Below are 143,176 nucleotides of genomic sequence, written 5' to 3' on the forward strand. Positions count from 1 at the left end.
TTGTTATATAGGTAAACTTGTGCCATGGGAGTTTGTTGTACAGATTATTTTGTCACCCAGGTATTAAGCCTAGTGCCTTCTAGTTATTTTTCCTGATACTCTATCTCCTCCCACCCTCTAATAGGCCCCAGTGTGTATTGCTTCCCTCTATGTATCCATGTGTTCTCATTTAGCTACCACTTATAAGTGATAATATGCAGTATTTGGTTTTCTGTCCCTGTGTTAGTTTGCTAAGGATAATGGCCTGCAGTTCCGTCCATGTCCCTGCAAAGGACATGATCTTGTTCTTTTTTATGGCTGCATAGTTTCTCTTGGTGTATGTGTACCACATTTTCTTTATCCAGTCTACCATTGATGGGCATTTAGGTTGATTCCATGTCTTTACTATTGTGAATAGTGCTGCAGTGAACATACATGTGTATGTGTCTTTATGATAGAACGATTTATATTCCTTTGGGTATATACCCAGTAATGGGATTGCTGGGTCAAATGGTATTTCTGTTTTCAGGTCTTTAAGGAATTGCCACACTGTTTTTCACAATGGCTGAATTAATTTACATTCCCATTAACAGTGTGTAAGCATTCCTTTTTCTCTGCAACCTTGCCAGCATCTGTTATTTTTTTGACTTTTTGTTGTTATTTGTTTGAGACAGGGTCTCACTTTGTTGCCCAGGCCGGAGTGCAATGGCCCCATCTCGGCTCACTGAAACTTCTGCCCCTCAGGCTCAAGCAATCCTCCCACCTCAGCCTCTTGAATAGCTGGGACTACAGGCGCACACCACCAAGCCTGACTAAATTTTTTTTTTTTTTTTTTTTGTATTTTTGGTAGAGACAGGGTTTCACCATGTTACCCAGGCTGGTCTCAAACTCCTAAGCTCAAGAGATCTTCCTGCCTCAGGCCCCCAAAGTGCTGGGATTATAGGCTTGAGCCACTGTGCCCAGCCTATTATTTTCTGACTTTTTAATAATAACCATTCTGACTGGTGTGAGATGGTATCTCATCATGATTTTGATTTGCATTTATCTAATTATCAGTGATATTGAGCTTTCTTCATATGCTCGTTGGCCCCATGTACATCTTCTTTTGAAAAGTGTCTGTTCATGTCCTTGGCCCACCTTAATGGGGTTGTTTTTTTCTTGTCAATTTGTTTAAGTTCCTTATAATGCTGGATATTAGACCTCTGTCAGATGCATTGTTCACAAAATTTTTCTCCCATTCTGTGGGTTGTCTGTTTACTCTGTTGAGAGTTTCTTTTGCTGTGCAGAAGCTCTTTAGTTTAATTAGATCAATTTTTGCTTTTGTTGTGATTGCTTTTGTCATCTTTGTCATGAAATCTTTGCCAAGTCCTGTGTCTAGAATGGTATTGTCTAGGTTGACTTCCAGGGTTTTTATAGTTTTGGGTTTTGCATTTAAGAGTTTAATCCATCTTGGGTTGATTTTTGTATATGATGTAAGGAAGGGGTCCAGTTTCTGTTCATCTTCTGCACATGGCTAGCCAGTTATCCCAGCACCATTAGGGAGTCCTTTGCCCATTGCTTGTTTTTGTCAGCTTTGTCAAATATCAGATAGTTGTAGGTGTGTGACCTTATTTCTTGGCTCTCTCTTCTATTCCATTGGTCTTTGTGTCTGTTTTTATACCACTACCATGATGTTTTGGTTACAATAGCCCTATAGTATAGTTTGAAGTCAGGTAGTGTGATGCCTCTGGGCTTTGTTCTTTTTGCTTAGGATTGCCTTGGCTGTTAGGGTTCTTTTTTGGGTCTGTATGAATTTTAAGATAGTTTTTTTTTTCTAATAATAGTTCTGTGAAGAATGTCATTGGTAGTTTAACAAGAATAGCATTGAATCTATTAATTGCTTTAGGCAGTGACCATTTTAATAACATTAATTATTCCTATCCAAGAACATGGAATGTTTCTCCATTTGTTTGTGTCATCTCTAATTTCTTTGAGCAGTGTTTTGTAGTCTTCCTTGTAGAGATCGTTTACCTCCCTGGTTAGCTGTATTCCTAGGTATTTTATTCTTTTTGTGGCAATTGTGAATGGGATTGCACTCCTGATTTGGCTCTCGGGCTTGACTGTTGGTGTACAGGAATGCTAGTGATTTTTGTACATTGATTTTGTACCTTGAGACTTTGCTGAAGTTGAAATTGTCTTATTTGGCATTGATGACCCAAACGTCCCTGGTGTCTACCTTGGCCTTCCTCTCTTTTCACCATTGCTTTTTGTAGAATCTCACCTATGGTCAGGGCTTCAGTTGCCACCCATAAACTGATGACTCTCAAATTTGTCTCTAGTTCAGAATTGCTCCAGAGATACCCATCATCTTAAAGATGACTGAGAGTGATAGGCATAAGCCTAACTTAGGTAGCATAATCTTGAACAACACAAAATAATAAATCATGAGGCCTGAACTCGTTTGATAAAGTTAAATGGTTTTCTGGCCTTGACACCTAACAAGGATGGAGATAACACTGATTTTTCAAAATAGTCATTAACTTTCCACTGAAATTGATTGCTTAAATTCTGTATCTTGTTTTGGCTTCTGTGGGTATAAATGACAACTATTAGTAAGCATTCTCATTTCAAAAATCCTTCATCAAACAACGAGCCAGAAATGTAGTCACCTCTTCACCTGATGTGAGAATAGATGGAAGAAAATTCTGAAGGAATAGAATCAGCTGGAACAATTACATGTCCTCGACGTAAAATCCCAGACTCCTGCCCTAAGCATAACCCTCTTAGACAGCTACCATGCCACTGTAGGATGGTAAGGCCAATTACCTGTTCCCCATCACCCAGCACACATTTTGGAATTACAGTCTTGTGGGGGCTTCTTATATTATATTCAACAAATAAATATTCAACAGAACTTGGTTATAAAGATACTGTCTATAAGCAACATCCTTGAATTCATCAAGGAGTTGTCTGGATGATCCTTAAAGTAAGTCACTCTCTCAGATAGAGACACACTCTGTGATAGTAGCATTGTCTGTTTGTTTCTTAGTTTGTTTTCGTTTTTTAGATTTTTAATGCTCATCTTGGTTGTCATTTGTCTTGATTATGTATACATTTACATATATATATTCTGTTCTATCAATTTATAATTTAATTTTGTCTTGAATATTTTTATATATTTTTTGTCTTAATTATGTATGTATATATACATATAATAATATCCATTTATAATTTAATATTACTAGTGCTGATGCTTGATTTGCAGCCAGGATAATGATTAAATGTCATTAATGCACTGTTTATCCCATGAAGCATATTTACAAACCTAGGTCACGTGAGAGTACTAACCTAAACCTCAGCCTCCTCTGAGCTCTCCCTCACCATTTAGTGTGTTGTTATTGAACTGCCCTTTATGGGTTTAATATGTTAATCAACATACTTTTCCTTATATAATTTATAAGAATTAGTTTGGGAGAGGCTTTTTCAGATAATTTTTAATATAGATATCTAGTGATTTTTCTTGTTCATTAGGTTTGTGAATCTACAGATATAAGGTTATGATATTTCAGAAGTAATTTTCAAACCCTGCTGTGTTCTTAATAAGTCCTTACATTTTGTCAGCATCACAAGTCATAGATTTTAAAGTAGTGTGTTATGCTCAATGCATTTTATTCCTCTCACTGTTAGCATTTGAAATAGTCAGATTCCCATGACAGCTGAACCCCACAGCGTCCCCACTGGCTGCTCATGACTTACTAGAAGACTAAAAATCCAGCTGAGATTGGTTGCAGGGTTTCAAGCTTCAGCTAAGGCCCCTCACCATAATCCAAGAACATTTCCAGTGGGAAAGAAGACATAGACCTGGGTTAAACCTGTCAGTACTGCTTGCCTTTTCTCCATACATGAAATTCCTTATGGTACTCCCTCTCTGAACTAATCAAGGGCAAGGCTTCAAATGAGAAGCAGACCAGCTGCTTATGACAAACATCTTGGGGCCCCTTAGATTAATGTATAATGCAAATATGCTGACTATGCATTTGGCAAAGGTAGACGATGAATTTATGTCCATGATGTTTACGTTGCCACTAACTAAGATTCTAAAGTTTCTCTCAAGGATTCAACAGCTCATATCTGTAATCCCAGCTGGAAGGCTGAGGTGAGAGGATCACTTGAGGCCAGGAGTCTGAGACCAGCCTGTGCAGACAAAGTGAGTCCCCGTCTCTACAAAAAAAAAAAAAAAAAAAAAAAAAAAAAAATATATATATATATATATATATATATATATACACACACACACACACACACATATATGTATTATATATATATATATATAGGATTCAACTTAGAATGTCTGTTGTTTCTAAGGAACACAGTATTGGCAATACACTGATTAACCTGGCCTTACCAAAACTGTACTTGTGATACAATGGGGTAAAGTAGGGTTTGGTTTCGAATCCTGGCTCCACATCTTACTTAGCTAAGCCTTAGACCCTACCAGATTTCAGTTTCCTCATTCATTAAAGGGAAGCATAGTATATCCTTTGCAGGGCGGTTGAAAATGTAGCAGAATTTTTCAAAGTGAAAAATTTAAATTTAGGGTGTCCTTTACCCCTGTTTTTGCCTTTGTTTTACATTAAAAACAATTTATTAGACAGATGGATCACAAGGTCAGGAGATTGAGACCATCCTGGCTAACATGGTGAAACCCCGTCTCTACTAAAAATAAAATAATAATAATAATAATAATATATTTTTTAAAAAGCCGGTCATGGTGGCACGTGCCTGTAGTCCCAGCTACTCGGGAGGCTGAGCCTGGAAAATCACTTGAACCCGGGAGGCAAAGGTTGCAGTGAGCGAGATTGCACCACTGTACTCTAGCCGGGGTGATAGAGCAGAATTCTGTCTCAAAAAAGAAAATTATTATTATTTTTTCCTTTACTGCTAAGCCAGTGATACTGACTCATGGAGGAGGTTACATAGGATCTAGAGCACAGAATCACTGCTACATTTGACGGGTTTGTTTTTGAGGTATAAAAAAATCCATGTAATGGAATGCATAAATTGCATAAATCTGAAATGTATAGCTCAACTGAATTTTCATATACACCAGTGTAACCACCACTCAGATCAAGATATACAATATTTTCATCACTCCAAAGAGCTCTATCATATCCCCTTTCAGTTAGCAATGCCACCACTACCACCACACTTTGAGGTAACCACTATTAGTATAACCATGGATTGATTAGTTTCTCCTGTTTCTGGCCTGCTTCGCTCAACATAATGTCTGTGAGATTTATACACGTTGTTGTATTGGTTTTCATTATAAGAACACACAATTTTTATTCTAATTGATCAATATTTGTTTGTTTCCAGTTTGTGCCACTGTGAAACATTCTTGCACACATCTTTTGGTAGGCAAAAACACTCGTAACTTTTAAGCATAACCCAGGACTGAAATTGCTGGATCAGGAGGTAGGCATAAGTTGATCTTTCAAGGAAACTGCCAGTTTCCTAAAATAGCTTACTACATTCCCATCAGCAATGTATAGGACTTGCAATTGCTGCACTCAATTTGGCATTTTAATTTTTGCTATTCTGGAGAGTGTGTAGTGTTATCTCATTGTGGTTTTGATTTGCCTTTTCTTGATGAATAATAATATTGGGCATCTTTTCATATGTTAATTATCCATTCAGAAATTCTTTTGTATGATGTGTCTCTTAAAGTTCTTGGCCATTTTAAAAATTGGGCTGACTTTTTGTTATTAATTATAGGCATTAAGTATTCTGGATAGTAGGTCTTCGTCAGATATATGTAATGCAAAATTATCTCCCAGTCTATGGCTTGCTTTTTCACTCTTAATATCTTGGATAAATAGTACTTCCTAAGTTTAATTTTGTCCAATTTATCACTCCTTTCCTTTATAGTTAGTACTTGTGAAAAGAAAATTTTATCTACATCAAGATTATAAAGATACTTTCTCTCATTTCTTCCCCTAGAATATTTACCTCCTTGTTTAGCTCTAAAATGATCTAGAATTATTTTTTTGTGTATGGTATGAGAGAGGTGTCAAGATTTGCTGGAGTTCTTTATTGAAAGATAATTCTTTCCCCATTAAATTGCTTTAGTGCCTATGTAATCAATCCAGTGTTGTAAATGTGTAGACTTATTACTGGACACTATTTCATTCCATTAATCTATATGTTTACTCTTACATTAGTACTACACCATCTGGATTACTATAGCTTTATAATAAGCTCTGAAATTAGGCAGTGTCAGTCTTCCAATTTAGTTTTCCTTTTTCAAAATTGTTTTGTCAATTTTAGTTCCTTTACTTTCCACACAAATTATCAAATCAGCTTGTCGATTTCCACAAAAAACCTACTGGGATTCTGAGTGGGATGGCATTGACAAGATAAATCAGTCTGGTAATAGTTAACGTAACAATATTGAGTCTTCTAATCCATGAACATTCATTTAAGTATTTAAAAATATCTGTCAGAAATATTTTGTAATTTTTTTTACAGTGTAAAGGTATTGCATATCTTTAAGTACCTCTATTTTTATGATCCAATAAATAAATACTTTTAATTTCCAGTGGTTTGTTGCTACTATATGGAAACACAATATTGGTTCTTATATTTTGTTTGTATATTCTTTTGGATTTTCTACATACACAAAGATAACTTTACTCCTCATTTCTAATATTTCTGCCTTTCATTTATTTTTCTTGCCTTATTGTGAAATGTCGGTATTACTTTTTCCTTAAGTGTTTAGTAGACTATGCTAGTGAAGCTGTCTAATCTTGGAATGTACTTTGTTGGAGGAACTATTTATGAAATTGATTTGATCAACAGATATTGGAGTGGTTGTATTTTTTTCTTATTTATTCTTGTGCCAGTTTTGGAAAGTGATTTTTAAAGAGTTTCTTCAGCTCATTTAAGTTGCCAAATTTCTTGGCATTTTTAATGATATGCTCTTCTTATATTTTTGAGGTATGTGGAGTCTATAGTAGTGTCCCATTTTCATTTCTAATATTACTGATTTGTGTTTCTTCTTTTTATTACTTTGCTAGACATTTATCAATTTTCTTAATCTTTTCAAAGACTCCCTTTGTTGTCTGTTGATTTTTCTCTATTTCCCATTTGTTTTCTATTTTATTTATTTCTACTTTTTATTTTGTCATTCTACTTATTTGGCTTAAATCACTGTTCTTTGCCAGCTTCTTGAGATGAAAGTTTAGATCACTGATTTAAAATCTTCTTTTTAATTGTATATATTTAAAGATCTCAATTTTTCTCTAAGCACTACTTTAGCCAAATCTCTTGAATTTTATGTTGTATTTTAATTAAAGTTTAAAGTATTTTCTAATTTCCATTGTGATTTCTTTTTTTGACCTATAGGTTACTTAGAAGGTTTTGATTAAACAATTGGGGGTTGCTAGTTATCTATTATTGCTTCCTAGTTTAATCCTGCAGCAGGTGGAGAATATACATCATACAATACTTTAGAATTTGTGAGACTTACTGTGTTCTATTTTGGTCAATATTCCTGGTGCACTTGAAAGGAGTATGCATTCTGCAACTGTTGAATATAATGTCCTATAAACTTCAGTTAGGTCAGGTTATGTGTTGTTTAAATCTTCTGTATTTACTGATTTGTTTGAGTGTGTGTGTGTATGTGTGTGTGTGCGCGCTTGTTTTATGAGTTGCTGAAGATACTACAAACTCAAACAATTATTGTAGATTTAGAATTACCTTCCTTATTCATTATGAAATGTCCCTTTTTCACTGCTTGGCTTAAAGCAAATCTACTTTGATATTAGTAAAGCCAGCCTATCTTTTTATTTGGTTAGTGTTTCCATGATATTATCTTTCCAGCATTTCACTTTCTGTTTATCTGTGCCTTTATATTTAAATGGTGTTCCTTGGAATCAGTGTATCATATTCGCTCTTTAAAAATCTAGTTGTATGAGATAAAATTTACATACAATTCATCTGTTTTTATGCACAGTTCTTTGAATTTTGATAAATGCACAGTCACTTATTTCCACCACAATTAAGACACAGAACATCTCAATCCCCACAAAAAAGTTCCCTAGTGACTCTGCCATCCAATCTTCCATCCCTAGGACTTGGCAACAACTGATCTGTGTTCTATCCCTATAGCTTTGCCTTTTCCAAAGTGTCAGAAAATGGAATAATACAGCACAAATCTGACTTTTTTACACTTAGCATAATGCATTTTAGTTTTATCCATGTATTGGTAGTTTGTTCTTTTTTTGCTTAGTAATATTCCATTGTATGAATGTACCAGTTTCTGTTTACCAGCTGATGGGTCATTTCCAGATTTTTGCTATTATGGTTAAAAAACAGTATAAACATTCAAGTGCATTTTTTGTTTGGTTTTGATCTCTCTTAAATAAACCTTAAAGTAGAACTGCTGAGTTGTATGGTAAGCTGTATGTTCAACTTTTTAAAGAAACTGGTCAACTCTTTTCTAAAATGGCTGTGCCGTTTGGCATCCCTGCTGACATTAACATTCAGAGAGTTCTGGTTGCTCTGCATCCTTGTCAGAACTTGATAGTGTCAGTTTGTTGTTTGCTTTCTTTAGCCATCCTAATAGGTGTGCAACAGTATCTCACTGTGGTTTTAATTTGCATTTTCATATTGATTAATGATGTTGAGTATTTTTCATGTGTTTATCTGCCATCTTTATATCTTCGATAAGGTATCTTTAGAAATATTTTCTCAAAAATGTAATAGGTTATTATTGAATTGTGTGAGTTCTTTACATATTGTGGATACTAGACCTATGTATTTTGTCAACATGTTCTTCCAGTCTGTGGCTTGTCTTTTAACAGTATCTTTTGAAGAAGAAAAAAATCTAATTTTGATGAAGAACAACTTATCAGTTTTTTATATGGTTTGTGCTTTTTGTGCCTGATAAGGAATTGGTTCTTTTGACTTAAATTATGAAATTTATGAGCACAGAATTGTCTATAATCTTCCCTTTTATCCTTTTAATGTCTGTGGGGTCAGTGGTTATGCCCTTTCTATCATTCCTAATATTGGTAATTTGCGTCTTTTTTCTTGGTTAGCCTGACTAGAGATTTATCAATTTTATTGATCTTTTTGAATAACCAGCTTTTGGTTTTATTGATTTTCTCTGTTTTTGTTTTAATTTCATTAATTTCTACTTGAATATTATTTCCTTCCTCCTACTTGTTTTAAATTTAATTTGCTCTTCTTTCTTTGGTTTCTTAAGGGAGAAACTTGAGTTTAGATTTTTCTCTTTTCTTAATATTTGCATTTAATATTATAAATTTCCCACTAAGCATTGGTTTAGCGGCTTCTCACAAACTTTAATGTGTTCCATTCTCATTTTCATTTAGTTCAAAGTACTTTTAAATTTTTCTTGAGGCAATCTCTTTGGCCAATGGGCTATTTAGAAGCATATTGTCTAATTCCCAAATATTTGGTAGTTACCAAATCTACCAAACATTTTATAGCTAAATTCTTACCAGCCTATATAACACCCAGTGCTGCCCCAGCTAAGCAAATGCTCATATCCTATCTTTCTTTGATTTCCAGTCATCCATCTTGCCTTAGATTTCCAGCTATTTGGTTTTTATTGTATTAATTATTAGATAGGCCTGTCAGTCTCACTCTGTTCAGCCTCCTGAATGTCACTGACCACAATGGACATGAAGAAAGAGAATCAGTGCAAATCAATCCAAAATCTGGAGCCATAACTTGAAGCACATACTCTGCTGAGTGTGATCTATGATGAATTCATCATGATTATGGCAAAATCTCACAAAATATAGATATTGTCAGGAAAAAAATGTTAAGAACTAATAACCAAATATTCTCTACTTACATCTACTTAGAGGGAACCTTTATACTTAATGGATAAACTCAGCATATTTTTTATACTTCAGAAATGATAAAGTCAATGCTTGGTAATAAGAACCACTTTAAAACAATAAGCTTTTGGAATTTAATTAGCACATTTAATCTGTAAGTGAAGTATTATGAAGTAATTTTGTCTGGGCTGGCCATGTATATAATGATATAACTAAATCTGTGACTCACCCACTTCTCTCCTGCCATTTTCCTTTATCTTAATATTGCAAGGGCCACTTGAAATTTCATTTATTATTTTTATTTATTTATTTGGGTGACACAGCCTCACTCTGTCACCCAAGTTGGAGTGCAGTGGTGCAATCTCAGCTCACTGCAACCTCTGCGGTTCAAGTGATTCTCCTGCCTCAGACTCCCAAGTAGCTAGGATTACAGGTGCACGCCACCACACCCAGCTCATTTTTTTGTATTTTTAGTAGAGATGGGGTTTTGCCAGGTTGACCAGGCTGGTCTCGAACTCCTGACCGCAGGTGATTTGCCCCCGCCTCGGCCTCCCAAGTGCTGGGATTACAGGTGTGAGCCACTGCGCCCGGCTCTCATTTGAAATTTTAGTAATACAAGTTAGTAACTTGGTTTTTGAAATTTTAGTATTTAAAAAAAAACTTCAATTGTATCATAAATCCTACTTCTTCATAGAAAAGACTAACAAAGAGTCCTTACAGTTTAGAAGTGACTCCCCAGGGACGGAGATACACTTTCTAGAGGAGCTGAGTGCACTTGTGCAGAAGCTCAGCTTTTTCCAGTGAATAGGTGGAGTTTTGTAACCCAGAGGAGCCAGCCCCACACACACACACACACACACACACACACACACACACACACACACACAGATCTCCCTTATAAAGTTCCATTTAGGTACTGACAACCCTCAAGTTTATATCTTGAACTCGACTTATCTAACTGCCTCCTTGAGTATCTCCATTTAGATACCATGTTAGTGCATTCATGGTGCTATAACAAAATACCTGAGACTGGATAATTTATAAATAATAAAAATTTATTTCTCACAGTTCTGGAGGCTTGGAAGTCCAAGATCAGGGCACCAGCAGATCTAATGCCTGTTGAGGGCTGCTCTCTGCTTCCAAGATGATGCCTTGCTGTGTCCACTGCAGGGGAGGAACACTATTTCCTCACATGGCAGAAGGTCAGAAGGGCAAAGCAGCAAAAGGGATGAATGTTGTGTCCTTACATGGCACAGGAAATGGAAGGGCAAAAAGGAGTGAAGAGCTCCCTCACACTTCTTTTACAAGGTCACTAATCCACTCATGAGGGCAGAGCCTTCATGACCTAATCACCCCCGAAAGGCCCCACCTTCATGTAATACTATTATATTGGTGATTAAGTTTCAACATATGAATTTTTGAAGGACACAAACATTCAAACCATAGCAGATACCTAATAGATATCTCCAACTTGCTCTGTCCATACCCAAAGCCCTGATTGTATCCCTCTTACCCCAGTCTTCATCCAGTCTTCCTCTCACCGAGGGTCAACCCCACCCTTCCAGATGATCAGGTTAAAAACCCCAAAGTCATCCTTGACTTTCTTCTTTCACAACTGATATTCAATTAATTAGCAGGTCCTATATAAGTTTCTTTCAAATTATATCCAGAATCTGACAACTTCTCACCACCTGCACTGCTAATACCCTTATCTGTGCCATTATTTCTCACCTGCATTATTTTAATAGCCCTCTAGCTGATCTTCCTCCTTTCTCCTTTGACTCCCTATAGCCTATTCTCAATATAGTATTCAGTAATCCTTTTCAAAATCTAAGCCAGATGATTTGACCCCCTATGCTTAAATATCTCCAGTGCTTCTCAACTCACACAGAATAAGAACCAAAGTCTTTCAATGACCTGCCACACACGACCTGGCCCCCCATCACTTCTGATCTCATCTACTACCACAATTACCCTTGTTTCCTGTGTTCTGATCACATTGGCCTTCTTGCAGTTAGAATTCCTGTGTTTTGGAAGCAGATAGGCAAGATACTTGGGGGAAGGATAGGCATGGACAACCAGCAGTCTCTGCCATACCAATTCAAATTTTGAGATCTGCATCCCATATTATTGTTTTCAGCCTTCTATGTTCTGTGTGGTGGTTTAAAGCATGTCTCCAAGTTCTTTAACATCAGGTGGGTCTAATTCTCTTCCTTTTAAGTATAGGCAGGCCTTTATCACTGCCTCAACAAACAGAATGGTGCAAAAGTGATGCTGTGTGACTTCAAAGGCTAGGTTCGAAAAGGCCATGCAGCATCTGCTGTTTCTCTTGGGATGCTGGCCTCAGAACCTAGTCACCATGACATGAGGAAGTGGAGAGAGCACATAGAAAGCCCATGTAATCTAACATTCTCCATAGAACTAAGACTCTAAAAGGATTTGATTTTTCCTTCCTGAGCTAGATACTAAATAAGATTTAGCCATGTCTCCTACTGCCACTTCACATGCTGAAGAGAATCAGGGTTGTATGAATAGTGGAGAACTGTTATTTGAAAAAAAAAAAAAAAAATACAACTTGTAGTTCTTGAAGAACAATGGTGATGATCACTTTCTATATATTTTCCTAAACTCACTTCAACATGGTTTCTCCCTCACCAAGTGATGGATACCACTTTAAGGACTAAGACCTCTAAATCACCAAATAACCATCTCTATCCTCGTGATGCCTACATTTATACTTGCAGCAACTCTTATCTCCAATCTAGATCCAACTACCTGTTTCACATTTCCACTTGGATTTCTCACAAGCACTTTAATGGCAACTGAACTCATAATCTTCTCCACCCCTACAGACCTAGTCCTCCCCCAAGATTTTCTGTTTCAGAGAATGACTCTACCAATGCTGATAGTACCTATAATCCAGGCCAGAAATCTCTCATTCTGTATAAGTCATGTATCCCATTCACCTAACACAATGCCTGGCACATAACTAGTATTTAGAATCTGTTGAATTAAAGACTTTTAGGGAAACTGCCATTAAATCAAACCTTCAACTCCTTGAAAGAAAAATGAAATGGATTACGGTTTATCTAACACCCAAGCAAATCTCCAATACCTCTAAAACCCAGGCTCTTTCCATCATGCCAAAGCTACGACTATTTACTTGAACAGTTGAATGCTTTCTAAAATTCCCATCATTACTGTGCATCAACATGCAGTTATGAATGAATTGATTATAATTTCCTCTGCTCTACCAAATTTCTACTTCTCACACTGTGTCTCATGAATGTGTGCCACTGCTGGAAAATGAACATTAACTGTGTATTCAGGGCATTTAATGACAAACTTGAGTGAAATGTTATCTTTATAGGAAAGATTTCATTGAGCTCTACTAAGCATTTCTCAAAGCAACGTGTGTCAGCAGAGTGAAATTATATGCAAAATTATCTAAACTATTCACATGATAGGCAGTCATACTTTGTAGTAGATGAAGCTTTCTAAATGTAGGAGATGAAGCTGAATAATATCAACCTCTGGTCAAATTAACTCCAAGCCTCTGCCTATGGCTGAAGGCATAAAATGCAAACAATTATGGTACACAATAGTGCGAGACTTCAGGTAGCAATGGAGGACACTATTACAGCTCTGATTACACATGAGACAGTTTCTGAATTTCATCTGCTATGTTTGATACTTATTGAGTACTTAATGTGATAGGAGATGCGTTATTCCTGGACTTAGCCCCTGACTTTTCTTTGGAATGTGCAAGCAGAGTGATGCATACTTTGGAGAGACTGAGTAGGCTTTTTACAGTCTGAGTTTTTCATGCTCCAGACCATCTTAATTACATTAATCAGTTGTTGGTTAACTATATCCATTGGAGGTATACCACTAATTGTTCATCCAGTACACCTTGAGGGCAAAAAATGTTAAGTCCTCAGTCACCTGCTCTCTGACTTGATTATTCTCAGCTATACCTTTGACCTATCCCACAGGATATTGAAAAGTAAGTAATGAAATCTGTGTACAGATTAGAACCCAGTAGATAACACTTCAGTTCTAAAAATTAAAATTCAAGGTATTGTGTCCATTTGAGTAACTCCAAAATTTAAACAAGAAATAATTTTTCTAGGTATGAGGTAAGATTACAGTAAAAACGGGATGTGCCTCTTTCTAGTAAGAATGTCACATTCCCTCGTTTACCTCCTTTCTAAGCCACAAATACACATTTCAGGCTAATAACTACTTTATTGAACAATTACTCTGTGCCAGGTACCTTACTTAGATCAGGGTTTCTCAACCTCTGCACAAGCGCCATTTGAGGGTCAGATTATTCTGTTATGGGATGTGGTCCCCCTTTATCCACAGGAGCAGTAAGTTCCAAGACCTCCAGTGGATGGCTAAAACCTCTAACAGTACTGAACCTGATTACCATAATTTGAACACATTTTGCTTCACATCTGCCTTTTCCATCTTGACTAAGCACTTATCATGCACTGTGGCCACAACTCTTGCAGTTTGAGATACAACAGCAAAACTAGCATGATTTTGTTTTCTTCTTTACAGTTTCACAGATCGGAGATTCATTCTTACCACATTCTTAGCAACTTCAGCATATGATGTTTTTCTTTCCTTATTGAGAACTTACACTTTTTCACTTAAAGGAAGCACTTCACAGCTTCTCTTTGACATATCCAAATTGCCAGCATTACTACTCTTGCACTTTGGGGCCATTATTAAGTAAAATAAGAGTTACTTGAATGCAAGCACTGAGGTACTCTGCAAGAGTCAATCTGATAACCTAGACAACTACTGAGCAACTCACTGGTGGGTGGTATAGACAGCATGGACGGGCTGGGCAAAGGGATGATTCACATCCTAGGCAGGACAGCATGAGAGTTTGTCATACTACTCAGAAAAGCATGCAGTTTAAAACTTATGAGCTGTTTGTTTCTGGTATTTTCCATTTAATATTTTCAGACCATAGATAGTCTGAGGATGACAGAGGGTAACTAAACTCAGGGAAAGCAAAACCATGGATAAGCAGGGACTACTGTATTTAGCAGCATCCCTGGCCTTTACCTTTCCCCACCCTACACCCAATTGTGACAACCAAAAATGTCTCCAGAAATTACTAAATGTTTGCTGGTGGGCAAAATTTCCCTAGTTGAAAACTACTGCCTTAGATATATTAATTTATTTAATCCTGTAAAAATGCTATGAGGTAAATTCTACTTTCCACTGTACAGGTGAGAACAGTCACATAGATAGGTTAAATAACTTGCCTAAGGCCAGACAGCCAGTAGCAATACAGCTGGTATTTGATCCAAGGATTCCAGAGCCTGGAGTCTCAACTGCTATCTTGGTATCAAGACTTTGACCACTTTATGACTAATGAAATGAGGCTTGGTAGATCAGAATCCCTTCCAGAGTTGTTGAAAGGAATTGCTGCATTAATGAAAGCTTGAAATGGGCTTGAAAATGACTTGACAGGAGATCGAGACCATCCTGGCTAACACAGTGAAACCCCGTCTCTACTAAAAATACAAAAAATTAGCTGGGCGAGGTGGCGGGCGCCTGTAACTCGTGAGGCTGAGGCAGAATGGCCTGAACCCAGGGAGGTAGAGCTTGCAGTGAGCGGAGATCGCGCCACCACACTCCAGCCTGGGCGACAGAGCGAGACCCCGTCTCAAAAAAAAAAAAAAAAAAAAAAAAGGCCGGGCACGGTGGCTCACGCCTGTAATCCCAGCACTTTGGGAGGCTGAGGCGGGCGGATCACGAGGTCAGGAGATTGAGACCATCCTGGCTAACATGGTGAAACCCCGTCTCTACTAAAAATACAAAAAAAAGAAAAAATTAGCCGGGCGTGGTGGCGGGCGCCTGTAGTCCCAGCTACTAGGGAGGCTGAGGCAGGAGAATGGCGTGAACCTGGGAGGCGGAGCTTGCAGTGAGCGGAGATCGCACCACCGCACTCCAGCCTGGGCGACAGCTCGAGACTCCCTCTCAAAAAAAAAAAAAAAAAAAAAAAAAAAAGAAAATGACTTGAAAGAAAGAAGGAAGAGGGAGTAACATCTCCACCTATGTATACCTGGCTCACGGAAATTGAAAGAAGACATTTATAAAATGGAGGACCACCCATGTATAATCTAAAAACCTACAGCTTAGTAACTTTCTTCTGCTACCACCTAAATTACTTTTAGACCTAGGTAGAGTAGATGCTGAGTATAATTTAAGTGCCTCCTCTCAACAGAAATTTCTGGCCTACCGGCCAGCATAATTCTCATTATTGGATTCCCTCTTGTAATTGGAGATTCATATCTTCCAATTAGAGAATTCCACTTGCAGATGACCCTTGTTAAAATGCCAGCATCCATATTAAGCTCTGTTAGTATTCATTTAAATAAATTAATCAAATTAGCTAGTGAGTCATTTAGCAAGCCATTAGAAAGTAAATTACAAAACAGGAAAGTTCTGATGACCCAGTCAGGGGCAGGGAAAATCTGGTTACAGGTATTATGCAGGGAAACCACATCTGGGGCTGGTAACAAGCTGGGGCAGTACAGGAGAGGAAATGCACTGGGCAGGAGACAGGTGACCAGCTGTGAGGATGGATGCATAGTCACTTACAGGAAGCTTCACCTCCTTTCCATCCTTCTCCCTAGTTTCCTATTTGATAACTTCTCCCCTCCTCTGATATCCCAGAGTTCTTCCCTCAAAATACAGACTGGTTTCACCTATCTGTGACAGGCTGAACAGCAGACATGCATCTGTGAAACAAAATATGAGGGGCTGAAAGCTATCCTAGGCCGTGTTGCTCTTCCTTCAATCAGCTACCCAAATTGTTTTCTACACCTTGATAACATGGATTTCTACATGCAGGAAACTAAGCCAGAATCCACACTACACATGGCTTTTCCCTGATCCTGGCATCTCCAAACATCTTGTGAAACACAAACTTCATTTTCTGTGGGACAAGAGACTTACAGTGAGGATGCTCTATCACTTGCTGTGGATGTCAATCTTCGGGCAAGAAAGTCTGTCTTATTTATGTAGGGAGGCGAAAGGAATTGCATTCCTTTTCTCCCTAACTCATTACCTCTAAATAGTAGATAACTACTTGCTTTCTTTGAACCAGATAGTTACACTAAAAGTGCCTATTGTGAGAATTTTTCTTCAAAAAAATGAAATAAAATGCCACTGAAATTTACACTAGGCTTTATAATTAAGAACTTTAAGTCTGCTTAAAATAATTTTCAAGTATTCAAATGGTAAAAGAAAACTTCTTCAAAAATATGGACAAGAAAATCAAAACCAAAGTTCACAAGTGATACAACAGGAAAAAAATATATTGTGGAACTCTTAAAGGTCAGTGATTTTAAAAAAGAGAAAGAAAGAAAATAAAATCAAGATACTGATTAAAAAAAAAAAAACTGGGTTGGGTAGCTAATTTTAAGAAAGTGACCAGATAAACCTTATACAAGCATACCACAGTTATCAAGTAGGCTGAAAGAGGGAAAGTTGGTCTGTTTCTGATCAAAGTACCTTGCCTTTTGAGAAAAGCAAGTGAAAAGATAAGCACATACAAGCTTGGATTTAAAAAAGCTTGTATTTATTATATTTTGCAACTATGATCTTTTAAAACAGTGGCCTTAGGAAAATCTGCTTTGGCAAGCGACTGCAGAGGCTCCTGTGGAGAGGAAGTGAAAAGAATGGGCATATAAACAAGGGCTGCTGGCACGTTCAAAGCGCAGGGGATAGTTCACAGAGCAAAATGTAGTCCTAAGTAAATGGGTTTCAGGCAATTTCAGTGTTAAGATAACATCATTAAGAGTAGAACAGATTGTGCTCAAACCCTGCTGTTTATAATTAACACGTTGCTTCCAAATACTCCAGGGTCCCTGGTAAATAGTCTTCTGCTCACATCCACCCAGACCAATCAGAATATTTTCATCAGATTCCATGCTGGGCCAGCACCTGTTTGGACAAATCCAGTAGAGCCAAAGAACTCCTCTCCTTGGCCAGCTAAGTAGTTGGATGAACACAGCTTGGCTTAGTCATTGTCACAGTGTCCATATGGCTTTGAAGCTTGTTTTCACAAGAAATCATACAAGTATTTTATTATGTCAAAGTTCACCGTCCTAAAAACAAAAACAGATAATATGTTAGCATTCTCACCCCTAGATTGCTCAGCTTTGTATGATTCTGGAAAGCACATGGAAAATAATTCACGACTAATGCTAAAAATCCTATAGTACTATTAAATGCACCCTGATAGGACTGACCTTAATTCTTTAAAATGTTATTACGAACACAATTTTTTAAAGTTTTTTGCCATGCACAAAGTTTGCCTTTCTAAAAAAAAAAGTAAACGAAGCTAGAGCTATTCAACATTCTGTACTTCAATTGTACTACAGAAAGTTTAGACTTCATTTGAAAGCTATTTGCTTTTTGTCTAATATCCAGAATAAAGTAATTAGAGATTCAAAAGTATTTAAATCTTCTTTGCTTCTGAACATTGTTTATCTTCCGAGACACCTGTTTTATCATTACATAATGCATAGCTCATCTGTCCTCATTTGTAGTTTTCATTCTTTTCAGTCTTTTAACGCTGGCTGACCTGTGCGTGTATTGTAACTAAATCTGTATGATCCAAGAACACGATACAACAAACAGACGATGTGAATGTATATTTTTGTACTCTGATGGCAGGCAGAATAAAATAGCAGAGAGAGAGACATATAATTATTCTCCTTTCACCAAACTCATTCTTCACTATAAATATTCAGACTTGGAGGTTTATTATTTGAATAAATGGTCAAAATAATTGGATATAATGATCTAGCAATAAGTATAAAATTAAAGCCTTAAGTATTCAATTCTGCAAAAATAATCATCCATGTGAGAACAGCCTTTCAGAGATTCACTAATTGCATGCTCTTATTTATTAAACCATCATCAATTAATGTTTTTGTCTATCATTTTGCAATATACTTTCTAAAAAAGTTTCTAAGCAAATGACTGACATATCAAATATTTTTCAAAATGTGGAATGGGGAACTATAGATACTGCTTATGAAAACACATTTAAAAATAGCTAAAAAGAGATGCTATGGCTATTGTGATACCTAATGTTGGACTGAAGAATACCTTGCTTCATTGTAATAGTGTCTCTCTGAAGAATACTAAGCCTTTCCAAATGGTATAAAAATACTGCCAGACAATCCTGTAGAACTAAAAATAGTTAAAAAAAAATCTTATGCATAAAGATGCAAAAAGTATGGTTATTAAATCATAACGTTATTTTATGTTTTTCTTTCATTCAACTCTAGAAACACCCAAGGACTTTTGACACATGATTTTTTTTGTTTGTTTTTGAGATGGAGTCTTGCTCTGTTGCCCAGGCTGGAGTGCAATAGCGTGATCTCGGCTCACTGCAACCTCTGCCTCCCTGGTTCAAGCAATTCTCCTGCCTCAGCCTCCCAAGTAGCTGGAACTACAGGCATGTGCCAACCTGCCTGGCTAATTTTTGTAGTTTTAGTAGAGATGGAGTTTCACCATGTTGGCCAGGCTGGTCTCGAACTCCTGACCTCAGGTGATCTGCCCGCCTTGGCCTCCCAAAGTGCTGGGATTACAAGCATGAGCCACCGCGCCCGGCCAACCCATGATTTTTAAAAAATCATGATACTGATTGAAAAGATCTTATTTAGAGGACCATAGAAAGGAAATGAATAGACTACTTTTAACCACGGACAAAAAAGGCAAGTGGTATTTGTACATCTCTCCAGGCACATTTCTCCACAATGACTTTGAGTCTTAGGTAACCTAAATTGATACAGTAAAATAGACTTAATGTTGTGTTGCTGTTTTTTTTTTTTTTTTTTGCCTGGACTTGGGTGAAAATGAAATTTTTGAAGCAGGTAAGATTAAAACAACTTAAATTCCAATACTAGGAGAATCCATAAATTACAATACGTTATTTGATGAAATATTATAAAGCCATACAAAATGATCAATATGAAGATATACCAGCAATATTAAGGGAGAAAGGGAGAAGAAAGAATTGCAAATAAGTTGTAAAGGCTGCAGAGAAATGTTTGTCTAATGGACTAGTACTAGAAGAGAGCACAAACAAATGAAAATATTGTGATGTTTGCAGGACTTCTCTATTTTTTGAGAAATCTATTTGTGTTACTATAGCATTAGCATAGTTTGTACAATAAAAGTAATAATAGAACAGATTTAACAGAATGAATGGAGTGACTTAAAAACACTAAGCAACTTAAATGTTCACAAAACTTTCACTATATTCCCTTTCTGTGCTTGTCGGTGGTAAGTATTCATGCAAACTGAATCATATAGTAAGAGTTTTAGATTAAAAAAATAAATCAATCAGGAATTGAATATAAGATCAATTCCTGATCTTATATATAAGATCAACACTCCTTTAAGAAACATTTACTTCCCAAGATGTGTCATTGCCTCTACCATTCCTTCACCCCCAATATAAATACGTAACTTGCCAATTGATCTCACATATATTATTTTAAGACATGGCAGAATTTGTTAGAATAACCACAGGGGCAACATAAAAAAATATGCCACACATCCCAAAGATAACTTTGTGCTTTAAAGTACTTGAAGACAAACAATCCTCTTTAAATAAAGGCGTAACTTACAAGAGAACTGTGTGATTTGCATGGATGTTCCCTGGCTTTCCATCGCCACAGATGTATATGAGAGTCATGTAAGTACAATTTTAAACTTTGGATAACTTTCAATATACTATGGGAGATTCTTCCACAGAACATAAATGAATTATTTGCTCAAGTAACCAGCTGGAAAGAAATATAGTAAACACAAATAGTGTGGTGGCAATTTTCCTAGGAGTAATTCTTTTTTTTTTTTTTTTTTCTGAGACGGAGTCTCACTCTGTTGCCCAGGCTGGAGTGCAATGGCCAGATCTCAGCTCACTGCAAGCTCCGCCTCCCGAGTTTACGCCATTCTCCTGCCTCAACCTCCCGAGTAGCTGGGACTACAGGCGCCCGCCACCTCGCCCGGCTAATTTTGTGTATTTTTTAGTAGAGACGGGGTTTCACCATGTTAGCCAGGATGGTCTCGATCTCCTGACCTCGTGATCCACCCGTCTCAGCCTCCCAAAGTACTGGGATTATAGGCTTGAGCCACCGTGCCTGGCCCCTAGGAGTAATTCTTAAATCAGAATTTAGAATACGTTAATACAAGTTAATTATATGGCATATATTTAAGGATTTAATTTTGCCTTTATCCCTCTATTACATTTTGTTGATTCATTAAAATATTTTCTTTTAGGATACTATTTTGTTTCCTTTTACTTTTGTGGGCAGTTTGAGTTTGAGTTTTTTTTTTAATTATTTTTTCTGACAACTTGCGACCATAAAACTTTAAGTTGTAACCTCAATTTATCTTATAGTGCCTTCCCACTGACTGTGGAAGAAAAACAATTGAAAATGTGTAACTACCATTCACATTAAGAACAATCCAAGAACAATATTTAGTTAGCTTCTCAGTCATCTGTTATCTGCCTTCTCTCATACTCTATCTCCAAATTCTATGTTCCCTTTCTAGAATCAGCTTCCTACAGCTTCTCTGTCTAAACCTTTCCACTGTAGTCTCTATATCCTCTATCTCTTCAAGGAATGGTTAATTTTCCCCTTCCAGGCTTAAATGAAACTGGGCTCCCCGCAAAGGACAGTCTTTTCTTCAGCTCCTTCCAATGAATGTTTAACTCTCTACTGTACCCCCAGACAGTTCTGTCAGGTGGGGCTGGTGTCCTGTGCAAAAAGTTCTGCTACTCTGAGATTAAGACCATTCTGCTCACCATCCCCATCCTCTCTGTCGCTATCCCTTAGCCACTGAGTAATTTAGCATACAGTTCAGTCTTCCTTTCCAACCCAAGTCCTGCGTCAGCCTAGTGACTTCACTATATAATTTCTTACCTCCAATAAGCTTTTCTACTCTCATAATCACACTCAGAAATGCTCTACTTCTAAAGAAATAAATTCAGACATTCTACCTTATGATCCCCAATTTCTTCCTTTTTTGCTATCTGGAACATGTTAGGACAATCAGTTCACAAATGCTTTCATTTTTTCCTAATCTACAAACATTAACTGAGTATCTATGTGCTAGGCACTGAACTACTAGCCCCCGACTGGCTTTACTTCCTTCCTGGGCTTCCTAGCTTAGATTCCATGATTCATCAGGTCAGGTGGTTACTTGCTGGAATCCACTGAACTTACCTGGCAAAACCCCAATACGATGTGATTTCAATTATAATTATTAGCTGTCCCAGTCTCTAGCATATGGATTGGTGTTGGAGAACACCACAAGTCTCACAGATTGGTGCCATTGTAAATTCAAGGTCAAGAACCTCAACACTCCCAACAAACTGCTTTCCTTTCAACAGTTTCTTCCATTCCCCATGGCAGCTATTTCAAATGTTTCAGATTTCTCTAAACTGTTACTACTTCTGCCCTTAGTCTCAATTTTGTCTTCTCCTTCTCAGAGAAAATAGAAGTCATCAGATCAGAACTCCCTCAACTGTTTGCCACCAAACCTCCAAATTCAGCTCCATCAGAATCCATCTTTTTCTCTTGTTATAATGCAAGATCTGCTCTCTCATCCAGGGCTCTTGCAACTCAAATTCTAAATCCCATGCTTATATAACATTTCAGGAATTGCGTGCTTTAAATTAATCTTTCTTGCTTTTGTATCATTAACTCTCCTTCTCTATCTGTTCTTTCCTGTCAGCATTTAAATATGCTCAAATCTTTAAAAAATAAATAATAACCCTCTCTCAACCATACAACCCCTTTAGCAGTTATAATCCTCTCTCAGCCACACACAGTGGCTGATGCCTGTAAACCTAGCACTTTGGGAGGCTGAAGCCAGTGGATCACCTGAGGTCAGGGGTTTGAGACAAGCCTGGCCAACATGGCAAAACCCCATCTCTACTAAAAATACAAAAATTATCCGGGCGTTGTGGCACGCAACTGTAATCCCAGCTACTTAGGAGGCTGAGGCAGGAGAATCACTTGAACCTTGGAGGCAGAGGTTGCAGTAAGCGGAGATCACGCCACTGCACTCCAACCTGGGTGACAGAGTGAGATTCTGTCTCAAAAAAAAAAAAAAAAAAAGGAAAAAAAAATCCTCTCTCTCCTTTATAGCAAATAAATAAATAAATAAATCCTAGAATATAGGCTAATAAAAATAGCATATAGCTATGTTATATTTGTTGCTGTATCTCCCCAAAGCCTACCACAGTGTTTTGTTTCTAATGGGCAACACAACAAATGTTAAATAAATAAATGAAAAACATTCTCTCTCTTTGCTACATCTACTTTCTCATAAGTACTACAATATGACTTCTACTTCATCATACTACTGAAAGTGTTCTGGATAAAGCTACAAATGACTGCTTTATCAGTAAATCAGAGAATTCTGCTTGATTTCTTGGTGACAATTGACTTTTGACCATTACTCCCTTCCCTTATAGTTTCCTAGTTTTCCTTTATATACAACTTTATATGAACTGTTATATGCACCTAAGCTCACATCATGAGTTATTTTCTCATGTTACTATCCTTCAAAAGTGTGATTTTCAGTAACTGTATAAAAATACATGATGCTATTGATTGACTGCCATTTTAGACATTTAGGTTATATCCTGTGATCCTTCTTATCTCATTTATCTCATTTGTTCTCTGCCACAGGTGTTTGGAATGAGGCCAACCTTCCTTTTTTTTGGTAACTATCCTTAGGACTTCCTCTCCCATCAAGCCTTGATTTGGAATGAGACTGTCTCTGAGCTTCCTTCTTGCTGTCCCCCAAAACAAATTCATATGGTTTCCCTTCATCTGAATTTTTACTGCTAATCACTGTAGGAAAACATGCAATATCTATTTAGTACATACTAAGTTTAAAGCACTGTGCTAGGTTTGAGGATAAGGCAGTGATAGACATAAACAGTCTGCTTTGAGCTTATGAGCTTATATTCTAGAAAGAAACATGAACTCTAATTATTCAATTATTTAAGTAAAACTTGTTAAGTATAATGAAGAACAAAATGGGAACTTCCAAATTGTGTGTGTGTGTGTGTGTGTGTGTGTGTGTGTGTGTGGTATGGGGCGGGGGTGATGATGGTGGCCGTGGTATTTGTGAGAAGGTGTCTTTAAGGAGCAGACATTTAAAATGAAATCTAAAGGTTATGTAGCAGTTAGCTAGGTGAAGGAGAAGAGAAGCTGGAAAATGCTGTATATACAAGGATGGGAAGCAGAATGGTGAATATAAAAAATGGAAAAAAGCCACAGTGGTTAAAGTGCAGATACCGAGGAAAGAAGGTGTATGTGCTAGATGGGGCTAGGCACAGGTAGGAGCCAGATCATTTGGGCCTTGTAAGTTACTTAAAAGATTCTGTTATTTATCTCAAGAGCTATGGGAAACTACTGAATTTTTTTAAGGAGCAGGGTGACATTAAATTTTTATAAAATCATTCTGGCTACAGCATGGATAACAAATTATAAGAGGGTAAGAGTAGACAAAAGATCAATTAGACTGCTAGAGAAGAGATGATGGTGGCTTGATCTAGAGTGATAAAAGTATCATGATAACAAGTGAATGAAATTGAGACAAATAAGAGGGGCTTTGTAAGCTCAATAGGCCAAATGGTTGAATATTACGAGTGGGGGAGAGAAAGATGTCAAGAAGGACTCTCAAATTTCAGGCCTGGGCAACAGAGCAGACTGCAGTGCTTATCACTGAAATAAGAAACACTGGAGTAAAGCCAGATGTTTCACTTTTTGTTGGCGGGTTGAAGCAGAGGTTAGAATTCCTAAGTTCGGTTTTGGAAATGTATTAATATAGCTGGGAAACAATAATAAAGGTCAAGAATATTATAAAAAATAGATCTGGTCTTTAAAAATAGGGACATTATTAATACACAGATGATTGTCGAAGTCACAGGTGTGGCTCAAGTTGCCTAGGGAAAAAAATGTAATATGAGAAAAGAGCCTAGGGCCAAGCCTCAAGGAACAGCTATATTTAAAGGTCAAGTGGTAAAGATAACCTTTGTTTGTAAAAACAACCAAAGAATAAAGAGGAACACCAGAATACTGTGGAATCATGTCTAAGAGAAGAGAGTTTTAAGAAAGACAGAGTAGCCAACAGTGTTAGGTGCCACTGAGAGGACAAACAGCCGAGACTAACAGAGGTTCTCGGATAGTGGAGGAGATGGAATTCAGAGCATAGGTAGAAGAATCCACCTTAGGAAGAGGAAACCCATCCTGCTGAAAAAGGAAAGTAAGAGAAGATGGCCACCAACACAGGCAGCTCAACTCTCAATTGATGGTTTCAACCTTGTTCTGTGAAACAGAGTGAAGACTGAACAGAATGAACACAGACATGAGAATTTGTGGTTTAAACAGAGTCAAGAATTTAGGTGGAGGCTGGCCACACTGGCTCATGCCTGTAATCCCAGCATTTTGGGAAGCTGATGCAGGCAGATCAACTTGAGGTCAGGAGTTCAAGACCAGCCTGGCCAACATGGTGAAACTCTGTCTCTGCTAAAAATTAGCCAGGAATGGTGGTGTGTGCCTGTGATCCCAGCCACATGGGAGGCTGAAGCAGAAGAATCGCTTGAACCTAGGAGGCAGAGGTTGCAGTGAGCCAAGATCGCACCACTGTACTCCAGCCTGGGCGACAGAGCCAGAAACTCCATCTAAAAAAAAAAAAGAAAAAAAAAAATTCAGGTAGAAAAGAAGTCTGGATACCAGGTGCCCTATTATTTCAACACATGAAGTGGAATGGCTGGGGAGACAAAAATCAGTCTTAAGGAGAATAGGGAAATAGAGCCAGGTTGCATGGGTCTCAAGGAAGTCCACATTTTTATAAGAAGTTGGGGGCAGTAACAGTCTGGAAGTGGCAACAGAAAGGATGGCACTGAAATGACCTCCAACCCTGAGGGATTAGGGTTTGAGAAAATACATTGCTACAACTAGAGATAAGTCCAGGGGAAGCAGCATCCCAAAGAAGGAATCAGGTTTTAGCTAAGGCAATGAGGAAGACTATTAGAAGAATGGGGCACATGGGAGGGAGGGAAAGAATGAAAGGTAAAGTCAGCAGAAAAGAAGTACAAAACACGGGGATGAGAGAATGGAAGAGGGCAGGTGTGGGGAGGAGCGGGTGCTCATTCTACGGATATTGCCCATGGGAAGTAGGGAACAGTAAAGAAAACAAAAGAAAGTTACAGAGTCCCCAAGTTCCATGCCAAGATTCCAGGTCTAAAGTTCTTGCTTGCAAGGTGGTAAATGAAAGTGCATGTCTCTGGATGTGTTTAGCATCCATCACTGTGATGCTCTGCACTAAAGGAATGTCAAATTAGGTCTGATTCAATGGAGATTCACTATATTAGGAACCCACAAACTTCTGTTTTGCATATGATTATGTTGGGGCACAACCTAACACATTCAGAGTAATAATAAAATCCTTGAAATAAACAGGCTTCCCTCCAAATTTATGCCTTGGATAGAGGCTCTTAGATACAGAAGTTCCAATATAATTGCTTTTTAAAAGGAAGTAATTGCTTTGTGATCATACTTAACACACTAAAAAATAAGTTTCTGCTCAATTTTCTGTGTAAAAGTTTGCGTGGTTTTATTAAAATGAAACATTAAAACCCTTGACTTCATGTTTTAGAGCCTATATGCCACAAAAATGTGGTAAATACCTGCATCATATTATCACAGAACTCAAAAACATTTTTTTGTAGACGGGGGTCTCACTACGTTGTGGCTCGTCTTGAACTTCTGGCCTCAAGCAATCCTCCCACCTCAGCCTCCCAAACTGTTGGGAATACAGGTGTGAGCCACCGCACCTGGCCATTCATTCACTAATTTATTATTTATTTATTTTTCAGAGCACTTTTAATTCAGAAGAGGCTTCAAGGAGAAGCTGCCAACCTATGGACTTCAGAATCTCAAGAAGCTGTAAAATTAATCATCAGAGGAGATCTGCAAATCTATACTGATATCAAGCACTGTTTTAGGCTGAAAAAAATAATGTCTCATGCCTATATACTGTTAATTTTGAAATATATGTAAATACATTCATGACTAATTTTTAAAGGATGCTAAAATTGAATCTTCATATTCAAAAAGATTAGGAACACACTGTCTATGGAATGTCCTGTTCAACCTGCCAGTCTACACACTCATCACCTCTTCCATTATAGTCCTGACAGATTGTTATCCAGCTGCAACCGTATGATGAAGTCACTTATTCATATAAATGGTTTGAACATTTTCCATAACACTAAGTACACCTCTTTGTAAGGAAACTCATATTTTTAGACAGCTTTCATTTTGACAAATATACTTTCTTCCCCAGAACTTCTAACACTCTAGAATTACTCAGAATTAGTTTCATCCATTTTGCACATGACAGACCCCTGAAATACTTAAGACTGTTCACGTGTCCTTCCTAAGGCTTTTCTCTCTCACTCTGTCCTTCAGTCAGGGACGTGACACAATTCCTCATTCTACCACTCTCCTCGTGCCCCTTCAGCATGTATCCATTTGTCTCTCCGAAAACTCTAAACACAGCACAGCACACCAGATTTGATCTGCCTGTGACAACACACAATAGAATGATTATGTCCCCTGACCTAGACACTATATTTCTATCAGTGTTACCTAAGTCAGGATTTTTAAAGCCTTGTAGTTAGCTAAAAAATTTAGGACTTAAGTCAGCTTTCTCCCATCGTATTTCAATACAAGAGAGTTTTCTGTAGCCAACTGTCCATTAAATCTTACCTTGCTACTATGGGATCATTTATTCCAGCCTATTAAGGTCTTTCAGAATCTTGATTTTTGTTCTCTAACATATTAGCTATTTCTCCCAATTATATGTCATTTGTAAATTTGAGAAAGTTCATTCTATAGTAGCGGTTATTCATTCTTGGCACTTATATACATGATTTTTTCATGTTTAAATGTCATGACTAATGACATTACATTAGGAAAACACTAATTTTTATATTTAGTATCTCATTTACATAATTAAAGACATTTTACCTTGCAATAGCTCTGATGAAGTCTAGAGACACTGTGCATTTATATTTTGGTCCATCAAGCTGATCGTCATGGCCAACCAGGGTTAACAGCTGAAGGGTCACTAGAGAGGTAATCTAAAAGAGAACATTTTTATAAGAAACTGTTTTAATAAGATTAGGTAATACTTTTGTTTCTGAAACATCTTACAGTCTGATAAAGATAATAACTGAATCACAAAAAACGTCTGCAAAGAAAATGACTACTTTGCAATCTGTAAACACAAACACAAATTTGTACATGTTTACTAGTCTGACAACTAGGACTAGTTGTCAGAGTCCTCGTTTTTTTTTTTTTTTAGAGATATGGTCTCGCTCTGTTACCCAGGCTACAGTGCCATGGCTTGATCACAGTTCATTGGAGTTTCAAATTCCTGGGCTCAAGTGGTCCTCTCAACTCAGCCTTCCCAAGTGGCTGGGACTACAGGCACATGCCTGCCACACCTAATTTTTTTATTGTTTTGTAGAGACAGGGTCTCACTGTGTTGTCCTGGCTGGTCTTGAACTCCTGGCTCTGTGATTCTCCTGCCTTGGCCTCCCAAAGGGTCGGTGATACAGGAGGGGAAGGCAGGGAAGTGCTGGGTAGAGAAGGGCATGGTCCCTGGCTAGTGCTCCACCGCCAAGTCTGTGCCCACAGACCTAGGTAAGGACTGGCATTTCAGTTTTCGTGCCTAAATGTTACATTTTCCAAGACCACCCTGGCCGCCACGCCCCCATCCTGTGCCTATAAAAATCCCCAGACCCTAGCAGGTAGAGATACAAGTGGCTGGACATTAAGAGGAATACACCAGTGGAAGAACACACAAGCGGCTGGACAGCGAGAGGAACATACCCGGCAGACATCTGCAGATGACAGCAGGCCATCTATGGTGAGACGACACAGAGTTTGGCCAAGAACGGCTAGACTTCAGGGGAAAACCACCTTCCCACTCTATTCCCCTTCGGGCTCCCCATCCATCTGCTGAGAGCTACTTCCACTATTCAATAAAACCTCGCACTCATTCTCCAAGCCCACATTTGAGCTGATTTTTTCGGTACACCAAGGCAAGAACTTGGGATACAGAAAGCCCTCTCTCCTCCTGATACGGCAGAGGGTCTAATTGAGCTAACACAAGCCACCTACAGATGGCAAAACTAAAAAAGCACACTGCAACACACGCCTACTGGGGCTTCAGGAGCTGTAAGCATTCATCCCTAGATGCTGCCGTGGGGTCGGAGCTCCACAACCTGTCCGTGAGCATGCTCCCATTAGAGGTTTGAGCAGCAGGACACTGAAGAGGCGAGCCACTACCCCTGTGAGGGAGACAAGGGAACTTTTCCTGTTTCACTGGGATTACTGGTGTGAGTCACTGCACTCAGCCCAACCAAGAGTCCTAGTTTAACAACTGATTCAAACAATCAGTCCTTAAGAATTCTACTAGAGACAGCTTTGTTTCATTAGTGACTCAGACACATGACTGCCAAACCTTTAAAAGCTGCAAATAAAGCACATTCCTTCTCTAAACATTTTACAGAATTTCTATCTAAATAACTCAGAATACAAAATCTATACTCCTTTGGGAATAAAACAATTATAATATGGATTTAGGCCTTTTTAAGAGTTGGGTAGCTGGTTAGATAAAAGATAAGAAATACATCCTTCAGAACTGGGCTTAGTCTTGGTTTAAAACGTTTTCTTTTTTTTTTTTTTTCCTGAGGCAAGGTCTCACTCCATTATCCATGCTGGATTGCAGTGGCACAATCATGGCTCACTGCAGCCTCAACCTCCCCAGACTCAAGTGATCCTCCCACAGTAGGCTCCTGAGTAGCTGGTAGTATAGGCACATGCCACCACACCCAGCTAATTTTTTGTACTTGTAGACATGGGGTTTTGCTATGTTGCCCAGGCTGCTCTTGAGCTCCTAGGCTCAACTGATGCACCTACCTAGCCTCCAAAGTGTTGAGATTACAGACGTGAGCCACCGTACCCAACCATTGCTTTAAAACTTACTGCTGATCATGTACTCAGGAAAACACCAAAAGGATTATTAGTAAAAGCAAAAGTGCATTTTGATAGGTCAAAATTAAAGTACAAAATCACTTAACATTCATAAGGCCAAGTAAAATATTAAGTTCTCTGAAATCTAAGAAAGGAAGCTGATCCAAGAACTGAAATTCTTTGAGTGCCCATTGTCTTCTCCTAATATCTTATTTTTATCTCCCATAGGCCAGCAGGAAAAAGAGCCAGCAATGGCAGTAAGATAACATTTGGAGACTTAGTTACCTGTAACTGTTCAGTGGCAATATGAATAAGAGTTTTAGGTTACGCTATCTGTAATACCTAATCATAAGTCTTAGGAATTAAAATGGTCACTTAATTAGGGACTAATACTTTACAGATGCTAAGTAAACATCCTATGAATAATAAAAACACTAATAGCAGTAGTAATTTGCTTGGTACTAAGTACTCTATACACGCTATCTCATGTTATTCCTCATTACCCTCATGTCCACAAGGTGGACATTATTAAACTTTTTTTTTTTTATAGATGAGCTTTAGAGATCTTAAGTAACTTTCCCCATATTCCGGATCTACTGGCTTAGCAAGAATTCAAGAATCCATGATCATCTCACTATACTACATTTCCCATTACCATTTTGAATCAAAATTGTCATGCAGTATTCAGTCTGCGATTACTTTACTAACAAATCCAAGGGTGAACAGATAATAAATATCTCATATAGAGTATCTTATGTAGAGAAAAATCCTATATTCAGTAAATATGAAACATTATTTCAACTGGAAAAGCAATTTATATTAATACATCAAAATACAAAGCTCTGCATTCAAAAGTCTAAGACTTTAATTTCTAATTCAGTATCAATAATTAGGTTACATCTTGAAATATCTTTTATAAATATTCTGTGTGTGTGTTGAAAAGAATATGTATTTTGCAACTGTTATGTGCTTTGTTACATGTCTATTGCTTTGTTACATATATGTCTATTACACAAGACACATATGTAATAGACATTATTTGTATGGTTAAATCTTACATACACCATTTTTAAAATCTGCCTGATCAAAACTGACAGAGGTATTAAAATTCTTCCGTTATCACAGAATCTTTTTTTGCTTTGTATTTTTTAAGCTACGTTACTAGGTAACGTACATACAGATTTAAAATTACGTTTTGTTGACAAACCTTTTCAATATAATAACCCTTTTTTTCTCCAGTAATGTCTTAGCTTACGATGTATTTTTTTCTAATCTTAATATAGCTATATTAGCATTCCTTTATGTGCTCTGCCTTTTTCTTACCTTACTTTTCATGATTCTACTTTCAAGGTTCATGTTTTCTCAATTTAAAACAGTTCTCATGTAAATAACATATAGTGGGATTTTGTTTTTATAGTCACTCTGACAGCTTTTACCTTTCATTAGGACCATAGACTCCATTTGTTTTTAATATAGCTAACGATTTTCTAAACTTTTTTTTCTACCTTTATATTGACCTATTTGTCCTTCCTTTCCTTTTTCTCATTCCTTTCTTACCTTTTGTTGTAATTATATTTTCTTATCTCTTTTTACTTTTACTACCTTGTAAGTAGTTCTATAGTCCTTTTAATTCGAATGTCCATTTTGATTTCTTTTTTGGCTCTTCTGCTAGTTTGGAAGTCCTCCTTTATTTCCAACTTACAGAGTTTTTCCAGTTTTTTGTTTTGTTTTCGGGGGATCACAGAAGGTGATCTGCATACTAGCAATTCTCTGAAATTTGTTGAGGCAGCTAGGTTCTCTGGGAGGAAAGAAGGGTGCTTAGGAAACTGGGTGTCACTGTGATAGACTGAAAAGGATCATGGTGGCCACCCTGTCTGTTATGCCCACCAGGCCCCTTCTTGCTTTATTCCAAGAATGTCTCCAGTTGATGATGACGGAGCACAGAGCATGCCCAACATGTGGGATGACTTACCCCAGGCAAATGAGGTGTGGGGTAACAAGAGTTTTTTCTCTTACTTATTGAGGTATCTACATAATATCCTACATTTTGCCTCTTAGCCTGCAAAGTCTAAAATATTTACTATGTATCCCTTTACTGAAAAGGTTTGCTGACCTCTGCATTAGAAGACGGCTAGATTCACATTGTTAATTTAACCAACATTAAAACTAAGATGTTTAGTAACTTGCTCAAAGTGATAATTACTGGATGGTGCCAGAAACTCACTTGACTAGAACTTAAATCTCCTAACTCCAACTCCAAAACTTTTTAAAAACATGCCTAAGCTGTGATCACAGCTAAGAGAATGTACATCTAACAGATGTATTATACTCTTGCCTGAAAAGAGTGTGTTCTAAAAGAATTAGGATGATCTGCAAAACAGTCATAGAGGGAGAATTCAATAGAATAAACCCAATAGTATGCCTCTAGTACTAAGATGCAAGACTCCTTGCTCATTAACTTAGAAATCTGGTATATGCTACACGTTTGCATCCACCGTAGAGGTGTAGCTGTCTGGCTGTCACTTAAGGTATTAAGATCATCCAATTATCTCACTCCCACTCTCACCACTGGGCCCATTTGGATTCCATACTTAATCTTCTAATTTCGGAAGAGAGAGAACATAGTTTAAGGGAAAAAAGACAAAGTTAGTAAGATCTATCTTTTGCCACTTGCTAGCAGTAGACTTCAGACTGGTCAGTTAAATAATGTGGACCTCAATTTTCACAACTAAAAATCATCATAATAATCTTTCAGCCACACAGGGATGTTCTAAACATTTATAACTATGAATGAGCACCAAAAACTGTTAGAATAAATGCTTTCAGTAAAATCGCAGGATACAAAAATCAACAAACATGTCTATACACTTACAATGAACTATCAAAAAAGAAAATTTTAAAAAATCTCATTTACAACAGCATCAAAAAGAATAAAACATGTAAGAATAAATGTAATCAAGAAGGTGAATTATTTATACACTAAAAACTAAAAAACATTGATGAAAGAAATTCAAGAAGACACAAATAAGTGAAAAGATACCTGTGTTCAAGGACTGGAAGAATTATTATTATTAAAATATCCATACTACCCAATGCAATCTACAGATTCAATGCAATCCCCATCAAAATTCCAATGGCATTTTTCACAGCTGGAGGTATCACAATTCCTGATTTCAAAGTATATTATTAATACAAAACTATAGTAATCAAAACAGTATGGTAATGGTATAAAAACGGACACACAGATCCACAGAACAGAAAGTCCAGAAATAAAACCACACATATAAGGTCAATTAATCTTTAACAAGGGTACCAAAAATATACTATGGGAAAAGGATAGTCTCTTCAATAAATGGTATTGGAAATATTGGATATCCACATGCACAAAAAATAAAAATGAACTCTTATCTTACACCATACACAAAAATTAATTCAAATGGACTGAACACTTAAATGTAAGACATGAAACAATAAAATTCCTAAAAGTAAACATAGAGAAAAAAATTTCCTGACATTAGTCTTGGCAATGATTTTTTGGATAGGCTGCCAAAAGCACAGGAAACAAAAGCAAAAATAAACAAATGAGACTACATCAAACTTAACAGCTTCTTCACAGCAAAGGAAACAACCAATAAAATGACAAGGCAATCTACAGAATGGGAGAAAAAAAAATAAGGTACATCAAATGGCATAAACAAGATAACAGAAACAAAATTATATTAGCAATTGTATTAAAAGTAAATGAAATGCTTCAAATAAAAAGACTGAAAAAATCAAACTGCATTTTGTTTAAAAAAGATACATATAAAATGGAAGCATATGTGAAAGTTAAAGGTCAAGGACAAAATTGAGATATGTCACACAAATTCTAATAAAAAGAACAATGATGAAAATATGTTAAACACCAGACAAAACAGACATGAAATGAGGTTTAAAGAAAGGTTCACTTAATAATGATAAAATGCAGGCCCTGAGCTCATATCTCTTACAAGATTAACTGCTTGAGACCTTTATTATGAAGAGAAGAGACACAGAACAGGATGGACAGCCAAGGGATCCAGAAGTCTTCTGGGGAGAGTAAGTATTGCTAAAACCCAAGACAAGACAAATTCCATAGCCTTCCCAGTTTGGAAACAGGTAGAAATCTATAATAGACAGTAGACCTGAAATTTTAATGAATAGGAAGATATGTAGTAAAGAGTGAACACAGTCTTCTATTGCTAAGTATATTAACTTCAACCCTTTCTATTTTTCTGTGAGGGATTCATTTGCTAAAATAGGTTACTAACAGCTATTTGAAAAATCATGCATTGAACTCTATTATTAAAGGCAGTTCTCCTTAGTACTTTAATACAGAAGAAAACATTAATTACCTTGTACTTTACCACTGACATTTCCTTATAATATTTCTTATAACTGATACTTTCTTGTTAATTCAAACACTCACATATTTAGATTCTTTAATTGAAACTGTATGCTAAATTACTTTTTCCACAATTTTTTCACAGTAAAACAAAAAATCTGTCTTTAATATAGTTAAGTTAGGGTCTTAAGAATATTTTCAGATGCCTTACAGTTTGTTACTTTTAGCACATTAGTTATAACAAATGTCCAAAGGCAGAAAGTTGGAACAAACAGGTCCTTGAAGTCACTTTCAGTTCTACCAGGATTCCATGGCTAAATTAATCACGTAAATTGCGCAAAGGATATAATATCACTTCAGCTGAAGACGTAGCACCTAAAAGGCACTTCCAGAATATTAATAAGATGACTGATCAGTTTTTTTATGGGTAGGGCTAATTTAGGAACAGCTAATACATTAAAAGAACTAAACCTAAAAAAAGCAATTAAATTAGAATGTGATTTTTCACATTAAAAAAACTCATTTCAGTCTTTTGTTGACTTTATTATATGAAAATCACTGAAAAACTCAACATAAAAATATTCATATATATAAATTGTATACAAATATACAAATAATAGATATTCAGGAGAATATCTATTACATAAAGCAGTGAACAGGCCAGGCGTAGTGGCTCACACCTGTAATCCCAGCACTTTGGGAGGTGGAGGCAGAGGCAGGTCGATCACTTGAGGCCAGGAGTTTTAGATGAGCCTGGTCAACATGGTGAAACCCCATCTCTACTAAAAATACAAAAATTATCCAGGCATGGCAGCGCACACTTGTAATCCCAGCTACTTGGGAGGTTGAGGCATGAGAACTGCTTGAACCCAGAGAGTGGAGGTTGCAGTGAGCTGAAATAGCACCACTGTACTCCAGCATGGGTGACAGAGCAAGACTCCGTCTCAAAAAAAAAAAAAAAAAAAAAAAAAAGAAAATAGGCCGGGCGCCGTGGCTCAAGCCTGTAATCCCAGCACTTTGGGAGGCCGAGGCGGGCGGATCACGAGGTCAGGAGATCGAGACTATCCTGGCTAACACGGTGAAACCCCGTCTCTACTAAGAAATACAAAAAACTAGCCGGGCAAGGTGGCAGGCGCCTGTAGTCCCAGCTACTCAAGAGGCTGAGGCAGGAGAATGGCGTGAACCCGGGAGGCAGAGCTTGCAGTGAGCCGAGATCCGGCCACTGCACTCCAGTCTGGGTGACAGAGCGAGACTCCGCCTCAAAAAAATAAATAAATAAATAAATAATAATAATAAAAAGGAGTGAACAAATGTACCAAATATTTAAAGGTACTTTCCCAGTTTATTAAAATTTTGCTAGAGTAAAATTGAAAACAAAATCAAGCACAAAGATTAATTAGTGGAGTCAACATTTTGAATCTCAAACGTATTAGTTTATTAACTTACTAAATGAAAACTTATGGAAAAATACATATAAAACTTTAAAAATTATTTCTACACATGCATAAATAGCAGAATATTCACCTTCCTCTCTATTATCCAATCCTTAAATTAGCTAATTTTTATTTCCAACTACATATCCATGAAACTCTTAAGGACTTACTCTAGGTACTGTGCATTTAAAAATAAGGCTGGGCGCAGTGGCTCACACCTGTAATCCCAGCACACTGGGAGGCTGAGGCAGGCAGATTATCTGAGCTCAGGAGTTCGAGACCAGCCTGGCCAACAGGGCAAAATCCTGTGTTTACTAAAAATACAAAAAATCAGCCAGTCGTGGTGGCATGTGCCTGTAATCCCGGCTATTCAGGAGGTTGAAGCAGGAGAATCACTTGAACTTGGGAGGTGGAGGTTGCAGTGAGCCAAGATCATGCCACTGTACTCCACCCTGGGCAACAGAACGAGACTCTGTCTCATAAATAAATAATGAATAGGATCAGAAAAAATATTTATTTACTTCCTTGCTCCACTTTAAATGTTCATGACAATATGATGAACTCAAATCTCCAGGCTAGTATTAATACCTACATAGTCTGATATGGTCAGCGTGGACCTGACAAAAAGTCTCTAGACAGTGAGTACTCAGATTCATCGTGGTGTCTCAGTTTCATGTGTATGAATGTATATGTATAAATAAGGGAGAGGTGGGGCAGACCCTTTCCCATCTAACTGCCTGAGACCTGTACTATAAAGGAAAAAGACACAGAACAGGATGGGCAACCAAGGGATACAGGGGTCTTTGGGGGAGAGTAAATATTGCTGAAAGCCAAGATAAGACAAATAGCCTTCTTAGTTTGGAAACTTGTAGAAATCCATAATGAGAGTACGCCTGACAATTTTAATGAATGGAAAGATACGCAGAAAAGAGTTAACATAGTCTTCTATGGCTAAGTATATTAACTTTGACCCTTTTTATTCAGTGACACATCTGTGACTTACAGAAAACAGATACACAACAGTCATTCCTGTTGTTAGGTCCCCGAATGCAGGGAGTGATTTACACAAAGTCTCTAGTTCCAGCATGGAATAATGAATTGAAATACTTTGCAGTAAATAAATTAATGATTTAGAAGGATTTAATCTCTGTTGGAAAAAAAGCTCTGTAAATAATAATGGTAAAACATTCTGTAATCTTTCTTTAGCACTAATTTACAGAAGGCTTCTTGTTCAATTGAGCTTTGAATTACCATGGAACACATTTCAAGAACAAACATGAACAAACAGCCTAGACAGAGGGTTAAAAAAAAGATAAATACAGAAGAATTTCCCACCCAGACAGGATGATGCATAGAGTCATATTTGTTATTCTTTCCTGCTAAGTACAACTATAAATCCTGGAAATAATATAAGAGGCGACCAAAAGAGGACTCTGAAAGGTAGAAAGAAGTAGGTGAGCTGCTTACGGACCCTAGGGCTACAGAAACAATATAGAGGGCGGGAGTCTTAGAATTCCCCACCCAAGAGCGAAAGGTGAACCAAGCCCAGCACTTCCCAATTCACAACTGAGCAACAAAAGGCTACCCAGGTAGGCTCATTCCTCCCCTGGATTAAAGAGGAATCCTGACGAAAGAACTGGCAATTCTATATCTAGCAAAACTATCCTTCATGAATAAAGTGGAAATAAAGACATGCTCGAACTAGGTAAAACTAGAGAATTTGTCACTAGCAGTTGATCTTCAAAGAAGAGCAAAAGGAAGTTCTTCAAACAAAAGAAAATAATAAAAGTGAAAGAACGAACAGTGGAAACAGCAGATTTCTGGATAAATACAACAGAATATCTCCTCATGAGTTTTCTAAATCACATTTGATTAAACATTTTAACACCTTCTGATACGCAAGACAGTATCTGAAAAAGTGGGAAAGTAAAAGGAATGGTAGTATGGTTTCCATACTTCACTTCAAGTGGTAAAACACATATGCCTTATAAAACTAAGCAGGTAATTACCGTATTACCCTGCAATTGCACTTATGCATTTATCCCAGCGAACTGCATGTTCACATAAAAACCAGTATATAAATGTTCCTAACAGCTTTAATTGTAGTAGCCAAAAAACGGGAAAGAACCAGATGTCCTTCAACAGGTGAATGGTTAAACAAACTGTGGTACATCTACACCATAGAATACTCCTCAGTAATTAAAAGGAATGAACTATTAATACATGCAAAAATTGGGATGAATCCGAGGAATTATCCTGACTCAAAAAAGTTAATTCCCAAGTATTAGATACTATATGATTACGCTTAAACAAATTCTTGAAATGACAAAATTCTAGAGATAGCAATTAGCAGTTAACAGGAATTGGGGAAGGCGAGGGAGAGAGGAAGGTATGGTCATCAATGAGTAACACGGAGAATCCTTGTGATAATGGAACCGGTCTTGACTGTGGTGGTGAATTAACAAAACTATACACAGGATGAAATTTCATATAATCAAATATATATAGATGTACACAAAAGAATACATATAGAAGTAGGGAAATCTGAATGAGCTCCATAGATTGCATTAATGTCAATTTCCTGGTTGTGATATTTTACTATAGCTTTGCCAGATGTTACCATTGTGGGGAACCAGTAAAGGATACAAAGGAAGAGAGAGTACATATTATGTTTTACAACTGTGTGTGAATCCATATTATCTCAAAAAAGCTTAATTAAAAAATAAAACACTAATAACGTACTCAAAATATAGACGACTTTGAGAAATACCTTGTAAACTGTCAGAATAAATTTCATCTCAAAATGTTTTAAGCAGCTATGAAGCTACAAAAATCTACTTATAAAAATAAAAACACTTTTTAACCCTTATTTGTAAGGTTTTTTAAATCTTTCCTACTTACAGGGAGATGATTAGTTATGACTTGGGGCTCAGACTCAGGGAAGATTTGTAGCTACTGGTTTCATGCTGTGAGTCCATAAAAGTCCTTACAAAGTTGCCACAAACCTGTGACTAGTAAAACTTACTACTTCCTCTACAGCAAAGGAAGATTATAGCAAAAGTATTACTATATAAATCCCAACCTGAGTGTTCTATTTTTCCAAATTCTTACTTTATATATTTTTTGATGATAAAAGTTGTTTTTATTTGTTTTGGGGCTATAAAAGCCAACTGCACTTCAAATGTATTAAAAATAAAATTTTCAACATAAAAATAATTGCACAATAAAATTCTGAGCTTGCCCATCAGGACTTGAAACTTTGGAGATCAATACCTCACTTAACAGATGAGAAAAGAGACATCATAAAAGGACAATTGGCATTATCAGTCCCTAGTCAGTCACCCACACAAATGAATGTTCCCAAATATTTAATCCACAAGTCCCAATGAAAAATAATACAACACATATGTCGTGCTAAAGGTTTACTAGAAAACATTTTAGAGCTGTAACAACAAATTTTAAATTAAGCACTCGTTTTAAGAATACTTAACATATTAAAAACATTTAGCCAAAATAATACTTCACATTGGGTGCTGATGATTAGAAAATGGTTTGCCAAGACTACTGCTACTGTGAATAAAGAACCCCAGTATGAGTCTATTTAATTTTATCTTTTCTTTTGCTGTTTTTCAAAATTCCTCAGAACGACACCTATGTATTTTGGCATTCACTCCTTCCTTCAGGTTCTAGCAGAGGATATGGAAAAAACTTGAGGGGCAGGGGTCAGGGAAAGACAGCTATAGGAACTAATTAGTACTATTAATGACCATGGTAATTAGTGGTATACGGACTGGAATTTATTATTGTATCCAGGCTCTATGACAGACATTGTGCATCCTCAGTTCTCACAAAAATCCTCCCATGATTACTATAAATAAATCTCTCTTTTCCAGATGAGGACACCACCTCAGAGAGGTTAGTAAATTGCTCAAGGTCACGAAGCTAACAATGGTTAAGAACAGCACTGGGTTTGAATACTATCTGAATCCAGAGCCCAATTCCTTATACTACCCCAAACAAGGAGCTGTAGAATACAAAGAGATAATTTTGTTGGAAGAGATTAGGAAAGCTTTATGGAAGAAGGAAATGACAACTCCAGCTTGCATTCTATAGTGAAGGCGATACCTATTAGTATGCTGGAGAAGTAAGACACCCAGGAGAGCAGGCAACGCAAGTAAAACAGAGAAAAAGCTTTAAATGAAATTGCAGCAATAAGGACAAAGAAGTATCTCAATACAGTATAGGCAAACGTCCTGCCAGAGGGATATAGAATAACCTTGAGAAGTAACAATTAACAATACTGTGAACAAAATTGTTAGATGTGTGAGTTTGATGTCACAAAAGTGAAACATTAATGTGGAATTGATTTAACCTAATGACAGGTTAATTTTTCATAAGTCAGATTATATATTACATTAAACATTAAATTGCTGTTTTTGTTTTTTTTATTATTATTATTTTTTATTATACTTTAAGTTCTAGGGTACATGTGCATAACGTGCAGGTTTATTACATATGTATACTTGTGCCATGTTGGTGTGCTGCACCCATCAACTCGTCAGCACCCATCAATTCATCATTTATATCATGTATAACTCCCCAATGCAATCCCTCCCCCCTCCCCCCTCCCCATGATAGGCCCCAGTGTGTGATGTTCCCCTTCCCGAGTCCAAGTGATCTCATTGTTCAGTTCCCACCTATGAGTGAGAACATGCGGTGTTTGGTTTTCTCTTCTTGTGATAGTTTGCTAAGAGTGGTGGTTTCCAGCTGCATCCATGTCCCTACAAAGGACGCAAACTCATCCTTTTTTATGGCTGCATAGTATTCCATGGTGTATATGTGCCACATTTTCTTAATCCAGTCTGTCACAGATGGACATTTGGGTTTTTTCCAAGTCTTTGCTATTGTGAATAGTGCCTCAATAAACATACGTGTGCATGTGTCTTTGTAGTAGAATAATTTATAATCCTTTGGGTATATACCCAGTAGTGGGATGGCTGGGTCATATGGTACATCTAGTTCTAGATCCTTGAGGAATTGCCATACTGTTTTCCATAATGGTTGAACTAGTTTACAATCCCACCAACAGTGTAAAAGTGTTTAACTTTTAAAAGGTAAATATTGGCCAACGACGGTGGCTCACAACTGTAACCTTAGCACTTGGGGAGGCCGAGGCAGGCGGATCACTTGAGGTCAGGAGTTCAAGACCAGCCTGGCCAACATGATGAAACCCCAGGTCTATTAAAAATACAAAAATCAGCTGGGTGTGGTGGTGCATGCCTGTAGTCCCAGCTACTTGGGAGGCTGAAGCAGAAGAATCGCTTGAACCTGGGAGACAGAGGTTGTAGTGAGCAGATTGTGCCACTGCACTCCCACCTGGGCAACAGAGTAAGACTCTGTCTCAAAAAAAAAAAAAAAAAAAAAAAGGAAATTTAAGGTTGGGGGAAAGCATGATCTCTTAAATTCAGAAATTTTTAGATTACATTGAAGATGGTATCCCAAAGCAGTTTCTTTACAAAAACATTCACAACTACAACTCATAAAATACTAAAATACATTAAAAGCAAGGGTAATGAAAAGGTCCTTTTCTGAAACCCTAGAATCATTTTCAAGCAAAGTCATCTTAATTATTTAGGTAAATTTAAATTTTGTGGGAAAATTATAACTCCCTTTCTGGGTTTCTATACCCTATGAAGATATATTCTATTGTCAGTAATGTTCAGATTTTAGGGGATTATATACTGCTTTCCACAGCTGCTTTTCTTGTCCATTTTGTCAAACTCAAAGTCAAATGAATAAAACTCAAGTGAATAAAAAAGGAGCCTAGGGAGTGGGTTCTCTTTTTCAAAGTCAGGATTTAGATTTCATGTTAGAAAATACAGAACAAAGTTTTGTTTTTGTTTTTAAAAAATTGTATTAAAAGTCAGTGGTTTTACTACTAAGTTTTTAGTCATATTTTCCACTGATGTTTTTCCTCAAAATAAAAATTGTTATTTTGTCCTCCTCAGTTTAAACAAATCCCCTAAAAATCTGAAGCATCCTGTTATCAAAGAGAATAGTACTTCCCTAGCTTTCACACATTAGCAGCATTCTGACACTGCTTAATGTATGTTATTTCACTTTAGCTTAAAATAATCAATCTATCTGACTCAAAAGCCACAGTATATATTCCTTGTCCTTTGACTAGGTCTTATGTTGTGACTGAGGCATTCACAAAGAAAAATGAAAAATGAAAATCTCTTTATGTGTACAATATTTGTAGATTTACCTCTTAAATGGGGTTATACGATATTTGTTTAATCTTTTGCTCTGTGTACTATTTTGTCCTTTGTTCTCATCTGTGTAGGGGATGAGCTGATTATTTATGTCATAACAATAGGAGTTCATGTACCACAGTGAGGATTTTTTTTTCCTTAATCTGAGAGGCAGCCACTAACAAGCTTCAGCTGGAAATGCTTGATGTAAAAACAGTGTGAACCTGTTCTTGGGCTAATAAACTGTTCTTTCTGCCAACAAAAGAAAATCAATTTACAACTGTAATTAATTTTTAACATGCTCATTATTTTTATATGTTCACAGGTTGTTATATGTCCATTGACTTATGAAATATCCTATCCTGCTTGTACTGGAGGAGCTTAACAATCTGAAATATACTAAATTATTTAAATAAATGAACTTAACACATGAAATGTCAGTGTATGAGTTCCACACAACCCAACAAGCACCACATTTGATCTGAATTCAGGAGACTTGACGGTTCTTGATGGCATATATCAAGAGAGCTCAACTGACATTTTTACACACACAAAGCAGAGGTGGTAAATGCAGCTCAGGGCAGAAATAGGCAAATATCATCAAAGCAGTTCAACTTTAAATCACCACCATGATTTTTCATTTCAAAAAAAAACAAAAAAAAAGAGAATGGTTTGCTAGTCTTCAAATAGGCTCAGATAAACAAAAAGTAGCATGTATGTTTATACATAGAGCAACTGAAGATAAAGCCTCTAATCTCTGGAACTTTTTAGCATGCAAACTGACTGCAAATCTTTAGCAACCACAAAGACCATAACTACATGTAAGGAGGATGGGAAGTCATTCAATGAATGACTCTCATGTTCATGGATGGCATTGTGCAAGAGATACAAAAATGAATAGACATCGTCTATGCCCTCAAACATCAGGGTAGTTGGAGACAAACACATCAAATGGAAATGACATAAAATGACTGCTATGTTAGTATTATAACATGCATAAACATAATTATCTGATTATAGAGAAGAAAATGAACTAAAAGGGAGGGAGGCAAAGTGCAGCTTCATTGAGAAACGACATTTGGGAGATGGACCATGATGCGTAAAAAGAGAGCTCGATAGTTGTAAGGGGAGAGTATATGCAACAATATAATTTAAAGTTAGTGTGTTTTCAGAGAGGAAACAGCTTATTGTGAATGGTATATATGGTGAATGAAGGAAGGGGTAGAAATCGGGGCCAAATTATGAAGGACCTTGCAATAAATGCTACTGAATGTAGACTTGGTTCTGTAGATAATGTAACTCATCAAAAAAAGTGTAACCAGAAAAGAAAGACCACATTTATTTTTCAAGATTTATGCTGATGACTGTATGGATGATGAACCAGCAAGTGCCTAGTGACAAGGAGACCAGATAGAAAGCTGGTGCAACTGCCTAATAAGGAAGCTACCAATTTAAGGGAATGTCAGTGAGGGTGGAAAAAAAGGAATATATTTAAAAGACATTTGTATTTAGGAGGAAAAACAGACTGGACTTGACCAAGTAAATGAAGGGGAGAAAATGAGACAGTTCAGACAATTTCTCCATTTAGCTAAACTAAAAACTAGAAACTATATTATCTTGGTTTTTCTAGCACCTAATAATGTGTATACTACATGGTAGGTGCTTAGTAATCGATGAATTAATAAATGGTTAGTTTTGAAATCTAGGTAAGGCTGAAAACCCAGGGAAAGATTTAGGGAATGATTTGGTTTGGGGCACACCAGTGTGTGACATATATGGGTCATCCAGGTACAGTTCAGGTTCAGCTGGCAATTTGGATGGAGAACTAGAGAATAAGCGCTAGAAATATGTATTTCAGAAGCCACCAACATACACACAGCATTTAACCCCAAGGGAGTACATAAGACAGCTCTGGGTAAACCTAGTTCCCTTTCTTGTTAACTATGGAGGCATGATTACTTTTGATTCTAAGAATTCAATTAACCACCACCATTCATAGTGACCAAAGGTGAGGGAGCACTCAGGTTCTAAAGGCTACCTGGGCCTAAGAACCCTAATTTTTCATCAAGGAGAAAAGATAAAGACTTCTCTGCAGCACCAGCTACTGCAGTATGTCTATAGATGGGCAGGTGTGGCCAGTCTGCTTCAAAAATCTCCAATTCATTGTGTGCTGACAAGGAATCAAGACAATTTCTTACTGGAAATCTTCTCTAAGCACCAACATGTCTTTTAATCATCTTCTATAGATTTTGTTTTTTTGGGGGGTGGAGTCTTGCTCTATCACCCAGGCTGGAGTGCAGTGGTGCAATCAGCCCACTGCAGTCTTGACCTCCTGAATCAAGTGATCCTCCCACCTCAGCCTTTAGAGTGGCTGGGATTACAACACCACACGCAGCTAATTTATTTATTGTAGATACAGGGTCTCACTATGTTGCCCAGGCAGGTCTCGAACTCCTGGGCGCAAATGATCCTCCTACCCCAGTCTCTCAAAGTGCTAGGATTATAGGCATGAGCCATTGTGTCCAGCCAGAAGTATTTTTAAAAGTACCACACATTTCCATAATGAAGATTTTTTTCTAAATCATTTATCTCCTAATCTGTTCCTATTAAAACTCTTCTCATTTAAACAATCTAGTCATTAAGTTCTATCTAATGCACAAATTTGCCTATACAGCCACTATATATTAGTAGTACGGAATCTCTTAAACATGCATTTGCAAACACATATCCATACAAACTTTTTTGTGTGTTGTCAGCTAAAAATCTGCCAAGTTAAATACAATTTATTGGGGTTTAATATATTTCCCCCAAAAATGTGAACAAAGGATATACATTTAGTAAACTTATTGGAAGTAACACTAAGCTTTGAGAAAGGTAATTATAAAATATTACCCACAAAAATAAAGTACCAATGTATTATTTTATACAAAAGTAGAAAGCATAATTTATGCAAATTTTTAAACCCCCTAGGCAGTTTTTTACATGTCACCCTTAGGCACTGGTTTCATTTTTCTAGAGTTCAGTAAAAATGCCTACTGCTGGACTGATATTTTCACAAAGGCAAAGAGATTACACTAAGAAATTTAACAGCAGATTTAGAGAAGATAAGAAAATAGCAGGGGAAAACACTGTTCTTTTACATATGAGAACAAGAAAAACAATCTTTTCATCCTTGGGCAGTAAAATAAAATATGCTGTGCTTTTTAGTATCCTTGGTAATAATTAATATTGGTATTCCTTACAACAGTAGTACAGCTAGTAAAAATCATAGGTTAACTTTACTCTTTGCAAACATGAAACATCCCAAAACAGTTTTTTAAAAAATCTCCTGGAGTAGGCATTTACACAGAGTGGTCTGATGGCAGAACAGTAATATGTCCACACCAGGGGTAGTAGTGTTTGAGAATCTCATTTACCGCACCAGTGGAGACTAAGCATCATGGCGGTGATGCTCTTAGCATCTAGAAAAGAGCCGGCCTCTATCAAACAGCATCCCTGCTGACCTATTCATCAGTGAAGTAGGCATTAAGTAAGGCTCCTTTACCATCCTTGGAATGGAATGCCTCACAATCTCAGTTGTTGTTAAGAAAAAAACATAGTAAGATTATTAGGAAATGTTAGCATTCAAGCTATTTTCTATGATTTACATAATTTACCTTAATAGCATCAAGTATTACAGTCAAATATTACAGAAACACTGGAATGCTCATACAGGACAAACGAAACGCAGAGAAATTGCAAAGGAAGAGCTCTTCACATTTCTAATACTTTAGTATCCATGGAATTTTAAGGAAAACTGTCACTTTTAGTCACCAAATTTAATGTCTATAAAGATAATGCCCACACTGAAATCAATTTATATAAATATCTTACAGCTGGATTTTAGGATGTTATTCTTTATGTTTAAAAGATTCAAATTGTCATCTGATTAATAAATAGATTAGATATTTGTATCTACTAGATTTCTAGTGTTATCTGACTAGCATTTCATGAATATAGCTACTTTTTGTAGAAATATAAATAAAATGTTATGTAATATGCAAATTAACTTTCAAGGTAAAGACATTTTACAATGATAAAGTCTTCATAAAATTTATTTAAAGTGCTTTTGGTTAAAAATCTATAAAACTAGTTTGAAATAATGTATATTAAAAAAGGACATGAGTATAATTTTCCATTATGAATATTTCAAATATAGCCATGTAACTTTTTAAGAAAAGCTACTCAGACTGTATATACTAGACCATATACAATATACTGATTACTTGTCCATAACTTAAGTTCCAAGTCTTGAGATTGTCTGACACCAATGTCATAACTAAATTTAATTGGGTATTAACAAAATTTAGTTATAAATATCAAACAATCATTGCTTCAAACACTAAGTTCAAGGCATGTCAGAAAGAAATATTCAACAAACAGGTTTGTTATGACTCAGTAGAAGACACTTAAATATCTAAGTTATCAAATTTTAAAACTACTTAAGTAAAAACTATTCACTTAAAGTACTTACTAGTATTCACTTTAAGTATTTAAGTATTAGTTTCTTCAGCATATATATGTTCTCATAGTAAATACATATATACACCATTAACTCTAAACGTATAAAATAGAATCTGGTGGCTGTACCAGTACAAATGAAGGGCTGTGGAATCCACAGACACATCTTCATTTCTGTATTCTCTTTATCCAAGACAATGTCTGAAACATAGTAGACACTTAGTAAATATTTGTTAAATGAAATTTTAAGCAGAGAAAGATACATTTAATTCCAACCATGGAAAAAAAATAAATACTGACTTTGAACTTCAAATGTGAATTAGATTAAAATATTTTTATTTATAAATGTTTTAGAATTAAAAATTAACAACATCTCCTCTTTAGAAAACTGAAAACTATATAAATTTACCACATATCTACCTGTATCTGAAGAAATATGCCAAAATCTACTCTTCGCGTAATAAAACGTTAGCTAACAAGTACAGTATAGCAAAAACATCTTCCTACAGTTGTGGTGAATTACAGATGAAGTATTTGCAAAAAAAATTTTCATAGATAAAACAACTAAATTATCATTCTGCTTTCTGATTGATGATAAATTCATTTGGGAAAAACAATTGGTTTGGACATATCCTATATATCTTATAAAACAACACCTAAATGAGTAGTAAGGTTGTCTAAATGCTATTACAATAAATAAAACCTCTGTAAGAAACGATTGTTGATTCAGGACCAAAAAGTTAAATTGATGTAACAAGTAACTCCAAGTGCATCCATAGTATCATGACATGAGTTCATAAGCAGAGAAGGTACAAACAGAAAAAATATATATTTGTATATTAAACTATGCTATGAAATGTTTATGTTCTTATACATGAAAATAAATTTGAAAAAACTCTAAATTTTTTATTATGTACAACTAAGTATGAAACCACTCAGAAATTAGGTATTAATTATGGAAAAATGCATCTTGTCAATATGGTACACAGAACTGTTTTTAAAAAAGAACTATGCTCATTTTCTTATCTTTCAGCTGTTTCTTGGTATAAATGATATCTCTGACAATCTTAAAGAACTGTACTCCTATTGCTCTTACCTAACTCAACAGTACTGGGGTAGGGGAGGTAAGAATGAGTAAGAAAAGATATAGAACTATAAAAAGAATGAAACAGATAACTCAGAAATTCCCATAGTTTTTTCTTTTAAGAAAAAAAGATAAAAAGCATAACCTGGCTTTAATATATTTCTGGGAAAAAAGACAACAGTTTTTCTTTAAAAGCTGACAAATGGTCTTCAAAACCGTATCTGATCAAATTAAAAATTTAGAAAGAATACCTAAAAACTTTACCCACTTACTACATGTATTCCATTCTATCTTATGATGAGAGCAGAAAGGAAAGGAGAAAAGGATAAATACCAGAATTAATGCTTTGTCACCCATGAAGTTCAGGCATATATAGAAAATTTTAAAAATGACCCAAGATAATGACTGCAAAGTTGTACTAAAGGTAAAAACCAGGTAAGATTAAAATAATAATCTGAAAAAAAAGTTCTAAGTCATATTTAAGTTCAATAAATCTGAACATTAACATAAAATGTTAAATGTGCTACTATTCTTTTTACTTGGGAGACTAAAGGGTTAATGAATAGAATTTTATTTAAAATTCAATAGAGAATAAAAAAATTCAGAATAATGTCAACTACAATACAATATTGCTGCTAGTACTATTATAAATTTATTATTCTCAACCAGAATTTTAATAAACTTTAAAGAGTCCTTGAGTTACTATTTTTATAACTTTATTATAGAATACATTAGATTCAAATGAAATACAATGGAAATAAACTTTTGTTTCAGGAGAATTCTGAATGTCTATATTATACATGATCAATTTATACACGAAAGAAGTTTAAACAATTATTTAAGCAGTAAATCCAGATATAAAAATAACATATCACTATAAAGTAAATTCTTAAAACAGGTGAATACAAAAATAATACATGATCATCTCATATAGACACATTATAACTAATAAAAAGCAATTTACTTCCAGGCACAAAATATAATTCACTGCCAATTTTATTTACATTTTCATAAAAGTGTAAATACACACATACGTGTTTATAATTACATTTTTCAGCAATTTTATTTCCATTCAAATGACTCAGTGTGTTAATAAATTTCTCTAGATGTCAGAGACAGTATTAACAGGTAAAAGGTCTGTTTGCCTGGCTCATCTTAAAGCTAGAATGCCAAAACACTGCCATCTAGTGTTCGTACCAAATAAGCACTTTCAAAACAAATGTGTTTCTGTTTTTCACTTAAAAAATTAAACGTATGTAGGTTAAATACAAACTGCCATTCCCATGGTTAAGAGTATAATTTTGATAGAAGAATAAAAGGAGAAAGAAGAAAAATAGAAAAGGTCACTGGGAGTCAATGGGAAGAAGAAAATACAAGGCATGTGGGAGAAATACTCTTTGGATGAGAGTCCTGCCATATTTTGTTCTTGAACACAATACCTATGTTATTAGATTTTCTTGGATACTTTACTGACCAAGCAAAAGTAAAGATCAACTCCTTAGAACTAGTTGCATCTATCCCTACATACTCCCGGACTCTTTGTATACCCAATGAGAATAACTAAGATCGTGTTCCTAAATGACTTGCTACTAAATTAACCTAAATTCATGTATAACAATACTTTAAATATACAAATTTATCATTTTGATTACAAAATGTTAATTAGAAGAGATAAAGAATAAAAAAATCAGCAACTACAATTGTCAAGTTTGAAAAAACTTTAACTTCATTAACAGACAAAGATGCATTTTGGGCCAAGTTGTTTTCTTAACTATGTAATATTACTCACACTGCTATAACCACGAAGACTGCTGACATTGTTCATCACAGTCAAAGGCTCAGAGCAGCTAGTAAATCGCTGCTCATTGTTTTTAATTGCTATATTTTTTCCCCAGAGGATAAAATTGCTGAAGAGTTTATTTCTAAAAACAGAAAATGCTCTATGAATGTAAAGTACAATATGTAAGGTACCAATAGTAAGGTGTGATATGTGGTGGCAGTAGTGTTACCATGACTGCTACTGCTAAAATCACAACTACAATGACTACTACCACTACAATATAACGCCATTCAATTCCAACCAAACCAGGGTGACAGTTCATAAGTTCACATACTTTTCTTCGGATACCTTTCTTCGGATCATATTAACCTTTCTTTCTGAATCTCTAACCTAAACTCTATCCTTTGGAAATAAGGTATCAGTTGATTATAACCTACTATTTCTCTATTTACCCGTTTACACATTTCTGTGTAATAAACATGTATCACTAATGTAAATTAGAAATATTTAAAAAACAAAAACTCCTACTCATTCTCCACAGCCAAGCCTCATTTTTCAACTTCTGTGAATTCTTTCATCCTGCCCAATCTAGAAGTGATCTCTTTCTGCTCTAAACTCCTCAGGAGCACTATCTAGCATTCATTTACAGCCTTAAGAAAGTATTTTTATGTGTATATTTTAATGCCCTAGAATAAATTATAAGCTCATTGAAAGAAAAAACATGTACTATCCTTCATTGTGCCTCTCACACAGGCAATTTGTGGGCACCTGAGAAGTACAATCACATGTGATGCAAACATGTTTCTGCTCTGTTCAAAAGCACTGTCTGTCTCACTTCCCTATGCTTTACATCTCAAAGGTTTACTCATTGCATCATATTGCAAAAGTTGTTTAATCTCTCCGACTTCATGTAAGGCTCAATTGCTTATAATAAAGACCTGATAATTCAAAATACCTGCTAATCTAGAGTTACTGCACCAGTAAACACAAAACAAAAAATTCCTATGTTGTATGTAAAAAGCTATTAATAAAATGTAAAGTTTGATTAAAAACCAATTTCAGACCAAGCTTTTTAAAAATATATATGGGAAAAATTCCCGTAACTTTTTAAAAGTTATCAGCTTTAGTGAGCTACCTACCTATCTAGCTAGCTATCTACCTATCTAGCTAGCTATTTATGTAGCCTAGTAACTGAGTGAACTGAGTTTCTTCAAGAACACAATAAATGCAGATACAATTTTCTATACATGCAGACATTTATAAAAACTATCTAAATTCAATGTTGAGAAAATTGAGACTATATTTGTTACTCAAACTCTTCTCTAAATGAAAAATTAAAAGTTACCAGCACACATTAGATTACAAAGTCTGACAGCTATTCTAGTGCCAGATTTATTCAGTGAATTAATTAAAATGTAAATATTATTTACATATTTCTCAACCTAAAAATGCATAGAGAAAACAAAATGCTCACTGTAATATCTGACATGACTTTGCTTTTAAATAAATACTAGTTACATCATTTTGCTTTTTCTTCTATCCACTTGTACCATGTGCTAAGCATTGTTTTTCTGGACCATTTAAGAAATCTATTATAATTTTAATAAATTGTTTTTTCTTAAAATGTCAACTAAAAAACAAACCGTAACTACTTGTTTTTTTTAAAGTCATATTTTCTATTTTTATGCTTTTGCTGCCACCTAGTGAAATTCTGAGAACTTAATTATTCTGGAAAATTGCATTTTTTAATAAAAGCACATCTATCTGCAAAGTACATAGATGAGGAATAAGGACATTGTAGATTACTCTATTACAAAAATTTTTTTAAATTTTGTTTTCATTAAATTACAATTCATCAACTTAGTCATCAAGCCACTTGTTTAATTAGCAAGATAATTATGATCATTTAATTTTAAAAATTCCTTTATTGAAAAAGAGCCAAATTAAATTATTTGCCATGAGGTTATACTTGTAAACATATGCAAATTTAGTGACAGTGATACCCCAAAGATTCTATAGACGTAATTTTCAATTACTTACCAAAAACATGGTTCATTATATAGTTAAAACAGTAACATATATGGAACAAAACTGTGAACACCTGGAATTCTATCGACACTACTTTCTGAAGAATCCTACAAAGATGACAGATAATAATCTATGATTAAGCTTACCTGGGAAAAAATATTTGCTGTTGGAGCAACTCTGCTGTCCACGATACTGTATAATATTGCTAATAATCTGTCTAGTGGAAATGGTTTTGGTCCAAGGAGATGATTGCTCGTCTATAAAAAACAAAACAAAAACAAGGATTTTCTTCTTATACCACAGCACTCACTTTCTATACTACAAAACTGGCAGTAACAATGTATTTATGTTTTTTATAGTTCCCCTAAAAATGCTAACAAATCTAACCTGCAATCTGTAAGTTAAAAGTTTACCTGATATGATCATGATTTATCCTTTTTTTAAGTTTGTTTTGTTTAGAGACAAGGTCCACTGTCACCCAGGCTGGAAAGCAGTGGCAGCGCAATCATGGCTCACTACAGCCTTGAATTCCTGGGCTCAAGCCATCCTCCACCTTAGACTCTCCTCTTGAGTAGCTAGGACTCTAGGCACACACCACAATGTTTGGGTATTTTTACAAATTATTTTGTAAAGACAGGGTCTCACTGTGTTACCCAGACTGGTCTTAAACTCCTGGCCTCAAGCAATCCTCCCCACGTTGGCCTCCCAAAGTGCTAGAATTACAGGCCTGAGCCACCATACTCAGCCATGATTTATCTTTTAACATATTCCTCAAGATTTCTGACTTAGTATCAACAAATATTAATTAAAGAACTCACAGTCATCCGGTCTAGTCCTAAATATGCCTCTTATTTTGCTGTTATAACCAACCAGGTGTTGAGTGATTTCGCCAAATCCAAGATAATAACCAAACCAGATTCCTAAATCGTAGACTAGAGCTTACTACCTATTTCTCACAATCCCTCTTTGTACCACTGCCAGGAAAATTTATTTGTTCAACATTAGTAGCTCTAAAAGGATCAATTACAGTAAGTCGTAGCTTAACTTAGAAAACTAATAAAATACTTTATAAAGCAAATGAGCTATCAGCCTAAAACAATGTCGAATTTAAAAAAATTTTTCAAGATTGTAAAATGTTCATACTTGTATATGAACTCATAAAGTATAATTCATGTCATCAGAAATGAGACAATGCTCAAGTTCCATTCTATTAGCAGATAATTTTAAGAGCCAATAAATACTTATTTCCTTTTATGAGACAGAGCCTCACTCTGTCACCCAGGCTGGAGTACAGTGACATGATCTTGGCTCACTGCAAACTCCACCTCCCAGATTCAAGTGATTCTCGTACCTCAGCCACCCAAGTAGCTGGGATTACAGGCATGCACTACCACACATGGCTAACTTTTGTATTTTTAGTTTTGCCATGTAGGACAGGCTAGTCTCGAACTCCTGACCTGAAGTAATCCGCACACCTTGGCCTCCCAAAGTGCTAGAATTACAGGCGGGTGCCTGTGCACCCAGCCACAAATAAGTACTTTATATTAGCAATGGCAAATAAAATTGGAAACTATATTTACATGCATGGGAGTAAATATTTATTTAAAAGAAGAATGAATGTAAAGAAGAATACCTGCTCAGAATTATACAATGAAGTTTTTAACCTCAGTTAGAAATTATTTTCCAGGTCTTAAATTTTGTATACTTTTGTTATTAAATACTTCAAACATATAAAAGTGTACAGAAGTGAATATAATGAATACCAATGGACTCACCACTCAATTTTATCAAATATACTGTGCAATACATGCAGAGAAATAAAACATTAGATCACATTACAGATAAGCTGAAGCTTCCTTGAACCCTCTCCCATCCTATTCTCCCTTTCCTTCTCTAGAAAAATTCCACTATCTAGAATTTGATGTATTCTCATGAAGGTTTTATACTACTGCATATGTATCCACAAACAATATACAGCATTGTTTGCATGGTTTAAAATTTTATATAAATGATATCATTTTGAACATACCTCTCTACCAATTGCTTTCTGAGATTTATCCATATAGGTACATGTAGCTCTAGTTCATTTTTAAATTATCTTACAGAATTCCATTTTACTTAGAAAACTAATAAAATACTTTATAAAGCAAATGAGCTATCAGCCTAAAACAATGTCGAATTTAAAAAAATTCGACTACTTAAAAAGATTCATTATTATTACAAATAATCCTGTGACTGATAATCTTGTACATTTCTCCTTGTGCACATGTGTGTTTCTCTAAGTAGGACTGCTGGATTAAAGTACAAGGCAGAGTCAGTGTTTGCCAACACTGTTTCTTCTCTGACACACAAGAAGACTACATTTCTCAGTCTCTCGTGCAGTTAGATAGAGGTCATGTAACTGGGTTCTGCTGGGCCAATGAAATTATGAACAGAAGTGATATAAGCTACTCCAAGCCTGGTCTTGCACCTTCCTTCCCTTTAGTGGCAACTTCAGAAGCCAAAATGTTTCACTTCATATCACTGTAAGATGAAAGAGGGCCACTCAATTCATATTCAGTTATGCTGTAAGCAACATAAAAACTTCTGTTGTGTAAAGCCACCATGGGTTTGGGGGTTTTGTTTGTTTGAGACAGAGGCTCGCTCTGTCGCCCAGGCTGGAGTGCAGTGGCGTGATCTCAGCTCACTGCAAGCTACGCCTTGCAGGTTCATGCCATTCTCCCGCCTCAGCCTCCCGAGCAGCTGGGACTACAGGCACCCGCCATCATGCCCGGCTAATTTTTGCTTTTGTATTTTTAGTAGAGACGGGGTTTCACCATGTTAGCCAGGATGGTCTCGATCTCCTGATCTCGTGATCCACCCGCCTTGGCCTCCCAAAGTGCTGGGATTACAGGCATGAGCCACCGTGCCTGGCTGAGGTTTGCTTTTTACTACAAGCATAACCAGTCTATCCTAATATTAACATATTAACTTCAGTAGATATTGTCAACCTGCAGAATAGGCAGACTCTCACTCTTCTACATTATCACTAGCACTTGAAATCACAGACTTTTTTAGTTTTGTCAAACCAAGAGAATGAAATATCTCACTGTTGTTTTAACTTTTTCTCTCATTAGTGAATAAGTGAATAAGGCTGATAATCATGTCATGATTATTAGACATTCAGGTTCCTTATTGTATCATTTATCCATGTTGCTATTGAATTTTTTGTCTTTTTCTTATTGGTTTGTAATGAGCCTTTAAAAATTCGAGACATTAGGTCAGACATGGTAGCTCATGCCTGTAATCCCAGCAGTTTGGAAGGCTGAGAGGAGTGGATCATTTGAGACCAGCCTCGAAATCCTGGGCTTAGATGAGTCTTGGATGAAACCCTCTCTCTACAAAAATTAGCCAGGCATGGTGGTGTGTGCCTGTAGTCCCAGCTACTAGGGAGGCTGAGATAGGAGGATCAGTTAAGCCTAGGAGGTTGAGGCTGCAGTGAGCCATGATCATGCCACTGCACTGCAGCATGGGTGACAGAGTGAGACCCTGTCTCAAATACAGATAAATAACAAAAATTCTAAACGTTAACCATTTGTCTGTTGTAGGAGTTCAAGAACAGTGGTAAACATCATCATAGGCTCTGGAGTCAGGAAGTCCTGGAATTGAGCAAAACTGCCTTTAAGAATAAGGGAAACAAAATTTGCAGTTTCTATAGTGCAGAGTTTATAGTTCAAAATTCTCCATCTTCCGACAAGAGAAGCAACAGTGGTTTGGGGAATAAGGGAAACAAAATTTGCAGTTTCTATAGTGCAGAGTTTATAGTTCAAAATTCTCCATCTTCCGACAAGAGAAGCAACAGTGGTTTGGACATACAAAGTGGAAGAAATGATCTGAATGGTCTAAATGTTGCTTTCACCAGTTTCAACCTTACCTGACCCCACCTTCAAAAGTACTTAGTGCTTCTAATCCCTAAGCTTTTTCCAGATTCCTAAGGCCAAATCAGCTAAGTTTGAGGCTTAGGTTTTAGCGTTTTCTCTAATCTGCTTGGTCACCTCAATATCTACCTACCATGCAATTCCAATTTCCGGGGATCTCTCATCTGCTTAGTATTTATGAGTTTACCTTTTTTATTTCTTCAATGTCATTGTCGTGGGTGCTTCAAAGGGGAAAGAAAAGAGGAAAATGCCTGTATTCAATTGGCTGTATTTAACTAAATAATCCAGGGTAAACTGCCTCATCTACTAAGACACTAAAAAAACTCTGTCAACTCAGTTTTAATCTCCAGCACCAGCTCACTTAAATGTGCCTTCAATCACTGTATTCAACATAACATAACAGTACATATACTGTTTTGTACAGTATATGTACAAAACCGGTACATATACTGTACCATTACAGTACAACGGTACCATATCAACACAAATAAGTTCCTATATTCAAATGACAAATACAATTATAGATGTATCTATTCCCTATATTATCTTCATTTCTTAAGTTTCTTCCATTAGAGAAATTAAAATGTAAATACCTTTTCGTGTTTTTTTAGAAAGCTGGTTTTCTTAATTTTTCCATGATGCTGCAATTAAGGAAAATAAATTTTAAGTTGAAAAGACAGCATTCCACAAAACCAGAAAACATTATTTATTTAAAACATGGCATACGTAATACTAATCTATATATCTTAGGTTTTTAAATATTTATTCTTCTTATCACCTTGTATATATATTAGACTTCAACATATTTTAGGCCAATTTCATTTAGACTTGGATTGGATGTAAGATTACTTTTGCATGTAAAAAAAGAATTTCTAAAATAAAATAATGACATTTCCTAAAAGAACTTATTATATTGATTTAGTACAGCATATACATTGCTATATAAGTGAAATTTCCAAAGATATATGGATTTTTATTCATCCCATAAACAAGTCTGGCAATTCACATAATAAACGCTGACAGCATTTTAGTAAGGCACAATTCACATAATAAACACTGACGGAGAGCATTTTAGTAAGGCACTCAGGATTCAATAGTGGGGGAAAACAATAGATGTGGTCCTTGCCCTCCAGAAACTAAAGAGGGCCAGGTACAGTGGCGCACGCCTGTAATCCTAGCACTTTGGGAAGCCAGGGTGGGAGGATGACTTGAGGCCAGGAATTTGGGACCTGCCTGGCCAACATGGCAAAACCCTGTCTCTACCAAAAACATAAAACTTAGCCAGGTGTGGTGGTGCACACCTGTAATCTCAGCTACTTGGGAGGCTGAGGCACGAGAATCACTTGAGCCAGGAGGCGGAGGCTGTAGTGAGCCGAGATCACATCACTGCACTCAGGCCTAGGTGACAGAGTGAGACTCTGTCTCAAAAAAATAAAAAATAAAAGTTCTGAAGAGTAGCACAAGACATGACAAATAAATAAATAAATAAATGAATGAATAAATAAATAAATAAATAAATAAAAATTGTTGTAAGTCCAAAGAAGAAAGCAAACATAGGAAACAATAAAGAGGAGCTACTTTAAGATAGGTTGTACAGGGAGAACTGCTTTGAGAAGGCAACATTTAAACTGAAGCCTGAAGAATAAGGAGTAGAGAAGAAGCTTTCCAGAAAGACAGAACATACAGACAAAGACCTTAAGGTAGGAAAGAGATTAGAATGTTTTGAGGAAAGAAGAAGGCTAGAGTGACAAGAACATAGTGGGTGAAGAAGAAGAAAAAAACAACAACTCTAAACTGGGATTTCTCTAACTAATGAATGTACAGGAGAGGCTCCTTCAGCGTGCTGGATAATAATTCACTATAGTGAGAGTTTTAGAACATCCTCCATACTTTAAACAAAACCCTATGCATTTTTAAAATCTGAATTATTACCTAAAGTATACCTGATTTTCTCTTTTCCATGAAACTGCCTACCTTTTCTCAAATTTCAGGTTGTGACATTAATGTAAAGCCTTTAAAGAATGAGTCCTAAATATGTATTTGGCAATCTTATTCTAATCTCTTCCCCTTAGAAATTTACAGGTGTTAAGAAATTTCAAAATATTCCTGGGATCTTAAAAAATAAAGTGAAAAGAAGTATGTTATTATTACCTTAAGAAAAAACCTCTTGTCAGTTCTTGCTGGATTGTATGAAGCAAGGTATGCAGCAATTAGAATGAACTTAGAGTAATATGGAAGTTCCACATGAGTATGCGCTGAGAGGCCTATATAACAAAACACTTTGATGAAGTACTTATCAGGCTACCATTGGGTTTTAAGTATCTCTTCTCACTTAACTTTTGATTTCCATATGGTATTCTCTAGTCAAAATGACCTATTTCCTTATCTTAAAAAGTGTCATGATAATGATGGTCGTGGTGGTGATTAACATTATTATTAATGACAGGTTTTACTCAATCTATTATTTTTGCTTGATTCTTCTCATTCTAAAGTCTAAATCCTACTCGTTCTTCCCTTCAAGGCCACGCTCTCCCTTAAACCCCTGATGTCCCCCTACCACACCAATAGAAAAACGTATTTCTAACTATGAATTCCTACTCTGAGTATTCCCATATAATGTGATGCCTTATATTAACAGTTAACTGTACAGGTTGAGTATACTTTATCCGAAATGCCTGGGACCAGAGGTGTTTTGGATTTTTTCAGATGTTAGAATACTTGTATATACCAGTTGAACATCCCTAAATTCTAAAAAATCAAAGAAAACGAGCATTTCCTTTGAGCTCATGTCAGCACTCAGAAAATTTTGGAGCATTTTCTATTTGGAAGTTTTGGATTCAGAATGCTTAACCTGTACATAAATCATACCCCTTAGTAAACAAAACTATTTGTTGAAGGAGCTATGTCTAATGCTTTTTGTATTCCTATACTGCCTTGCACATAGGAAATAACTGATGAATGGATAAATAAAACAGTAAGGTCAGTCAAGTAGCACTGATTCTTAAGGGAAGGGAAGAAATCTGATATTTACTGAAAATCTACTATATGTCAGACACTGTGTTAGGTGCTTTATTTAAGCATAACTTTGAATCTTTGCAGTAACAATGCTAAATATTCTTCCCATTTTACAAATGAAAAACTGAGCTGGGTTCAAGGTCAAACAGATAGAAAGTAGTGCAAATCAATGACTACAGATTTGTTCTAACTCTGGCATCTATCCCTTTTCCTAAAAACATACAACTAGAAGTCATTTGTAAAGCATCTGGAGCATATAACAACCAAAAAAACACAAAGCAACATCTTAACATCACTATTTCATACCATTTTCTTTAACCATCAGCCACTGACATTTTTAAAAAAATAACATTTTCAATATTTGCTTATTTTTTAAAGTAAAATTAGTTCTATTTAATATCTGGGATGAATCCAAAGTAGTAGTTTTCTTATAGAAAACAAAAGCACAAAGCTTTCAAAACATAACCACCAAAGTGCATACCTTAAACTGATGAACATAAAATTACATTTTATTCCACAAAACTCATGAAATATAAACATGAGATAAAACTGTCATATAATTAGATTGCTTTAATAAAAGCATTTAAAGCAATAGAAGCTGCTTGAGTTTCATGATATAATCCAATATTGAGAAAATAGAAAGCTGGTATTCAAACTTTATTTCCTCCCATTAAATTAGAGCTTCAGTTAAAGAAAATTCATTAATCAAAACAGCACTATAGCTTGAAAAGTAAATTCTCTTTTATAACATTGTTTCCTGACTAAATGTTCTTTAGTATTAACTTAGTATCTTGATAATTCGCTAAAGAAGTATCTCTGGTAACTGTCTCAATACTTCCTTTGATACCTTTCAGTTGCCCCGGATCTGTGTCATCTTTCTGTAGCTTTTCCCATTGGGAACTGAAAAAAAATAGAAGAGCAAAAATGAATTAAAAATATATAAAATCAATATGCTGTACTTAAAACAGAGCCCTAAAAAATAAATTTTTTTATTTATTAACAAAATAGAAAAGAAAAATATTTGCATGCAATAAACATGTTTGTACCTGTACAAAATAATTTAATGTATATATTAGAACGGCATAAATTTATAAAGCAATATCTAGATATTAACTATTTAATAATCTCTTTTACTATGATCATTGCTGTAGCTATCAAAAAACTTCACCCAAGCTGGGTGTGGTGGTTCATGCCTGTAATCCCAGCACTTTGGAAGTCCAAGGCAGGAGCATCACATGAGGCCAGGAGTTCAAGTCCAGCCTAGGCAACATGCTGAAACCCCATCTCTACTAAAAATACAAAAATTAGCTGGATATGTTGGTGCATGCCTGTATTCCCCGCTACTTGGGTGGCTGAGGCACGAGAATCACTTGAACCTGGGAGGTGGACGTTGTAGTGAGCTGAGATTGTGCCACTGCACTCCAGCCTGGGTGAGGGTGAGCCTCTGACTTAAAAACAAAAAAACAAAAAAACAAAAAAAAAAAACAAACAACAAACCAATAAATACTACCACCTACCATTCAGTAAAACTCCCAATGTTCTAGTTACCATATTAGATACAATTGTCATATACTATTTCTGAACTCTATAGGAATCCCTCAAAGTAGGTATCATACCAGAAAACTGAGGCTCAAAGGTTAAGTCACCCAAGGACATTTAGCCAGTCAATACTGGAACTACGAGTCGAATTCTTGTAGGATGCTTGCAGAGTTCAAGGTATTTTAATTGCCCCATCCTGGCCTTACTTGCAATTAAAACTGCTAAACAACCAAAACACTATTAAGAATATGAAGTGATTACGACATGATAAATTTTTATAAGGCAACAGACTATAGTATAATGAGTAAAGAATGCCCTAGGACAGTTATAGCTGCACGACTTCGAAAAAATGAATTGTTTACTCATAAAAAAAATAAGGCAGTTTGATGCAAAGGTGCTCACCAACTCTAAAACTCTCACAGAACTCTCAAAAATGAGCTAATTTACAGGACTAATTTAAAAATAATGCCAGATTTGAACAATTAAATATCCAAAATCTGCATGAAGAACAGGTTGGAAGAGATAAGGATGAGTGTGGGCCTTCTTTGAGTATACTTTAAAAACAGTAGTTTTAGCTTCTGAAGTATTCTTTTATACCCATCTCTTAAGGGTATAGCAATCAACAAGTTTATTTTATTTTCCCCTTTTCTCTTTTCCTTCTTTTCCCATTTTTTTAAAGTTGTAATAATCCTACCTTGTCAGAATACATAGTATTTACATACTATTCTTCTACTCTTATTTCCACCTTAATTTTAGTTTGGAGCTAAACTTAATTAAATTCAATGTTCATTATCAATCCTTTTGTTCGTTTCTCCAATTATCTCTTTCACATCAAAGTTGTCCTAAGAAATGCCTTATGAGTAGCATTCTCTGAGTTCTTCCATATTTAATATTGTTTTTCTCTAGCCTTGATAGTTGAATGACAGGTTGACTGAACATGAAATTATTTGGCTTACACTTCCTTTCTCCTTGAGTTTCTTGAAACTGTTGATGTATTTGTTGTCTTGCTTTTTCACTGACTGACTTTCCTTTGTAAGGGACTTATATTTTTTCGCCTGAAAGCTCAGAGATTTTTTTTCTGTTATTTTTAAAGTCTAAATGCTTTCCAAGAAGTCTCTATAGTAGGCTGAATAATGGCCCTGCCTCCAAAGATATCGAAGTCCAAATCCCTAGAATGTGTGAATACGTTCTTATGGGGTAAAAGGGACTTAGCAGATGTGACTGAGTTAAGGATCTTCAGATAGACATTACACTGCATTATCCAGATAGGCCCAATATAGTCACAAGGATCCTTCTAAGAGGAAGACAAGTCAGACAGAAGAGAAAATGCTATGCTGCTAGCTTAGAATATGGAGAATGGAACCGCAAGCCCCAGAATGAAGGCAGCCTCTAGAAGTTAGAAAAAGCAAAGAAACAGATTCTCCTTGAGAGCCTCCAGAAGGAAAGCCCTGTGGACCCTTTTTAGATTTCTGATATACAAAACTGTAAGATAGTAAGTTGTCTTAAATCACTAAATTTCTGATAATTTATTACAGTACAATATATCAGTACAGTTTCAGAATTGATCATTCTGGATTAATTGGGAAAATGAACTGTTTTGATGTGTAAAGCTAGGTCTTCTATTTCTGGAATGTTTTCTTGGATTATAATTTTAGATCTTAATTCCAATCCATCGTTGTTTTCTGTCTTCAGGAACTCCAATTAAATATATGTTAAATTTTATTTGTCTATCATATTTGTCACATCCTACCTGATTATTTTGACTTCTTTTTTTAGTTTTGTTCTCTTGGTTATTTTCAGTCTTCTCCTCAATGTCCCTTATTATATTCTCAGTTGAATGTAGTTTCCTTTGGATATCTTATTTTTTCATTTTCATTTCTGAGATAACTACTATTGCCTGAACTTTGCTCCTGAGTTTGATCAACTTTTATTTCACATCCCCCTGTTCTTTGTCCATTTATTCTAAGTTACTGAATTTCAAAATTAAAGTATGCTTTCCATACCTGAAAATGCTTTTTAAATAAACCCAAACCAAGTCAAGATGTCGTACTGCAGTCTTCCTCTGCTTTGTTTTGGGTGTTAAGGGGGAAATTTTCATCAACTAAACTGTTTTATTCACGTTTTCTGTTTCTTCCTAAATAATACCTTTACATGGCTTTTCCATGTTGTCTTTTCTTCATTTTGAAATGCCTAATGTTTGGCTTGGTCAGTAATAACAGGTGATTTTATGAATGCGGGGGTAAGGTTGTGGGGTGGCAAGATTACTTAATTCCAAAGTGCTCCCTTCTGGAAAAATAATGAAGTCAAGTTTCTTTAATATATGGTGCTATTATGAAAAGGAGGGATTAGCTTCTGATTTTGTAATTTCTTTTTTATTTGGGGGACAAGAGGAATCTTTAATTTCTATCCTTTCTTTCCATTCTTTTCCTTCATTACCAACTCTCAAAGGAGTATCACACTCTTCTGAATCAACTACTTGTCTCTCCTCAAAACAGTACTTTCCCAAGACTATCATGCTAACTCAGGTCCCACATACTCTTAAAACAAAAAAAATTCAAAAAATTAGACAGGTGTGGTAGCGCATGCCTATAGTCCCAGCTACTCAGGAGGCTGAGGTGGTAGGATCACCTGGACCCAGAGAGGTTGAGGCTGCAATGAGCCGTGATCTTGCCACCGCACTCCAGTCTGGGCGAGAGAGTGGAACCCTGTCTCAAAAAAACAAAAAACAAAATGTCACTTTGATTCTCCAGTAGCCAGTGCTCTAATCCTTCCAGCCTCAGAACTGTTCAATACTTTCTCACTCAGGGTTGAACTCTCTTTCTTCAAGCGATTTGTTTTATTTCACCCCTACTAGTCAACCCATCCCCTGTCCCAACAATCTTCTCTTTTCTTTTCAGTCTTTGTTTGACTTTTCACTTCAGCATGAGCTCCAGAGCTGACCCTGCTGGTTTCAGTTGATCACTTCACTACTGATATATATATAGCAATCTCTAACTCCTATTAATACAGCAGGCAAGAGTTACGGGTGGTTCTATTGGCTCTCTTTATTGATACTGCGGACAGAAATAAAGTGTCCATAACTATCCTATGGGACTAGAAGTCCTTTCATTATTATGTAAGAATCATTTTAACAAGCAAACAAGTTTTCCTACATTTAGAAGATCACAAGTTTTTCCATTCTATGATTTCCAAAAACTCTCGTTAAATGAATTTTTGTTATTGAAAAGGGAAAAGGAATAATAGTATCTTTGTAGTATTTCTGCTAATTAAGAAAGAAACTATTAAATTTTTACCTGAATTATAGGCTAATCAGCTAATTAAACTGAAATCAAATAAAATTATTAAGGAAAAGCATTTAGTGATAGAATAAGGCATTCATGAGAGAAAAACTGCAAAAAAAAATTGACTAGAAAGAAAAGCAGACAGTGTTGATGTTTTTAGGTTTCCTATATTAATTTGTCAACTAGGCTTAATCTAATATCTAGTAAGACACTTTAATATTCACAATAATTTTCAGATATATTATCTAAATCTTGTAAGGACTGTTACAGGAGGAAGCCAAGGCCTAGAGGTCTTAGGACTTGTTAAGATCATATACGGCAGACAATGGCTGAGCTGGAAGTCAAAATCACGTTCTTCTCACACACTATGTGCCACCATGTCTCTCCCGAGCTGTTTCTCTACTAAGAAATTTTAATAACAGAAATATGTCAATTTATAATGGTTCATCTATTTATTTTATAATCAAATTTTCATTATATCATTCAAATATCTAGCATAAATATGGCAAAGCTAGTACTGACTTTCCTATAGCTTTCCAGGTTTAAAAAAAAAAAAAAAAAGTTTTGTTACAAATTGTGTAACATAATGGAGTCAGGTGTGCTAAAACCCCCAACAACTAGAGCCAGGGAAGGCCACGAAGAAAGGGTTCTCATGGATAATGCTTGATAAAACAACTATTGCAAAAAACTGAAAAAAACCATAATCTTGCACAAAGGCCATCATAACCTTATACAAAAATCCGGTGAGGATGTTTGCCCAGCAACTGCCTGTCAAACTCTGAACTGGTACCACCTTTGTTATTGATCCTTGTAGCCAAGAATAATTATCTCAAAACAATTATGTAATTCTCCTCATTCTTCCTTTAAAAACCTTTGTCTCCCTTTACCTCCCTGAATATGCAGAGTTTACTACAACATGTGCATTCCCACTGCAATGCCCATTCTCAAACAGATAAATCATTTTCTTTTAGAGTCCCTCTCTGTTATTTAGGTTGACATATCTGGAGTCAGAAGTGGGACCTGCAGCAAGATCACCTTCAGAAGGACTCAGCAATTCTTAGAACTGGTAAATAGTACTCACTTGAGCCCTCTAAGCTTTCTGCTTCTGCGGCTCACCTTTTCTGCCCTGGTGAGCCTCCTGCTTTTTGATGGAAGCTCCTGAATTCATTCAGGATCTGATTAAGGCCACCTTAATAAAGGGCCTTACAATCCTCTTGGGATAATAACAACTTTTTGCCTTTTCTGGCAATCCCCTTCTGGAATAAGGACAAGTGTCCTTCTGGTTTGAATACTCTGGTTACTATAAAATTTGTGTTCTGTGAGGTATGTCTTTTCTGGTGAATTCACTTCTGGTTCTGCATGCCTAATTTAGTATTTTGTTTAATCTGCATACCTGGGTTTAAAATTTTTGTGACTACTCTTATCTTGGTTTCATTTTGGTTTGGTAACATACATCTGTACATAATTTAGCTCTTTTCCCTTGCTTATTTCTAAGAATCTACAAGACCCAAAAATAAACATTCTAAATGGTAGGCACAGGATGGCTAATTAAAAGCCACTACGATGGTCACCACCATCAAAAACTGGTCCAAATGCCTAATATTCCCTGACAAGATTTATAGGATTTTCTTTGTTTTTGAGTGATTAATAAGAAACAAAATGGGATCCTCAAATTCTAAAGGCATGCCAAAACAATCTTCCTTTGGGGATTCCAGCCAGCTATATTATGGACTATTCTTGGGCATATTTTTTAACTGATGGGCAAATTGTTACAGAGGGTAGCTAGTCAGGCATAAGCAGGACAGGAGAAGGCTCCCCCTACCCCATCAGGAATGTCAGGCGACCCTAGGGTGATGGGCAGGCTATTGTCACACTGTATCTCTAATAATTGGTCACAGCTGGCACCATGCAAAGGCAGTCTCCCAATAGATAGAAACACCTGAAACTGGTGATCAGCGGCTTTCCAGTAAGATCTCAGGAATTGTGTAGGTAAGCTCAGGTATGTGCAGTACAAGGCAAAATAGAGGCGTTCACTATATGACCTTCCAGGGACATTCCACTGGTAAGGGAAGAACACCTCCAGTGAGCATGTGTACAAGGCCAGTAAACACACTGCACATGCTCACCTCCCAAGGGCTAGCAGGCCACTGCGCACATGGACAGCCCATCACAAGTGAAGAATTAGAGAAGGGTTGCAGGAACCCAGAAGTAAGCCAACATATAAAACTCTAAGTCAAAGGTCAACAGGGCACTTATCTTTCAAGTTGCCTGCTTGGCTTTCTTACAAGTGTACTTCCTTTTGTTCCTGTTCTAAAGCTATATAATAAACTTGCACTCCTGCTCTAAAACTTGCCTCAGTCTCTCTTTCTGCCTTACGTTTCTTGGTAGAATTCTTTCTTCTGGGAAGAAAAGAATTGATGTTGCTGCAGGCCCAAACGGAATTGCCACAACATCAAGGAAAATTTGGAGCACAATAGCCATTATTTGAACTATTTAAACTTATTTTAAAAACTGCAACAAATGAAATAATTAAAATATGTAGAGTATTCTAATTTCTCTACCTTTCTGTTTTTTTCCTGCCTACTTTGAATCTAATAACTTTTTCTGCTGGTATTGAGATAAACTTGCTGCTATGGCATTCAAGCCAAGATAGAAACAAAGGGAGAAAAAGTTTTAGAGTGCTTTCAAATTATTGTTTTACAAATCACATCAGCTCCATGGCAACTCACAACCTAGACATTTTCTGGAAATGTAAATTTAGGTTTGCCTTACTAACAATTGCTTTGAGTGATGGAACAGTTAATTAAAGAGTTGATAGTTCTAAAAGAAAAGAGATAAATGTTTATAAGAGTTAGGCTCTCAGATCAAAGAGGTCAAAATCTTGAGCTCAGAGCAATAGTACAACATTTCTCTGTCTGGCATAAAAATGACTTTGTCTGCCATGTAGCGACTAGAAAAAGCTGAAACAAACCAACCAAAACACCCCGCTAGAACACTTCCCCATCTGCACCAACTAGTCAAGCAAATGAGACCAATAAACAAAAGATAGATTTATTACTAATTCTAGGATACTTGGAGATTTTTTTCTTATATAATTCAGTTAGTCCTATCTAAAAAATAAAAACATTGGAATGTGTAACACTAAACACATCTGAAACTGAAAAAAAGATAAAAAGAAGTGTTTTTAAAAATCAAACTGCTATGGAAACCGCTTTATCCAAAATGTTGGTACAGTCTTCATAAGATTGCCTACTGGGACAAATAAAGTTTAGTCATGAGAACAGGTCCCAATTTTATCAGAAATACAGTTTGGATCCAACTATCTTTTTACAAACTGGTGTGTATATGTGTTTGTGTTTATAAGTATATACACGTGTTGTGTTGTATGTTGTGTCTACATGGTAAAATCTGGCACAGTTGTCCAGAAATCCCTTAGGGAATTCTATTCAGATTGGCTTAAATAATAATGAAAACTGTTAAAATATACAGTAATTAAACCAAATGACATGTGACTTCAATGAACCTTTAATAAATAAGCTAGTTATCTAGGAAAGGCATAGAAAGGGAAAGCCTGGCTGCATTGAAGAAGGCTTTACAGGGCCATTTCAAAATAAGTCAAAGAAATATTTTGGGGTAAAATACTTTGATTTCCTTTATTGTCTGCTATCTGTCATGTGATTCTATATCAGAGTCCAGTTGGAATTTAGTTTCTTATTTACACAGAGTCTGTTTTGTCACTCTTATGATCTCTCTGCTTTAATGTTAATGATGGTCAGTTGTGCCTAAGCTCCAAAAGGGAGGGGGTATAATGGATGTGTCTAGCCTCCCTTTCCCTCAAGGCCAGGAATAGAGTTTTTCAGGTTTCTGTGGGGTCCCCTTCGCCCAGGAATCCATTTAGTTGGTTAGGGAGCTTAGGATTTTATTTTTTATGTACAGTAGTTCAATACTTTTTAAAATATAAAAATAAATAAGCAAGCTGGTTTTAAACTTGTTGATAAAATAAAAATAGAATGTCTTCAGAACTGTCAGCACAAATTTTTGCCAGAATTTATGGGCCAGGTAGTTTTATATTTGTCTCCACTAGACAAGAGGTTTTAATAAGGTATAAGGGTTTGACACAAAAGTACAAAACTATAAACTCAGCCTAAAAACAGAACAATCTTTGTGTAACTCTTTGATAAATAAGACTAATTTAATATTGTTGGTTTAATAAAAACAGGTGTATCTCCAAAGTAATCAGCAAAATACCCACAACTTTAACTTTCAGGTTCTCACTTAGGTGAATATCTGATATTCATAGGCTATAAAAATGATTAACATAGAAATAAGCTTGAACTAATGACTGGCCTTGCCTAATGCCTCAGTTTTCACAAGAAATCTACTTACAATTGTTAAAAATAAATAAATTAGATGAATGTAGGTGGCATAAACATTTATAAATAGTTGAATTAAATAACACTCATTAAATGTCTGAATCGCTTCCATATAAGATAAAATACTGAAATATAAATTACTAAACATAAGTTTGCTCTTGGCTTCTCAATGTCTATAAAAGGACTATATTTGGGACTATCACTACACATAAAAGGTTATAGAGACACATATTTATAAAATTATAAAACTGCTCTCATCTATAAAAAACTGATATATGACAAAGTTTCTTGCTTCCTAGGTTTTTACTAGAAACTGAGGCTACTAAAAGTAACCTTAATAATTGTAATTAACATATATAATTCTGTACACAAAGTATACCCCCCGAAATCAGATATGTTTTTAATGAGATTTTTTAAAATTTTACTTTATGTTCTAGGATAAATGTGCAGAACGTGCAGGTTTGTTACATAGGTACACATGTGCCATGGGCCTTTTTCATATGTTAGCCACATAAATGTCTTCTTTTGAGAAGTGTCTGCTCATATCCTTCGCCCACTTTTTGATATGCTTGTTTTTTCTTGTAAGTCTGTTAAAGTTCCTTGTGGATTCTGGATATTAGACCTTGGCCAGATGGGTAGCTTGCAAACATTTTCTCCCATTCCGTAGGTTGCTTGTTCATTCTGATGATAGTTTCTCTTGCTGTGTAGAAGCTCTTTAGTTTGATTAGATCCTATTTGTCAATTTTGGCTTTTGTTGCAATTGCTTTTGGTGTTTTAGTCATGAAGTCTCTGCCCACACCTATGTCCTGAATGGTATTGCCTAGGTTTTCTTCTTTTGCCAGCGTCTATATCTGAATAGTATTGCCTATGGTTTTGGGTTTTACATTTAAGTCTTTACTTCATCTTAATTTTTGTATAAGGTGTATGAAGGGGTCTAGTTTCTGTTTTTCTGCATATAGCTGGCCAGATTTCCTAGCAGCATTTATTAATAAGGTTACTAAAAGTTACCTTAACAATTCTAATTAACATATATAATTCTGTACACAAAGTGTATCCCAAAACATAAGATGTGTTTGTAATGAGAATTCTTAAAAAGCCAAAAAAAAGTGTTCTTTATTGAGAAAAAAGAATAATTTTGTCTAAATTCTGAAGGTTATTTAAGGTTATTTTTAAAAGTAAATTTAAGAAAACAGAAACATGATAGAAAGGAACCAGTAAGTAGGAGACACAGATGTGTAAAGTTAAGGGTATAAATATGTATTTTAGGTAAAAGAAGGTTAAAAAGAAAAGTGAATTTTTTTTTTTTTTTTAAGAGACAGGGTCTCACCATGTTGCCCAGGCTGGTCTTGAACTCCCGTGCTCAAGCAATTCTCCTGCCTTGGCCTCCCAAAGTGCTGGAATTACACGTGTGAAACATCACACCCAGTCAAAAAAAAGGATAAATTTGAGAAATAATTTTGTGTGGTAAATATTTTGTCCTAAATGTAGTTATTTAAAAGTATAAGAAAATAACTAAAGATCTAAGCATGTCATGGACAGTTTATGTAAATTATTATAAGGTTTGTGAAGGGTAGATTTATTAAACAAATTTGTGTATGATCAAGTTGGCTGTAATTAGAAGGGAATTATTTGTAAGTCTTTCCAAAGATTAAAGTTTGAGATAAATATATCCCTCAATCCTCAATACAAAATTAAAAATTTGGTCCACTACATTAGAAAAAAAAATTTTTTTTTTCCTGTTTCAGTCTTCATTTAATTTTCTAGTTTCACATTTGCAAAGCTGTCTTCTTCACTTAGGATGGTAATTTCATTTCTTGAGTTAGAGTTTTCCTCTTAACGCTCCTCAGATTTATATCTCAGAAGTTTAATGTTTGCTGCATCTTACTGCATATATCACTGCTTTCAACTCTTTCTCCCCTTGAAAAAGTACACCTTTAATCTTGACTGAGGTGATAACTCTCTCCTTTAACTTTTTCATCAGCTCCTGTAACTTTTTTCCTCTGATTATAACTCTGCTGTTATAGTCTTAATTCTAAAATGTTTGTCTTGATGGCCTACAGAAGCAATGTTTTCCTCCAGTATAACTTGATTCTGTACACTTGGCTTTTCTGAATGTGTCTGAATTATTCCATGTAACCAAGAAAGTTCCCATGCTGTTACTAAAAGCCATGTATTTCCCTGCTCAAGGTACTAGTTTTCTTGTTTACACTCATGGTGTATTCTCACAACTTTGACCACACATTCTTCCTGGGTCTGATTAAATTCAAATACTGTTTTTGCTGGGTTCAACTTCCATTTTATCTAAATGGGTTTCCCATAAGGAGAAGTAATCACACTGCAAGAGTTTTTTCTCTACTTTTTTGGTAACTGGCCCAAGAAACAAATATTTTGCATTTTATCAAGATAACTTTGTGTTCTTACTAGCTTATTTTTTATTACTTAGGAAAATAGCTTTGAAAGGGTTAACGTTTTTTAAATCCAGGTAACTTTCTATATTGCTTTTGAAGTCCTTTGATTATCATTCTGGTTAAATGAATGACTATTATTTTACAGTGACCTGTGATCCTGTTTTGACCAGGTGTTTTAAACCTTTTCACATCTTTGATAGACCTCCCCAATATCAAAATTCTAAATTAAACATTCTTGACCTAGAACTAACTTTTGGATTTTCTAGCTAGGCCCCTGGAAAGCCTCAAAGGACATATTCTCACATTGTAAAGATAATAAATGATTAGATTTATTTTGTAAATTGTGTAAGAAGCATTGCCAAATGATAAGTAATACTGGATCTTTTAGTTATATTTATAGGTATGTGATTAATATCAGTGTTCTAAAATTATATAAAACTTAGAGATCTAATATATCATCAAGTCATAATTGTGGTGATTATATGTATGCTGCAAAAAATAATCAAATTTCTCTGTCAATTTCTGATTATGGTAAACTTTCATCAAATTTTTAATCATGGCTATTTTAAGTCTCTGTCATCCTACAGTTATTGTTCTGATTTTTATCTAAAACCATTTGCAATCAGATTCATAAAAAATGATTCTAACAAGTACTCTTAAATACAAGCTTCTAGTAACTTAAAGATCAATGGACTAAATAAAAATCTATTGGAACTCTAACGAAGAAATGATGGGTTCATGAAACTGCTAATCAAGATCAAACAGAACAAAAACTAATTACATGAGACCGAATAACTGATGAGGATGTTTTTATGATTTTTATTTGAAACATTACCAGTTTTTTGCTTGTTTTTGTTTTCCAGATTTGAGAAAATTTTCTCTCTTAAGCTACCTGTATAGTTTTAGGAAACCGCTAATCAGCAATTTAGTAAAGTATATTTTGTGAACCAAGGTGAAGCATCTGCTTTTTCTCCCTATTTCATCCCTCTAAAATTCAAAAACTATTCATGGGGATTTTTTTTCTCCTTGAAAATATGTTTATTTACTAAGTTCAATAAGAATTTGCTCTCTCTTTATAACAGGATGTAACTGGAAACACTGGTTACATTACCAAGACTTTGACTGTCATATCACATTAGAAAATGTGCACAGAATTGCCTGGTTTCAAGGATTCCCAGTCTTACAGTGAGTGAGTAAAAAATGCCACTTCCTGGCAGGCCCAAGAACCTAAAGATTGTAGATATTAAATAAAATCTTAAGTCGACCTTAGTTTGACTTCCTAGACTCAAAAGGTTTTAAAATCTGAGATACCTATGTGATCAACATAGAGAGAAAAGGTTATGTTTCTTTAAAAAAAAAAAACCTATAATGCACCTGTTATTAGTTTGTAGCTTTACGCATCGTATTTGAGTTTTTATAATCAACCTGTAGCCTAGACTAGATTCTAAATTCTTCTAGGATCCCTCCATCCAACTTTCTTCTATAAAATTACCAAAAAGGGGAACTACTCTGTTCCTGAAGCCTTATACATTGAAGCTACATGAATTTTAAGGAACAAACCTTGTACCTGATGTGTGGACCACACAGAAGGGTCAACAAACCACTAAATGCCATAACCAGAGACAGTCGAACTACAAAGCAGAATAAAAAGTTGACAGTTTCATGGTGGAAAACAGTTTTTTCGAAGATATTAGAACAAGACTCCACATTATAATGAGACTCTTACTCCTCTTAATGCCTACCATTTTCACTTGATAGGATAATGGTATAATTGAAATTTCACAATCAGTAGCTACTGCTGGTAAGTTGACAGAACCTGACCTAAAAGATTCTTTAGTCCATCTAGTGGGCAACTTGGGCAATAACCCTCATACAATTGTAGCTCACTCTGCTTTATTTCAACTCAGTCATGTGATACTAGATGATAAAATTGATCTGTATCTATTGGTTACATAAGAAAATGTCTGTGTTACTGCTAATACCACAAGCTGTACCTGAATAAATTCCTTTGGGAAAGTTGAGACCTACATAAACCAAATAAGAAAAGAGGCCACATGGTTAGAAGTCTCACATAACTCCCTGTGGTCATCTGATTTACTCAGTAGGTTCCCTTTAAGCCGAGGTTCACAGTTCAAAAGCACTATACAAACTAGGATTGTCATATTACTGTACATTTTACTTTGTATTTTCTTTTTCTTTTTTTTATTATACTTTAAGTTCTAGGGTACATGTGCATAACGTGCAGGTTTGTTACATATGTATACATGTGCCATGTTGGTGTGCTGCACCCATCAACTCGTCAGCACCCATCAATTCATCATTTATATCAGGTATAACTCCCCAATGCAATCCCTCCCCCCTCCCCCCTCCCCATGATAGGCCCCAGTGTGTGATGTTCCCCTTCCCGAGTCCAAGTGAGCTCATTGTTCAGTTCCCACCTATGAGTGAGAACATGCGGTGTTTGGTTTTCTCTTCTTGTGATAGTTTACTAAGAATGATGGTTTCCAGCTGCATCCATGTCCCTACAAAGGACGCAAACTCATCCTTTTTTATGGCTGCATAGTATTCCATGGTGTATATGTGCCACATTTTCTTAATCCAGTCTGTCACTGATGGACATTTGGGTTGATTCCAAGTCTTTGCTATTGTGAATAGTGCCGCAATAAACATACGTGTGCATGTGTCTTTGCAGTAGCATAATTTATAATCCTTTGGGTATATACCCAGCAGTGGGATGGCTGGGTCATATGGTACATCTAGTTCTAGATCCTTGAGGAATCGCCATACTGTTACTTTGTATTTTCTTTTGTAAACTTTGTACTTGTTGCCTGTCAAATTTCTGCAGTGGCCAAGTGCAGTGGCTCACGTCTGTAACGCCAGCACTTTGGGAGGCCGAGGCAGGCGGATCACCTGAGGTCAGGAGTTTGAGATCAGCCTGGCCAACATGGTGAAACCCCGTCTCTACTAAACAACAAAAATTAGTAAGGCATGGTGGTGCATGCCTGTAATCCCAGCTACTCAAGAGGCTGAGACAGGAGACTTGCTTGAACCCGGGAGGCAGGGGTCGCAGTAAGCCAAGATTGCGCCATTGCACTCCAGCCTAGGCGACAGAGTGAAACTCTGTCTCAAAAAACAATTTCTACAGAAGTACAACTCCTAACAGAACAATGCTGGCCCAAGCACTTTGCAATGATAGCCAACACCTACGGAACAGACAAAATTAAACTTAACAACGGACTCTAGGTAGACTTAGCCACTCCCTTCAAACCTCCCTTGTGGCTAAAAGGGTTCTGACACTGACTCCTAGCTACCATTCACTCCCTTCAACAGGTGACCAGACAACAACCCAGGACAGGTCCGTTCTGTCACCAAGGGACAATAAAAACCTAAATACAGGATGACTGATCAGCAATGCTTTTGGAGAAAAATCTTGATTAAAAGGGGAAAAAGTAAAAGTTGTCAGAATCAAAATGGAGTCACGTGTTAAAAACCCTGACAAACAGAGCCAAGAAAGGCCACGAAGGCGTCTCATCCATAATGCCTGATAAAACGAACTACTACAAAAGACAGAAAAAAAACATAACCTTGTATAAAGGCTAATGCAATCTTACACAAAAAAATACCTCCATGAGGACATCTGCCCAGCAACTGCCTGTCCAGCTCTGAACCGTAACAGATCCTTGTAGTGAAGAATAATTATCTCAAAACAATTATGTAATTCACTTCATTCTTCCTTTAAAAACCTTGTCTTCCTTTACCTCCCTGAAGATGCAGAGTTTACTACAGCATGTGCTTTCCCATCGCAATGCCAATTCTCAAACAGGTATCGTTTTCTTTTAGAGTCCCTCTCTCTGTTATTTCAGTTGAGAGAGTATATATCCTGAGTACAGATATAAAAAATAGTATGCATACTAAATAGAAAATTACCTTGATATTTCCCTGAGATAAACAGTCTGCATGGCTTTCTTCAAATGAGGTTCAATATTTCTCCACAGTTTGCGAGTATCACGTTCACTTGCTACCCCAAAGGGAAGAAAATTTCAGTAATTTGTATCTTGTAAAAACCTTTCTCAAAATAAATATTAATGAGTAAAATTATACAGTTACCTTCTCCTTTAACCACAGGTTCACAATATTTAGGAAAATTAAGTACTGCCTGTAAGTAAAGAAAAAAAAAAGGGGAAGAAAAAAGCACTGATCGATCACAATTAGACATTTATTTTTCAAGTAAAATCTGTATTAATATTCAGGAAATTTTACTTAAACACATTTGCTCAAGTCAAATGTAATTATACACAGTGGCATGCGCCTGTAATCCCAGCTACTCAGGCTGAGGCAGGGGGATCACTTGAGCCCAGGAGATCAAGACCGTAGTGTGCTGTGACTGCACCTGTAAACAGCCATTGCACTCCAGCCTGGACAACATGGCAAGACCCTGATTCTTTCTTAAAAAAAAATGTAATTGTAGCTTATTACTACAACAAAACAGTAAAAATACCAATAATGACAGCACAACACAAAATATTCTTTAATTGGCTAAATTCTGCCTAATACATTAGCCTCTGTATACAAAATTAGGAGAATGGAGTGTCTCACCAAAAATACACTTCTTTGGTATATTTTGATATGGCTAATCAGAAGAGTTGCAAGCACAAGAATAGCCCTGAAAAGCTGCTTTTTGTGAGGGAGATTTGCATCTGTAGAGGAAATAAGAAAACAGCAGATGCAAGCAGGCTTTCTCTGATCATCCCCCACCTTGGATCTAGGAAAGACTAACTCTCAAGAAAGAGATTTGAGGGTCTGACACCTTTGAAGGTCTGACAGAGAAACTTAGCACAGGCTACCATCTATTCTTTCTGGAAGTTGCTACCTATGAGGTTTCATTTGCACAACAAGAGTGCCTTCCCTAACCATGTCTTTCCTCCTCTCCCTCCAATAACCTGTTATGCCATGCTCCAAGCTCATTTTCTTTCTGTAGCCTCAGGATGGTATAAAAATTTGAATCAGCTGGCCCCCCTTTCTGCCCCCCCATCTTTTGAGTCTTATATTTTGTGTAAGGCTCTTGTGTCCATATGCATATTAATAAATTTGTATGCAATAGCTAATGTATGCAGGACTTCATACCTAGGTGAGGGGTTGATAGGTGCAGCAAACCACCACTGCACACATTTTACCTATGTAACAAACCTGCACGTCCTGCACATGTATCCTGGAACTCAATATAAAATTAAATTAAAATTAAAAAATAAATTTGTATGCCTTTTTTCCCCATGAATCTATTATTAGTTTGTTTTATAGATTCAAATTACCAAAACTGCAGGGTAAAAATATGAACTTCCCTACAGTAACAAAGCATAATTTGTACTTTTAGGTTATATTTATGTCATACAGAACCATAAAACATATAATGAAAAACCTCAAGCCCAAATAATTAACTGTTATTTTCTAACGTCTGAACATTCTCGTCAATTAAACATCATCGAGTTTCGTATGACTCAAAATATTTGGATTGGCAGCACTACCTGAGATTGTTATAAATCCAAGTTCTTGGCATCATCTCAGGCATACCAAATCAGAATCTCTGAGGATGAGACCCAGGAATCTATGTTTAATGATCTCTCTAGAAATTCTATGTATAATAAAGTTTGAGGAGTACTAATTAACTAATTATAACTACTTATTAGTTTTCTATGAATCAACATTGGAATTCTACTGAACAGTAGTTTAAGCAAACTGGTTAAAAACATACTGCTTCCATTTATTAAAAAAAATATATATATATGTTTGTGTATATATATGTTTGTTCCCACGTATTTCATATCAAAAATAATTCAATGGGGCATAGAAAAAAGATATATATAAATGTGTAACTATGTAACATATAAGTAGGTGACAGAAAACTAAGAATCAAATCATTAATTTCTTCCTATTCTACTTCATAAAAAACAATTATTTAAAGTAGAAAAATCTTCCAAATTTGGCTAATATTAAGTGTACAGAAGAAGAATCAAGAAGACATTATTCGCTTCAGCCAAACTTCCTTACCGTAATTTTAGATTTTCAAATCTAAGCATAGTTTAATAACACTACAGTGTCATAATGTTAACAGCTACTGGTACACAATTTGGCTTATCAAAATAAACAATTGACCCTTGAACAACATAGGTTTGAACTGTGAAGGTCCACTTGTCCACAGATTTTTTTTTTCAACCAAATGCAGATCACAAACACAGATCAAAAACATAGTATTCAGGGAATGCAAAACCCACGTATACGGAGGGCTAACTTTTGTACACTCAGGTTCTGCAGAGTTGATTGCAGGGTTTGAGTGTGCTCAGATTTTGATATACATGGGACTGGTCCTGGAACCAATCCCCCAAGTATACTAAGGGGCAATTGTATTGATTTTCTTTTTGGCTGAAACACTAAAATATGTTTAAGAATTTATGAATAACAGTTAAAAAGGCAGTATCATAAGGTTTGTCAGAGAAAACAAACCTAAATGAATATCAAAGTAGTACTTTATTTTCTCCTATCTTAAGCTACCTATAGAACTAGCCTCTAAGAAATACAGAAATATCAGTTCAAAAAGCATCTTTCCAGAAAAGATCCCTGAAAAGAATATTTTTCAGGCGATTTAATAAACTTTCAAGAAATATGCCACTTAGAAACTTTGAGACAAACACAAACAACACTATATATCTGAAGAAAAAAGGAAAATGAGTATCTTTATTTTTCTATGTTCTATATATAGAGAAAACTAAGAACACTGTGCTATTTTTCTCTAATGTTTAAGGATCCTTTTCTGTATTTATTATTACCAATAGTAGTATAAGACTTAAACCATACTTCACATTTATGAATATGATTTTTAAGAAAGCTGTAACCTTACCCTAAATAAAGTCATTCCTCAGTGAAACCCAAAGAACTTTTAAAAATACTATATTCAAATATATATTTCTCTCTTTACATTTTATTTTCCCATAAATATTTTCCCTAAATTTTTTCTTCTTATATTTTATAATCTACTTTGAAATGGCTGCCTGCACAGATTCCCACAGGATTTGAGTGCTAAATAGTGGTAACTGCAAGTTACTTTCCAGTAAAGACAGAGGAGGATTATTTGCTCCTAAGTTCATCTCACCCAGGTGCGTTTTCCTGACCCTCTCCTCTCTGTCTCTTGTATTATCATTTCCCTCAGAAGCCAGGGATCCCAAGACATCCAACTTCTAGAAGAATGTTAGTGATAAACTGGAACTGAAAAAACCGTTTTGTTTTTTCCTGAGAAGATGTCTGAAATCTACATGCAAATCAGAGGAACCCTGAAATCTGAAACTTTCAAAAACATACTAAATGTGAGCATAATTTTAAATAGTTGCCTTCTATGTTCTGTCTCAAACACACACTGAATCTAAGTAACAGTTTTCAGGGCAGAAAGAGAAAAAGAACAAAGTGAAGAAAATGTGCTAACAGACATAGAATCTGTTACTTTGAAAGTGACTGTCTTCCAGCCTCAGATATATTACTATTTTCTGTTAAATGGAGCTAAGATCTTAATTATTAATTAAGGATTTCTAAAAGGGAAACTAGAAATTCTTGTCTCCTTCCTTTCCCATCCCCACAATTAGACAAAAAAGGTCAAAGAAAAATTCAACATCAACATTTTCCAAGCTGTCTATGATATATAAACAGCTATTCTAATTGTTTAAAAAAAAAAATTAAAAAGAACCATCTATACAAAGATTACCAGCTTAGGGTCAGTGGTTAATGAAAGACCTGCAATAAAAGCTTCCGACCATACTCAAATCCATCTAGATTCTAGACCTCAATCACTGCATACATAAAACTTGAACAAAATCTGTTACAAAATATTAACAAAGTAGTAAAACTACTCAAATTTTTACATCTCTTTTCTGTTATTCCTCATTTTGATTTTAACGGAGTTCTGCATTTTCTGCAATTAGAGAAAAAACAAGGAAGAGTGAGAAGATCTGAGAATGACATTTTTCTGATCAGAACAAGCAAAGTTTGTAAACCCACAAACATCTACCTTCTTATGGTATGTTAGCCTCAAGAGGCCATATGCAAATTCCCAGAATAAAATTTCAGTTTCTAACCTATCTCACACCATTTCTACATGGAAAATATTAAAAGATATATATACACATATATTTATACACACACACACACACACACACACACATATATATATACAAGCAAAATATTCATTTACCAGATGTCTGAGCTCTTTCAAATCTCGACAAACAGTGTAGAAAACTCCAAGAAGAATGTTAATGTAGGCAGCATAGAAATCAGCTGAATACTCTGGAGGATGATCATGGGACAGGATCTTTTGAAGGTTCCCTGTTCACAGGACACAAAATAACTTGTAATAATTAACACAGTACCCTAATCATATCTTCAAGCATTTTATAACAAAGGTATTTAAAAAAAAAAAAACCAAACCCAGCAATAATTAAGGAATAATAAAACTATTACAAGATTAGAATAGAAAAGTGTGATTTGTGATATAATAAAAAATATGTATTTGATCTTCACCCCGGTTCCTGGCACAGAGCTTCTAAAAGCCCTCATAATTTCCTGAATGAGAAGGACAAGAGGAGTATCTTTTGTTACTTCTAATAAGCCCTTTTAAAATATACCTCAATTTATACTAATGAGGTGTTTCTTGATGGGTGATATGGTTTGGCTCTGTGTCCCCACTCATATCTCATTTGAAATTTTCAGTGTTGGAGGAGGGGCCTGGTAGGAGATGACTGACTCATGGAGCAGACTTCCCCCTCGCTGTTCTTGTGATAGAGTTCTCATGAGATCTGGTTGTTTCAAAGTGTGCAGCAATTCCCCCTTCACGCTCTCTCTAATGCTGACCTTGTGAAGATGTGTTTGCTTCCCTTTCACCTTCCAACATGACTGCAAGTTTCCTGAGGCCTCCCCAGAAGCAGAAGCCTGTACAGCCCACAGACTGTGAGTCTATTAAATCTCTTTTCTTTATAAATTTATAAATTACCCAGTCTCAGGTATGTTTATAGCAGTGTGAGAATGGACTAATACAGTGGGCCCCTAGATAGCTTCAGGATGGGGACTGGTTGTCAGAGGAACCAACCAAGTGATTAGAGGCCTGTATTCTCACATACACTGCTATGAAGAAATACCCATGACTGGGTAATTTATAAAGAAAAGAGGTTTGTTTAATTGACTCACAGTTCTGCATGGCTGGGGAGGCCTCAGGAGACTTATAATCATGGTGGAAGGCACTCTTAACAGTGCAGTAGGAGAGAGAATGAGTGCCAGCAGGGGAAATGCCAGACACTTACACAACCAACAGCTCTCATGAGAACTCAGAGTCTTAAGAACAGCATGGAGGAACTGCCCCCATGATTCAACTACCTTCCACCAGGTCCCTCCATGACATGTGGGGATTATGGGATTATAATTCAAGATGAGATCTGGGTGGGGACACAAAGCCAAACCATATCAAGGCCCCACCTCCTGTCCTTGGGAAAAGGAGAAGGGCTAAAGATCGAATCCACGACCAATGACCAACGATTTAATCAAATCATGACTATATAATGGCACCTCCATAAAAAATCCTAAATGATGAGGTTCTGAGAGTTTTCAGGATAGTAAATATATCCACATGCTGAGAGGGTAGCACACCCCAGCCCCACAGGGACAGAAGCTCCTAGGCTTGAGACCCCACTGGTCCTTGTCCTGTGTACCTGTTCATCTGGCTGTTCATTTGTATCCTTTATAATAAACAGAATAAGTAAAGTTGTTTTCTTGAGTTCGGTGAGCCATTCTAGCAAATTATCAAACCTGAGGAGGGGGTCACGTGAAACCCCAATTTATAACCAGTTTTCAGGAGTACAGGTAGAAACCTGGGACTTAGACTGGTGTCTGAAGTGCTAATATTCTTGTAGGACTAAGTCCTTAACTTGTGAGGTCTGCACTAACTTCTGGTAGTTAGTGCCAGAAGTGAATTGAATTTTAGGACACCCACTTGATATCTAGAGAACTGAAGAATTTGTTGTTGGGTGAACAAAAATACCCCACACATTTGGTGTCAGAAGTGTTTTGAGTAAAAATAATTCTGAAAATGTAATAGAAATTTTGAAACTGATGGTAAAAAAAAATTATTAAATATTAAGACAAATAGAAAACAATGACAGCTAAAGAAAATCTCAAGAACCTTATGACCGGCAAAATCAGTAACAAGGGAAAAAATACTATAGATTCTAGTTTTTCTTCCTATTAAGTAAATCAACTAGGAAAAAAAAGGGGATAGTACATAAACTGCCAACAAACTAGAAAATGTTCATGTTTTGTAAAATGAAAATAATTAATTTTTTTACAATAATCATCACCTGATCCTAGTCCTTACTTTGTTATTCCCCCTTTTATAAAACATGTTTTCTCCCTACAACTTTGATATCTTTACTTTACTTCTGTTATATCTCAGGCTCTTTATAAAATATCACATTAAGAGTCCTAACCTTATACTTTACCCTGCTGGAAATAATCATATTTTAGAAACACAGTAAAATTTAAAGGGAAACAACCATATATTATTCAAAATTTCCCAGTCATAATACAGGAATCAATTAGACATTCATTCCTTATCGTAAGATCCTCTGACTTCTTGGTGCAATGGTCTCCTTAGACTTCTTAGTTAAGAGCTCTTTGCATATGACTAGAACTTTAAACCTAGTTCAGAGGGCTCAAGTTTTTTGCAAAAATTACAGGTAAAAACTCTTCCAGGATATTCTAATCATGTCAATTTCCTTTTGTTTAAGGTTCCCAGTAAGTCAGTATTTTTAGTAAGGCCATTTACCATTGATTTTAATCACTTTTCTGCCTGCGAATCAATTAGACACAGGTACAAGATCAAAAAACATATATAAACTATCTGAAAATTTATAAACATAAGTTTAGAAATAGCTCTATTAAGGAATATTTAAACACAGAAGTTGACAAAAAAAAAAACTTTAAAGCCTAGTTTTATACTTAGAATATTATCCCAAATGGATACTAGATGAGACACTGTTACTGAATTTGCTTTTTTATTTCAAAACTGCTGAAAAAATAAAAATAAAAGCCAAAACTTCCCTTTGGAGTCTATGTACTTTTACATTCTAACAGCAAACTTTAAATACAACGTCACTAAGATTTTTTAACTAGGCATGGGGAAATAGCTAATATATTGAAAATTTCTAAAAAGTACCAAAAAACTTAGAAACAAAGATATCTACTATAAAACCTACCAAATAACTGGATGGATGTAAGAAAAGAGAGATGGAGGGAAGAGATAAATGATCACAGAGATGAACAAGTGAAAACAAACAAACAAACAAACAACAACAAGAAAAAACTTCTATAAATGAATGGGTAAGAAAAGTTGGAAAACAGTTGAGTCTCCAGCTCAGATTGCACTTCTTTTTTTTTTTTTTTTTTTTTTTTGAGACGGAGTCTCGCTCTGTCGCCCAGGCTGGAGTGCAGTGGCCGGATCTCAGCTCACTGCAAGCTCCGTCTCCCGGGTTCATGCCATTCTCCTGCCTCAGCCTCCCGAGTAGCTGGGACTACAGGCGCCCGCCATCTCGCCCGGCTAGTTTTTTTGTATTTTAGTAGAGACGGGGTTTCACCGTGTTAGCCAGGATGGTCTCGATCTCCTGACCTTGTGATCCGCCCATCTCGGCCTCCCAAAGTGCTGGGATTACAGGCTTGAGCCACCGCGCCCGGCCTCAGATTGCACTTCTAAGTACCCCCTGAACATCTCTATCTGGGTATTCCTTACAGGTAGCCCTCTGTATCCCATAAGAAAGTTGATTAGACGTTATCACTGGCCCATTTCAGCCCTGATGGAAGTCTTATAAGAAAGTCTTACAGCAACTGTGTTGCTGTAAAAGTAACCTAGCAACTTGTTTATAGACTACAGACAAAACTCTCAGAGTATAATTCTATAATAAGCAAGTCATGCCAGCTCTAACAGTCTAGGACTATTCAAATTCATGGAAAAAAAAAATCCCATCTATATCAGAAAGCTGAAAACAGCGTATCATCGGGTAGTAAATAAAGGGTAGGAGAAACCCACTGGTTGGTCTCCTTGGGTCTTAAAATTTCACTATTCAAGTATATGCTAATATGCAAAGAAAAGCCATTCCTAACTTGCAGAGAGACTTCTGCTTCCAGTTGTGAGGGAGTAGGAGCATCCAGAAATACCCTCCTCTAATAATCAATTAAAAACTGGACACACTATAGAAAACAACTATTTTCAAATATCAAACAAATGGCAGTAACGGACCGTAATACCTGAGAAAAGGTAAACAAATAAGGTGAGTCCTACCATCAGCCAAGCTTTCTAACAAGAGGTAATTTTAAGACTGTGGTGCAGGCTGGGCGCGGTGGCTCAAGCCTGTAATCCCAGCACTTTGGGAGGCCGAGAAGGGTGGATCACGAGGTCAGGAGATCGAGACCATTCTGGCTAACATGGTGAAATCCCGTCTCTACTAAAAATACGGGTGAGGTGGCAGGCGCCTGTAGTCCCAGCTACTCGGGAGGCTGGGGCAGGAGAATGGCGGGAACCCGGGAGGCTGAGCTTGTAGTGAGCCAAGATCTCGCCACTGAACTCCAGCCTGGGCGACAGGGCGAGACTCCGTCTCAAAAAAAAAAAAAAAAAAAAAAAAAAGACTGTGGTGCAAGGAGAGTTCCAAAAGGATCTCATTTACCCTACTGAGTTGAGGAGACAGAGACCAGAGCCGAGGGAGCTGAGATAGCTATAATTTGCAGGGTAGCGTATCTGAGGGGAGGAAGAAAAGAGCTCCAGAAATCTGTACAGGGGTTCCCCTCAAGTCTTAGCTTAATACCAACCTGTGTACGCATAGGGTAAAACCCTATAAAGCCATGCAAGAACAATTTTTAGGGAAAAAACCATCATTGGAGAGCTATATGTCAATTCCCAGAATTCACACAGGGCTGTGAATTTTTCATGTTGCCACTAGTCAGAAGGCAGAGACCATGCTAAACACACAGGGCATTCAGTAGAGATTTCAGAAAAACTATGTCTTAAAAGTAGAGCTAAAATTAGCCCTGGTATAATGGCTACTCTGGATCATCTCTCCAAAAAAAGTTTAAAAATAGCCTTAAAAGAGTCAACTGTATCTGTAAGTAATTAAATATGCTAATGAGAAAAAAGTCCAAAACACAGTAAAAAACACAATGTCTATAATTCAATAAAAAACTACTAGACACATGAAGAAGCATAACGGATACCCAAGATGGAGAAAAATTAGTCGGAGGGAACAAACCCAAAACAAAAGAGGTAATTGAATTAGTAAACAAGAAAATTAAAACTACTGTTATAAATATGCTCATATGCTCAAGGATATAAAAGAAAACAAAAGCATAATGAGATCAGTAATGAAAATTCTACAGGATGAGACTGGCTGCCCAATAGACACTTGTGAAAAAAAAAAAAAAAAAAAAAAAGCCAGTGAACTGAAAGACATACAAACAAACAAAAAAAAAAACCCAAATAAAACACACACACACACACACACAAAGATTTAAAATTTAAATAAACAGACTTTCAGTAGGACCATATAAAGTGCTCTAACATACCTATAATGCAATCCCACACAAAAAAGATAGAGAAGCAAAGGTGAGGGGGCAGACAAAATATTTGAAGAAATACTGTCTGAAATTTTTCCAAAGCTGATGAAACTATACACCCACAGACTTAAGAACTCAACAAATCCCCAGCAGGATAAACAATAAAAGTTATTTTCTTTCTTGTCCTCTTATTTTTTTAAAGCCAAAATAATAATATTTAACATCTGAAGTTTATAATAATAGTTTAGGTTTATAATATAGTATTACATGGTTTATAATAAATATGGAAGTAAAATGTAAGACAACAGCAGTACAAATGTTCTTAAGTAGGAAACTGTAATCACTAACATTTCAGATTGTTATCAGAACATAACTTAATCTATCCAAACTGACACCATAACTAAACCAAAAACCTAATCAAGTACATTATCATCTCTCTAAAGAAAAAATATCCATCACCAAAAGATAAGTAGTCTGCATGAGGTAAAGACCAGAAAACAAGACTTCCAAACTGGGCTCCTAGCCGTAACTGCTAAGAGGACAGCTGTCCTTAAAATCAGACACCATAATCCTGAAAATGACATGTTTCAAGTTATTATGACAGGATAACACTAACCACTTAGATAATCTCTTTGCCCTGGTTCCACACTTAACCATAATTTTAACTTTTCTATTAACGTTCCCCTTCTGAATGGCTATTTGTCTGACTACAGTGTTTCTGCTTAAAAAAAAAAAAAAAAAAACTGAACATGAAAAAGGCCCTAAAATTTAATAATCAGAATTTAACTTGGCTCCATTATTATATACTTTGCAAAAATCTATTATCCTATACTCACTAAAATTACTAAGATCATTTTATTTACTTTTGTCCTCAAACTCTCTATCTATGCTGCTTTGTATCTTTACTTTTTAAATTTTTAAATCTATAAATTTAAATTATAGAATTTTTAACATTTAATTCTATAATGACTTACATTATTAATTCAACTTGACTGAAATGTATAAAATCAACTTTTTTATAATTTTCTCAAATTCTAAATAGTTTTTCAGCACTTAAAATGGGTCATAAGAAAACTGAACTATGAAGAACAGTGCTGACATAGGTACAGAATTTTTTTTTTTTTTAAATAAAATTCTTTATCACTTTTCCTCCTACCCTTTATTTTGGGATTTTTATGGATGAGAAATCAATGACAATAAGGACTCCATCTATTTTGGGTTGCTGTTTAAAAAAAAAATTCAGCTAATTAGCTAAGACAGAAGGTGTTATTTGACTGCTGTTCTGGTGAAAACAGACAAAAATGTGTTAATCTTAATGTATGTTTACAGCTGATTAGTTCAGAGGGATAGTGTTAATGAGGCCAAGGTCATGGAATGCTATTTTTTTAAAGACTGCTAACCATCTTACACTTCAGTTATAATCTCTGAATCCCAAGTATCATCTCTGTATGACAGCCCAGTATGAATCCACAAAGCTATTCAGCAACACAAAAAACTACTATGTTCTTCCAAAGACCAAAAGCATCAGGATCTATGAAATTTAAGATTAAATGCAGTCCCCAAGAAAATAAGAAACACAAGGGCTAGTAATTGGTACCATATGAGTTACAGTAAAGAAAATGAGATTTATAAAATCAAAAGATGTAAGCGCAACATGGTACCTAACCCAAGTATACAGTAAATGAAGATTTCAACACACTCTTAATATGCTTTACAAGTCCAGTCTGATTATTCGTACAGATGTCATAATCACACTACATATACATCTTAATGTACTGACTAAAAAAATGAAGATACATTAGCACATATATGAGAGTTGCTCATCCAAAAAAAATTAGTAATTATACAATAATCTCTCACAGTTCCAAAGTAAATTTTATAAGTGCAGAAATACAAACATCTTATTTGGGATTGGCAGCAAACCTTAACAGTTTAATACTTTGATATTCCCATTTGATATTCAAATACTTTGAATATCAAAGTATTCCCATTTGAATATGCTAGTTTAATCTTTCAAACAACAAAAACTATTCTCCTGCATAACATTTGCCAAAACAATGTTTTAAGGTTTACCTATGCTGTAATCAGGGAAATATAAGACAAATGGCTCAAAGCATCCAGTATTTGGACGAAACTTTTCCCAAACAATTTCACTGAGAAAGAGAACAGTCACATTTCTGTCAGCCTGAAAAAGAAAGAAATAAAAGTAACTTTGCATTTAAAAATCTTAATCAGAGCGGTATTTCCATTTGGATTTTTCTTTCAAATAAATCCCCCAAAGTTCTAACCTATAACAAATTATTTGCACATTAATAAACCTTATTTAGAAAACCTAATCAAGGAGCTCATCCATTTGCAAACTGTCACACACCCAAGCTGAAGTGCCGTGGCATAATCACAGCTGACTGTGGCCTAAACCTCCCAGGCATAAGTGATCCTCCTATACCTTTCAAGTAGCTGGGACATGTGCCACCATACCTGACTAAATTCTGTATCTTTTGTAAAGACAGGGTCTCTGTAAGTTACCCAGGCTGGTCTTGAACTCCTGGACTCAAGTGATCTTCCTGCCTCAGCCTCTCAAAGTGCTGAAATTACAGGCATTAGCCATCACATTGGGTCTGATTTTTTTAAGAATCTCTGAATTTATTTCTATAGCGGTAAAATAACATGCCCTAATCACAATCCTGCTAACAAATTACTGAATTGTTTTTGCTATAAAAATATGATTACCTAAAAGCATTTTATAAAATCAGTTTAAATACATTGAGAGGCTAAAAAGAAGAGGATATTTATCGAGCTGAAAGATTTTAAATTGGTAATGTTCTTATCTATTCATCTGATAAGTACTTTCAGTATATATGATATTCATCATATTTTAAACTTCCTTTTACTTAAATACTTAATATAAAAAAAAAGAGAAATGCTTTTGCCAGATTTCTCTTAAATGAAACACATTTTTAAAAATCAAGCATGGTTCCAGAAATGTCAAAACAATTCTCTTTCCCAGTTCAGCTGAGATTACTCTAAATCTTTTAATTTTCTTCAAACAATTTCTATAATTGAAACTAAAAAATGGTCAAAAGTCCTAATTGTTGTGAAGTGATGTATGACTACCATTACTAGGCATAAGGAGGAAAAAATAGGGTGATCTATACTGAAAAGGCAAGAAGACAATAATGCACTCTAGATACCAGATGGTGAGTTCTAGAGCAAAGCAATAGGAAATAGTGGATGCATATGCAAAAATCCGCAAATACAAATGAAACAAACAAATAAAAGGAAAGGAAATAGGAGACATCTACTCAAAGACAGGTCTTGAGTCTCAGTAATAAAATGTCAAGAGTTAATGAAACCAAGAAAAGCAAGACTGTGTGAGGTTAACTTCCAGAATAGGCCACCAATAGCTACGCTTATTATCCTGTCCTCTCTATACCTCCCCTCCCTCAACTATTACTAAAAGTAAACTTCAGGAGTCGGCCTTGGGCACACAATGATTTCAGTGGCCTCTCTAAACTTCTAGCAGATTCTCAAATTTGAATAATGTATTTAACTTTGAAAGGCAGATATGCTTTAAGCACTTCTCCCCAAGTATTTACTTTATTATAATATTACTTAATACTTTAACACATACATAAAATTAGGTAGGTATAAACTGCTTATGCTCAAAGCACTTATAAAACCAAAATAAATTTATAAATACAAACCATAAAACCAATAAAATTTAAATTAATATTAACTGAATATATTGAACAGTATTGTTTTGCTCAAACTAAATCTTTATTCCCTTTGTGAATACAGTGAATATGGTTCCACCCGGAAACAACCACAGCTATTTCTCTCACCAATTTTCCTTATTCAAACTATTACAAAACCCTGTTTTATCTGTGATGTTATTTGGCTTTCACCTGATGCAAATGCCTAGTAAGTCCGCCCCTGTTCTTTTCTTATTGGGCCATGACAATCACAGTAGTATTAATTAGTAACCCTTCGCTTAATGTTGTTGATAGGCTCTGGGAAACTGACTTTAAGCGCAACATCTAATGAAACCAATTTTTTCCTCAACAATGTTATAATGAAATGATGCTGAAGGTAAGGAAGAACCTGCTGTAGGCGGTTTCACTTAAAGCTGCAGTTTCCAAGAATCTACTGAGATGTTAAGTGAGGACTTACTGTACTTTGTGAAGCCAACACAAGAGTAAACTGACATATAAAAGTAAACTCTGACACTGAGGTTATAAGATAGAAATCCAGATGAGCCAGAATAGCCATGCTATTCTTATTTTAGATTATCCTTATTTTGAAATGAAAAGAAAATTTTAAAATCTTTGAGATTTTAAAGTCTGGCCCTCTGCCATTTATTCTAGCAACATCTAAAAACTTTTAATAGAAAGCAGTAACTTCATAATTAGAGAGGAAAAGCTAAAATAATTGAAGAATAAATGCTATGAAATCACCAACTGATTTTACTATGAAAAAAATACTGAGCTTTACTGATAAGAGAAATGCAAACTACAATTATATTAAAATACTAATTCTCACCTATCAAATAGCAAAATGAAAAAATTTTACAACACAATCCATTGATTAAGTTGTGGGGAAAAAGCACTCTCTCACATTACTTACCAATTCTTGTAATCTAAGAAATCCAGGCAAAAGATTTGCTTCCATATCTCTTAGATACTCTGCTTTATCTAGAACCTTTAAAAAAAAAAAAGAAGAACTGCATTTACAAAGCCTTTACAAAATGACATGATTTGATTATGTCCCCCAAAGTTCATGTGTTGGAACTTAATCCCCAGTGCGGCAGTATTGGGAAGTGGAACTGCATAAAAGACGATTAAGTCACGAGGGCTCTGTCCTCATCAATGAATTAATATTGTTACCAAGGGAACGGGTTATTGAAAGAATGGCTTTGTTATAAAAGGGACTTCTGCCACCTCTTGCTCTCACCCTCGTCCTCTCTTGTACTTCTACCTTTCATCATGAGAGGAGGCAGCAAGAAGGACCTTGCCAGATGCGGGGACCTCAACCTTTGACTTCCTAACCTCCAGAACTGTGAGAAATAAATGTCTTTTCTTTATAAATTACCCAGCACAATTGGCTTTGAAATATGAAACCGACATGAGATTTGGGAGGGGCCAAGGGTGGAATGGTGTGGTCAGGCTTTGTGTCCCCATCCAAATCTCATCTTAAATTGTATCTCCATAATCCCCATGTGTCAAGGGAGAGACCAGGTGGAGGTAAATGAATCATGGGGGCGGTTCCCTCATACTGTTCTTGTGATAGTGAGTTATCATGAGATCTGATTATTTTATAAGGAGCTTCTCCTTCCTCCCACTTTGTGAAGCAGATGCCTTGCTTCCCCTTTGCTTTCTGCTGATTATAAGTTTCCTGAGGCCTCCCCAGCCATGCTGAACTGTAAGCCAATTAACCTCTTTCCTGTATAAACTATCCAGTCTTGGTTAGTTCTTATCCAATTTCAAAGATGATCATTTTAACATGTCTTCAGAGTAATCAGGCATATTTGTTGCTCTAAAGTCTTCACTACCTCCTATCCACTCCCTAAGAAATTAAATAAAGTGCTTTAGTATAGTTTTCTAGACCTTCCATGATCTGCCCCAACCTATCTTCCAGTCTTCTTTTTCTCCCTTCATACTTTATAACCCACTAAAACTAGACTATTTGGTATTCTCTGGTCTCCATTTTCAGCTGCATGCCTTTACTTATATAATTCTATCTGAAATTCCTCTACTTCAATTTCTTCCTAGAATACTCTGATTCATTTAGGTCTGTCTCAAATGCTAATACCTCATGAAGGTGTATTGGATACACACAGTCAATACTTTGCATCTGGTGACAATCACTTATCACATTCTACATGTAGTCACATGCATGTGTCATACCTTTTCTATTAAATGAAGCTTCCCTTGGATAAGGAATATGTTTAACACATTTCTGTATACAAAAGCATCTGGCACAGAGCACTGAACATAATGAGACTCAAAACAAATACATGAAAATTGATTTAATAAATTATTGGTTTTCAACATAAGAGATGATCTAATCAAATGAAATTACTTACAATATATACAGTCTGATCCTTGAGATTTTCAGCTGCGGTTACTTGTTTGAACAAGCGAACAAAATCATTAAAAGTTTCACAGGTTATTTCAGTAGAACATCCATCCTCTGAAGAACTAAGATGATTCAATTTGTTTAAAATTTGTTCCAAAAGCAGCCTCAAGGTAAAGCATTCAACGCAATTCACAAAGACGTGTGGGAGCTGAAAACGAAAACCAAAACTGTATAAGAAAAGAAGAAAACACACAGACACAATAATGGCTTTGCTGATAGTCTCCATTTGCCTTTCTAAATCTACATCCCACCAAACCCACCCCATGCCCTAAGAGCCTGACAGCTACAGAATTACATCACCCAGACTCTCTTACTTTCTGGCTGTGGATAGAGACGCCAATGGAAAGAACCAGCAGGAGACTAAGGGAGAATGGTGGGAGAGAAGTTTGGATATTGATTTCCTTGACTCCCACCATGACCCCTCAGTGGCCCTAGCTTGGCAGTGGATACTCTTCTACCAAAGATCAAGTTGGACAGCCCCTTTTCTAAGGTTACACCTCTTGCAGGGTTTCAGTAACAGCTCCTTTCTATGGTCCCTTCAGGCCTGGAGGTGGTAAAGGCCCTGGTGTACCATCATCCCTTAGTGATTCCCATAAAATGTCCTCAACCTTTATAAAATTGTCGCTTCATTAAACTCTCTTCAATTATTTCTTTCAGCTTGCCATTTCTTTCTTATGGAAATTCAAAGCAAACTTGTATTTTCCTATAAAGAATTCTTACAAAGAAATCAGCCAGGAATGGTGGCTCATGTCTGTAATTCCAAGGCTTTGAGGTCAAGAGTTCAAGACTAGCCTGGGCAACATAGTGAGACTCTGTCTTTGTTTAAAAAAAAAAAAAGAAATCTAAGTATATTTGAATGTTAAAATTCTTAATAGGAATTTCACACTTATAACTTTAATATAATATCCTTGAATAAACTTAAGTCAAAAAAAAAAAAAACAGAATTTTAAGAGTTAGAAACCATAGCAATCCTCCTGTGAGGATTGTAAGCACTAGCTCTTTACTAGGCATATTGCTCCTGCCTGTAATCTCAGTGCTTTAGGAGGGGTGGGAGGATCACTTGACCCCAGGAGTTCAAGATCAGCCTGGGAAACACAGTGAGACTCCGTCTTTAAAAAAAAAAAAAAATTAGACAGGCCTGGTGGAGTACGTCTGTAAGTCCCAGCTACTTGGGAGGCTGAGGGAGGAGTATCACTTGAGCCCAGGAATTCACGGCTGCAATGAGCTGTGATCATACCACTGTACTCCAACCTGGGCAATAGAGCAAGACTCCATTTCAAAAAAAAAAAAAAAAAAAAAAAAAAAAAAACTAGCCCTTCATTTAAAAAAACGATCAAAATATCAAAATGAGGTAACTCCAGAAATAATAAGGACACAAACGAGACTTGCTCACAAATACAGTCTATCCTCAAAATATGATCACAAAAGCAGATTCATTCTGAGGAAGATAACTTGTGGCATTTGGCACAAATAATGGAATTTGTAACTATTTTTAGTGATTTTATGAACTTTATCCAATAAGGAGGCTTTTCTTTCTCTGAATAAGTGTCACTAAAGCCACATTAAACTTACTTGGGGACAGTTTCACCAGCATTTGCTAACTCACTTTACTCTCACTTCTTTACGAACAAGAGTCCACAACATCTCTGTTATGAATAGTGTCTCGCTTATGGCATTTGTGCTATCCATGACCTTTAAAGGTAGCATATTCTAAGTGCCTGTCTGAGTCCCTGTATCAGAAGTAGTAACAATAATCATATATTACACTGATTAAGTAGCAGCAGAAACTACAATGTGATTAAAAAAAAAAAAAAAAAAAGGAATGCAGCCCTTAAATATAAAACTTCCTTATTGGGTTTTATTGCTTTTATTCAACACATATTTTGGGGGCACTTCATTCAACGGGTTCTGAAATGCAAATGCCTGGACCAAGACCTTGTACACTCAGATTCTGAAGTCTAGTATACAGCCCAGGCATATGTGTTTTTAAAATGCACAGCTGATCTTTGGGATCAAAAGCTGAAATCCACAAGTTAATAAGCTGAAATCCACAAGTTAGTATGTGCCAAGTAGCGTGCTTGGTGCTGGGGATAATTTCAAGAAACTCACAATCTAAAGCCAGGGAAACACAAACACAAAATCATAGCTGAGAGGGCTAAATATTATGACAGAATTAAGCACAGGGTGCTAAGGCTGCAAAACAGGGGAGCATCTGATACAGCCTAGAAGATCAGGAAAGACCTTGTAGAATGTAAGTAGAAGAAAACCTGGCAAAATAAATAAGCATCTGCCAAGTAACAGGAAGAGCGAGTACAGAAAACCCATTCCAAGTAGGGGAGCAGCATGTGCCATGGCTTGAAAGTAAGAGAGTAGGAACTATACATAGTTCAGTATGCCATCCTAAACACACATCCTTAGAGCTAGAGGACAGGGTTAGCAAGCCAAAGCCTGTGGGCTAGCCACCTGTTTTTGTACATACTGTTGCTCAGAAACACAGTCATGCCCATTCACACAGAGAATGCCCATAGGTGCTTTCACAATACAGCAGAATCAAGTAGGTGAGACAGAAACTACATGGTCCACAAGTACAAAATGTTACTTATCTGCCCCTTAAGAAAAAGACTGCCCATCTCTGGTTTAGGATATGAAAGGGAGTATGGCAATACTCATCAATAATAGCAGCTAACCTTTATTGAGTGCTTACTACGCACTATGTACTGCAGAAAGCACTTTCCATGTACTAACATTTAATTCTCTTAATCCCAGATGTTGTCACTATGAGCCAACTTTGCAGATGGAGAAAGCACTAACCGGTGAATCCAAAAAGGAACATGAGCCTGCCAGACTCTACAGCCCACTTAACCACTGTGTTGTGAAAGATAAATTCAGCTCATGAAAGGTCTTATACATTGGGCAAATTACTTGAACACTGTCCTGAAGATCTTAAGATTTGCAAGGCCTGGCTGCTGGTTGAAGACTGCAAATAAGAGGCTTACAGAAATACGTGGAAAAAAACAATGGTAAATGTAAATCCTAGCAGCAATGGCTAGGATTAAAGGTAGATGGAGAAATGATTTTAAGAATGTGAAGCAACAGATCAAGTTTATTGATGTGATTTACTAAATGAGGAAAGATGAGGAAACAGTTAAGAAAGTGCAAGTTTGGACAACTGTGTCAATTACAGTAGATCACTCATGGAGAAAGATAATACGGGAAAAAGAGCAATGTAAAGGTGGTATGTTCAATTTTGTATTTGTGGAGATTCACAATCTTCAGTACCAATATTATACATTAAAGAATGGCAAAGAAATACTTAATATTTTTATTCTTACCTCTAAAGTTTTCAACAACGTTTGTGTTACATAGGTCTTTCCACTGGCAGTATGTCCATAAATAAAAATGGATGGAAAGCTAAAATGATGTCTCTAAGGGGAGAAAAAGCAAAGACAAATATGAGGCTGCACACACAAAATAGAAAATAAACACTTATCAACTTGTGAGAAAGTTGTATGTGGAAAAGTAAAATATTCAATCCAAATTCCTAACAGTAAGCATATTGTGGATGCATCAACACACTTTGAACTTACTTGAATTCAACTCTAAGCACTTTCTTTGTTATGAAATTAAAATTTCTGTAACATATTTGGCATATTTTATTATGTACTATATATTTTTTATTATAGTACAGGTTTACATATACAAACTTGTATTTTCAACTTTATAGGACATTTAAGAGATTTTTCAAGGATAATTTTGTCCATACTGCATTTTTATATTACTCCTTCTTGAAGACTCTTATCTCCTGGGATGCCACAACTTCACCGTACACTTTAATGCTATGAAATTAAGTACATATAATCAAAAGATTAAAAGGGATTTCAAGGGTCCTCATTCTTAGGAAAACTTACAGACTACTTCTGAACTATACACACTCACTAATGCTGGCATAAATGCATACATCAGATCACATAAAACACTAATAAAATCTGCATAGCATTTATTTTAAAATACATACAAGATCTTTCTGCAGTACATTAAGTTAGCAGCTAGATAAAAGTAAACATTGTCAATGGTCTCTCTGGTCTAGTTAATACTACAAATACTTATACTTCATTACTTAAATGAACACTTTCATTAGATACTTACTAAATGCTGAAACCCAAGCAGTACTGAAAAGTACAAATATCAGTAAAAGACATTATCTACTTTGGAGAAAATTACAGTCTACATTTTTAAAATAATTATAGGAAAATTGGATCATATTTTTAAAATAATTATAGGAAAACTGGATTACATTTTTAAAATAATTACAGGAAAACTGGATTTTTTTTAATAATACTTTTTTTTTTTTTTGAGATGGAGTCTCACTCTGTCATCCAGGCTGGAGTGCAATGGCGCGATCTCGGCTCACTTCAGTCTCTGCCTCCTGGGTTCAAGTGATTCTCCTGCCTCAGCCTCCCGAGTAGCTGGGATTACAGGCACGTGCCACCGGGCCCAGCTAATTTTTGTATTTTTAGTTACAACGGGGTTTCACCATTTTGGTCAGGCTGGTCTCGAACTCCTGACCTGGTGATCCACCTGCCTCGGCCTCGCCAAAGTGCTGGGATTACAGGTGTGAGCCACTGTGCCCGGCCTATTTTTCAATAATACATTTTTTAAAAAAATAATTACAAGAAAATGGGATTATGCAATTTCCATGAGGAAGTTGAGTCTCAATTATCATCGATTACAGCAACAGTCACAAACATTTATTACATTCTAGTCACTAAGTTAAACATTTCCTTTTATAAGACAAATCAGGAAGTCAGATTTACACAGGAAAAAGACTCTAAATGGCATACAGCTATGGCAAAAGCAGCTCAACTGCTAAAAATAAACTAAAAATTTACTGGAAATGAATAGGTAATGTAATACATGAACTCTTTTCTAAAGTTTATATGTAACAATCATATAAATTAACTGGCTCAAAAATTCTGTCTCAGCAGGGTGCGGTGGCTCACGCCTGTGATCGCAACACTTTGGGAGGGCAAGGCAGGCAGATCACTTGAGTTTAGGAGTTCGCCTGTGAAACAGTGAAACCCCATCTCTATGAAAAATACAAAAATAGCCAGGCTTGGTGGCACACACCTGTGGTTCCAGCTACTCGGAGGCTGAGGTGGGAGGACTGCTTGAGCCTGGGAGGCAGAGGCTGCAGTGAGCCAAGATCATGCCACCGCACTCCAGCCTGGAAAAGAGAGCCAAACTCTGTCTCAAAAAACAAAAGCAAAAAATTCTGTCTCAAGAATTAAATGCATGTTGCTGAGTATCTCTGCTATCCATTACATGTTGTTGCCTAATAATACCTTATAACATCTTTCCTATTGTGACCTAGAATTATATTGAACTGTTCCACTGTTATTTAACCTTTCACCTTTATAAATCTCACTAACGTAAACTGCAATAAGCTAGTGCCTGCCACAGAAAAGGTGTTCAGTAAATATTTACTTATTGAACAAATAAATGAGTCTTCTTAGAAACATGAACCCATTTTTTATATTTCTTTCCTATTAGTTCTTTGTATTTTCCACATGCAGAGCACCGTGCAGAAAACTGGTAATAAAATATTGTTAAACACAATTTTCATTAAGAGCAAAGGTCAAAAACCCTTCTGTGATCCACCACTAAGTCAATACTACTCATCCCTATTTGCCAATGTTCTTTTTCAGCAGGAGCATTTCTGGTTGGAGTGATCTGCGTTCCAGAGATGAAATGCAGAGAACATAATCAAGAAAATGCTCCAGTAATAATATAACTATCATTGAAAGCATTATAAATAGAAAATTAATTGAAGATGCAGTTGTTGACCTCTAACTTCCCTAAATAATGCGCCCCTTTAGACAAGGGGAGTACTTTTCCACTAATGCTTCACAGGCCACCTCAAACTGCCATGCAGTATTTCTAGTCGGATGAAAGTACTGTCACGTGTTCAAAGATGGACCACATATACAACAGTGGTCTCATAAGATTATAATACCCTATTTTTGCTGTACCTTTTCTATGTTTAGATACGTTTAGATGCAGACTTATCACTGTGTTACAACTGCCTACGGTATTCAGTAGAGTTGCACCGCTGTAGAGGTTTATAGCCTAGGAGGAATACACCATACAGCCTGGGTGTATAGCAGGCTACACCATCTAGGTTTGTGTAAATACACTTTATGATATTCACAGGGATTAAATTGCTTAACGATGCATTTCTCAGGACGTATCCCCCTCATTAAGTGACAGCAACGCATGACTGTAGTTAAAAAAGCAAACCAGAAGATGGGGATATAGTATGACCCTATATTCTCATTCACTTTCTTCACAGGTAAGATCCAAGTTTGATTAATTCCAATTCTGATTAATGAGTCTGAATCAAAAAGTACATCAAAGACCACCAGAAAATAGTCAAACATAGGTTAAATTTTGAATTGGTGAATGCTACCCTCTGTCTATTGAAAGGACTCCCTATGTAACTATGTTCATCCAGAGAAGACAAACTCCTCTCTACGGCATCCTGTGAACTATCAGTTAAGGAGAAAAGTTTACAGTAGACCTCTTCGGGACTGTTACAATTCTGGAAAAGCCAGTGAATTTTTAAACCTGAAGCACTGCTTTGCCCCTTAGTGGCCTTGGAAGCAACCACCTCTCTACACTTGACTCACTCCAACTACCGCACAGAAACATGTGAACTTATATTTGAATAAACAACTCTGCAAACACATCTGTTACATAAATGTCATTGGGCTGGGGTAAGATAAGCAACTTCTAGGAGCTAATGTGGGCAAACTTCTCAAAAGTGTGGCGTGTGTCAAACACGTCTTAGGCAACGTTCTGTAGTGCAGGCCGGTCCTTCTTAGACAGTCTCCTCTTCAATAATCGGAAGAGATTGTGGGTGAAGGTACAGTACAGAACCACAACACCCCTATTTAACGTAAAAACGGCCTTTTGGCCCTCAATCCAAACACGAAAAATATATATATATATTGGAACAGGTCGCAAGACTACCGAAACGTCTGCCTCCAGGATCTGGAAGGCAGTTTAACTACAATACCTCTCCAAACAAGGACTGTAAGGTGGACACTTGAGACTCGCGACAAAGCACCACGTTTTCCAAGTGGGGCATTCTGGCGGGCACCCCGCAGTGGCCAGTGCAGCCAGCCCACAGGATCCTAGCACAAGCTGAAGCCTTTCCCGGGTCTGGCGGCCCGCTCTCCCGCCGGAAACCGGACCCGCAGCGTGGTGGGAGGAGCCGGTGCTGCCCCGCCGCGGAGTGACGACAGCGCGTAAGCCGAGCGTCGCCGCCGCTCTAGTCTCACGGCCGGAACCATCGTCTTCTCGCTGGTCTTGTGCCCTCCGGGAGTTTGCGGAGTCTTCTGCTTGGTGAGGATTTCGGGCTGCCGCATTTTCCACTCAAAGGCCAAGAAGACGACGTGGAGATGGGCGAATAGGGAAGGGGTGGAAGGGGTTAAGGGGGTCCTGTGGGCCTCTAATGACCTGTGAACCCCGTGCCTTTAGTTTTCCTGGCTGGAAGCCCCAAGTTTAGGCACCTTGAGTGCCTAAGAAGACGGACCGGGAGCTGCGGCCCTTAGAGGGACGTGGAAGGCGGACTTAGAAGACTAATGTTGTCAAAAGATGTTTTTTTTTTTTTCCCTGACGTCGTTGTGGGAAATTATTGGCATTGAGTACAAAACAGGGTGTAATGGGGTTTAATGCACAGCTTGGAATTAACTATTTTTCGTGCAAGCTTGAAACCAGATGTGGAAGTCCTCTCTCATTCCTAATGGGAGGAAGTCGTAGCGTGGGTTGGTGAGGGTGATAGTAAAAATGCTACTTTTAGCATTAGACTTTCACGTGTATTTATTCGTGGGGCACCTACTAGCAACTAAACAGTAGAAGATTGTGGAAATAAGATACAGAAGCAGACACGTGCATGGTGGAAAGAGAGCTTGGCGTCCTGAAACCCCTGGGTTGGGACCACTGACCTAACTGCTGGATAGTGGGACTTTGGAATAGTTGAGTCTCAACTTCCTTATGTATAAAATAGGGATAATACTGGCTAGGTTATTGCTAGGAATAAAAGAGCCTGTACATACTACCTGTTATATATAAATTTAAATTGTGGCCTTCAATCTGCCCAAAGATTGTAGATCAGTCTTAAGATGGTCAAAAGGATCTTTTGAGAATTGTATGTAACGTATTAGCTAGTCAAAATCATTTTTTCACAGCAACAATTCAAAAGCATTTGCCCAGGTACTTTTAATAGAGAATTCTAAAGGTTATGATGGGACTATCCATCAAATTTCAGTGTCTTCAAGGGAAGCTTGGAGAATAGCCTCTGCTACTCTCCCAAGACTGTAACATAGTATGCATATAATGTATGCATACATTATAATCATAACACTACATCTTTATAGCATTCAATAAAACTGACTAAATAATTGTCTAAAATGTTAGTCTCCCTCTCTATATACTTTATGAGGGCAGGAAATACTGTCTTCACAGTTCAGTTTCTAGCATACACAGTTAATGTCTGGCAGATACATAAGAAACAGTCAAATAATTGTTGACCTGAAAGAGCATGCCTTACCACCTGGATGATTTAGGATAGTTTCTCAGAGGAGAGAACCTGGAAGCTGAGGCTGAAGAAAAGATTCACCTGTGAGACCAAGAAGGCAAATGTAAACAAAAGAATGTAAAGACAAAAAGGAACAAATGGGCAATCCTGTACCAGAGACTAGCAAATACTTTTTATATGTAAACCTGGAGAGTAGTAGGAGGTCAGGCTGGAGACCAATAAAGAACTTTAGGCAGAGAAGCAAATGTTGAGATTTGACTTTTAGAAATATCCCTTCCGACTACAGTGTGGAAAGTGGAATCAATTTGATTTGTTGAAAAGGCTATTGCAGTGTCCCAAACAGTAAATAATAATGACCTCAATAAACAATGGGAATAGGTAAGAGGGAATGGTAATTAAAGTTTATTAAACATAATGTGACAGACACTGTGATAGATATATTACTTCCATTTAAATTTTAATATAATAGAGATACCATTCTTGTTTCACATATGGAAAAACCAGCTGAGGTTAGGTAATTTATCCAAAGGTTTATAGTTCATAGTTACTTGAACTTAGATCTGGTTAATCCTAAAGCCTTATTCTTTTTACTACCCCATACTGAGAATGTGCTAGGTCTGAGAGAAATTCAGAAGTATATTTTATAGAGCTCAGTAGCTGTTTGTAAGAGATGGAGGGAGGAGTCATGGAGACTAGCATTTAGGTTTCTGACAGGTGATTTTAGGTTTTGCCAGTAGTGAAATAAAAAGTAAGGAATACAGATGAAAAGCCAGATGAAAAATAAGGAGCAGGTTTATAGATATAGTTTTATCTTTATGGGATAAATGATCAAAGTGAGTTTGTTATATTAAATTTGAAGTGTCTGCAAAACAACCAGATAAGTCCAGTAAAAATGGGATCTGTAGCTCAAGAGAGAAGGGCCCAGAAAAGGAGACACAGAAATATATACATATAGGTAGTATATAGGTAGTTGAGCCAGTGATCTAAATGAAATTATTCATGGGTGTTTATTTTGTGGATTTCATGGAATTATTTAAAAGTAATTAACTAGGACTAAGGAATAAAGAGAATTTTCTCAACTGGATAAAGAGCATCTATAAAAAAACTATAGCTAATATCATAATTAATCATGAAATACTAATGCATTCCCCCCTACATTCAGGAACAAGGCAAGGGTGTCTGTTCTCACCCCTCTGTGCAACATTGTACTGGAGTTTGTAACCAGTGCAATAAGAAAAAGAAATTAAATGCACCCAGATTTGAAAGAAAAAAAAACGAATTTATTTGCAGACAACATGATTGTTTTGTAGAAAATCTGATGGATTCTACAAAATAGTTACTAGAACTGATAAGTAAGCTTTGCAAGGTTTCAAGATGCAAGATTAACATAGAAAAAATAGTATTTCTAAGTACTAGCAATAAGCAATTGGAAATTGAAATTTAAAATAACAGCACAATTTCAATAGCATCAAAAATTATTAAATACTGAAGAATAAATCTGACACATGTAAGATTTGCACACTGAAAACTACAAAATATTACTGAGAAATTAAAGAAGACAATATTTTAAAATATAGAGGTACCGTGTTTAAGACTCAGACTCAATGTTGTTAAAATTTGTCACTTTTACCCCAAACTGATGTGTTGATTCAACACAATCCCAGTCAAAATCTTAGTGTGCTCTCTCTCTCCTTTTTTTTTTTTTTGGCAGAAAATGACAATTTAAAAATAGGCTTGGCCAGGGGAAGTGGCTCACACCTGTAATCCCAACACTTTGGGATGCCAATGCAGGCGAATTGCTTGAGCTTAGGAGTTTGAGACCAGCCTGGGCAACGTGGTGAAACCCCATCTCTACAAAAAATGCAAAAGTTAGCCATGGTGGCTTGTGCCTGTGGTCGCAGCTGCTCGGGAGGCTAAGGTAGGTGGATCACTTGAGACCAGGAGGTCGAGGTTGCAGTGAGCCATGATAGCACCACTGCACTCCAGCCTGGGCAACAGAGCAAGACCCTGTCTCAGAAAAAATAAATAAGGAACGTGAATTTTACAAAATAAAAATAGACTAAAGATTTGAACAAGCACTTAACTGAAAAACGATATACTGACCACAACTAAGCACATAAAAAAATGTTCAACATCTTTGGTAATTAGGACAATACAAATTAAAACCACAATAAGATACTGCTACACACCTGTTAGGATCTAGCCTGAAATTAAAAAGACTGACCATTCTGAAGTGTTGGCAAGGGTGTGGAACAACTGTAACCTTCATACGTTGTTGCTAGGAATGTAAAATGGTAAGCCACTTCGAAAAACAGTATGACAATTTCTTAAAATTTAAGCAGACACCTACCATATGACCCAGTCATTCTACTCCTAGATGTTTACCTAAGAAAACGTGTTTGTGCAAATACTTAGACACTATTATTCAGTAGTTTATTTGAAATCCAAAAATTGGAAACAAATTCCATCAAGAAGTAAATATATTTAAAAATTGTGGGATATTCATACAATATTTTTCAGCAATATAAATGACTCAGTATATGTAATACCATGGATAAATCTCACAGATAATTATGCTAAATGAAATAAGTGAGATTCGCTACCCCCACAAAAAAGTATGTACTGTATGCTTCTATTTTTATAAAATTCTAGAAAAAATAAACTATAGTTAAAGAAGTAGTAAGGTAGTAGTTAAAAGAAGTGATAGTGGTTGTCAGGTAATGAGGAGGTGGGTCAGAAAGGAGGTATTATAAAGAAGAGTGAGGAAATCTGGGGAGTAGTGGATATTATAGGTTGAATTATGTCCTTCCTTCTCCTAAAATTCACTGAGATTCTAACTCCTAGAAGCTGTCAGTGTGGCCTTATTTGGAAATAGGGTCTTTGCAAATTTAATCAAGTCAAGATCAGGTCATTGGGATAAGCCCTATTCCAATATTACTATTGTCCTTAAAAGAAAAGGCCATGTGAAGACACAGACATGGGGAGAATGCCAAGGGAAGATGGAGGTAGAGACTGGAGCAATGCATCTGCAAACCAGGGAACACGTAGGATCACAGGCCTTCACCAGAAGCTAGTAGAGGCACATGGAACAGATTGTCCCTCAAGACCCTCAGAAGGACTCTCTATTGCTGACACCCTGATTTTGGGCTTCTAGCCTTCAGAACTGATAGAGAATACATTCTGTTGTTTTAAGCCAACTAGTTTGTAGTACTTTTTTATAGCAACCCTAGGATATAAATACAATGGTTATAGTCATTATCTTGATGTCAAAGTTTCATGGAAACATATATATTTCAAAACATACCAAATTAAGTTATTAAGGTGTGCTAATTATACCTTAATAAAATTCCTCAAATTTAGTTAATTAAAATAAAGGAGGGTTGTGCATAGAATAATGATGATAGTGTGTTATGACCAATAGTACTGATTAATCCAATTCTATTTCTGTGAAATCCATTGGAAAACACAGAAAACCATCATCAATCTGTGACTGCTTTACTTGTGTCTCCAGTACATCTGTGCTTTCTCACTTTCAAGCCTTCGCTTCTACAGTCACTTTCTTACACGACCCCACCTACATCCAAATTGAATAAATTATTCATGAAATGAAATGAATTGAGTACCTACTTTCTCTGAAATGTTCTCAGTGTTCAGGTAGAGCAGTGAATAAAACAGATACCTCCTCCCTACACAAAGGGTCATTATGAGGGCTTGTATTTTTGTCCACCTACACCTTTAGACTCCATTTTAATCTGCCAGTTCTGCCTCTAGAACCCAAATCAGATTCATGAAAGAGTGCTGGGCCCTGCCTTTTGCAATTACCATGAAGGCAGGCTGACTAGTGCCTCTCATTTATTTATATATACATATCCTATTGGTTTTGTTTCACTGGAGAACCCTAATACATGTTTTTTTAAAAAATCAGATTTATTGAGGCATAGTGCATATTTTCTCTTTTTAGTGTACAGTTCTGAGTTTTTATAAACATACACAGTCATGTCATCACTACCAAAATCAAGATATAGAACAATTTCATTACCCACAAAATTCCCCTGCACTCCTCTGTAGGCAGCCTCTTTCCCCTTCCCCCAGAATCTGGCAAACACTGATTTCTTTTCTTGTGGTTTTACCTTTCCAGAATGTCATACAAATGAAATCATATAATATGCAAACTTTTGAGTTTACTTCTTTTTCTAAGCATAACACATTTGAAATTTATTCATGTTATTGCATATATTAGCAGTTCATTCCTTTTTATTGATGAGCAAAAATCCATTACATAGCTGCATCGTAGTTTATTCTCCAGGTTCAGGACACTTTGTTTACATTAAGTTTTTAATATTATGAATGGAGTCACTATAAACAATCATGAACAGGGGTGTGTGTGTGTGTGTGTGTGTGTGTGTGTGTAGTAATTGCCTGACAGATTCTCCTTGTCTGCTGCACAGACAGAGCTAATTTACTGAGAGCTGAGACAGTGGTGTTGCAATAGAGAAAGAGGTTAATAATTGCAGGGCCAACCAAGCAGAAAGATGGGAGTTATTACTCAAATCAACCTCCCTGAAAATTTGGAGGCTAGGGTTTTTCAAGGATAGTTTGGTGGGCAGGGGGCTAGAAAATGGAGGAATGCTGCTTTATTGGGTCAGGGATGAAATCATAGGGGGTCAAAGCTGTCTCGTTTTGTTGAGTCAGTTCCTGCCTGGTAGTCACAAGACCAGATGAGCCAGTTTCTTGGTATGGGTTACCAGTCCGGATGGTGCCAGCTGGTCCATCAGAATGCAGGGTCTGGGAAGTACCTCAAACACTGGTCTTAGGGTTCACAATAGTAGTGTTATCTATAGGAGAAATTAAGTTTACAAATCTTGTGACCTCTGGCTACCTGACTCTTGAATCATAATTCTAAGCTTATGGCGAATTTGTTAGTTTTACAAAGGCAGTTTCAGTCCCTGAGCAATAAGGGAGTTAGTTTTGGGAAGGGACAATTATTATAGATTCCTCCCATATTTAGCTGGGCCTATATTCAGGAACAAACAAGGGAAGCTTGGAGGTTAGACACAAGATAGAATCAGTTAGGTTAGATTTCTCTATTAAAATTTTTGCCAGGGCAGTTTTCAAACATAGGTATTTCATTTCACTTAAGTAAAATATAGGAGTGGGATTGCTGGGTCATATGATAAATATATGTTTAAGGTCATAAGAAATTGCCAAACTGTTTTCCAGAGTGACTGTACTATTTCACATTCCCACTGGCAATTAGCAGAATTCCAGATATTTCATATACTTATCCTGTTACTTTTAGCCTACCTGTGTTCTATTTTAAAATGGGTTTCTTGTAGGCAGTGTATACAGTTGGAACCTTTTGTATCTGTGGTTTCACTTGCATGAATTCAACTAACAGGATCAAAAAATATTAGAAAAAATAATATGGAACAATACAACAATACAAATAATACAAATAAAAGCAATACAGTATAACAACTACTTACATAGCATTTATATTGTTTTAGGTATTATAAGTAATCTAGAGATGATTTATACAGTGTACAGGATGGCATGCATAGGTTTCATGCAAATATTGTAGACATTTTATATAAGAAACTTAAACATTCACATTCTTTGGTATCCTTATGGTCTGTGGGAGCCAATCCCCTACAGATACCGAGGGACAGCTGCAGTGAGAACTTTCTTATTTATTCTTATTTATCTTGTCTGACAATTTCTGTATTTCTATTTATGTCTTTAGATGATGTATATTGTCTTAATTATTGGTATAGTTGAACTGAAATCTATCCTCTTACTTGTTGTTTCCTATTTGTTTCATCTGTATTTTTTCCTTTTTTCTCTTTTTTGCTCCTTGCTTTTAGGTTACTTCAGCATTTTAAAAAATTACATTTTGCCTCTGCTTTGGGCCTATTATGCCAGTTTTTAAAGTTGTTATCATGTTTGCCCTAGAGTTTATAATACATACGTTTAATTAACCACCATCTACCTTTAAACATATTAAACTGCTTCAAGACTACTGTAAGAACCTTACAACGGTACTTTCAATTCTCACCCCAATCTTTTTTGCTTTTGTTGTCACATCTTTTACATCTTATTAACTTATATAAACCCAAAATATGTTGCTACTAGACCAGTGCTGTGCAATAAAGCTTTCTGTTTTGTTCAATACAGTATTCACTGGCCACATGTGGCTGTTGAACTCTTGAAATGTGGCTAGTTATAACAATGGACTGAAATTTTAGCTTTTATTTTTAAATTGTTAATTAGTTTACATTATATTGCTACCTTTTGTTAGTGGCTAGTGTATTGAACTGTACAGATTTAGATAAATATATTTTAGAATGCCTAAAATAAAAAATAAAACAGGGACTGGGCACAGTCGCTCATGCTTGTAATCCTGGCACTTTGGGAGGCTGAGGAGGGAAGATCACTTGAGCCCAGCAGTTTAAGACCAGATTGGGCAACATGGAGAGACCCCAACTCTACAAAAAATAAAATAAAATAAAACAATTAGCCAGGCATGGTGGTGTGCACCTGTAGTCCCAGCTACTTGGAGGATCTAAGGTGGGAGGATCTAAGCCAGGGAGGTTGACATTGCAGTGAGCTGTGATTGGATGACAGAGCGAGACCTTGTCTCAAAAGAAAAAAAAAAAGAAAAGAAAATTAAAATTAGTAAATAAATGAGGCTAAGGCTTTTATATTAACATTCATTTGATCATTTGTGGAAATTTTTTATTTCTTTTTGTAGATCCAGATCTTTGACTAGTATCATTTTCCTTCTGGTTGAAGAATTGTAATATTTCTTTTAAGGCAGAGCTGTTGTTTACAAATTCATCTTTTTTTTCACCTTTATTTCTAGAAGATATTTTAGCTGAGTATATAATTCTGGGTGAGGATGGATTTTTTTTTTGCAACATTTGAAATTGACATTACATTGTCTTCTCCTGTGGACATCTTCAAGATTTTCTGTTTATTTGTCTTCAATAGTTTGAATATGATGGGTATAGGTGTATTATTTTTTACTTTTTCTGTTTTCCTGCTTGGGTGTACTCTGAGATGTTTAGGTCTGTAATTTGATTCTTTCATTATTTAAAAAAAATTTTTAGCCATGATCTCTTCAAATAGTTCTGCCCCTTTCTCTCTATTCTCTTTTGAAATTCCAATTGCAAGTATGTTAGACCACTTGTTGATGTCCCACAGTATTTATATGTTCTGTTCTGATATTACCATCCCACCCCTCCACACTCTGTTCTCTCTGTTTCAGTTTGGGTAATTTATGTTGACTTATATTCAGATTCTCTGATTGTTTCTTCAGCTTTGTCAAATCTACTGATGAACCCATCCAAGGCATTTACCATCTCTGCTACAATATTTTTTTATTTCTAGCATTTCTATCTCACTCTTTTCTGTAGTTTCTATCTCCAGTAAAATTCCCATCTGTTCATTTCTACCTATTCTTCCTTTTGTTTTGTTTTGTTTTCTTTTCTTTTCTTGAGGCAGAGTCTCACTCTGGAGTGTGGTGGTGTCATCCTGGCTCTCTATGACCTCCACCTCCTGAGTTCAGGTGATTCTTCCGCCTCGGCCTCCCAAGTAGCTGGGACTACAGGCACATGCCACAATGCCCAGAAAGATTTTTGTATTTTTAGTAGAGATGGGGTTTCACCATGTTGGCTAGGCTGGTCTTGAACTCCTGGCCTCAAGTGGTGTGTCTGCCTCGGCCTCCCAAAATGCTGGGATCACAGTCATAAGCCACTGCAACTGGCCCAGATTCTTTTACATGTTAATAAAAGTTATTTAAAATTATCTGTCTGATGGCTCAGACATCTACATCAACTGAGTCTCATTCTGTTGATTGCTTTGTCTTTGTCAGAGGCTTTTGTGTAGTCCAAAAGAATGTTATGTCTCATAAGTTTTTATTGAATGCTATACATCATGTGTAGAACAATAGAGATGGTGGTGAATACATGTTGAATACTCCTTATCTGAAATTATTGGGAGCAGAAGTGTTTCAGATTTTGGATTTTTTCAGATTTTTGAATATTTGCATTATCCTTACTGGCTGAACATCCCAAATCTAAAAATCTGAAATCAGAAATTCTCCAATGGGCATGTCCTCAGGGTTTCAAATTTGAAATGCTCAAGTGGGTATTAATGTGTGACTGCATCAAGTCAAAGTAGTTCTGAGTGAGCTGCATCTGGGGCTTCTTGTTGCTATGGTTACTTTCAGCTTCAAAATTTCTGTGTGTTTCCTTATCCTTAGGGTGGGAGCTGGGTGATGATAGGGTTTGCTGCCTTTCTGCCAAAGGCTTAGGACTTTGTTTTATAAAGGACAAGGGTCAAAGCAGGGCTTTATTCATTTCCCAATTTCCAACATTGTCCCGTCATTCGTTTCCCAAAGGAGAGGTCACCACTCCTCTTCCTCCAGGCTTACACATCTGAGGGAGGCTTTCTCCTGCTCTGCCCTCAATCTTTCTTGTGAGTACCCAGTGGAGGTTCATGGAGATGAGCATGTGAATCAGTATGAACTCCCTTTATGTCTGTGGCTCCATGCTAGCCACAGTAGACCTTTACCAAATCATTAAAAATTTTAGCCAAATGTTTTTGACTGCTTGTATGGCAGCTGCCTTTTTTCCTCCAATATTCTGCCATCAGTGACTCAGCACTCATGCCTCATCTCTCCTTGCAGGAGCCTGTCTTTGCCTAGATTTTAGGCTAGTTGATTTCCTTGTCATTTTATTGTTATTGTTATAGTTATTTTTTGAGATGGAGACTCACTGTGTCACCCAGGCTGGAGTGGAGTGGTGCAATCTTGGCTCACTGCAACTTCCGCCTCCTGAGTTCAAGCAATTCCCCTGTCTAAGCCTTCTGAGTAGCTGGGATTACAGGCATATGCCACCATTCCTGGCTAATTTTCATACTTTTAGTAGAGACAGGGTTTCACCATGTTGGCTAGTCTGGTCTTGAACTCCTGACTTCAAGTGATCCTCCCTCCTCTGCCTACCAAAATGCTGGGATTACAGACATGAGCCACCGCTCCTGGCCTCCTTGCCATTTTAGCGCTCTGATGGGTTAAAAAAGAACTACGATTTTTTAGTTTATCTAGCTTTTCTTCTTGGAGTAGGAGCGATGCTCTTTCTAGATTATTACACTCTAGATAATAGAACTCAACTAGATATTTTTAAAATCCAAGCTCACATATCTTCTCTTGTCTCATTTTTCTTTTTATTCACCTTCTGTCCTGAGTTTGAACCTTTCATATGAGAGCTTTCATCATCAACTCAGGTTACATCTTATAGGGAACCAAAACTAAGACATCTACCTATATAGTTTAGTTCCAGCTCCAATGCTATAAAACTCCCCCAATCTTCGCAGCCCATAGATTGATTATTTGCATTTGTTATAGCACCTAAAAATCTCAATCTTGTATTATGGCTATTTCTGCTTATGTTTTTTAGGTACCAACGGGATTAAATACCCAGTCATTTATTAATTCCTTCATTCATTACTCTAGCTTTTGTTTTTTTGAGATGTTTTAAAATTTTTTTTTAGAGACAGGGAGGGTCTCTGTCACCCAGGCTAAAGTGCAGCAGCTGTTCACTGGTGCAATCATAACACATTATGGCCTCAAATTCCTGGGCTCAAGTGAGCCTCCTGCCTCAACCTCCCAAGTAACTGAGGCTACAGGCATATGCCACCATGTCTGGCTAATCTAACATTTACTGAGGACCTGTTATGCTGGAGTGCCAGACTGTGACCAAGAGACATATGGTAATAGTTCTCAGGAAGCTTACAATCCAGTGGGGAAGACAGACAATGAAGATGTGATTAGAAACTTACTGAGCACTGTAAATGCAAAGCCTTAGTAAATAGAAATATAAACATGGAATAAATGAGAGGTTGAATAAATGTATAAATAATCCCTTCTCCACAATTACTTATCTGTCTTCTTTGTGTTACATTTCACCTCAAATATAATGCTTCTTATGTTCCTGATCATATTATTCTAGAATTTTACCATACATAGCTGCCCCAAATTTTTTTTTTCAGTCTGTAGTTTTTTATTTGTTGGAATCGGGTAGAAAGAAAAGGGATACACCTATAAAGGTGAAATTTGGGTCCTATTCCTGGATGCTGAAAGTGTTTTATATATTTTGGTAGGCAGCAATGGGGAGATGGGTCTTTCTGATTCACTTCCAATCACACTGCACAAGTTGTCACCTACTTTACCTTCTTTAAAGAGTCCAACCTAAATATGAGTGTTGAAAGTGTCCCTATTTCCCAGGTAGATAACTCTCAAAAGGAGATCTTTATGCAGCCAACAAAATACATGAAAAAAGCTCATCATGACTGGCCATCAGAGAAATGCAAATCAAAACCCCAATGAGATACCATCTCACACCAGTTAGAATGGCAATCATTAAAAAGTCAGGAAATAACAGGTGCTGGAGATGATGTGGAGAAATAGGAACACTTTTACACTGTTGGTGGGACTGTAAACTAGTTCAACCATTGTGGAAAACAGTGTGGCGATTCCTCAAGGATCTAGAACTCCCGAAGTACCATATGACCCAGCCATCCCATTACTGGGTATATACCCAAAGGATTATAAATCATGCTGCTATAAAGACACATGCACACGTATGTTCATTGCGGCACTATTCACAATAGCAAAGACTTGGAATCAACCCAAATGTCCATCAGTGACAGACTGGATTAAGAAAATGTGGCACCAATACACCATGGAATACTATGCAGCCATCAAAAAGGATGAGTTCATGTCCTTTGTAGGGACATGGATGCAGTTGGAAACTATCATTCTCAGCAAACTATCGCAAGAACAGAAAACCAAACACCACATGTTCTCACTCATAGGTGGGAACTGAACAATGAGCTCACTTGGACTCGGGAAGGGGAACATCACACACCGGGGCCTATTATGGGAAGAGGGGAGGGGGGTTTGTAGTTCTCCTTGAAGAGGTCCTTTACATCCCTTGTAAGTTGGATTCCTAGGTATTTTATTCTCTTTGAAGCAATGGTGAATGGAATTTCATTCATGATTTGGCTCTCTGTCTGTTACTGGTGTATCAGAATGCTTGTGATTTTTGAACATTAATTTTGTATCCTGAGACTTTGCTGAAGTTGCTTATCAGCTTAAGGAGATTTTGGGCTGAGATGATGGGGTTTTCTAAATATGCAATCATGTCATCTGCAAACAGGGAAAATTTGACTTCTTCTTTTCCTAACTGAATACCCTTGATTTTTTCTCTTGCCTGATTGCCCTAGCCAGAACTTCCATCACTATGTTGAATAGGAGTGGTGAGAGAGGGCATTCCTGTCTTGTGCCAGTTTTCAAAGGGAATGCTTCCAGTTTTTGCCCATTCAGTATGATATTGGCTGTGGGTTTGTCATAAATAGCTCTTATTATTTTGAGATATGTCCCATCAGTACCGAATTTATTGAGAGTTTTTAGCATGAAGGGCTATTGAATTTTGTCAAAGGCCTTTTCTGCACCTATTGAGATAATCATGTGATTTTTGTCTTTGGTTCTGTTTATATGCTGGATTACGTTTATTGATTTGCGTATGTTGAACCAGCATTGCATCCCAGGGATGAAGCCCACTTGATCATGGTGGATAAGCTTTTTGATGTGCTGCTGGATTCAGTTTGCCAGTATTTTATTGATCGATGTTCATCAGGGATATTGGTCTAAAATTCTCTTTTTTTGTTGTGTCTCTGCCAGGCTTTGGTATCAGGATGATGTTGGCCTCATAAAATGACTTAAGGAAGATTTCCTCTTTTTCTATTGATTGGAATAGTTTTGGAAGGAATGGTACCAGCTCCTCCTTGTACCTCCGGTAGAATTTGGCTGTGAATCCATCTGGTCCTGGAATTTTTTTTGGTTGGTAGGCTATTAATTATCACCTCAATTTCAGAGCCTGCTATTGGTCTATTCAGAGATTCAACGTCTTCCTGGTTTAGTCTTGGGACAGTGTAAGTGTCCAGGAAATTATCCATTTCTTCTAGATTTTCTAGTTTATTTGTGTAGAGGTGTTTATAGTATTCTCTGATGGTAGTTTGTATTTCTGTGGGGTCGGTGGTGATATCTCCTTTATTATTTTTTATTGCATCTATTTGATTCTTCTCTCTTCTTTATTAGTCTTGCTAGCAGTCTATCAATTTTGTTGATCTTTTCAAAAAACCAACTCCTGGATTCATTGATTTTTTTGGAGGGTTTTTTGTGTCTCTATCTCTTTCACTTCTGCTCTGATCTTAGTTATTTCTTGCCTTCTGCTCACTTTTGAATGTGTTTGCTCTTGCTTCTCTAGTTCTTTTAACTGTGATGTTAAAGTGTCAATTTTAGATCTTTCCAGCTTTCTCTTGTGGGCATTTAGTGCTATAAATTTCCCTCTACACACTGCTTTAAATGTGTCCCAGAGATTCTGGTATGTTGTATCTTTGTTCTCATTGGTTTCCAAGAACATCTTTATTTCTGCCTTCATTTCATTATGTACCCAGTAGTCATCCAGGAGCAGGTTGTTCAGTTTCCATGTAGTTGAGCGGTTTTGATTAAGTTTCTTAGTCCTGTTGATTGCACTGTGGGCTGAGAGACAGTTTGTTATAATTTCTGTTCTTGTACATTTGCTGAGGAGTGCTTTACTTCTAACTATGTGGTCGATTTTGGAATAAGTGCGATGTGGTGCTGAGAAGAATGTATACTCTGCTGATTTGGGGTGTAGAGTTCTGTAGATGTCTATTAGGTCCACTTGGTGCGGAGTTGAGTTCAATTCCTGGATATCCTTGTTAACTTTCTGTCTCGTTGATCTGTCTAATATTGACAGTGGAGTGTTGAAGTCTCCCATTATTATTGTATGGGAGTCTAAGTCTCTTTGTAAGTCTCTAAGGACTTGCTTTATAAATCTGGGTGCTCCTGTATTGGGTGCATATATATTTAGGGTAGTTAGCTCTTTCTGTTGAATTGATCCCTTTATCATTATGTAATGGCCTTCTTTGTCTCTTTTGATCTTTGTTGGTTTAAAATCTGTTTTATCAGATACTAGGATTGCAACCCCTGCTTTTTTTGTTCTCCATTTGCTTGGGAGACCTTCCTCCATCCCTTTATTTTGAACCTATGTGTGTCTCTGCTTGTGAGATGGGTCTCCTGAATACAGCAAACTGATGGGTCTTGACTCTTTATCCAGTTTGCCAGTCTGTATATTTTAATTGGACCATTTAGTCCATTTACATTTAAGGTTAATATTGTTATATGTGAACTTGATCCTGCCCTTATGATATTAACTGGTTATTTTGCTCGTTAGTTGATGCAGTTTCTTCCCAGCATTGATGGTCCTTACATTTTGGCATGTTTTTGCAATGGCTGGTACCGGTTGTTCCTTTCCATGTTTAGGGCTTCCTTCAGGGTCTCTTGTAAGGCAGGCCTGGTGGTGACAAAATCTGTAAGCATTTGCTTATCTGTAAAGGATTTTATTTCTCCTTCACTTATGAAACTTAGTTTAGCTGGATATGAAATTCTGGGTTGAAAATTTTTTTCTTTAAGAATGTTGAATATTGGCCCCCACTCTCTTCTGGCTTGTAGAGTTTCTGCCAAGAGATCTGCTGTTAGTCTGATGGTCTTCCCTTTGTGGGTAACGAAACCTTTCTCTCTGGCTGCCCTTAACAGTTTTTCCTTCATTTCAACTTTGGTGAAACTGACAGTTATGTGTCTTGGAGTTACTCTTCTCAAGGAGTATCTTTGTGGCGTTCTCTGTATTTCCTGAATTTGAATGTTGGCCTGCCTTACTAGGTTGGGGAAGTTCTCCTGGATGATATCCTGCAGAGTATTTTCCAACTTGGTTCCATTTTCCCCCTCACTTTCAGGCACTCCAATCAGACATAGATTTGGTCTTTTCACATAATCCCATACTTTTTGAAGGCTCTGTTCATTTCTTTTTCCTCTTTTTTCTTTAGACTTCTCTTCTCGCTTCATTTCATTCATTTGATCCTCAATCGCTGATACTCTTTCTTCCAGTTGATGGAGTTGGTTACTGAAGCTTGTGCATTTGTCACGTATTTCTTGTGTCATGGTTTTTATCTCTGTCAGTTCGTTTATGGCCTTCTCTGCATTGATTAATCTAGTTATCCATTCTTCCGTTCTTTTTTCAAGATTTTTAGTTTCTTTGCGCTGAATACGTAATTCCTCCTTTAGCTCTGAGAAATTTGATGGACTGAAGCCTTCTTCTCTCAACTCGTCAAAGTCATTCTCCATCAAGCTTTGATCCGTTGCTGGCGATGAGCTGCGTTCCTTTGGAGGGGGAGATGCGCTCTTGTTTTTTGAATTTCCAGCTTTTCTGTCCTGCTTTTTCCCTATCTTTGTGGTTTTATCTGCCTTTGGTCTTTGATGATGGTGATGTACTGATGGGGTTTTAGTGTGGGTGTCCTTCCTGTTTGTTAGTTTTCCTTCTAACAGTCAGGACCCTCAGCTGTAGGTCTGTTGGAGATTGCTTGAGGTCCACTCCAGACCCTGTTTGCCTGGGTATCAGCAGCAGAGGCTGCAGAAGATAGAATATTGCTGAACAGCGAGTGTACCTGTCTGATTCTTGCTTTGGAAGCTTCGTCTCAGGGGTGTACCCAGCCGTGTGAGGTATGGGGTGTCGGTCTGCCCCTAATGGGGGATGTCTCCCAGTTAGGTTACTCAGGGGTCAGGGACCCACTTGAGCAGGCAGTCTGTCCGTTCTCAGATCTCAACCTCCATGTAGGGAGATCCACTACTCTCTTCAAAGCTGTCAGAGGGGGTCGTTTGCATGTGCAGAGGTTTCTGTTGCTTTTTTTGTTTGTTTGTTTAGCTGTGCCCTGTCCCCAGAGGTGGAGTCTACAGAGACAGGCAGGCCTCCTTGAGCTGCTGTGGGCTCCACCCAGTTCGAGCTTCCCAGTGGCTTTGTTTACCTACTTAAGCCTCAGCAATGGTGGGCGCCCCTCCCCCAGCCTCGCTGCTGCCTTGCAGTTAGATCACAGATTGCTGTGCTAGCAATGAGGGAGGCTCCGTGGGCATAGGACCCTCCTGGCCAGGTGTGGGATATAATCTCCTGGTGTGCCATTTGCTAAGACCCTTGGTAAAGCACAGTATTGGGGTGGGAGTTACCCGATTTTCCAGGTGTTGTGTGTCTCAGTTCCCCTGGCTAGGAAAAGGGATTCCTTTCCCCCTTGGGCTTCCCAGGTGAGGCGATGCCTCACCCTGCTTCAGCTCTCGCTGGTCGGGCTGCAGCAGCTGACCAGCACCAATTGTCTGGCACTCCCTAGTGAGATGAACCCGGTACCTCAGTTGAAAATGCAGAAATCACCCGTCTTCTGTGTCACTTGCCCTGGGAGCTAGAGACTGGAGCTGTTCCTATTCAGCCATCTTGCTCCACCCCCTCCCAAATTTTTTTTATAAAACATTTTCTTTGTTTGACAAATGATCAAAAAGTAGGTCCAAGCACTAACTTTATATTGCAGGACCACAGTCTCCAATGCTTCGTATTCCCTGAGAGCTAGTAACATATATTAGAAGTCTTATATAATATTACATTGACTAGGACAAATGTTTTGAAATTTGCCTCAACTCAAATTTATTTCAATGAAAAAGATTTTTAAAAATTATACCATAATAGAAAGAGAAAGTAATAAAAAAAGTAATAAAACTATATTCAAAAGTGATTTATATAATGAAATATAAGAAAATTCAATATCACAGTGAAATTAAATCAATATTAGGTTGAAAAGCAATTAAGTTAACTTTTCCACTGCAACAGCCAGATCAATTTTTTTTTACATTACTTCTTTTTAAACTTTCAACATTGAATTTCCAAAGAAAAATTTATCAGACAGGCTAATTTAACATTTCTTAAAAGACATATTCACTTCTACAAGTAAATATTCATGAAAACATTTTTATTCAAGAGATAAATAATAAAGCACAGGATCTAGACTTCAATAGGCGTGGGTTAGGATCTTGGTTTCGACACTTTTTAACTGTGACTTTAGGCCTTGGTGTCCTCATTTGTAAAGTTGTGGGTAAGGGGGAAAAAAAAATAATATCTACCTCACAAGCCTGACATCTCTGTATTTCCAGGAAGACATTATCTCTGCCCACATTGAATTTCCACAACAGTCTGACTATCCTTCATTAAAATACAAACACCACAAGTGAAGACAGTGATTTTTGTTGACTTTGTTCAATGCCGTATCCTTACCCGCAAAATAGTGTACTAGATTACAGGCATGAGCCACCATGCCCAGCCCAGACAAAGGGCTTTTAAACAATGTCCTTTTCTTCTTCTTTAACATTTTTATTCATTTACAGTTAGGTATTATCTATGCACTGGTTTCTCAATTTTCTACTGGTGAATTTTCTTTTTTGAAACTATTTCATAATTCTAAAAGTGAATTCCTTTCCTGCCCTCTGAGTAGCTGATAATGTCTGTTTACAGTTCAACTCTAGATACCTGGTCATTGCTTACTTAGGGAGGAGGTTTCAAGGTAAATGCCTCTTTTTTGCATTTGAGTTGATCAATAGTAAGAATGTCTAAGTACGGCGTTTCTTCTTTCTTATTTGGGGCTTTTAGAGATGAGCTTCTTCTACTGCTTATCACAAACATGACAAAGTAACAAGTATACAGAAATTCCCAAGACTGAGTTAGATAAAAGGATTCTGAAGAACATTTGATATTTTAATTTCTTCCACTTACAGTAATGTATCAATTATTTCTTAGAAACAGGACATTGTGGGTCTTTCAGTATTATGGTCTTCTGCTATCTGTTTATCAATGTTCATCTTTTTCTCAGATGAAGGTATTATAGAATTCTTACCTTACAAACAGCCTAGAGTCTTGGCCAGTGAGGAATTTCTGAGGACTACCTGAAACCCCATACTCTGCTAGTGCCTTACTCATGCAATAAATCTGTCTGTTAGGTAAACCAACACCAGGAAGAGAAAATGAGGAGAAATACACAGATTTGGGAGCAATTTAGATGGTATAATAAAACTTGTTTGGTTAAAAAGAGGGAGAGTACAACAATGACTGCCAGGATACTGAGTGGAGCAGTGGCCATCACTGAATTCAGGAATACTAGGAGAGGGAAAATGAATTCTTATTCAGGCAGGTAGAATATGAGGGGCCTGGAAAACATCCAAATGGTGATGCCAAGTTAGCTAAATGATTCAGGAGCTCAGGAAAGCCATTTGAGCTAAACACTTAGATTTAGGAGTCATTAACATTTAGATGGTTGTGAAATTCATGTAATAAGTGAAGTCACTCAAGGAGAATGGATAGAATGAGAAGATAAAAGAAGGAAAGTATGGAAGCCCGAGAAACATTAACATTTAGAAGGGAGCAAAAAATAGAGGAGTATCAGATGGGGAAGGCCTAGGCAGCCAGAGAAAAATCGCAGAAAAATTAGGAATGAAGAAAGAGGTGTCATGAAAACTAAGAAAGGTGTAAGAAAGAGGGAATAATCAGCAGTGTTAAATGATGGAGAAGGTCAAATGAGACATGTACTGGGAATTGTATTAATCCATCCTCACATTGCTATAAAGAAAGATCTGAGACTTGGTAATTTGTAAGGAAAAGAGGTTTAATTGGCTCATGATTCCGGTTCCACAGGCTGTACAAGAAGTATGGCAGCATCTGCTTCTGGGGAGGCCTCAGGGAGCTTTTACTCATGTCAGAAGGCAAAGCAGGAGTGGTCTGTCTTCACGTGGCTGGAGCAGCAGTAAAAGTGGGAGGAGGTGCCACATGATAACTCACTCACTGACTATCATGAGAACAGCACCAAGGAGAGGTGCTAAACCATTTATGAGAATGATAAACCATCTCATGATGGTGTGAAACCATTCATGAGAAACCGCCCCCATGATCTAGCCACCTCCCACCAGGCCCCACCTCCAACACTGGGGATTACAATTTGACGTGAGATTTGTTCAGGGACACAGATTCAAACCATATCAGGAACATATTACACATACTGTTTTGTAGATTGCTTTTACTCCTTACAGGAAATTGTGAATATGTTTTAATTTCAGTAACTACAGATCTGCATTGTAATTTAAAATAGCTACAATATAGCTGTTACATAGAATTCATTTTCATGGGTGCATGGATAATTTATTTATCCAACTCCAAGTAAACCTTAAAATTATTCTCAATTTTTCCTTTTATAAAAATTTCTCTGAATATGTTTCTATATAGATCTTGATGTATTCAATTATTTTCTTTGGTTAAAATCCTAGAATTGGAATTATTAGGACAAAATGTCTATATATAGAGTTTGAAGACTTTGAATGTATTTACCAAATTGCCTTTCAGTAAGCTGATTCTGAAACTTCTAGATTAAACTAGGAAGACTGGAAAAGGGATAGGTGGTCAGTAGTGTAACCTGATTCTTGGCAGAAAATCATGGACATCCTCTAGAGAGAAGCATCTATGGACTATGGACGGAACTCCATAGATTAAGATCGAACAATTTCAGGGCCTACTATTGCTGGAAAAATTGCTGGACTGACCAAAGAGTAGGGGACAGGCATGCCTTCCCCATTCTTGAACAGTATTGACGTGAGCTTTCCCTGAGCCAGAGGCTGCACCATCTGGAGACAGCATGCCAAATTAGGAAAATCCCTCAATTGAGTGGAGGGGTTGTCAAGGAGAGTGATGAGTTTTGGCTCTGGGCCCAATTCCTTGGGTGTTTGCAGGCAGCTGCAGCTGTAGCGTACAGAAAGAAAAAGGCAGAGGACTGATTAAAAAAAAAAAAAACCCTGACTGGATCCACAGAAGTTTCTGGGGCTGGGTAAATGGGAAAGAAAAAAGCTAGGGCAGTTTTTGGGGGGCTGGGGGGCCTCTTGGAAAGTCAGTGAGGGAAGAAAGCCATGCGAAAGACAATAGGCAAGAAGGTCCTGGGGATGGCGAAATTCGATTCTCCTTAGCGAGCAAGGCAATTGTCCTTGCCCTCCAAATCCACAGCCTCCCAGTCCTAGAAGGTGAGAGTGACTCAGCCAGGCCTCTCCCTGGCCCCATTCACCCAACACTGGTGCCGCCCTGCAAACCAGCGCTAGCAGAAAGCCAGAGGATTCCTACCCTGGTCGTGTCTGTTTGGACTAGAGGACACGTGTGGGGCTTGGTCGTCTGCTTCCTCCGCCCTCCCTTCCCGCTCCAGGGGGTTGCTGATGCTCAAAGCGGGGAGCACTTTTCTTACCGGACTTAGTTTTGGGTCTTTTGGCTAAATCTTGACAGTTCATGACGACTCCCTGCTGATTGCTTCCAGAGTGGAGGGCCAAGTTTGACCGGAATGCAGTCTGAAATGGGAATGAAGGATCGAAACTGGGGGAGAAGTCTCTGCCCGTGGCCCCTGTCCCCTGGCCGCAGTCCTGGTCACCCGGGAAAGGACCTCAGCGGATTGCTGGGAGGACGATTCAGATACTGAAGGTAGCACTGCAGCTACTCGGCTCTGCCTCTAGATGTCGCCCTTGGAGTCCAAATAACAACTGGCTCCCCGAGAGCTCCCACATCACAAGGAAAGGACCCTTGCCCCTCAGGGGAAATAACAAACCCCAACTGGTGAATTAGACATATCCGAACCCCCAAAATAAAGGGCTCTGGGGGTGCAAGTAGAAGCAAGTAACTGCTCGCTCGCTCTCTTCCTGTGTCAGGTATGTGAGGAGAGCTGAGGTTAGAGGATGGCATGATGGTACCGCAATGAAAGTATCTGAATGAGATTCCAGGACTCTCTCCTTTGCCTGGACAATGAACTAGTTTGGTCCAGGAGCTACCTTCCACCCGCAACAGGAACTGCTGCAACTTCTTACTGGCCCTGACACTTCTAAAGTGCTAGGTAGCTGTGTTTCCCAGAAAATTCCTGTCAACAGCTAACATCTAAATTAAGTCAACATCAAAATGAGCATTTCCCTATCACCAAGTAATCTATAGTTGGCCCACTGAAAAGATTATTCTTATGCTTTCCTAATAAAAAAAAATGGGAGGAGAGGGGTGCCTCTTCACCTCAACTTGGCCGCGTGTCCCACAGTGGCACAGCTCTCGACGGGGTAGAGGAAGAACTGGGACCCACAGGTTCTTGCTCACTGCTCTCGGCTTGTGAACGTTCTCCAACATTGCCTGTTCCTCACCCATGCCATGTGACACTGCAGAATTTACTTTTATCCATCTCACCACACTGCAGAATACCAAAAAACAAACAGAAGATCATACAGACAGAGTAAGAGGAAAGTCAGATACCTAACAAGGAACCACAAATAGCCAGTAGACTTCTGACCTCAACAATGAAGATCAGGAGGGGGAGAATAGCTACAAAGTGCTGAGAGAACATATCTATCTCAGATTTTGTATGCAGAAAACCTTCCTCCAAGAATGAGAACAAAATATATAAATTATTTAATTTGATAAATAGAAACTTAGTTTGTCACCAACAAATTTACACATGAGGAACATGTAAAAGTTAACTTCAAGAAGAAGGAAAATTATATGAGAGGGAAGGTCTAAAATGTAAGAAGCAATGGTGATGAAAGTGGTTAACACAGATAAATCTAAAACACTGCAAAAATGATGATAATAATAGTGATAATGTCTAATTTGAAGGATTTGAAAAGGGACAGAAGTAAAACATGGGACACAAATGGCATGCAGATGTCAGGGAGCTGATAGGAGTCTAAGCATTCCAAAGACTCACATAGGGGAATAGGTTAAGATGCAGTATCAACTGTAGACATCAGCACACTTTTTAAAAATGTATGTTGCTTTATATAAATAAAATCTTACAGAAACTTCACAAAGAAAAAAGAGAATGTAAATCTGAAAACTCTAGAAGTATATAAAGTAAAAACTGGAAATCTCTCCTTATTTCTATACTTTATACTCCCCACATGAAATATTTTGTTTATGTGCATGCATGCACCCATACACACAAGCATAACTTTTTTTTAAACAAAAAGATCACTCTTCGTCTTACTTTTTCACTTAGGAATAACTGTGGACACTGCTCCAATTCAATATGTTTGTATCTACTCCATTCTGTTTAACAGCTGCATAATATTTTATTGTCTGAAGGTACCATAATTTTTAAAAATTCCATTGATATGTAGTTTGGGGGTTTTATTGTTGCTACTATTATTTCATATAATATTGCAGTAGACATTTCTCTACATATATTTGCTAGTTTGTGTAATTATTTCTATAGGAGAGATTCCTAGAAATGTATCAAAAGATATATGCAACTTTTATTTTGATAGATACAGTCAAATTACCCTTCAATCCACAAGCCCACAGCAACATATGAGTATGCCTGTTACTCCCCACCCTCCTCAACAATGGATATTATAAATCTTTTGAAAGTTTTTCATCTGATAAGCAAAGATAATTTTTACAACTTATTGTTTCAAGTTGCCTTGATTGATAATTAAGGTGTCTTCTTGTCATTTTATTGGCCATTTGCTTTCTTCCTTTGTGAATTGGTTAGGCATATCCTTTGCTTATTTTTATTGGGTTTTAGCCTTGAGTTGATTTCTTGAGATTTTTGAAGTGTAACTGAGCACATAATAAACTGTACATATTTAAAGGGTACAATTTGATAAACTTTGGCATAATATGTACCTGTGAAACCATCACTACAATCAAAATAATGAATATATCCTCACCCTGAGAAGTTTTGTCATTACTCTTCGTCATTCCACCCTCTTGCATCCCAGCTTGGATCAAGGCAACCATTGATTTGCTTTTCATCACTACAGGTTAGTTTGTATTATCTAGAATATTTTTGTATTTTGTTACTGATATATCATAGTTGTAAATATATTTGGGGTACATGTCATAGTCTGAAGCATATATACAGTGTGTATTGATCAAGTCAGGGTAATTGGGCTATCCATCACCTCAAACATTTATCTTTTTTCTTTTTGTTGGGAACGTTACAATTCTTTTCTTCTAGCTGTTTTAAAATACACAACAAATTATTGTTAACTATAATTTAACTACTGCTCTATCAAATACTAGAACTTATTCCTTCTATGTAACTATGTTTTTGTACCCATTATAGAATTTTATATAAATGAAATAATACAGTATGTAGTCTTTTTTTGGTCTGGCTTTTTGCCATTTGCCTTAATCATTCTAAAATTTATCCATGTTGCTGCTCTTAAGAGCTCTTTCTATATCATAAATATTAGCCATTTTCCTGTTATATGTAATGCAAAGATGTTCTGGAGTTGTGTCTATATCTTAATGGATGTTGAAGTATTTTTTATCATAAGAAATTAAATTTTAAAATTTAATGGTAATCTCTATAAGCACTCTGCTTCATGACCTGATTTGTAGATTTAGAATCATCATCAAAAAGCCTTCCTCATTCTACAATTAGAAAACATTTCAGAATTTCCTAGTACTTTTTTTTTTTTAATTTACATTAAACTTATAGATTGACTTGGGAGAGAATTGAGACCTTTAGAATATTGACTCTTTTTGTCCAGTTACATTTCTCCATTTATTCATATCTTCCTTTATGTGTTTCACTAAAATTTTACAGTGTTTTAGATATAAGGTTTGCCTGTTCCTTTTTGTGAGCTTATTTATAAGAATCATAAGTTTTGGGCAGTTATTGTGAATAATATTTTCTTCCTTCTATTTCTTTTGCTGGTTTTATAATCAGATTGCAATGTACACTCTGATGGTTGCTCTGGATTTTATAAGCATAAGCAATACATACTATATCAACTCAATGTAGTCCTCACTTTGCACAGTTCCAGTATCCACAAATTTTAGTTACCATGTTTTAGTTAGTTCAAAAAAACACACATCTCCCAACAATTAGGTTCAAATTTTAGTTACCATGATATGTTAGCTGTGAGTAATTGCATAAAGAGCACGTTCCCTAATCAGTACATAAAGAACAGATGGGCATCATGATCAGTGCCCAATCACAGTACTTCTTCCAAAATCTAACCGTGATTAGTCACTGCATATGTTATTAAGTGCACACACAGACAGCAGAGCATGGAGTTGCATTGCCTTGTTGTCTCCTAGTGATAAATCCACATGACATTTAAGAAATAGATACTCAAAAGAGGGAACTGGTCACTAACTGTGAAAGTGCAGCAAAATAATGAGAAGTGATAAGGCTGAAAGTGAATTTGAATCACTCATCAGTGGGGTTATTAAGGAAATAATGTGTACCCTGCCACCATTCAAAAAACCCTAGACATGCAGCCAGAGGAACTCTGTGAAGGTGAACTCATCAGCATAAATAAGGAAAGGATGATGAAAAGGATGATGCTGTCTCAGAGGAAATGACACTGACAAAAATCTTCCCCTTAAAGGAAGTAACAGAGATACATTACAGCATTGAAAGCACAAAGGATGAAAGTCAATAACATGTTTATACAATAGTAATACTGTAAAAATATAATTTAAAGGGAAATTGTTGCCAAAGCAAAAATAAAAGCAAATAAGTTGCCATAAATAAATCTAACAAAAAATAAGCAAGAGTTTTAAGAAACCGTGGGCTGATCACTCTATACATATATGAAAACTTAGAGCTATTTGCTCCCACCTGCAGCCACTTGGGAACACCTGCAAAATTTGCAGGAAGGAAGACCCTGGGGAATGGGAAGGCAAGGTGCAGAGAAGGCCTAATATGAAGCTGAATAGGGGTACCATCAGGAAAGCCCCGATTTTGTACTGCTTCTCTTTTACAATACTTTGCAACCAGATGACTATGGCCCATTAACGACTTGGAATGCTATCCGAAGGGTCTACTGGAGGCTTCTCTGTGGGCAACTTCCTGTGGCATCTTGGGAACACCTTTATGTCTCTGAACAGGCTCGATATGCAGTTACCAAGGTTCACCCCTCATCTTTTATGCTCCCAAGGACATAGCATTGTCTGGGTGGTGTCAGCTAGAGAGTATTGTTGCAGTTGTGGAGGACCTTGTTCAAGGCACTTGTTCATGCCTACTTACACTTGGCCACTGTCATTCACTATCAGCTCAGCAGCAAGGAGCAGAACTCTGCTTAGGGCTTCCCCACTTTCACACCCAATCCCTGTTCCCAGATCCCAGCACAAGCCAGAGCCCTACCTAGTAAGGGACATGGATTAGCCAAGGCTATCAAGTAGAAACAAATATAGTTTAATGGATTTGTTTGTTTTGGCATTTTGCATTATATGAAGTCACATGCAAGCATTCCAATGCTCTGTCTGTATTCTTGTCCTACTAAATCACCTTCTGAGAAGAGATTATTCCTCATCAGGAAAAGAGGAGAGTAAAATGGAATGGTAAGAAAGAAATGTGAAGGGAAAAAATGTAACATGTAAAGAATAAAAAACATATCAATTTATAGGTATCAGGAGTGGGAAGACAATATATTTTAAAAAGCAGCCAAGAGATAATAAAGAGACAGAGATAAGTTGGAAATTTAATGATGGTAAATACGAATCTACATACTCACATGTACAAAATCACCTCAGCAGGGGATCTTGCTAAAATCTAACTTAACTTAAAATCTAATTTAATATAACATTGGCCCAATTCCCATGACCAGGTTAATACAAGTTTAATATCAGTCATATTGGAACTTTCTGGCCTCCCCTACCCCTCATCCCATGAAGTATTTCAAGGGACTTAGAAAATATTATGAGTAGCACCTTCCATCTTTAGTCCACTGTCATTACCACTGGTACTGTTGTCCTTGCTAGACTTTTGGAGGGTTCTCCTATTTCTTTGGGCATGTGAATTTCTGCCAAAGCTAGGTGACCATGCAGCCAACTTACCACCCAGGTTCTGTCACCTTCCCCAATCCAACCTCAGGTCCCCACTCCCTGTGAAGACTGCTGACCTCCAAACTCTTCTATGGCTTTTAAAATTCCACCTTTTCTCCTCTTTCTCAAAATCATACACTTCTCTCCATTACTTCCTATTATAATCCCCTTAGGATCTCAGGCTTTTGGAAAACAAATGACACAGTTTATGTAGAAGTCAAGGAACATAAGAGGTCTGACTCCCTTCTTGGAACTGAGGGATTGGGAAGAACTCTGAAGAAAAAAAATAGAAATTTATATCTCAACAAATTATCCTTTTGCATAAAATCAAAGGAACCTTGCATAGCCTCAGCCAGCTTCAGCACCTTGATTAGGCCCTAGATGGATCACACAGAATGGGTACTTGCACTTCCCAGACTCAAGAACAGGGCTGCCTGAGTGAAGACCCCTGTCCAAAGACCCCTGATTCACAGTGTCAGCAATGCAATGACCTCAGCAGGGGATTGGCCAACTCTGGATAAATAATCACACACTACAATTTGCACTCACCAAAACCCCACTAGTAGCTATGGTTTATAATAGTTCAAAAATCCAGTGAGCTCTGAAACTGAAGATTGTTGGTGGAACAGTACTTTGATCTTACTGGTTCACGCACAGGACAACTGTTCCCGATGAACTCCTCAAGTCACCTATTTCCAACCACAGAGAAATATAACATCAGAGAAGACAAGCAGGATAATCACTCTTGAGGTTGATTAACCTGGAAGGTTGACGTCTCCTGAGGGCAGACAGAGAGCAATGAATTGTGGGGAGAGCTAGCATGTGGTTAGGACTCCCTGACTCTCTGTCTGGCATGTAAGTTCTGGCCATGGAAGCAATAAATACAGGACCACATTAACTTGCCATTGGCTGGGCTGTATCCACATACTGGAAAAAAAAGGGAAGCTGAGGTTATGTTCTATGTCCTTGAGATGGAGGTGAGGGGTAGGAAGAGAGGGAAGCTGCTAAAAAGCTGCTGTGACCCAGCCTGCAGCTTATTAGCAGAAAGGGAGCTTTCAGTTTATTCTGAAAAGCAGCTCCAGGTCTTGTGGCTTACCAAGAGGTTTTACCAGGAAGAGACCACATGCTTGGTAGATCTCAGTCGTACATGAAAAAGATGATGAAGGCGAGGAAGAGAAAGCAGTGAAGAAAATGAAATCAGAAATGGTCAATTTCTTTTTATGAGAAGACCAGAACTAATATTAAAAGAGGGAATACTCTAGGAAGTGAGAGTGCGAACAAGAATCCAAGAAAACCAAGGAGAAAAGTTCATATGTGGGCCTCTTTGCAGCTATTTCACAGTGGGAAAAGATACCTGGGGGTTATTTTCATAGTTTGAGGAAACTCCATAATGTGAACATTTATTTTATAAGAAAGCATTAATATAAGCTGGTTCAAATGCTTTGGTGATCAAAGGAGATATAAATAAGTAATTAAACAAATATAATTTAAAGTTATCTACCACAACATATATAAAACATATTTATCTTGGAGATGTTCAGCATATTTCCTATATGATACTATTTCTGTGAGCTTTAAGGAACTCACCGCAGGATTTGACTGGCTTAGAATCTTTCACCACCATTTGCAACCTGGAACTTTACCTGTCCTGTAGAGATCCTTGTTAGCTATATGCATTAGAGTAATGCTTGCTCCATAATGCACATTCTCATGAAGCAGGCTGAGAAGGAGGTATAATTCTCACAGGCTGATGTATTCAACAGATCAGGGTAGGGTTTAGGCAAAGTTCTCATTTTCCTATCTAGGTTGTAGATGCGGCAGGGCGGGCTTCTACCCCGTGTCTTCCCGGAGAACCACTGGCAGGTTTCCAGCAGAAGCTATAGAAGAGGCCCTTGACCTACTTTCACATGCTGCTGGGCTCCCATTTGACATGACTTCCAGCATCTTGTTAATTGTCTTTACTCTCAGCTTCTGACTGTTTTCTCACTTTTTCTTGGCTGCCTCCTGGGATTACCTTCTGTTCACCCTTGGTCTGTGTTTTACTCTCTGGCTTTGGAATATCATCCATTTTACTTGCTTGCCTGGTTCTCATCCCAGATCATCTCTGACTAGATTCAATATATCTTGTCCCCTCACCCATTTGCTGAGAGAGGCTGTATTATTTTTTCCTCTCATTTGCCTCTTTCTTCTATGCCACACTCTCTTTCCCAGTGTCTCCTTTATTATTTACACATTCAAAAACTAGAGACTGCCAGACATGTCATTTAAATTCTGCATAATACCACTCTATGTTACTGGGCATTATTAATTTCTCATTGAATATTTGTCATAGTGAATATGAATCAAACTAATTTTCAAGCTACTCAATTAATTGTGATCATAAAAGTAGTTTGGTGAGTCAGGATTTTTTACAAAATGAAATATAAAGTGATAGAATGGAAAATGCCAGAATACATAGTAAAACAGAGTATTGTAGAGTATTTGTGAAACTTGTGTTTCACAAAAGTTGGGGATCATAGAATAGAGTTAGTTTTTAATACTGTAGGTCATGGTTAAAAAATTTGAAAGCCATGAATTAGACTGCAGGGTGGTTTAGATAAACAGAGTTTACCACACCCACCCAGGCCTTGTCATTAGGCAGCTCTATGCTCTGGTCATAGTGATTGGCCGAGGAAGACACATGTGACATAAGCCAATCCAATCCGAGTCCTCTCTCAGATTTTTTTTTTTCCTTGAGTATCAGGAACAACTTTTTCTTTTCATTGGAGTGACTAAATTGATAGAACATGAGTTTAAGGTTATTGGGAGACATATTGCAGAAACTTGGAGGCAGAGACAGTGCCCCTTGTCCCAGTGTATCCCTGGACTTTTCATTACATAAGGCAATGCATTCCCTTTTTGGCTTAAGATAGTTTAAGTTGGATTTTTGCCCTTTACAACCAAAAATCCTGGGCAACTTAAAATAACATGATGAGGAGTGAGAATAGCTGGATTTAGGCTTGCCAGTGTCACACACTAAATATATGACTCTTGGAAAATCTCAGAGGCTCTATAGCTCTCAATTTTCTTCTCATCTGAAATAAGAGGAGTGCATCAAATTGGTAACTCACAGTCCTTGTTGGTCATCAGAGTTCCCTGTGGAGCTTTAAAAAATACAGATATCTTAGCTCCATATTAGGTTTTCTGAGTCAAAATCCGGAGAAGTGTGGTCCAGGCAGGTACTTGCAATTTTTTTAATGACCTTAGATGATTCTGATGCACAACCAAGGTAGGTAAGTGCTGAACTAGGTCATCTCTCTAAGATGTTTGTACCCCTAATACTCAGTGCCTTGTGATTCCTCAGAGATCACACAGTCTGATTGAATTTTCAGCTTTTGGTATAGTGACAAATATAGAATTTGGACTCACTCTATTTTTGTTGAGTGGCCTAGGATAAATGATGTAATGTAAATGGGAATAATGACTAATAAATAAGTGCTATCACAATTCCTAATTAGCCTTATAGACAAGTAGCAATTGTCACTGCATCAATTCAGTGTTCTTAATGCAGGCACTCACAGGATGGTCTATCATCATAACAAACTCCTTTTTTCTTTTGAGAAGTAGAAGGGTTCAAGGTGAGGAGTGTTAAAGAAAAAAAAAGTGCAAGAAAGTTGGATGATTAAATTTGCTTTGTGTCATTACAAATATTTCTAGTATCCAGAAGTGTCACATTTCAGTTCTTTCCTGTGTCAGAGCACAAATGTAAATTAGAAATGTTAGACAAGCGATAATACAATGGCCTCAGTGATCTTTCTTAAGTAATTTTCTCTTGCCCAAAGATTTCATTCTGTATAGAAATGGCATGTTTCTGTCATTAATAAAAAACACATGGAGATAAGTCTCACTAGCCCTCCAGATTTGTGTCTATTTTCCTCTTTAACTTGCTTCAAGATAATGTATTCATCTGTTCATTGTTTTTCACAGGAACGCTAACAAGACTAGCAGACTTGAAATGCTTTGTCTAGGAAAGTGGTGTCTTGGTACATTTTCGTTATGCTCCTCTCACTCCTCCCCTTTGGTGGAAAATTCAGTGAGTTATGGGATAGCTGCAGGGATGTATACACATCTGTCAAGTGCACATATTCATCAGTTTCACATTCTGGGGACTCCAGGGCAGTGGCCACAGAGGAGAGAAGGATGTGTAGTGTGTGTTCTTGAATGATTGCTGAAGACCTTTGGGGAGGGGGAAGGAGGATGTATGAGGACAGCCAAGTAGGTAGAACAGGGGAAGCAAAATAGGAGACATTTTTGTACCTAAGGAAATAACTATTTTTGAAATGTTAGAGTAGCCTGTCAGCCTTGACAACTTTTTTTTTCAGGTTTTCAAGAAACCACAGTGAGTAATTACAGGCAGTCACTGTCATTGTCATGATAGTTCTGTAATTAGAGAAACACAAAATATGTCTCATTTAGAGGCACCTCAAATAGAGCCACTGGGTCAGCCATCAGTTGGAAAAGGTTAATAAAGTCAGAACGGCCAGGCGATGGTGACGCTGAGGACTGTAGCAAAGGTCCATGATAGGAGAGGATGTTCCTTCCTCCTTAAAGCATGGGCTTTCCTTGAAAGCCGGTTTGGAAGGAGCAGTCTGGAAGGAGAAATGGATCTGAATTGAACTCTGCAGTAAAATTAAAGGGAGGGACAGGCAGGAAAAGCCTCATCAAGTTTCTAGGCATTCACTGGTCAGAGTTTTTAAATCCTAGTTGCTTTCTTAAGTTAATGGAGTAAAAAATACTTTAGGGGGAGGAGCAAGATTCTTTCTTTAGACTCATGATATAGTTAGAATCCATTTTTGCCCATGTATAAATCTTACAAAATGGTTTAAGCTGGGCAGCTCACGGTCTAAGCAATCAATGTTTTAATAAGCATGGAGTTGAAACCTTAACTACCTCACAATTGGGAAATAAACAAGGAGCCTTACCCCACGAAAGCATGTAGAAAGCAAAGCATGTAGAAAGTCAGCATACATGGATTAAGGTGCGAGTTGGAGGACAAGATCATCATTTACTTAATGAATATGAGAAGCAGTTGGATGCAGCTGCCTTCAGGCATCTGGTATAGATTTATGGTTGCCCAAATAGACATCCTGAATTCTAATAAAGGCAGCTGATCAGAATAAGTGATTTGCACAGTCGCGTTATGTGTGGTTTTCATTTTGTTTTTAAATGTAGAAATGTCTCCTTTATTCTTATCACACCGATGATGGGTGCTTAAGAAATAAACATATATTTAGCTTTTAATGGAATTACACACCTAAAATGATTTTCAGAATATAAGAAAAATTCAAGAAGTTTAAATTCTCTTTAAAGCCAGGTAATATAGTCTCCTTTTCTCCTCTTCTTCTTCCCTTTCTCCCCTCTCCTTTCTTTGCATTTTATATTTAGGATGTGAAATCTCTCCAAGTAAAATATGAGAACTATGTGAAAATTATGCTGAAATGGACTTTTGTTCAAGAAAGCGTTATTCATCAGCCCCCAATGGATGTGATCTTTAACTACTAACACCATATCTTAGTCTGGATATAAGAATAATTTTAAACATCAGGCTTAAAAAGGAAACCAAAGTATAAAGATTTCAATTGACTAGACCAAAGGTGTTTGCCCACACACCTAACTTTTTTCCTTCTTATTTAATATTCAATGTAACAATGTCCACTTTTTTATTATACTGTAAGTTCTGGGATACATGTGTGAACATGCAGGTTTGTTACATAGGTATATATGTGCCCTGGTGGTTTGCTGCACCCATCAAGCCATCCTCTAGGTTTTAAGCCCCACATGCATTAGGTATTTGTCCTAACGCTCTCCCTCCCCGAGTCCCCCACCCAACAGGCCCCAGTGTGTGATGTTCCCCTCCCTGTGTCCATGTGTTCTCATTGTTCAGCTCCCACTTATGAATGAGAATATGTGGTGTTTGGTTTTCTGTTCCTGTGTTAGTTTGTTGAGAATGATGTTTTCCAGCTTCATCCATGTCCCTGCAAAGGACCTGAACTCATTCTTTTCTATGGCTGTATAGTATTCCATGGTGTATATGTGCCACATTTTCTTTATCCAGTCTATCATTGATGAGCACTTGGGTTGGTTGCAAGTGTTTGCTATTGTGAATAGTGCTGCAATAAACATATGTGTGCATGTGTCTTTATAGTAGAATGATTTATAATCCTTTGGGTATATATTCAGTAATGGGATTGCTGGGTCAAATGGTATTTCTGGTTATAGACCCTTGAGGAATTGCCACACAATCTTCCACAATGGTTGAACTAATTTATGCTCCCACCAACAGTGGAAAACCATTCCTATTTCTCCACAGCTTCACCAGCATCTGTTGTTTCCTTATTTTTTAATGATTGCCATTCTAACTGGTGTGAGATGGTATCTCATTGTGGTTTTGATTTGCATTTCTCTAATGACCAGTGATGATGAGCTTTTTTCATGTATTTGTTGGCTGCATAAATATCTCCTTTTGAGAGTGTCTGTTTATATCCTTTGCCCACTTTTTGATGGGGTTGTTTGTCTTATTCTTGTAAATTTGTTTAAGTTCCTTGTAGATTCTGGATATTAGCTCTTTGTCAGATGGGTAGATTGCAAAAATTTTCTCCCATACTGTAGGTTGCCTGTTCACTCTGATGATAGTTTCTTTTGCTACGTAGAAGCTCTTTAGTTTACTTAGATCCTGTTTGTCAATTTTGGCTTTTGTTGCAATTGCTTTTGATGTTTTAGTCATGAAGTCTTTGCCCATGCCTATGTCCTGAATGATATTGCCTAAGATTTTTTACAGGGTTTTTATGGTTTGGGGTTTTACATTTAAGTCTTTATTCCATCTTGAGTTAATTTTTGTATAAGGTGTGAGGAAGGGGTCCAGTTTCAGTTTTCTGCATATGGCTAGCCAGTTTTCCCAGCACCACTTATTAAATAGGGAATCCTTTCCCCATTGCTTGTTTTTGTCAGGTTTGTTGAAGATCAGATGGTTGTAGATGTGTGTTGTTATTTCTGAGGCCTCTGTTCTGTTCCATTGGTCTATATGTCTGTTTTGTTACCAGTACCATACACTTTTGGTTACTGTAGCCTTATACTATAGTTTGAAGTAGCATGATTCTTCCAGCTTTGTTCTTTTTGCTTGGGATTGTCTTGGTTATATGGGTTCTCTTTTGGTTCCATATGAAATTTAAAGTAGTTTTTTCTAGTTCTGTGAAGAAAGTCAATGGTAGCTTGATGGGAATAGCATTGATTTTATAAATTACTTTGGGCAGTATGGCCATTTTCACAACATTGATTCTTCCTATACATGAGCATGGAATGTTTTTCCATTTGTTGGTGTCCTCTTGTATTTCCTTGAGCAGCAGTTTCTAGTTCTCCTTGAAGAGGTCCTTCATGTCCCTTGTAAGTTGTATTCCTAGGTATGTTATTTCCTTTGTAGCAATTGTGAAAGAGAGTTCACTCATGATTTGGCTCTGTTTGTTATTGGTGTACAGGAATGCTTGTGATTTTTGCACATTGATTTTGTGTCCTGAGGACTTTGGTGAAGCTGCTTATCAGCTTAAGGAGTTTTGGGGCTGAGACTATGGGTTCTTCTAAATATACAATCACGTCATCTGCAAACAGAGACAATTTGACTTCCTCTCTTCCTATTTGAATACTTTATTTCTTTCTCTTGCCTGATTGCCCTGGCCAGAACTGCCAATACTATGTTGAATAGGAGCAGTGAGAGAGGGCATTCTTGTCTTGTGCTGGTTTTTAAAGGGAATGATTCCAGTTTTTGCCCATTCAATATGATATTTGCTATGTGTTTGTCATAAATAGCTCTTTTTTTTTGAGATATTTTCCATCAGTATCTAGTTTATTGAGTGTTTTTAGCATGAAGGGGTGTTGAATTTTGTCGAAGGCCTTTTCTGCATCTATTGAGATAATCATGTGATTTTTGTCATTGGTTCTGTTTATGTGATGGATTATGTTTATTGATTTGCATATTTTGAACCAGCTTTGCATTCCAGGGATGAAACCTACTTGATCATGGTGGATAAGCTTTTGATGTGCTGCTGGATTCGGTTTGCCAGTATTTTATTGAGGATTTTTGCATCGATGTTCATTAGGGATATTGGCCTGAAATTCTCTTTTTTTGTTGTGTCTCTGCCAGGTGTTGGTATCAGGATGATGCTGGCCTCATAAAATGAGTTAGGGAGGATTCCCTCTTTTTCTATTGTTTGGAATAGTTTCAGAAGGAATGGTACTAGCTCCTCTTTGTACCTCTGGTAGAATTTGGCTGTGAATCCATCTGGTCCTGGGCTTTTTTTTTGGTTGGTAGGCTATTAATTACTGCCTCAATTTCAGAACTTGTTATTGGTCTATTCAGGGATTTGACTTCTTCCTGGTTTAGTCTTGGGGGGATGTATATGTCCAAGAATTTATACATTTCTTCTAGATTTTCTAGTTTATTTGCATAAAGATGTTTATAGTATTCTCTGATGGTAGTTTGTATTTCTGTGGGATGGTGGTGATATCCTCTTTATCATTTTTTATTGTGTCTATTTGATTCTTCTCTCTTTCTTCTTTGTTAGTCTTGCTAGTGGTCTATTTTGTTGATCTTTTCAAAAAACCAGCTCCCGGATTCATTGATGTTTTGAAGGGTTTTTCATGTCTCTATCTCCTTCAATTCTGCTCTGATCTTAGTTATTTCTTGTCTCCTGCTAGCTTTTCAATTTGTTTGCTTTTGCTTCTCTAGTTGTTTTAATTGTGATGTGAGGGTGTTGATTTTAGATCTTTCCTGCTTTCTCTTGCGGGCATTTAGTGCTATACATTTCCCTCTTAACACTGATTTAGTTGTGTCCCAGAGATTCTGGTACATTGTGTCTGTTCTCATTGGTTTCAAAGAACTTATTTATTTGTGCCTTAATTTTGTTATTTACTCAGTGGTCATTCAGAATCATGTTGTTCAGTTTCCATGTAGTTTTGCAGTTTTGAGTGAGTTTCTTATTACTGAGTTCTAATTTGATTACACTGTGGTCTGGAAAACTGTTTGTTATGATTTCCATTCTTTTGCATTTGCTGAGGAGTGTTTTACTTCCAATTATGTGGTCGGTTTTAGAATAAGTGCTATGTGGTGCTGAGAAGAATGTATATTCTGTTGATTCAGGGTGGAGAGTTCTGTAAATGTCTATTAGGTCTGCTTGGTCCAGAGCTGAGTTCAAGTCCTGAGTATCCTTGTTAATTTTCTGTCTCATTGATCTAGTATTGATAGTGGGGTCTTAAAGTCTCCCACTATTATTGTGTGGGAGTCTAAGTCTCTTTGTAGGTCTCTAAGAACTTGCTTTATGAATCCAGGTGCTCCTGTATTGGGTGCATAAATATTCGGATAGTTAGCTCTTCTTGCATTGATCCCTTTACCATTATGTAATGCCCTTCTTTGTCTTTTTTGGTTTAAAGTCTGTTTTATCAGAGACTAGGACTGCAACCCCTGTTCTTTTTTTTTTTTTTTTTTTGGCTTCCCATTTGCTTGGTAAGTATTCTTCCATCCCTTTATTTTGAGCCTATCACTAAGATACTCCTCGAGAAGAGTAATCCCAACACACATAATCGTCAGTTTCTCCAAGGTTGAAATGAAGGAAAAAATGTTAAAGGCAGCCAGAGAGAAAGGTCAGGTTACCTACAAAGGGAAGTCCCTCAGACTAACAGTGGATATCTCTGCAGAAACCCTATAAGCCAGAAGAGAGTGGGGGCCAATATTCAACATTCTTAAAGAAAAGAATTTTCAACCCAGAATTTCATATCCAGCCAAACTAAGCTTCATAAGTGAAAGAGAAATAAAATCCTTTACGGACAACCAAATGCTGAGGGATTTTGTCACCACCAGGCCTGCCTTACAAATGCTGAGGGATTTTGTTACCACCAGACCTGCCTTTGTCACCACCAGGCCTTCCTGAAGGAAGCACTAAATATGAAAAGGAAAAACTGATACCAGCCACTGCAAAAACATACCCAAATATAAAGACCAATGAAACTATGAAGAGACTGCATCAACTAATGTGCATAACCAGCTAGCATCATGATGATAGGATCAAATTCCCACATAACAATATTAACCTTAAATGTAAATGGGCTAAGCCAGGCCTGGTGGCTCATGCCTGTAATCCCAGCACTTTGGGAGGCTGAGGTGGGCTGATCACCTGAAGTTGGGAGTTTGAGACCAGCCTGACCAACATGGAGAAAGCCTGTCTCTACTAAAAACACAAAATTATCTGGGCGTGGTGGCACATGCCTGTAATTCCAGCTACTCAGGAGGCTGAGGCAGAAGAATTGCTTGAACCTGGGAGCCAGAGGTTGTGGTGAGCCAAGATCATACCATTGCACTCCAGCCTGGGCAACAAGAGTGAAACTCTGTTTAAAAAAAATATAATGTAAATGGACTAAATACCCCAATTAAAAGACACAGACTGGCAAATTGGATAAAGAGCCAAGACCCACTGGTGTGGTGTATTCAGGAGACCCATTTCACGTGCAATGTGTACTTTTAATTCTGTGCTTGAGCCTATGGTATCATAGTCAGTGCTCAACTCTACCCACAGATTGTGCTACCAGCTGGTAGGTCCAGGGGTAGCTAGCTGAACATTACTGATGGTAAAACGATAGTTATGGTTATGTGTGTATGTGTGTGTGCGTTTTTTTTAAGTACCTATAGTTTAAACTGTTGTGGCCTAAAGAGGTGACTAAAAGTGAACACTTTTGTTTGAAACAGTAAAGAAGGGAAGTAAAATGCAGTTCTTTAAAATTACAATTCTGTATTTGAGAGGTCGTGGGCATAGAACACCATCAGATATGTTCCATCTCTGTTGAGTTGACCTCCCACCCAGAAGTTGGGAAATTATCGCTATAGAAATTATATAAATATAATTTCCAGACTCTCCTACCTTTAAACATGTTGGAACTATTCTTTCATTCCTCAAATATTCATTAAGATACTGAAGTAGAGATGCTAAATTAAGATGAAAGAAACATGGCTCTACCATCAAGAAGCCCACAATTTAGCCAAGAAGAAGGGTTCAGACATAGATATATGTCTAAATGTTAGAAGAGTCTAACTCTACTGAAGAGAATCAAAGGAAAGCTTAAGAAAGTATTTGATTTGGGTTTCAGTTTGAGTTCAGTCATGAGGGATGATTTGATTTGTGTTTCAGTCATGAGGGATGATTAGAAGTCTTACAGGCAGACAAGAGTGTTCCAGAAAAGTGAAGTGTCTGTGCAAAGACATAAAATGTTTTAGAGCAGCAAGTACATAGTGTAATTTGGCTAGAACAGAGATTGAAGGATTGGAGGTTAACCAAAGAGGAGAGGAGAAAGATAGCTGGAGGTCAGATGAAGTTTGCATTTTATCCGACTGACCAGTGATTCCTAGCCTCAGTAAATGCACACAAATCATCTTGCCAAAAATTTTAGTATGATTCAGACTCTTTCCCTACCCTCTACCAAAGTTTCCAGGTTAAGAACCACTAAACTGCTAAAGGCAGTGGGGATCATTGAAGTATTATATTTTAAGCCTGAGGCTGATGCCAGAGGCTGATACAATAAAACTCATGTTTTAGAAAAACCGCCTTTATAGCAGTGTGGAGATTGTTACTTATCACCTCTGATGTGCCAGGTTTGAAGAGAGATAGATGAGAGGCCAAGAGACCCATTAGTGTCTCAGCCAGCTCAGTTTCTTTAAATTATGGCTCTCATTCCCATAGGTGATTAAAACATACATAAAGAAACATGTCAGTGTATGAGTAGCATGTGTGTTATTGCTGGTTTTCAGCCCAGCCTCTCTCACCTGTCCCCAGTTGACTTTCTTCCTGACCTATGACCTTTTCACTTACTGCCTGGATCTTGATTAAAATACCTCATTTGACAGGAAATCTCACAGATTAATAATTTGCTACAAAATCCCTTTTGTCACAATCTCAAGACCTCTCACATCAATGTATGTTTCTCACAGGCTGCTGACAGCAGATTTTCTCTAGTTTCATGGGCTACTCTCAGAAAGTAAGTAAGCCAATGTCATCTCTTGGTGAGAGCTGACAAGATTAAACAAAGTAAGGGGTATTGGAAATAAAGATCTGTCACAAGTAGAATTAATAGGACTTGGATACCAGTTGGATGCAGAGGATGAAGATGGCAATGATGAGGGATTGACAGCTTTCAGGTTTCTAAGTTAACAGACTGAGATGCTTGACAAAAAGGTAAAGAGGAAAAGGAAAGCAAGTTAACTTAAAGAGAAATCAGTTTGTTTTGGATCTGCTGATGTTGAACCTTCTTCAATTTATCCAGGTTCAGTAGGGCATATTCTGCCTATTAAATCTTGATGAATCCTGGGGTTTGATTCTTGCTTGCCTTTTCTTACTGCACACAGACTCTGCATAACCTTATCCATTCTCCTGGCTTCAACCACCACCTGCTAGTCTCTCTGCTTCCATTCTCTCCTCTTTCCAGCTGGATATTCAATGAATATTCATTGAATACATTAGTTATGGTTGAGTGACTCCATCTTCCATAATGCCTCTAGAGTTCTTTTTCTTAATTTCTTTTTTTCTGAGATAGGGTCTCACTATGTTGTCCAGGCTGATCTCAAACCCCTGAGCTCAAGCAGTCCTCCCACATCAGCCTCTGCCACCATGCCGGGCTAACAGTTCTTTTTCTAAAATATGAAAACAAGTCACTCAGGAGCTAAGAATCATTAATGTAGAATCAACAAACAAAGCCATGGCAATAGAAGAGTTCGCCCAGGGAGAATATGTGGCTAGATAAGTAAAGATAATAGAGAAAAGAACCTTGGGTGTCAACAATGTTTAAGAATTATGCAGAGCCAGGGGAAGTTACTGAGGAAGATCCTTGTATCTTGGAAGTTAAGCAAGAAAATGTTTTGGCCAGGAGGGCACATGAATGAAGTCACCATGGTGACAGTCCCATGGACTGTCCCTGCAACATGGATATCCGCTTATCAAGACTGATCTAGTTACAGCCATTGCTAAATATCTAACCAGCTATTAATAGAAACCAACACTTAGCTCCCAATGTGTTATCATCTCCTCAAAAGCCTGTTGATCACTTGGTGATAAATTGACCACACTGGATATTTTTCACTCTGGAAGAGCCAGCAATTCATTCTGACAAGAATAGACACATATTCTGGGATAGATTTGCCTTTCTACCCCCAAGGCCTCCATCAGCACCACTATCCAAATGTTTGATCCATAGACTCAGGATCCTACATAATGTCATTTCAAATCAGGGCACTCATTTTATAGAAGAGGAGGAGTGGGCATATGCCAATGACTATGCATTTACTATTCCCATCATACAGGATCACCCAAGAGTGAATAGCCTGATAGAGCTTTGGAACATCCTGTTAAAGGTATAGCTGACATGTAAGCTCAGAGACAATACTTTACAATGATGGGAGGATCAATATACACTCTAAGTTGAAAAAGTTAATAAGGTGCTGTGTCCCCAGTAGGAAGAATAGATGGGCCCAGGCAGCAAAGTGTGCAAGCAGGAGTGGCTGTGCTTGCCATCACTCCCAGAGCTTCCCATCCCTGCAGCTCTGATATCTGCAGGTTCAGAAGTTCTGAGTCTAAAAGGGAGGATATGTCTCCCAGGGAATAAAGCAAAAATTCCTTTGAATTATAAACTGACTGCTACCTGGGCACTTCAGGCTCCTTGTGCCAAGGGACCTGCAGGTAAGAAGGAAAGTTATCATCTTGGAAGCAGCAATTGATCCTAGTCATCTAGAAGAGGGAGCAGGGAAGAATATGTTTGACAACTTTGGTGGCCCTCTGGTGGATGGGAAAGTACCTTGTTCAGAGTGATATGACACTGAGACCAGCAGAGGTGCTAGCCAAGGATGAGGGGAATCTAGAATGGATAGTGGGGCAGGGTGATGGTGAGTATCAACTGCAGCCTTGAGACTGGCTGGAGTAGCAGGGGCACAGTTCACTCCTTTAACCTTCTCTGCTAAGTTTCCCCATGAAAAGTAGTCCACTAGAATCCTAGAAGAGCTGCTACAAAGTGGATCAAGATACATACGAAGTGGATCAAGCAGCACAAACTGTTCACTAGGGTAAACTCTGTGAGGCACTGCCCAGATTCCTCTTCAATGAAGGATTTGTTGTCCTGGTTGCCGGGAGTGCTGTTTACAAACAATCTGCAGCTCTCAGCCGCCTCAGGGATTGCCTCGGCTTCTCAGAGTGACTTTGCTTAAAGTCATGCCCTTCTCAGGACAGTTTACATGATTGACATGGGCGTATAAAAGCTTGGGCATCATGGCCCACCTCAGGGTAACTTTGAAGGTCTATTCTAGCTCCAGCATTCCCCTCATGGTCAGCCAAGGCTGACGTTAGGCTTGTGTCACAGCTTCACTTCTCCCCCTTTCCAATCCGGTGTTCTTTCTCTCCCTTCCACAAGTATTAATCCTAAGGATTCATTTTAATAAGCATCCTGCATGCTAAACTCAGATTCTGCTTCCCAGGGAGCCCAAGTTGTGACACTTCCCTAATGCCTGATCACATCATTATTCCCAGGTGAGAATCCTCTTCACCCCGCTGCTCATCACATGTTCAAGGTTGAGATCAGTATTCTCCTTAGAGTTCTCAAGCTCTTGGTTTCAGCTCATGGGGTCCTTTAGTCATAGGATCTTCTCTGAGTGGAGATCCATCTGGCTTGGCATCTTCTCTCAGCCAATCTCAAACATCTGCATTTTCCCTTGCATTACTGTGATTAAAAAGTAGAGCCTTGGAAGCCAGGTGTGGTAGTTTGTGCTTTTTATCCTAGTTACTCAGGAGGCTGAAGTAGGAGGATTGCTTGAGGCCAGGAGTTCAAGATCAGCATGGGCAATATAGCAAGACCCCATCTCGGAATTAAAAAATGAAGAAAAAAAAAAATAGGTGGGAGTGTTGGTGTGTGCCTGTAGTCCCAGTTATTTAGGAGGCTGAGGCAGGAGGATCACTTTAACCTAGGAGTTCCAGGCACTCCAGCCTGGGCAACAGAGCAAGACCTCTTTAAAAAGACAAAACCAAAAAGTAGAGCCTTGAAATACCCTATCAATTTGTCCAGAAGTGATACAGTAGAATACATAGACAAGGAAATTCAATTCAATTAATGTTTATCGAACATTGTAGTAGGGTGGATGTTAAGGAGGAGTAGGACATGGAAATGCAAACAAACAAACGAACAAAAAATCTGAAAAGTCTGAAAATAAGTGGCCAAGTAGAAATTAGTCTTCATCTCATTAAAGAGAAAAGAAAAATACTAAAAACACCCAAGACTGAGCACCAAATGGACACAGGGAAACATCCAGGACAGTCTAGGCTTCAGGGGATGAGGTTCAGGGAAGGGAAATGGAATAGGCCTTTTAAAGACAAACTGTGAACTGTGTCTGTCCCATGCTAGGAAAGCAAAGCCTCTGAGTGTTGCTGATTGACAAGCAATGTCTGAACTTGTTGGATAAAGGAGTACTAGACTAGCTGGAAGTGGTCTACTGCATGTGTGGGGTGCCTGATACAGGCTTATGACATCAGCTGCTTCTGGTAACTGACATGAGAGATACCTGCCTCGAGATTACGGTGTTCAGCTCACCTCTACTCTGTATGCAAAGTGCTGGAGTTGGGATTATACCACCCAAACTGGTCTGTACTGCTGTTGTACCAGGTGTTTCAGGGTTTATAAGCTTTCAATCTTTCTCTTTCCTGAAACTTTACACCTGCAGCTCCCTCACCAAGGCCTTGATGGGAATACAGAACTTAAGCACTCTATGCCTAGACTATTGATCTAGTTCCCTCTTAGCTTCCAGACTCTAACTCCTTTCTGCCTTAATTCTCATTACATTGAGTCTGTCCCTCCCTTGCAGACCCTTGCTTGTTTTTCAAATTGAATTAAAATTCCAGCTCCAAGGATTCACCCCATCCTCCCATGGAAAGCTCCCGTTCTTGCCTGTGCATGTGCTTTCTTCCATTGGGCTGTCCTGTGTACCCTCAGGCTCTCCCTCTCTGAATCTGGGCCAATTCCACTTCCCGCTTGCAATGGTCTCCCCACTTTTCTCACCATTTGTAATGTTAATTTATTATTTTAATGTTGAAAGGTGGGCTTATGTGTGATTTTATGGAAGTTCAGCATAGGAATAGAGTGACTCAAAGGGTAATTGACCCAAGCATGGCTTATTTATCTGAAAGATGGCCTCATCACTTTGGAAACAACACACGTTCTATGGTAAGAAAGGAAGGGATGACTTCACCTGAACAAGGGTCTAAAAGCTACAGCTTGTTCGTCTAATCCAGTCTGTTGCCTGTTGTTGTCAATGAAGCTTTATTTGAACACAATTGTGCTCATACATTTACATATTGTTTATGGTTACTTCCATGCCACAATGGCAGTGTTGTGTAATTACAACAGAGACCATATGGACCAGAAAGCCTAAAATTAAAATTCGTTATCTAGTCCTTTACAGAAAACATTTGCCAAACCCTGACCTAGAGCTTTCTTGTTTATTTCGGCCTGCCTGGTCTCCTCCATTAGACTGCAGCCTGCTTAAGAACATATCCATATTTCCCCCACTGCAACTTGTAATGCACTCCATATAGTGAAAGCATTGGATTTCTGATTGAATGACAGGCATTCATCCAAGAAGCGTTTTTAAGTGCACCAGATGAGCAGCAAAACCTAGAGATGATTTATATTTTATGTGGTGAAAAGGCTATTTCTATGCCTTTTCTTCTCAATACATTGATTTTTTTTGTTTGTTTTACTCCACAAGGTCATTTTAATATAATTTTTTTAAAAAAAACCTTCAAAATATGTTGAAAATTTTAAGGAGACATAGTCTCTTTGAGGAAAGGGACTACCTGGTTCACTGTTGCAGCCTCCATCCTACTACAGTGCTTGGCACAGAGATGCTCAACAGACATTAGTCAAATGAATGATGAATAAATGAGCTTCCTTTGCTGGTTGCAAATAATTTTATTTAAAATATGTTGTTTGAAAACATATGTAAACTTGAATTTCACAATGTTCATAGCTCCATGGTTAATTAAATAACACCCAGGCATATGTTTGTATGTATGATGCCAACGGATTTGCAGGGAGATCATCTAAAAAGCAAGCACTGATAAAAGGAGCCTATTAGGCCGATTCTGTATATTGTGAAGAACCCCTCCCACCCCAGAACAAATAATAGTATTATGATAAAAATGAATATAGGCAGTCTCCATTTAAAAAACAGGCAGTGTTTCAGAATTGTATTTGTAAGGCAAGATTTCGACCTACATTTCCTTACGTAAACATTCTTAGAAGGAATGGCTAGATTCTACTCTAAAGAAATTATTGTGGGGAAAGGGCTTCGTTTGGAGGAAAAGGAATCTGGATTCAATGAATCCTGGCTGTCATTAATCAACTGACTTGGACAAGTCACTCTGTGGCAGCTTCTGATCTTTGTTTATTTAATCTGTTAAATGAGAGGAAAGCAACACAAGGACTGTTGGGATAATTAAATGTGACAATGTACACGAATTGACTTTCACTATTCCTGGAACCTAGTAGAGACTTTTTAAAAAATTTAATTTCCAGCCCGGCACAGTGGCTCACACCTGTAATCCCAGCACTTTGGGAGGCCGAGACGTGTGGATCACTTGAGGTCAGGGGTTCAAGACCAGCCTGACCAACATGGTGAAACCCTGTCTCTACTAAAAATACAAAATTAGCCAGGCGTAGTGGCGCATGCCTGTAATCTCAACTACTTGGGGGCTGAGGCAGGAGAATCACTTGAACCCAGGAGGCGGAGGTTGCAGTGAGCAGAGATTGTGCCATTGCACTCCAGCCTGGGCAACAAGAGTGAAACTCTGCCTCAAAAAAAAATAATAATAATTTCCCTTTCCTATAAATTGGTAAACTGTATATTGGAAACCTCTTCTTTTCTGCATTTTTATTTCACTTCTAGAACCCCTTTCCCCTCCCGCAGCTCAGTGACCTAAATATTAAAAATATTTTTGCCTTAAAATTAATGGTAAAAACCGTAGTTACTTTTGCACCAATTAAATAACTTTCCAGGTTCATTTCATTTCCCTTAGTGAAGGTTTCAGAATAATTAAAACTCTTCTTCCTCCAGTATATCTGATCTTGCCTAGGTGTTAAAAGAAAAGCAATCTGATTGAATTCACTTACACTAAAGTGTTAATGGACCACTATCCCTTTACTCTCCCAAAATTGTTTATGTTTTCAAAAAGGACTACTAGATCTCCCACACGAGTTTCTAGCAATCAAATTAAAATGTAGGCAAAGGAAAGGAAGTGCCATTCCATTTCTCTTCCTGAAATGGCCTCCCCACTTTTCTCCCTGTAGGTGTGCTGGTCGTCTTTGGGAGGCTGCTGTTGCGGTCAGTTTTTCTAAGCCTGGGTTTCTGTGGGTAAGTGACTCTAGAAACACCCTGAAATTCTGCGTGAGTAAACAGAGGTGCATTTTTGTGGGCAGAGGGGCTTCAGTTTTCATTAGATCCTAAGAGTGATACCTCCATGACTCCAGAATGGTTAAGAATCTGTTCTATGCTGTAGCTGATTCCACAGCTTCTTCCCCACCTGCACTTCTGAACTCTTAGACTTGCTAAACGCTCAAGTTCTGACTGCTTTCACTACAGGCACGAGAGTACTCTTAGTAGTTGAGAGAAAGGGGAAGGCATACAGGGCATGAATAGTACTATATTCTCTATAGAATTTTTTCGGAACATAATTTTTCCTCGTATAAGTGAATTCTCACTAAAGAAAATGTAAAAACGGCTGGGCGCGGTGGCTCATCCCTGTAATCCCAGCACTTTTGGAGGCCGAGGCGGGCGGATCACCTGAGGTCAGGAGTTGAAGACCAGCCTGGCCAACATGGTGACACCCGGTCTCTACTAAAAATACAAAAAATCAGGTGGGCGTGGTGGCGGCGCCTGTAATCCCAGCTGCTAAGGAGGCTGAGGCAGGAGAATCGTTTGAACCTGGGAGGCGGAGCTTGCAGTGATCCCAGACCGCGCCATTGCACTCCAGCCTGGGCAACAAGAGAGAAACTCCGTCTCAAAAAAAAAAAAAGAAAAGAAAAGAAAAAAAAATTTAGAAACTAGGGACAAATAGAAAGAAGAAACAGAAGAAAAGTACTCATGTTCTAAGCATATGTGCCACTTTAGTAGCTGCATGACTACTGTTCCTTAGTTTCTTTACTTTTAAAATGGATATACTAAAAGCATTTACATCATATGGTGGTTGTTTCTGTATTAATTTCTGGTATATGACTGGCATTCAATGAGTATTAACCATTTTGTTACTCTCAAGCCTGAGTTTGTCTATAAAACTGGGAAGGTGACATTTCAGTTATTGTGGGGCCAAAGATATACCTGTAAAATACCTGACATATAGCTATTATTATTGTAGTATTAGTATTATTATATTAGCATTATTAGTAGTATTGTTATATTATTAGTATTATTATAACCTTTCATAAAATAACTTTAATAGTAGCATACTATCCCACTGAGTGAAGACAACGTCTTTCACATGACCATTCCCTCATAGAGGGCATTTTAGGTTTGGTCCTTTTTGGGGTAAGGGGTAAAGAGCTATGTAGTTTTGTATTTAGGCTTATGTTCTTAGTATATGGTCCCAGAAGTAAAAAAAACTACTTGTCAAAGTACTTCACTTATCGAAGTACTTTACTTTTTAAAGTACTTTACAATATACTCTTAGGTCGAAGTATATCCATATTTTAATGATTTGATATATACTGCTAAATTAGTTTTCAAAATTGTTGTACCATTTTGCCACTGGTATAACAATGTATATAAGATCCTACTTTGCAACATCCCATCTGCACCAAATAGCAATATTAAAAGTGATTCTGTTAATTTGATGGGAAAAATGAGGCCAAGTGCAGCGGCTCATGCCTGTAATCCCAGCACTTTGGGAGGCCAAAGGCAGGAGGATTGCTTGAGGCCAGGAGTTCAAAACTAGCCTAGAAAACGTAGTGAGACTCCATCTCTCTCTCTCTCTCTCTCTCTCTCTCTCTCTCTCTCTCTCTCTCTCT

General features: G+C 37.1%; 1 protein-coding gene across 1 annotated transcript; it reads right to left on the reverse strand.

Moving 5' to 3' along the window:
• Positions 1–17,414: 17,414 nt before the first annotated feature.
• ORC5 (origin recognition complex subunit 5) lies at positions 17,415–96,961 on the reverse strand. Its single transcript, XM_023192541.2, has 14 exons — positions 96,759–96,961; positions 93,016–93,108; positions 89,631–89,831; positions 88,172–88,246; positions 85,622–85,733; positions 78,156–78,286; positions 74,030–74,078; positions 73,850–73,940; positions 59,169–59,221; positions 57,458–57,570; positions 55,900–55,947; positions 51,536–51,646; positions 27,935–28,047; positions 17,415–17,965 (listed from the first exon to the last, which is right to left on the reverse strand). The coding sequence occupies exons 1-14, from the start codon at positions 96,828–96,830 to the stop codon at positions 17,920–17,922; spliced, it is 1,308 nt and encodes a 435-aa protein (XP_023048309.1). The 5' UTR covers positions 96,831–96,961; the 3' UTR covers positions 17,415–17,919.
• Between the last annotated feature and the right edge of the window lie 46,215 nt (positions 96,962–143,176).

This window comes from Piliocolobus tephrosceles, chromosome 8 (assembly GCF_002776525.5).
Source record: "Piliocolobus tephrosceles isolate RC106 chromosome 8, ASM277652v3, whole genome shotgun sequence".
In the NCBI taxonomy this organism is placed as follows: domain Eukaryota; kingdom Metazoa; phylum Chordata; class Mammalia; order Primates; family Cercopithecidae; genus Piliocolobus; species Piliocolobus tephrosceles.

What these genes read in the sequence shown, in the direction of transcription:
- ORC5 (XM_023192541.2), bottom strand. Translation starts at nt 96,830, where the DNA reads ATGCCCCACTTGGAAAACGTGGTGCTTTGTCGCGAGTCTCAAGTGTCC. An exon ending in AGGATCAGACTGTATATATT is followed by an intron (nt 88,247 to 89,630) that starts GTAAGTAATTTC and finishes TTTTTTTTAAAG; the next exon opens with GTTCTAGATAAAGCAGAGTA. An exon ending in ACCTGTGGTTAAAGGAGAAG is followed by an intron (nt 73,941 to 74,029) that starts GTAACTGTATAA and finishes CCTTTGGGGTAG; the next exon opens with CAAGTGAACGTGATACTCGC.